The sequence below is a fragment of the Hippoglossus stenolepis genome, chromosome 6, assembly GCF_022539355.2.
Source record: "Hippoglossus stenolepis isolate QCI-W04-F060 chromosome 6, HSTE1.2, whole genome shotgun sequence".
NCBI lineage: Eukaryota > Metazoa > Chordata > Actinopteri > Pleuronectiformes > Pleuronectidae > Hippoglossus > Hippoglossus stenolepis.
Window position 1 is genome coordinate 13,883,607 of NC_061488.1, and position 136,910 is coordinate 14,020,516.

At 41.0% G+C, this 136,910-nt stretch overlaps 15 protein-coding genes and 1 non-coding gene across 24 annotated transcripts; 10 read left to right on the forward strand and 6 right to left on the reverse strand.

Annotated features, from left to right (window-relative positions):
* Positions 1-833: 833 nt before the first annotated feature.
* On the reverse strand, positions 834-13,765 carry LOC118110368 (la-related protein 4). Of its 3 annotated transcripts, none has more exons than XM_035158037.2 (17): positions 13,189-13,765; positions 10,736-10,853; positions 10,260-10,418; positions 8,768-8,852; positions 8,513-8,649; positions 8,320-8,423; positions 8,109-8,219; positions 7,952-8,005; positions 7,649-7,858; positions 7,069-7,172; positions 6,560-6,601; positions 4,681-4,911; positions 4,510-4,564; positions 4,251-4,409; positions 4,022-4,161; positions 3,701-3,926; positions 834-3,379 (listed from the first exon to the last, which is right to left on the reverse strand). In XM_035158037.2, exons 1-17 carry the CDS (start codon positions 13,303-13,305, stop codon positions 2,987-2,989), a joined length of 2,445 nt encoding a protein of 814 aa, XP_035013928.2. In that variant the 5' UTR covers positions 13,306-13,765; the 3' UTR covers positions 834-2,986. The 3 variants fall into 3 exon arrangements, with proteins under 3 accessions (XP_035013928.2, XP_035013930.2, XP_035013929.2); XM_035158039.2 differs by lacking the exon at positions 13,189-13,765 and adding an exon at positions 11,138-11,160; XM_035158038.2 differs by lacking the exon at positions 6,560-6,601.
* A 1,215-nt stretch (positions 13,766-14,980) lies between these two features.
* On the reverse strand, positions 14,981-24,422 carry LOC118110861 (ATP-dependent 6-phosphofructokinase, muscle type). The gene is made up of 22 exons (XM_035158988.2): positions 24,229-24,422; positions 23,253-23,326; positions 23,031-23,108; positions 21,471-21,660; positions 20,807-20,972; positions 20,435-20,479; positions 19,698-19,806; positions 19,494-19,589; positions 19,310-19,402; positions 19,084-19,209; positions 18,880-18,944; positions 18,491-18,554; positions 18,228-18,374; positions 17,545-17,615; positions 17,340-17,427; positions 17,055-17,207; positions 16,800-16,964; positions 16,616-16,677; positions 16,211-16,322; positions 15,998-16,097; positions 15,401-15,506; positions 14,981-15,299 (listed from the first exon to the last, which is right to left on the reverse strand). The coding sequence occupies exons 1-22, from the start codon at positions 24,317-24,319 to the stop codon at positions 15,170-15,172; spliced, it is 2,331 nt and encodes a 776-aa protein (XP_035014879.2). The 5' UTR covers positions 24,320-24,422; the 3' UTR covers positions 14,981-15,169.
* Positions 24,423-26,467: 2,045 nt separating this feature from the next.
* Positions 26,468-34,967, reverse strand: LOC118110862 (trophinin associated protein). 2 transcript variants are annotated; one of them, XM_035158991.2, is made up of 14 exons: positions 34,746-34,967; positions 34,260-34,361; positions 32,879-33,116; positions 32,290-32,788; positions 31,735-31,847; positions 31,572-31,623; positions 30,825-30,970; positions 30,652-30,706; positions 30,476-30,555; positions 30,288-30,374; positions 29,675-29,764; positions 29,230-29,554; positions 28,271-28,473; positions 26,468-27,045 (listed from the first exon to the last, which is right to left on the reverse strand). In XM_035158991.2, the coding sequence occupies exons 2-14, from the start codon at positions 34,319-34,321 to the stop codon at positions 26,971-26,973; spliced, it is 2,025 nt and encodes a 674-aa protein (XP_035014882.2). In that variant the 5' UTR covers positions 34,322-34,361; positions 34,746-34,967; the 3' UTR covers positions 26,468-26,970. The 2 variants fall into 2 exon arrangements, with proteins under 2 accessions (XP_035014882.2, XP_035014880.2); XM_035158989.2 differs by having other exon boundaries at positions 29,675-29,767.
* A 1,534-nt stretch (positions 34,968-36,501) lies between these two features.
* LOC118110850 (differentially expressed in FDCP 6 homolog) lies at positions 36,502-45,742 on the forward strand. Of its 2 annotated transcripts, XM_035158967.2 has the most exons (12): positions 36,502-36,719; positions 38,379-38,519; positions 38,613-38,798; positions 39,695-39,922; positions 40,023-40,169; positions 41,586-41,648; positions 41,779-41,887; positions 41,959-42,257; positions 42,343-42,509; positions 42,950-43,148; positions 43,285-43,375; positions 43,683-45,742. In XM_035158967.2, the coding sequence occupies exons 1-12, from the start codon at positions 36,624-36,626 to the stop codon at positions 43,874-43,876; spliced, it is 1,920 nt and encodes a 639-aa protein (XP_035014858.1). In that variant the 5' UTR covers positions 36,502-36,623; the 3' UTR covers positions 43,877-45,742. The 2 variants fall into 2 exon arrangements, with proteins under 2 accessions (XP_035014858.1, XP_035014859.1); XM_035158968.2 differs by lacking the exon at positions 41,586-41,648.
* Positions 45,743-46,334: 592 nt separating this feature from the next.
* On the forward strand, positions 46,335-53,687 carry ppardb (peroxisome proliferator-activated receptor delta b). Its single transcript, XM_035158970.2, has 8 exons — positions 46,335-46,833; positions 48,647-49,045; positions 49,144-49,295; positions 49,410-49,548; positions 49,838-50,040; positions 50,320-50,526; positions 50,637-50,880; positions 51,608-53,687. Exons 2-8 carry the CDS (start codon positions 48,706-48,708, stop codon positions 51,853-51,855), a joined length of 1,533 nt encoding a protein of 510 aa, XP_035014861.1. The 5' UTR covers positions 46,335-46,833; positions 48,647-48,705; the 3' UTR covers positions 51,856-53,687.
* A 1,125-nt stretch (positions 53,688-54,812) lies between these two features.
* Positions 54,813-58,845, forward strand: mkrn4 (makorin, ring finger protein, 4). Of its 3 annotated transcripts, none has more exons than XM_035159482.2 (8): positions 54,813-54,935; positions 55,991-56,119; positions 56,223-56,470; positions 56,553-56,638; positions 56,728-56,996; positions 57,095-57,202; positions 57,732-57,831; positions 57,919-58,845. In XM_035159482.2, the coding sequence occupies exons 1-8, from the start codon at positions 54,862-54,864 to the stop codon at positions 58,069-58,071; spliced, it is 1,167 nt and encodes a 388-aa protein (XP_035015373.2). In that variant the 5' UTR covers positions 54,813-54,861; the 3' UTR covers positions 58,072-58,845. The 3 variants fall into 3 exon arrangements, with proteins under 3 accessions (XP_035015373.2, XP_035015374.2, XP_035015375.2); XM_035159483.2 differs by having other exon boundaries at positions 56,743-56,996; XM_035159484.2 differs by having other exon boundaries at positions 56,746-56,996.
* Positions 58,846-59,229: 384 nt separating this feature from the next.
* Positions 59,230-63,328, forward strand: fance (FA complementation group E). Its single transcript, XM_035159396.2, has 10 exons — positions 59,230-59,487; positions 59,996-60,566; positions 60,737-60,781; positions 60,866-60,922; positions 61,396-61,539; positions 61,622-61,745; positions 61,953-62,028; positions 62,547-62,613; positions 62,687-62,812; positions 62,905-63,328. The coding sequence occupies exons 1-10, from the start codon at positions 59,282-59,284 to the stop codon at positions 63,010-63,012; spliced, it is 1,524 nt and encodes a 507-aa protein (XP_035015287.2). The 5' UTR covers positions 59,230-59,281; the 3' UTR covers positions 63,013-63,328.
* A 949-nt stretch (positions 63,329-64,277) lies between these two features.
* On the forward strand, positions 64,278-66,838 carry rpl10a (ribosomal protein L10a). Its single transcript, XM_035159640.1, has 6 exons — positions 64,278-64,361; positions 64,792-64,863; positions 65,321-65,401; positions 65,898-66,046; positions 66,145-66,317; positions 66,627-66,838. The coding sequence occupies exons 1-6, from the start codon at positions 64,357-64,359 to the stop codon at positions 66,795-66,797; spliced, it is 651 nt and encodes a 216-aa protein (XP_035015531.1). The 5' UTR covers positions 64,278-64,356; the 3' UTR covers positions 66,798-66,838.
* A 766-nt stretch (positions 66,839-67,604) lies between these two features.
* On the forward strand, positions 67,605-72,204 carry si:ch211-163l21.11 (inositol 1,4,5-triphosphate receptor associated 2). Of its 2 annotated transcripts, XM_035159637.1 has the most exons (13): positions 67,605-67,872; positions 67,957-68,029; positions 68,114-68,186; positions 68,274-68,301; positions 69,248-69,388; positions 69,499-69,630; positions 69,801-69,957; positions 70,044-70,084; positions 70,160-70,210; positions 70,623-70,771; positions 70,872-71,009; positions 71,750-71,863; positions 71,951-72,204. In XM_035159637.1, exons 1-13 carry the CDS (start codon positions 67,843-67,845, stop codon positions 72,099-72,101), a joined length of 1,278 nt encoding a protein of 425 aa, XP_035015528.1. In that variant the 5' UTR covers positions 67,605-67,842; the 3' UTR covers positions 72,102-72,204. The 2 variants fall into 2 exon arrangements, with proteins under 2 accessions (XP_035015528.1, XP_035015530.1); XM_035159639.1 differs by lacking the exons at positions 67,605-67,872; positions 67,957-68,029 and having other exon boundaries at positions 68,124-68,186; positions 68,279-68,301.
* A 63-nt stretch (positions 72,205-72,267) lies between these two features.
* On the reverse strand, positions 72,268-82,806 carry inavaa (innate immunity activator a). Its single transcript, XM_035159635.1, has 10 exons — positions 82,734-82,806; positions 77,914-78,016; positions 77,147-77,280; positions 76,536-76,658; positions 76,212-76,446; positions 76,073-76,126; positions 75,142-75,355; positions 74,159-74,308; positions 73,388-74,063; positions 72,268-73,029 (listed from the first exon to the last, which is right to left on the reverse strand). Exons 2-10 carry the CDS (start codon positions 77,975-77,977, stop codon positions 72,937-72,939), a joined length of 1,743 nt encoding a protein of 580 aa, XP_035015526.1. The 5' UTR covers positions 77,978-78,016; positions 82,734-82,806; the 3' UTR covers positions 72,268-72,936.
* Positions 82,807-84,748: 1,942 nt separating this feature from the next.
* zgc:195245 (uncharacterized protein LOC565483 homolog) lies at positions 84,749-88,202 on the reverse strand. Its single transcript, XM_035159641.2, has 5 exons — positions 87,976-88,202; positions 86,776-86,803; positions 86,201-86,351; positions 85,958-86,102; positions 84,749-85,491 (listed from the first exon to the last, which is right to left on the reverse strand). Exons 1-5 carry the CDS (start codon positions 87,997-87,999, stop codon positions 85,390-85,392), a joined length of 450 nt encoding a protein of 149 aa, XP_035015532.1. The 5' UTR covers positions 88,000-88,202; the 3' UTR covers positions 84,749-85,389.
* A 1,433-nt stretch (positions 88,203-89,635) lies between these two features.
* LOC118111723 lies at positions 89,636-90,033 on the forward strand. Its single transcript, XR_004697140.1, has one exon. It is a non-coding gene; the product is annotated as a small Cajal body-specific RNA 2 (non-coding RNA).
* A 1,694-nt stretch (positions 90,034-91,727) lies between these two features.
* On the forward strand, positions 91,728-104,468 carry smc5 (structural maintenance of chromosomes 5). Its single transcript, XM_035159495.2, has 24 exons — positions 91,728-91,983; positions 92,911-93,052; positions 93,325-93,377; positions 93,687-93,849; positions 94,027-94,161; positions 94,489-94,629; positions 94,720-94,881; positions 95,286-95,357; positions 95,708-95,963; positions 96,094-96,248; positions 96,597-96,710; positions 96,823-96,917; positions 97,063-97,195; positions 97,395-97,568; positions 97,714-97,883; positions 98,914-99,037; positions 99,377-99,499; positions 100,411-100,536; positions 100,695-100,790; positions 101,157-101,261; positions 101,408-101,527; positions 102,219-102,398; positions 102,909-103,004; positions 104,075-104,468. The coding sequence occupies exons 1-24, from the start codon at positions 91,853-91,855 to the stop codon at positions 104,207-104,209; spliced, it is 3,201 nt and encodes a 1,066-aa protein (XP_035015386.2). The 5' UTR covers positions 91,728-91,852; the 3' UTR covers positions 104,210-104,468.
* A 211-nt stretch (positions 104,469-104,679) lies between these two features.
* cfap276 (cilia and flagella associated protein 276) lies at positions 104,680-106,409 on the reverse strand. The gene is made up of 4 exons (XM_035159497.2): positions 106,289-106,409; positions 105,423-105,539; positions 105,222-105,337; positions 104,680-105,124 (listed from the first exon to the last, which is right to left on the reverse strand). The coding sequence occupies exons 1-4, from the start codon at positions 106,361-106,363 to the stop codon at positions 105,031-105,033; spliced, it is 402 nt and encodes a 133-aa protein (XP_035015388.1). The 5' UTR covers positions 106,364-106,409; the 3' UTR covers positions 104,680-105,030.
* Positions 106,410-107,123: 714 nt separating this feature from the next.
* Positions 107,124-121,217, forward strand: elapor1 (endosome-lysosome associated apoptosis and autophagy regulator 1). The gene is made up of 22 exons (XM_035159496.2): positions 107,124-107,278; positions 109,388-109,508; positions 109,675-109,855; positions 109,972-110,119; positions 110,213-110,293; positions 110,646-110,751; positions 110,847-110,996; positions 111,270-111,358; positions 112,007-112,184; positions 112,401-112,529; positions 113,479-113,569; positions 113,773-113,878; positions 113,966-114,103; positions 115,063-115,317; positions 116,039-116,215; positions 116,300-116,450; positions 117,804-117,897; positions 118,065-118,166; positions 118,290-118,416; positions 118,766-118,944; positions 119,050-119,215; positions 120,109-121,217. Exons 1-22 carry the CDS (start codon positions 107,192-107,194, stop codon positions 120,193-120,195), a joined length of 2,943 nt encoding a protein of 980 aa, XP_035015387.2. The 5' UTR covers positions 107,124-107,191; the 3' UTR covers positions 120,196-121,217.
* A 1,216-nt stretch (positions 121,218-122,433) lies between these two features.
* mapk14a (mitogen-activated protein kinase 14a) lies at positions 122,434-134,596 on the forward strand. 2 transcript variants are annotated; one of them, XM_035158791.1, is made up of 12 exons: positions 122,434-122,889; positions 125,742-125,871; positions 126,033-126,091; positions 128,588-128,699; positions 129,328-129,357; positions 129,618-129,665; positions 129,759-129,873; positions 130,435-130,506; positions 131,744-131,823; positions 132,813-132,891; positions 133,070-133,243; positions 133,374-134,596. In XM_035158791.1, the coding sequence occupies exons 1-12, from the start codon at positions 122,771-122,773 to the stop codon at positions 133,436-133,438; spliced, it is 1,083 nt and encodes a 360-aa protein (XP_035014682.1). In that variant the 5' UTR covers positions 122,434-122,770; the 3' UTR covers positions 133,439-134,596. The 2 variants fall into 2 exon arrangements, with proteins under 2 accessions (XP_035014682.1, XP_035014681.1); XM_035158790.1 differs by lacking the exon at positions 131,744-131,823 and adding an exon at positions 131,199-131,278 and having other exon boundaries at positions 122,436-122,889.
* The last annotated feature ends 2,314 nt before the right edge of the window (positions 134,597-136,910 follow it).

A 136,910-nucleotide genomic window follows, 5' to 3' on the forward strand; every position in this document is an offset into this window, starting at 1 on the left:
AGAACTGTTTGGTGTTTTCGTCAATGATTAATTTTTTTCGATGGAAGAAACCAAGCATGTTTAGGGGACTGTGTATGCAATTTGGTTCAAATGCAAATACAAATTTGGATCCAGTGAATTTAAATGTGGTTTCATAAGGGAAGTGATGAGCAAACATTTGCAAAACCTTTTACAAAACGTAGGTAAATCGATTATGCGTTATACCTCCTCACTGTGCTTGCACAATTCATAATCAATAGACATCTGGACTTGTTACATGGCTTTAAATGGAAATTATAGCTTGATAATAGGGTTATCACCTTGCCCTGTATTCATTCGTAATATTAGGAGCCTCTAACCAGCAAATGCAGCAGTTATTACACAGCTTTTCATATATGTTTACAGTTATTACTGTACAGAAATGACAAGGAATGTTTGTAACAGAAAAAAGACAGATTAGTTATTAATAAAAATAAGGGGAATATATTAAGCTGTATGTTCGCCCTCATTTTGGACAAGCAATTTTAAAATGTTTACAAATGGGGGGGTCCCCACCAGAGGCTTACGCTATATGGGGGTCCTTGGCATGGAAAGGTTTGGGAACCCCTGAGTTATACTACTAGACAGGCACAAACAGAAACCAGAGCCTGAGCTGTACCCTGATCTTGAAGACGCCAAGAATAACTCAAATTGTTCTGCCAGACCTGAGACACCAAGCTACATTTTCTCCATCACTAACCTTCTCAATTTTACACTTCATATACTTCTGGCAACACATTTCACTCAAGGATGCATACAAAAGGCAGTTTGGTTAAACCAAACACGAGGTAGGAGAAAGAAATGACACTGGAGAGCCAAATCAAAATAATTTATTTTTGGTGACATTTCATACAGTTCTAGGATTGTGTCTCAAACACTTGGTTGATCCATTACTATATTTCCTTTTTGCCACCACAACCCAAATTAACAGAAAATAACCAAAACATATGGAGGGGAGAAGCATCTCCTGATGGTGTTTGCAAGCCTGTCAACATCAACCATATGCTTCTAAAATGATTTCACCTTACTCACAGGTAAGATTCTTTTAAAAACAAGTTAGTGCATTTATTTAATTAGACTAAATCACTAGCAGCTCATACTCATTAATAAAAAAAAATAACAGCCCCAGTGATTGGTTACTCGTTTACTGCATTACTAAACCCGAAGTCAATGCATCAAATATTTTCTCTCAGCTGACATCTCGGAACAGTAAATAAATGTCATAAGTGTGAGTTTTTATTTTTGCCAATGCGATTTCACACAACTTTGGGGAAACCAGCCTACCAAGATTGGGAGAAAAGCGTTGCGCATCAGATTTAAAATAAATAAACTTAAAAAGCAATACATACAGTGAGTCAAACTTCAAATTCTAAGTCAACCTGTTTGTTTTTCAAAAGTTAAAAAAAAGAAAAGAAAAAAAGAAAACACAGCAAACTCAACCTAAAAGCACAAAACAAATCAGGTGGATATCCTGCTGTCAAAAGCCTCCCGCTGTAATTTCTCAACTAGAACAATTACATTCTCCCACACACATCTCTAGTGAAGGGTTATTATAATATAGCATAGGCAACTACACTTCTATAGCTTCTTCAAAATCAAGTTTCACTGGGCCAAAAAGTTTCCCCAAGACTACATTATTCAGCAGATCTCGTCAATAAAAATCGAAACTGTATCCTAGCACACTACGATCGTAGGCAGCTGGCACATAGCACGTGAAAAATTTTCCAATTCTCGGTATACTCACAACCCGGCTGCCAAATATTACGTAGCAATCATCCTCAGCTAACAGTACTCCTTGGTCTATTTTTGACACTATGCCATTGTTAAGAACAATTCACAGATATAAGCTTAACCTGGATATCCTGTGATGATGTAGAAAAGCCAAACTTCACCTAGGCCACCAGGCGCACTGAATCTTACCGTTAACCTTTTCTTTTTTTCCCCCCTCCTCGCTCTCTCATGAAATACATCACCCTACAACCCAAACAAACATGTAAACAGAGAATCTGACTGATTATCAACATGACAGTTTCAATCCATTGGAGTGGGTACACCCAAAACATTTCAGATATATAGCAAAGATAAAACTGAAACATAAAAAACTTTGGACCAGGCTAGCAGATTCACCGTGGCTGACAGGCCAGTGAGAACCCCAAAGTGGATTTCGGCTTCGAACAAAACCACACATGGGACTGCGGCGAACATTAACGTTTCTGATATCGGACTCTTACAGTTGAAGCCAATCATGAACCAGGATCAAAATACCACTATAGAACACATTTCATTATTATACATTAGAAGACCACACTGTCCAGTTTCAGGACAATGATTCTTTATCTCTGATGTAAAAATCAAAAAAAAAAATCATCCATTTCATTACATCAGTGCAACAGCACACTGTAGCACTTCAATCATTTTGTTTGTTTCACTATCAATGCATACAGACATCAGTCAACGCTTCAGTCATACTTGCAACCCTAAGCACACAAAACAAAACAAAGAAAAACTGATGTCTCATTGCGTGTTAGTGATATCTTTGTATATGTACATGACAAATATGCATGTTCTTTTCTTCTTAGTGCATATTGTTCTTGCAGACCAACATCTATTCTTTTAAATCAAAAAAAAGGTAGAGGGCCATTTACGCGGCCCAGCATCCCACCTTTCCCCAGCAGAGCACAAATGAGACGGCCTCCAGATAAATCGCACTTAATTGTGTTAAGCATAATGCTGGAGGCCAAAACAAAGATTTGTTTCCTTTTCAAATCACTCGTCAAAGTTCTTCAGATGTCATTTCGCCCATTAGTCCTGGATGTCCTGGTCTTAGTCATTTTAGGAGCTTCTCATTGGACAAGTTCCAGGGGGGAAGGTGGCTACCTTAATGTTGTTGCTTTTATGTTATTCATTTTTATATAATTATATATATCCATGTATATTCATACATATTTTTTCGATTCATATCAAGTTTTTACTTTGGCGAAACTGGTGGGATATTCTGCTCTTTGCCAGTATGCCTGTAGCCTCCCTGGGGAGAGTGGCGTCGGGCCGGAGGCGGGCGCCTCTGGTCCCGAAACTTGAGGCCCCCGGCGCCTCTGGGGCCGTTGCTGCGATAGTAGCCTTGAGAGTCACGTTCACGTGGTGGCCGGCTCTCTTTGAATTCCCAGCCCCCCTCCCTGTCATGGGCTTTCTCTTGCTTTTCTCCAGGACCACCGCTGGAGCCCGGCTCTTCAGCCTTATTAACACGCAGCTCGCGCAATGGCTGACCGGACGCAGTGCCGGAGGAAACTGGGGCGGGGGCAGCAGGGGGAGGGTCCTTGGGTGGCCGTTGGCACACCTCTGCATAGCTGAGCTTACGTGGCTCCTAAACCAGGACAGGAAAAAGCACAATTTTGATATATGTAGCACACAAGCCCAGTTATACAATAACTTGATAATGAAACCCTCAGATCTCATAATCTTAACGCTCATTGGGGTCGGAGTGAAAATTCTGGACTCGTGGTGTGAAAGAAAGAGCGAAAGAATAGACAGAATGACTGAAGAAGAGTGAGAGATAGAAAAGAGGAAGAGATAACCAAAGCCAGTCAGATCACTACCGCACTTCCCTCTATGCTCAAAAGATGTCATCATCGGGTGGATAACGATGCCATGTGTTGGCTCTCATTGCAAAGAATAAGATGCTCACCTGTGCAGGGGTGGGAATAGGGGCTGCAGCAGGGGCTGCAGCAGGGGCTGCAGCAGGGGCTGGCGTGCTGGGCGTCACTGGCGTGGAGGCAGCAGAGGGCTGAGGCCTGGAGCTAGGCACAGGTTGTGTGGAGGAGGAAGGGTTGACAGTTGTCTGAACAGGTGCGCGTGGGGTTGCTTTTGGTGCTGTGATCTCTCCCCGTTCAACTCTCTTCTCCTGACGATTCCTGTCAGAGCAGTTTCAGAAATTCATATTAATACTTAGAGTTTAATAGAGGCATCTGAGGCCTGAGTTACATTAAAACCATTGAGGAAGTCGTACCCAGGGGCCGAGGGTCCGAGTGGTTGTGTGGCGGATTTAGCTGCTGCCGGGGCGGGACTTGAGACGGCCACAGGCTCCTCTGTGACTGAGGCTTGGACTGATGCTGGACTCACAGTGGCTTCTTTATTGGCTTGATCCGTCTATAAAAAGAAAGGAGTCATGCAGCTTAAATCTCTACGGAAGTCTTCTTTTTAAGAATGTCTTACAACTGTAAGTCTTGCTGTCTTACCTTGTCCCTGTACAGACCACGTACAACATCTGACATCCGGTTTTCTAGCACTGGCTCCCCCTGTGTGCTGACCACGCAGCCGGGAAGAGGTGGGAAATTGGTGGCAGCCAAGTCGAACTTGGGTGGAGAAACCTTGACCTCTGCTAATGGTATAGGCCTCTGATAAAGGAAATGGAGCCAACAAACAGAAAGATCAGGAGATGGTTCATTATTTAAAAACACCAACAAGATTTTATGAAAATATGAAACTGCCATTTACCGTAATCCGCTCATCTTCTCGCCTCCTCCGTGTCCCTCTGTAGGTTGTGCTGCGTCTGAAATGCAATTCAAATTATCTCAAGATTAGCCAAGAGTCACTGATCACATCACAACCAATGAGCAGCAGCCATTAGTCAGGCTCAAATCAGACAGCAACTAAAAACAGGTTTACCTTCCGCGACCTGACATGCAACCGTCATCGCAGGGGTCCAGAGAGGAAGAGGAGGAGGAGAGATGTGAGAACGCCATGCTTAGGTCAGAGACGGTCTGGACTGGGTTAGTGGCAGCGGCAAGAGGAGCAGGAGGCTGTGGGCTGCGCAATCCGGTCAGACTCTCCAGGGAGACGGGAGTTATGGATGCTGCGGTCACTTCACTTGTCCTCACCTGGGGCTTCACGTGGTTTCTGTTGCGGAGGAGAAAGGGTTTGATGAGCACGGTCAATATTTAGAAAGAAAAAAAAGAAACTGCACAGAGATACTTGCAGCCAGTGTTTCCTTTCCTTTTTGCATGACGGGCTAATTTTTGGTCTCAAAATGAAAAAAAGCCAAAGGGTAGGATTTAAAGGACTATTCTATTATACAGCATTAGTTTGGGTTAGTTGTACTGAATAAACTGCTGCGTCATGTTAATGATGTAAGGTGATGCATTTGCACGCATAAACAAAAGGAATACGATGCTGTTTTAAGTAACTTTTCCAATGTTGTTAAATATAAAAATACATGGACCATAATTTTCTGCAAACTGTTCAGCAGCTATTGCAGTTATGCAAATCTGTTTAATGGGCTATAACATCTCAACATAAGTCAAGCTTGTGGTGGCTAAGAGAAAACTGCTGGTGATAGGATGATAACTCGAACAGGCTGTTATGTCTATAAAAAAAAAAATCTAATTGCTATATTCTATGGTCCTTGAACAGTTTTATGATGATGGAGGCTGAAACAGCTAAATCAGTTGAAAGGAAACACTGGTGGCACCAACTGAAGCTTAATGGCTTGCTGGGGGAATGAGGCAGCATTCTGTGTGCTCGGGGTAAACGTTAACATGCAGGGTTTTTTGGATGACGTTTATGCTCATGGTTGGTTGAAACAGTGATGACTAATGGCTACAATTTAAACTGTTTGGCAATCTGCAACCTGTCAGTCATTGAGTAGAGCTGACAACACCCATGTAAGACCTCGACAGGCTACTGATATATTCATGAACCACTAATAAAGCTTTGAGGCAGATATTGTTCGAGCAGCTTGATTCACATGGTTTAATCTTCTTGAGTCTTGACCCTCAGATCTCATAATCTGAACGCTCATTGGGAAGGGAGTGAAGCACCCAACTTTGGAAGGGAAGGATAGAGAGAAATGAAAGGAAAGGACAAAGGAGAGAAAGAGAAAGAGAGAACCAAAGCCAGTTACCGCACTCCCTAGTTTCCCTCTATGCGCATAATGATCTCATCATCAGGTCTGACTTGGGAAGAGTGCAGCGAGCTACGTCTTTGTGAAGCTGCGTTTTCACGCTTAACAAACTTGCAAAGTTGTCATCTCTTTGTGAAAGATTTAAAGCACTCAGATTAAAGCTCGACAGCTGACCTAGACTCTGCGTCAAACTCATCGCAGCTATTGTTTGTTATGGCATATGGTAATACAGTCACTGAAAACGAAAGCAGCAGTGAAACTAGGGAACAAACAAAAACTAAACAATGAACCAATAAGATGGATGGTTAGTTGTGATGGACGAAACCATTGCATGCAATAACGTAAAAGCAAAGAGGATATTTTGAAGCCAAGGTGACGATAACTAGAAAAAGCAAATTGCTCAGGATCAGATAGCAGCTGCTGCCATTTAGTAGGCAAGCCTACGTTTATCAAATGACATGACAAATCCAGGATGTCCATTACCTGGCAACACTAATTTATCACAGTGATGAAAAAAGATTTAAGTATACAAAAGCCTGACTGGCAAAAGGCATGGGCCCCGTAATGGATTTAGTCATTTGCTGCTGCAGTATGATAAGACATGATGGTAGCGATGAAGCTTATAATACGGTATAGTCGTGGTACCTGAAGGCATTTATTACATTCTTTCTTGAATAGAGGGGGACACTGTGGGGACAGTGAGAAGACAGGGAGTGAACAACAGTTCCCTGGTGGGGGTACATTATCTTTAGACAATAGCAGATGATCTGATGTCCACTGTTTAACTTTATGTAAATGACGACACAAGGTGGTAACACATTCCAATTTGAACACGTTCAGAAAATGACAGACTTGGATTTAGGCCCAAACTATATAATGTCAACTGGAACTAAAACTGAGGCCTTGTAGTTGTTTGCCTGCACCGACGGGTCAAGTTGTACTTTATATCAATGTCAGTTCAGACTCGTATGCTGCGAGTACTTCAAGAAATTTAAGAAAGCTTGGACCCAATTTGAAGTGATTCCCAAGACTGGGTATTCACAAGAATGGGAGAGATGGACGGACAGACAACCGAAACACGTCAAGCCTCTGGCCACAGCTGCCGCCAGCACAGAGGCAGAATAAAAATAATAAGTATTATAAGAAGTCCTCACCGGTTCCTGTTGAATTGGCGAGTGATGTTAAGAGAACTGGAGCCAGTTTTGTAGTGTCCAGCTGAGCCAAATCCATTCACAAAGCTACTGTTGGGAAACGGTGCCTGCACAAGGGGGGAAAAAAAGGTAGTATTGGTAAATCCAATTTCATGCAACAGCCAGTGCAGTTATTACTCACCAACAACAACAAGCTCCTGACAATACACTTGGCAGTATCATTAAATTTCACTATGTTTGCTCTGGATGTGAAAATACTGAATATTTTGACTAACCTATTGTTATGCAAAACAGTGTTCATGTCTACTCACAACTCAAATTGCAAGAAGGGAAGGACTCATTTAAATTCACCCACTGCATCTCTCTACAGACATCACAACAAACAAGGTGGTGATGACTAATAAATGATTATGCAGTTATGTTGTGAGGTGAGACTCCAACTATTGCAGGCACACAATGTGGCTTTCAAGGTTAATTTCTTGCATCAGATTTATGTTTTGAATTGTTGATGATGCACCGGTACAAAATCATCTGTAAGAGAAGGTTTTCAACGGAGGAAAACCACGGGTATAGTTGGTCTCACCAAAGGAGTTTCGAAATACGGTGTAGGAGAAGGCGTCCAGGTGGGAGGTACGATGCCATAGACTGGGTACTGCTGCTGGGGATAGACATGCTGCATGTAGAGGGGGGAGCTGTACTGTGACTGGCTCTGGGACTGCTGAGCGTACAGGCTGCTGTCCATGCTACGGTAGCCATTCTTTGCAAAGAATGTGTTGATGGCCTTTATCCTGGCCTGTCAGCAGGAAGAAGAGAAAAATGTGTAAAACAAAAATCAACTTCCCAAAAGGCCTTTCTAAAATGACAATGGGATTTTTATTTGACGCACCATGATGGGTTTTCCCTGAAATGTTTTTACTTCCTCTCTCAAGTACTTGTATGCCTATGGGAGCAGAGAAGAGATTTAAAAAGACAAATTCATGGTGCAACATTATAAATGAAAACTCCAGACAGTGAGATGTGGACTGAACATTGACCGGCAGTACCTGCTGAGCGTCCGTGTCTGATTGGAATGTGATGTACCAGTTGTTGTTGTGTGCGAACTCCACACTTATCACCTTTGGACAGTTGTCATTTTTGAACAGTGACTCCACTTCCTGTGAATTAGATAAACAAAGGTTTCATACTTAAGCTAAACATGAACAGAAATGTGATGATTCAAATTAAATATGGTTTTGACTGTAAAGTTGTGTTTACCTCAACAGGTGTGGTTTCGGGGACCTCCCTCAGGATGATAATGCACCGCTTGTGATTAGGGCGCACTTTCTCTCCTTTCTCATCCACTTGCACCATAGGAGAGGCTGAGGGAAATTCAAGGTATTTAAATGTAGATACAGCACAAATGTATGCAGCTCGTTTTAACATGCACCAGCCAAAACTTTTCACTTACATCTCAACACATCCAGGATGAGGTCCATGTCAGTGGTGAGGACCTTGATGCCCTCCATGCTGGCTATAGTCCAAATGGGAACAAACTGGTCACTGTCCATCTGGGACATCAGGTACAAATCCTTTGAGAGGTTTTCTCTAAAAAAGAAAAAATTACACAAACATGTAGATTAGCTTTCTCTTGACTTGGGAAACGTTGAGTCCATCATCATGAATTCTGGTGTATAAAAAGGTATTGTGCGCGTATTCGTCTTACCTAGAGAAATAAAACTCAAGCTCTTTCTTCAGAGACTCTCGCAGATTCTCAGAGGAGATGGGCTGCTCTTCAGCTTTGGATTCCACTGAGACACAAACACAAAATGTCAGTGGTGAGAAGTGAAATGTACATTACATTTAGTACAAGACAAGTGAAACAAGTGAAACACATGACACACATCACAACTAGTCTGAAAAAAAGTCAAAAAATGGTTTCATGTGTGTCAATCATTCCCAAGTCACACAGATGATCTGCGAGTGAGTGTGGTGTATGTGATATAAATGACTCTACAGGTTATGTGTGGCCAAAGGTGTGTGTGCTCTAAACTTCTCTTGCTGCACCTTTGTCAAAGTTGAACCATGTGGGATGTGGAGTGAGCAGCCTGCGGGTTTTCATTAGCTTCACACAAAGAACCACTGATTAGCGCTCAGTGAAATCACCTGCTGAGGTGATGAGCTGGAATTAAAACCACCTGACTGGTTGGTCAATGTGCTGCAATCTTTAAAAGAAGAATTACAAAAATGGGGAAATAAATCATTATGCTACTGAACTAGAATTTTAATAACTTAGACATTTGTCTTAACTAAACTTATTTTTATCAACCGTCTTTCCTCCCACAGGGATAGTGCGTATTAAAGGAAAAGCAATGTGGATTGGTGGGGCATTGAGTTGGAAGACAAAGGACAAGCAAGACATTCTATATCATACCACAAACCAATATACAGTGATTATAAAAATGATTTTAAAAACCAAAAATATTGACTAGATTGAGATGTTATGTAAAGATATGTACACAAAACTGTGATGACTGCTACGGTGGCATTTTCCCCTATAAACACTTTGATTCCTCCGACTACCAAATATGTATTAAAAATATAAGTAGTTAAAGCATCTGTGAAAGCTGTCCCCACTGTTCTGAAGATGAAACACGAACACCTGCTTTTACAGTCAGGTGACAAGATGTTTGGAGAAAAAATTGAATCTATTGATTTTAACATTGATGTGAATTATGTAAACTAATAACTGTGCAGAAAAATCATAGATCACTTGTTCTTAAACAAAGGACCCTCAAGCCCTAGCATTTGATCAACTTATAAATTGGAATAATGTGGAGAATATAACTAAATGTACATGTTGACTTTGTCTTTTATTGATCAAGAGGAGATTCTACCATATTTTATTGTTTCAATGTTACTCCCACCTTTTTTCTATATGTATGCAACATTTCTCTGCGACAAAATCTAATAAAGTCTATTTAAAAAGGAGAACTGATATTTTTTAGGGAATACACAGAATAGTACTGTATTTATATGTTAACACGGGAAACCACACAGTTTATTGGCTAAGCACATATTAAGCTTTATATTCCACTTAAACTTTATCATCTAGATCACATAAAAATGAATAAATGATTTGAGAAACAGAATAATCATTAGTTGCACCGCCACAGTTGGTGTGTAGACACAACTGCATGTGATGTGATGTGACTGACCTGGCGTCCCTGTGGTGGACTCAGCAGGGGAAAAGCCCAACTCTGGAGGGTCCATTCCATTTACTGCTATCTCAGCTGTTACTGTGGAGCTGCTGTCATCCAGGGCCGTGAGTCCCACAGTGAACTGCTTGGACCCGGCAGACGATGGCTCAGAATAACCTGTGAAAAAGGTAGTGAGTTTCATTCCGAACCAACAACAGATAGCCCACTCAGTTTTTAGGCCTGCCTTGAAAGGCCATACATGCAGTAGTAAGGGTTGACATTGATAAAGTTAAGATGTTTAAGGAAAACGTAAAAAACAGTTTTACTTAAAGTGTCAACTAGAGGAAAGTCAGTATTTATATCAAAAGACACGGATGTGACAATGTTCTGTTTTCCAAAGAAAATATTTTTGATCACACTTGTAACGCTCTGTAACAACCAGTTAGGTCTTTTTTTGAAAGATGTTTAATTGAGCTGGTGGAAGTGCATCTCACCCTCACTCATGTCGGCGGTGGGCCAATGAGGACTGTTGGTAAGAGCCTCGCTGGGAACCACAGGCATCTCCTGCCACACCTTGGCATTTGGGTTCAAACCGGCGCCCTTAGAGGTGACCTTCAAAGCAAAAACAACAGGATCAGGACAGTGCAAGTCATTTAAATATTACAAGCAAAAATCTGTATTTTAGATCAAACATTTCAAACAGAATTATTTAAATTGGACTAACGTAGTTTGACAGTTTATATCTGAATCAAACCAAATGTGCTGTAATTACCACTACACCGAGATCACTAATTTATTTATCTTCAAAAACATGTACTTGCTTAAAGGCAAGTCGTTTAATCTCACCACAAACTTTGAACAAATAACTATTTAGTTTTGAAAATGCTGCACTTAACTGTATTAAATATTTGAACCCCTTCCCCCCCCAGGTCCTGAGTGTTCACCTGAAAGTGAGATCAAACTTTACTTTTTGTTTTTAAAGTAAACGTTAAAGCAGTGACATATACACAGAAACCAGACACGAGGCAACAAGGAGGTAAAAATGTGGTCTCCAACTATATTCCACAGGGGACTGAGGTCATGCAGGTTACAGCCGACCATCACCAGCCCTGTTGATTTCACTACATCTTTGTATTACTGAATAAAATCCCCTGGCGTTATGTTCGATGTTGGCAGGAACACCTGTACACCACTGGGCATCCATGGCATATAATTGGAAACCAGAGAAGTACAATGAAATGTGCCCACATTGGGCCCCACAATCCCTTGTCAACAACAGAGGCTATTACCTAATTAACCTAGAGGAGGAGAACGATTAAGACTTTGTACAACCAGGATGGCCACATTAATAAATGTGGCCACAACAAAGCTGGGGGGGGGAATTATATCAAGAAATTAATTTTCAAATAGTCGATAGCAATATTCATCATGACAAATGTCACATTATGATTTATTTTAAGTTTAAGACTGATTTTGGCTCCTGGGTGAAGATTGTAGTTTTACACTCTCCCTTAGGAGCAGAGAACGACAAACACTTGGTAAAAGGCAAAACAATATGCAAATCTGAGGTCGATCAATTATGTATCGTACCTCCCCACTGTGCTTACACAATGCATAAGCTTTATATAGATACATATTGAACTTTTGTTGTTTACTATTAATGGAAATTATATTGTGATAATTATGGATATTGTTTTATCACCGAGATATAACTGGATTTAAAAAAATAATTTAGGTAGTATTTTATATGACTTGAAACAAGACATTTCTAATTGAGTTTTCTTCAATGATTGGTTCGGAGTCTCTGTATCAAAGTGGCTGCGGACTGGCAGGAGAAAACCCTGACCCTGCAGAGATCTGTGGCCAGGAATAGATCACATACAGAACATATTGAGGGGCACACACACACACCCTGAGGTGAACTAACTGTGGATTGTGGCTTTGTGCAGCAGGGACCAGATGACAGCTGTAACTTCTGAAACGCCAGTAACTGTCACATTTACCGGCTCCCTCTTTTCACAGGGTCACTCTCCACCTGGTGGAAGATCCACTCCCTGTATTTGAGCTAAAAGCACTTGGGCCTGACAGGAACAGCTGCTAGTCACAATATGCCCCGACACGCTTCTCTCTGCCAATAACTCGGGAATGGACGTGTCAAACGCGGAGGCCTCACTGTGGCAGCTAACATTTATGTGCCGTGCAACTTGACACATGGTTACAATGCATGCTTCTGTGTCACGGGCCGTGCCGAGCCAAGCAGTGTCAGCTGACCGCGCTGCGCCGCACAGGCCAGGTATTAGCAACGCATGTCACTGCGCTAGCTTAGCCCACTAGCTAGGAGCGTTAGCTACCAGATAAGACCAGGCTGAATGAACCTTCATCCTTCGGTCAATAGTCGAAGCTTTGCACATTTACTAAATTAAACAACAACTCGAGTGAGTGTTTGTCCGCTCCCAACAACATCGCCGCCCCCCCCCCCACGGCTGTGTCATAACTTAACTTATCAGCTAATGATTACTCAGCAAACTACTTAATGAGCTCGCTGGTGGCGGGGGCTAAGCTAGCGTTAGCCGGTGGAGCAGCATTAGCAGGAGATCGGGCTGATGGAAGAGGGTAAAAATCACCTGCCCGTGTGTCTGCAACGTTATCGGCTGCAACTCAGCAGTTGTACAAGTGCTGCCGTGTGAGCCGTGGGGTGGGGTGGGGGGGTTTGATAACATCGCCGTGTAATTACAAGCTAATAGTCACAAAGTTCAAGCTGAGCAGAAACGTGTGATCTTACATCGTGTGTCTTGTTTCAGTTCATATTTGCTGCTGCTGCCTGATAAATCTCGCTCCCCCCACTAGAAGGGGGGTGTACTGTGCTAACAGGTCCTTACTGAGCAGCAGCCACTTAGCCACTTAGCTAGTGTTAGCTCGTTAGCTAGCTAGAGAAGGCCTCACTCACCATGCCGCCTGACCCTCCCTCGCTCCCCAGCGGAGCCTCGTCCTTCCCACCGGTCTTCGGTCCCGGATCGGCCTCCTCCTGCAGCAGCGGCGGCTCCCCGCTCTGGTCTGAACTCATCAGCCGCTCCTTACTCACTTCCACCCCGTCGCTTTCTCCCGGCCCCCGCCAGCCACCACCAGCTCGTCCTTCGGAAACAACCGGCTCGTGTTCAGCAGTAAGCCTGGTCCTCTCCCGTCGGACTGGATCGGCCAGCAGCGCACTCGGACTAGCTGCTAGCTAGCTAGCTAACAGGCTAACAGGTAGGCTACAGACGGAGGCTCCCGACCTAGCGTGCTATGAATCAACGGAGCGGGCTAACGACAGATAGCTCAATGAATCAAAAGCCGAGACACTAAAGGTACAAGCGATGCCAAACCATGACTCTTCTCACACCACGGTCCCCGCGGGCTTTTCACCGAATATCACAGCACACACCGGCTTCGTGAGGCGCATTCCTAACCGGGCGACCGGAGCGGACACTGGGGACACGCACCTCTCCTCAGCGCAGGCACACAGTCCGCCGACGTCCCGGCTGCCACCGCGGGTTCCCGGTGACCTCTGCACAAACCATTTCCTCTTCCGGACCCGCACTGTAGTTTTCTGCTGCTTTTTATCTGCAGCGTCGCCCCAGTCCCTCAAAACTGTAGCAGTGAACTGTACTGAAAACAAAATGTAATGGTTGTCAAGCAATGGTGAATATGGTGAGAGGCATTTTAATAACTATGTCAACTTTATGGATACAAAATGTATAAATCAAATTATGAGGGACAGCCTGACCTCTGAACTCTTCCCTTCATCACTTAAAGGGAAATCTTTATTTAAGAAAACCTTAAGAAAAGGTTTTCTTAAATAAAACTCATGGACCCGAGATAAAACCCTATATTTAGCAAAGTAATTATTTTTTAAATATAATAATTAATATTGATAAAAATAGGATTTCGTTTTTATGTATCTATCTGAAGTATGTGAGCTCGTTGTCGTGCTGCAGAGTCAATTTGGGACCAATCAGACACCTCCACCGATGATACCGATGGATACGTGTCTAGACATCTAAACATTTGGAGAGTCCCATAATGTTTCAATAAATGAGTTTCTCTGTGTCGTCTGCAGTAACAATAGAATACATTTTTCTCATCTGTTTGAGTTAATACACTGATCCTTAGGTAATAATCACAAGTGATGTTCTGCCGTCACCAGTAAGTTTAATAAATGTCCTGTGGTGTCATGTGTAGCATCAAGAGAGAGCAAGAACTGATGTAATCACTTCTTGTCCCACTTGAGATGTAATCAATAAGAGCTGATAAGTCACTGAAAACACTTTAATCTACCTAAACAGGTTGTTCACAGATAGATCACATAGTAGTGTAGCTATGTGTAAATGGGTTATCAATGTAGTTAGTAATTAGTTCCACCATCAATGTTCCCTTTAAAATGAAGAAGACATGGTCTTAAAAGTTGAAAATCATGATCAGTGACTGATGTTTTCTATAATCACAGGCACCATCACCTGTTTGGTTGCACCTGTCTCCATGAACAGATAGTAAGTAGAGACAGACAGATGGAGGGGGGGGTATACCAGTCTGGGGGTCTCTTTCTGCCCTAAATGGACAAATATGTTGGTGCTCAGTGAAAACCTTTATTTGGGAACAGTGCCCTGTATGTGCCGCACATGTCCCAGGTCACTGAGAATAAGATCTTCCGAGCATTCCTTATTCACAGGCTCAGTTCCAAATAAATCCCCAACAATGCAGCATATCTTTGAATGACATCTTTAATTTGTAAAATTGATCCACATTAGGAGCTGGAATTGCCACAAAACACTAGATTAAGTGAGCAAGCGCACATTCAGGGTAAGAAAGAGTAGGACAGCAGCTCATGTAAAGAGACATGTAGAAAGGTGTTGAACAAGGCTCTGTCCCGGTGCTCCACGAGAGTCTACTCCTCAAGAAGACTTCTTAATTACATGCTCCATATCTGCATGTTCAGACGTGTCGAGCTTGATGTCATACTTGGCCAGGATCTTCATGATGGGCCTAATCTTCAGCCACCACTGTGTCTTCGGGATGCGGTGCCTGCAGAATACAGGGGGGGGGTTCATCAGTTAGGATCACCATTCACCATCACACTTGTCACATGTGGATACAGTAAGTCATTTAGAAAACATGTATCTTACTCGAAATCTGTGTCTTCCTTCAGGTCGGTGAGAGGCTGGAAGGTGAGTGCCCTCTTCTTCATGCCCAGCACGCAGGCGGAGTCGGGCGTGTTGGCGAAGATACGACCTATAGGGACACAGGAAGTGAAATGGTTCAGTCCACACGCCACGTAAAGCTCACTACTGTCAACCACTACAATCACAGACTGTTGTTATAATGTTGTCAGTGGCAGAGCAGGTTTACAGACCTTTAAGTAAAGGAAGCAAACCCACGATGCAAAATCAATGTGCTTTATATATCAAAATTATATCATATTCAGAAATGTCGCATTATCTCATATTAATGGATTATTTATTGTTTCTGATGCATTGAGCTACAAAACACAGGATACTAGATCTGTAAGATAAAAGTAACGAAGCAAAGTGAACAATATCTTTGAAATGTCGAATTTAAAGATAACACAAGAAGCATAAAACTGTCAGCAATGAGTACCTTAGAATTATGGGTACAGAAATTGAATAATAAACATACGTAGATCAATTCCACCCCAATCTGTTGATATCATGATACATCATCAAAATGTGCAGCAAGGAGCATTTGATTTGATGTCAACATACCATGCCTGTAACAGCTCTTCAGTTTCTCAGTCAGCCACAGGACAGACTTGGCGCCCATTTTGGTGCCAAAGTTCCTGTCGAAGGGTGTCGGAGTGCCACCCTGCCGAGGACAGAAGACAAACACGTTTATCAGATTGTAATGGAGCGAAACAAGGAGAAAATCTGTGACGTTTTATCAAGAGGGGATTTCCCCTCTTTGTCACGTGCACAGACCTGCTGCATGTGTCCCAGAACGTTCTTGCGGCAGTCGAAGATGCCTTTGCCCTCCTCTGAGTACAGGTTGAAGATGAAGTCAGTAGTGTAGTTGGCATTGGATTTCTCGTTCCTGTTGTAGAAAGGACAGCGATAAATTATTACACCATTGAAACTCTAAATACAGTTGATTTACGTGCTTTTTTTCACAACAGACATTTTGACCATGGCAGGAAAAGAACGGGTGTGAGGGTGAGCCACCGTTAACAATACATGGAAAGATTTCAGAAAGTCAAATTCTGGTCTTAATTTAGTTTGAACCAAATATGTAATTCGCTTTTTGCATTTTGTCATTGTTATATTGCAGGGCAGTGTAGCTCAGTTCATATCAGCTGCAGCTCTAGGTCACACATGAACAAAACGTACCTGAGAATCAAACCTCTCTTCACTGTTGTCTTCATCTTCTGCATGAGATGATCGACATTCATCTGTAAACCCAAAATCCACAGTTCACACATCACTACACAAGCAACTTGTAAAACTGTAGAAGGAAAATACTTAAAACTAGAAAACTGTTCAAACGGTCAAGGTTCATCCACGACTAGCTCACCTCCAGGTCCTTAATGTTGAACTTTTCCTCGAAGATGTAGGCAGCGTCGGCTCCGGCAGCCAGACCAGCCATGGTGGCCAGGTAGCCGCAGTATCCACCCATAGTCTCAACGAGGAAGACGCGGCGCTTGGTCCCTGCTGCAGACTGCTTGATCCTGTCACAGGTCTGCAGAGACATGAACCACAAGTGTGTTTAGCTCCTGGTTGTTTTATAAGTGTGTGAGTGTGTGTGTTTACATGCATATCTGGCACTGACCAAGGTGATGGCGTTGAGGGCAGTGTCAGCGCCAATGCTGAAGTCAGAGCCTGGGACGTTGTTGGAGACGGTAGCGGGGATGACCACCATCGGAATGCACATCTCCTCAAACTTCTCTCTGGCCTGAACCAGCTCCAGGCCTCCCATGTATGCCTGCAGCAGATGGAGATTCATTTGTCTGCGTGCTTTCAAACTTTTAATTTGCCTGGAGACGTCATGACTGAGGCCGAGAGAAAGTTCAGCTGACATTTACAAATGACTCGAATGACGATGCCACATCTTTACCTCAAATCCACCAATGATCACCAAAGCGTGGATGTTGAACTTGGCAATGTTCTGGCTGATTTTCTCCATCATCTTGGATGGCAGAGATCTGTATCAAACAAAGACAAATAACACAGTGAAATGCTTCATTTCTAGTCTTGTGACAAAGGACAGTTTTTTCTTACAACAAAGCTGCACCACAAGAGAATATCCACTAATGTTTTACCTCTTGGTGCCCAGCATTGAGCCTCCCTTTCCAATCCAGCCACTCACTGAGGTCCAGTTGATGGGCTCAATCTGCAGAGGAAGAACATGTTAAATATTCAAAAGCAAAAGTTGCATGACGGCTTGGAAGCAGAAAAGAATTTAAACACAAAGAGGGAGAGAAAGTCTTGTTGTGTTATTTTAAGAATCTGTAATTTGAATTTGATGAAGAAAAAAATGTTCGGAAGAGATATTAAGCAGACTGAAACATACATGTTATTATTATTATTATAACTTGATCAGGGTACAGAGGATTGTTTCTGCTCTTTTGAGTTTCATAGTGTCAATGGTCACTTGGCACTTTTGTGCGGATGATGCTTGAATAAAAGCATTTATTTGTTTATCCACCTTTAATATAATACATGTAATATTATCCCTGTTTCAACATAATAATTTTACGGTTATCAGTTGTGTTGTTCTTATGGTATTTGTCTCATTTGTCTCTCTGTTGTGCTTGATTATAAAGAATTGGGTTTCCAGTGGTATCGAAGTTGCTCTTTTGGCAAAGGGAAACATTTCATTTCTGCTTATTGTTTTCTTTTCCTGGATTTCTTGGGTTAAAATGACAAAACATAATTTTTCCAACTCAGTCTAAAAGGAATGTCACCAAATCTTAACAAAAGTGGGGAAATCTAAACAGGTTACCTGTCCCTCAGCCAGACCGTCAAAGCCGTCATAGACAGCCAGCATGGTGTGACCCTGGATGATGCCCATTCTGACTGCTGCACGGACTGCGGCGTTCATGCCAGCACAGGGGGCGCCAATGTTCACGATGGCCACATTGATGTTACTCTGTCAGCGAGAGAAGGAGATTGTTGAAGATTCATTGTCAGAGAAGAAGGTTTTTGGTGTAAACATTTCTCTGTCGTGAAGAATACTCTTCAGTAACTGTGGATGTGAAATCTCACCTTAACATCTGGGGGGTTGATGTGAGCCAGCAGTTTGTATGTGTTCCAGTTGTTCTCGAAACTCCTGCAAATCATAGACACAATTGAATGTTACTTGTTCTGAAAGACGGTATAACACTGAGGCTTTATCTTTTCTCCCATTAGTCCTCCACACGTTCTCTAGCAGATGAATGCGAAAACAGCAAGTGTCAAAGAGCAAACATCCAAGTGAAGTTACAATGTGACTTTAAATGTTAGGTGGCACATTGTAGTTTATTAATTTATTACAAATACAATAAGATATAGATGAGAAAAGTCAGTAATTGTTCCACTGGCATCCTTCCAGGCTCCATATTAAAACATGTCCTCAAAAACAAAGTTTGGTGGAAGTTGAAGAGGAAAATACTTACTTCCCCCTGAGCTTGATAGCATCCTCAAATCTGCCCTCAGCCATGGCAGCAGTCACATCTTTGGTCTGTGAAGGAAAGGGAGTGTGAGAAGGACGGAAAATCCCTGAAACTGTACAGTCAGTGCAAATCCAAGTGGAGCAACAAATTACCAAATTACAGGAGGGGAAATCTGGTGTATTCTGGGGTGAAAACATGTCGACGTACCACTTGCACACACTCCATGAGTGGCAGTCTGACTGCCTGGTTTCCAGACAGGCTGACCACACAGGCGGGAGTCTCTGGAGTGGCCTCCAGCAGGGCCATCACGGCCTCCACACCCATCCTGCTGCCCTGGAGAACACACACACATACACACAAGTCAGATCATCAGGCGTGTGTTTAAGGAGAAGCAGAATCAGAAGTGTATCTGATGTTTCGCTGAGATACTCACAAGGACTCTGTCGAAGGCGGAGGGCGTGCCTCCTCTCTGTACGTGTCCGAGAACAGTGGTGCGAGTATCGAAGCCGAGCCTGTCAGTCACCAGCTGAGGAAACGCAAAGACATCTATCAGCATGCCATACTGTCTGTGTAACTTGTAGCATTAGCGCTCATTGATATCCCGAGGTAGAGCTTGCCTTTTTGATCAGGTCAGATGTAATCGGGTTACCATCCCTGGTCATTGCTCCCTCAGCCATGATGATCACATTCAGACGAGAACCTCGGCCCCTTTGCTGTATAAAATAAGGGAATAAAAATACAATTGTGAATCTGATTGACATGTGGATATGTGTGAGATGTTTAGCAGACATCTTCATATGCAGTTGAATTCACACACGTACATCCTGCAGCCTCCTGCACAGGTGGTCCTCCCAGTCAGCAGCTGGGGGCATCTCAGGAATGAATACCCAGTCGGCACCGCAGGCCAAAGCCGTCACCAGAGCCAGGTACCTGCAGCCGAGATAAACCTGTGTGTCAGCTACATCTGTCTATCATTCAGGCTTAGCTATCACACAGGTCTGTTAACAGGCACATGTGAAACCTTTCAAGCAAACTTGCGAACATTATGTGGCTTTTTTCTAAATATATTTTCTTTTTTCGAATATGTTTTTGAAGTTAACAACTTCAATAAAGTCCTCATGAAACAGTATTCCTTCATTTATTATATGATATATATTGAAATTAAAGAAAAAAATTGCATTTATTGTGTTAATTGGTGGATCAGTAAGATATCATTGATTAAAGGTACTTGGTAGATGTTTTGCTGGGATGGGAAAATAAGTGAAGGATGCTCTGGTGGAGCAAATGTTTAAATATCTACATCTTTTATACAGTAAGTATTATATTCTGATTGCAAATAGCAGTTATTTTTATTTCATACATGTTGAAAGAAGCACTGAAGGCCAAATTTGACTTAATAAGAATGTGAATAAAAACATTCGAGGTATTCAAATAGATGGACATATATTAGATTTTAGAGCGATCACATTGTATAGTTACTATCCATAGATGTGTCCCTGTCAGTACACACTATAAACACATAAATATACAAAATCACATAAACACACAAGGTACTGACCCACAGTGTCTGCCCATCACTTCCAGGATGAACGTCCTCTGGTGGCTGTGGATGGAAATGTTTTAAGAAAGGAATGATTTACATGCAATAAATATATAATATACGTTATCCCTCTAATACATACATACATACACCTAATACATATAAACATCTGCATATTCTGTGTATAAGCTGACACGTGCAACAAATTTAGTAAATCTATACAGTAATTTGATTATTTCTTGACAGGAGCAGCCTGACCTGATGCTGCGTTGTGTTATTTTGAGATGCAATGGCTCACACGTATATGTGTTATTCTTCTCTGTTCTATGACCTTTAGTCAACATGGATTTTCTCCATCACTACATCCACAGTGGCACAGTGATGTCTGACCTCTGTGCTGTGGTGGTGATGGAGTCCACCACCTCCATGATGCGGTGCAGGGCGGAGTCGGTGCCGATGGTCATGTCAGTGCCGCAGAAGTCATTGTCGATGGAGCCGACCATGCCAACGATGTTCAGGTGGGAAGATTTCTTGGCTTCTATGTCCGTAATATTACCTAGAAAACATTAAACATATATATTAATATGTTGTCTAATGTCTATTCTTCTTATGATCAAAGAGATCAGTCTGAAAAACATGTTTAGTGTTTTTTTGACATTTCACAGACATTATTCTTGGTCTTCTGAGCCTAGTTTGCAATAATTAAGTAGAATATATAAAGTATTTAGAATCCAAGGCAGAAATGGCGGATCCCGACTCTCAATAATGAGAATTATTGCTGAAAATGTCTTTATCAGTATCAAAAATAGGGTTTGATATGTGAGATTTGGTGAAAATCTCTTGGATTATGACCAAAACTTAAGGTGATATGTCCTCTTGATCACTGTGATAAGTAATATCCATTTCCAGTCAATTCCCACTCATTGGTAGAAACAAACTTCAGTCTTCTGCATTCAAATCTGACATTTTGTTCCTCCGATCCACCTTTTAGAGATGGATCAGAAAGACAGACCCCTCAGGACCCATAATCATTATTCTGCGCTTGTCTCTTTACCAGCTTTGACCAGGTCGGACAGCAGTCCACTCCACTCAGACCTGAAGTCATTGGCCCCAGTCAGGCTGCCGTCGCCCCCGATCACACACAGGTTGGTGATGCCCAGCTTCACCAGGTTCTGGGCTGCCTTCGTACGACCCTCCCTGGTCCTGAAGTCCCTGCAGCGGGCACTGCCGATAACAGTGCCTCCCTAAGACGTGAGGAGAAGCAGCAGATTTTAACACAGACACTGACACACAAACAATATCTGTATGAGAAAGAAGAAAAATGACAGGGAGTCGGTGATAACTGACATTTAAACTCCATCATGTTTTCACAGAATGGATTTTCAATATATTCTGAAATATATGCTGCTGATAGGCTTCAAATACTCATCTCTATGGGTGAATAGGAATGATTGCAGCTTTATAACACAGTCTCTATAAACAGGGGGTCACTGTAAAGGTGAAATCATGGAAATTTGGCCTGTGTCCACTCCATCGCTCACTTTCACACACTTCATGAATCTTAGCATGTCATGTCTTCTCCACTCCCAGGCTGCTTTATTTAGCTAACAGAGATGAAAGATGTAATGTGAATCACAAGCTTCACAATGTTACTGCATCTCCATCATCCTTCAGTCATAGGATAGGGTCGTTTAATATCCTCACACTGAATCACAGTTTCCCATGTTATCAGAGACCTGAAGTGGAGTAGGTGCAAGATTAAAGGTTGTCCAAATAAGGTCAAGCTATACCTGCATGATGTCATTTTATTTGGACAACCTGCCAGCCCCATTTCAATGGAGGCGAATGTTATCTTACTTGTAGCACAGCATTGAAGATTTTCGTTTTAAAATTTAACAACGTGTTTTTATCACATTAAGACCAAGAGTTTGCAGCCATGCCAGCAGCTCTGTGAGTCTGTACTTCAGGCACAATGATATAAAGTGCCCTGTTACTCAGGATAACCCACAGACATCACTGTAAACCCAGGAGCTACTGTCGACTGGAGACACGGTCCCTGTGTAAACTGTTAACATTGTGTTCTGTGGATTATACAGGATGATGTGGACAATTTCTGGAAATAAGAACTGAATTGCTGATTAACTTTTTGACGGTGATTTTGCATCACTGTGAGAACCCTGACGAAAAACTGCATTCACCTTCAGTGTATTGATTTCGTGGCAGAAATCTCCAGACAACTCAAACTCTAACTATGAGGAGGGATGCAGCTCTGAGAAATCCTGGGAAATGGCACCTTATTCCTGCTTGACTAGAGATTTTCCTTATTCCTTTCTAATTATTTATTTTCTCTTCTCTCTTTTAGTCTAGGTTTCATCATTATTGACAGAGGGGGTTTGTCTGCTTTGGAAAATATAAGACGATTAGGATCCAGTTTTTGTGAGGTTGGTGAAGGGACTGGGATTGTTGAAAAATAGATAAAAGATGTGTGAGCTACATTTGAACATGTATGTATGTGTTGCTGAACTGTGTACACTTCAATTTCAGTATAACTATGTGGTTTGTGTGATTAGACAGTGTTGTGTGGGTCAGTGTGCGTTGACTGCACGGCACTCACCAGCTGAAGCATCATGGACACACTCTCCCATGTGGCGAGGCGGATGTTGTCCCCTCCGTCAACCAGGCCCTGGTAGCCCTGCAGCACACAACACAGATACACTTATTCCCCTGCAGTGCGACCAAACACACAACTTTGAGATGATATCGATAAAAAGAGGCTTCAGATTCTTTGGGTTGTATTAATTTGCAGTGTGATGGCGTGTCAGTGTGCAGCTCATACCTCGTGAACAAAGTACACTTTAGCTCCGGTGTAGAGACCAACTCTGACTGTGGCTCTCACGGCAGCGTTCATACCTGAGACACACAAATGTCATGGTAAGTGATGACTGACACATTTTCCAAAACAAGCTCAACATCCGATCTGACTTAGCGCTTCCTGTCGGAGGACTTTTTAGAGCCATCTTAACCTTTAAGTGACTCGACCTGCACGTTGGCAAGAGATGAGACAAAAATACCCAGAGGGGACAGACTGGAGCTGAGAGTTTGGGGACTGCATGTCTTGTGTAGCGTCTTGCCCTTGGATGTTCCATACACTAAAGGCCACAGCGTGTGTTTGTGTTGTGGTACGCTGGCAGCGCCTGCAGCTCTTGTTTCACCAGACAGCAGCTGTGGATTAGGGGGCGTTTCTCTCGTCCATACCAGAAAAAGGTCACCGCCACTAAAATTAGCCCCAAAGATGTGAAACAAGGGACAACACTGACTGAAGGGAAATGCAGCAGATTAAAGCTCTAAAGGGTTAGAGTCAGGTTCGGAGGAAAATACCATGTTCGGAGAATATGAGACATCCCTAAAACTTAGCTTCGAGTACAGATGATGGAGTAAGTGACTATAGAAGCTTGATGTCAAATTTTAGGTTAAAGTTAGAAAAGACCAAAATTCTTGGCACTCATGACTTCAGATGGGATTTATAGCCAAGCAGCCATCATCCTGACAGCTGGCCTTCTGCTGTGCCACTCTGACACATTGGAAAACTGTTGCTCGTCCATTTGGTTCTTTGGCTCCTGAACTTACTCAGGATGCCGGGCACTCAGAGCCTTAATGCAATACTCTCATTGGGACCTGCAAGATGGAGCGAGCCTCTACAGCCGGTTGGGATTCAGCTCAGAGACACATCAACATGTGAGACACTGTCCCACAGCTATTTCCTGAAACTCATCTACTCGGATCTAAACAGTGGAGCCTCCTCCTCTGCTTACCTTGGGCGTCTCCTCCTGATGTCAGCACAGCAATGGAGCGTCCGAGCCCCATCTTTGTGGGGTCCATGGCCAGATGAGGGTTCTCGGACATGTTTCCGGAGGACAGGTTGGTACGACGAAGGGAAAAGAAAAAGGATAGAGACCAAGAGTGTTGCTACTCTTTCTTTGCCCTCTGCTTCTCGGGGGAGGCATTCTTGGAGGCGCGGGCTTTATAGGCAACAATCCTGCCCCCCTCCGACTCCCCTAGCCCCTTCCCACTGACACCCTTTACTGCACACTCACCAAACTCTACTAAATATACATCCGATTCTTTAACCACCTGCGACAGACAGTTAGAGGGTACATGGCTCTAATGTGGCACCACTTCAGAAATAAAAGTTAGGTAAGAGGGATACAGAGTTTTTTTTCCAATTAAATTATAAATAAGCGACATGATAATGTCAAGGATTGTAAAAAAGAAATTTTTACTTTTCCAATGAAATGATCCTTGAGCAGAATAACCACATCAGAAAAAAGAATCCTGAATATGTCAATTTATAATTAGTCAAGAAACAAAATTTAAATTTATATAATTACTAACCATATATAATTGTGCATGTTTGATATAAATGCTTTTCTTCCTTTTATTTCATTACCGCTAAGGGGTTTATGTGTTCCTGTTTGTCAGCAGAATTAGACAAACATTACTAAACCAATTTGCACCAAACTTGGTAAAATGCATTGGGGATAAACTTAAAGTAATTTAAATTATGGTGTGAATCTGCCTAAAGGGGCAGATGACTGGATTATTCTGCAGGTGCCAACTGTGTTTACTGAGCTCAGCAAATCCTGCTTTTTCCCATCATGCACCTGCAACATGGAACAGGACAAAACTAATTTTTATCCTTATGGCAATTCAAGTTTTTAATCTCACTTTATTTTACCTCCAGCTGTTTTTGTTTTAATTGGTAAATTTGCTTTAAATCAAAGTTGCTGTACTGCATTTGTTCCAAAGACTTTCACTTGTGCTCTTGTTTTGCTATTTGGAAAATTGTACCGTTTCTGATTTGTGTTTCCTTGGTGTCTGGGAATGTTTCGTTTACTTTCTGTACTCGGCAAACAAAGCAACAAACAGACATGGGTGGATCTAGATGTACATATTTAAGGTGTTGAGATCTTGGTCTGTACAATCTGGTGCAGTTGATCAGACTTCTTCCTTTGTTCTTTTATTTTTCTATTATAATCATGAAAGCCACACAGACATGTGATTGTTTGGCGTTGGCACAGGTGCACGTTCTTCTGAAAATCATTCCAGCTCCTTCTACTTTTTATATTAAGTTTGACACAACATATGTAGTGAGTTCGTCTCTTTGGGTACTCATGATCGTTTGACATTTCCACTTCCAAATGAGACAGCTGATTCCGCAGCAGGGTGTGTTACACATGTACTGTACAGTACGTTTGCCTCTATAGTGTCTTCTTTCCTTACATGATACAATGTTTCATGACCTTCATATGAAGCCCATACATGCACCTGGTACATTTGGCCCAGACGTGGGGAATGTAGGACAACGTGGGACATCTTATCCACATTGTTGCTAAGGAGTTCACATGAGCGGCAACAGCTTTTAATAAGAATAAAGTTCTGATAAGAAACTGGTTGTGGTTGTTGCAATGATAGTTAAAGAGGTAATGCAGAAATGTTGTGTTGTGTTTTCATAAAGTTGAGGGACGTACAAGCAGAGCTGGATTACAAACTGGATAAAACAGGAAGTTACAACATTGCTATCAACATTGATTAATCATTCATTAGGACGTGAACTTTTATCTACATTGGGCCCATTTGTTGTAGAGTTGTGTTTCTAGGTCATATTATTATTCGAATATAGAAAAACTATACGGCTGAAATAAACATTCAATTCATAAGGTCCTGGTGAAAAATAGTGACAGTCATTGATTCTGAGACCTCAAGGTCGCACTATTTGTTTAAACAGGTTTTAACAAGAAAATATTTGTTAATTTTAACCAAATAAGTGATCGTATATTTAATAAACAGTATGACTCAAGCTCCAAAAACACTGGATCAATTCCCATTAAACAACCAATATCGTAACTTTGTCCACTGGGTATGAATTCAGCTGATAATTTCCTGTTTTCAGAGACCAAGTAGTACTGACAAGTTTTACGATTAAGATTGGTGGACTGTCCCTTTAAACTATTTCAACCTTTGAAATCCCACAAATTAAACATGGCTCTCCAGTAACATATAAACATTTATTATACTGTACAATAAGAACTTACATTTTTGGTCCTCATTAAAAAATCCAAATAACAAACAATTATTTGAAAATCAATTCTCTGAAAATGCTCTGACACAATAATCTATAAGTAGCCTACATCTATAACACTAATGAGGTCCAGTGCCTTCATTGACCTTTTACAACATTTACTTTTTCCCACATTCAGTTTTGGACTCTTATCATAAACACTTCAGGATGAAACATGCGTCATTTTACAGATATTAACTCTTTTGCAAAGCATCTATTGAAAGTAATAATAACATTTTTAAGAAAAAAAAAAAATTGTGGTTCAAAACAATTAGACCAGCAGCATTCTTTGGACCTGTACTAAGGCTGGCAAACATCAGTGTTGGACAAACATCATCTGCTCCATTAAACAAAGTCATCAGTACATTAGCTTCAGCTCAACATCCTCTCTGGATTTTCACAGTAAAAAAAACAAATACTGTAGTTGTAGTGCAAATCATCTCTCCTGCTGTGGAGAGCCGTGTGGGGAAGAAGGACCAGAGGAGAGATCAAAGCCAATGGGAACAAATCTCTGGAAAACAAAAGGAAGCTCGTCTTTCAAAATGTTTACAGAGAATATCTCCGTATAGGTTTAACGTTTCAGAGCTATGTGAGAAGTATGTCACTCAACGACATAATAAATGAGACAACTTGTACGGCTGTAATACAACACTGTGCTGTATCATACTGTTCCGTGAATTACAGGAATAGCGGAACATTTGCGTAAATATGTGCATTTCCTCTCATGCTAAGATACAGAGGGCATTGATAACCACTCTCATGTCTGTATAATAAACATACAACTACCTGCAAGCCTTTAGATTATTTTAGTTTAGGTTAGATTTAAAAAACAGTGGGAAAGAGTTGGTCTGGCTCTGTCCAAAGGTAACAAGCTCTGTCTGTTAAAATCTGTCACCTCTAAAACTCACTGATGAAGCTGTACTCTTCGTTGAATTCGAAAAGGAGCCTTAGTGTAAACAACATATTATGGTTTCATCAACCAGAGACAGGGAACAGTTTTCCTCAAAGACTCTATGTAAAGATGGACGACACGGCTCCACTTACTCCTGATTAACAAAAATGAAGCCAAAATATCCTGGATACAGGTGCTGCCGTCTTTCCTTCTTGACTTAATTTGGAGACAGTGTCTCCACAGGAGTGATCATGGTGTGGTAGCTGGTAATACATGTGCTCAACCAATCGCAAGTCAGGCGCATCTGTCAATCATGACATTTCATCTTGTTTGTATAGAATCAAATAACCAGTTAAATCTGCGAAAACAGCGTAATAAGAACTACCTGAAATGAAAAAAACATCTTTACAAAAAATGTATTATATATATAGCTTTTAGTTTGATCCATGTCCCATCCATCAACATGGAGGAAGCAGGGTTAAGAACCTGCCAGCCACCAGGGGACAATCAAGAGGATTTTATTTTACTTTCGGTGAGCAGTCATGTTTACATTTGTATTCAGTCTATGGTAACATTAACGTGAAATGAGCTCTAGCACCACCCTCACAACACACTAGTAATGGGGCTCTAACTAACTTTAACTTTTATGTTATGGTGTGAAAATATTTGTAACTCTGGTAACTAAAGATTTTTTTCTGACCTACACTGAAATGACCGAATGCTTATTGAATAAGAAATAACCAAGAAGAGGATCATTTCATTAAAATAGTTATTAAGGTAACTGATTTAAGTCAAACTGCTTCAGACAGCACCAGTCACACTTCACTATCAGCGGTGTACTCACAGAGGACTCTTCAAAGTGCAGGATGGAGGCCAGTGGGTTTCCACAGCGAGGCCGAGGAGGAACAAACCCGGGAGCAGTGGAGACTGACACCGAGGTGTAGGTGGCCACCTCCTCATCCATACGCAGCTCCTCCAGAGGAGGAAGACGCTTCCGCAGCAACGCCACTGCAGGACTCAGACCGCGACTCTTCTGAGTAATGAGGTCTGTGATAGAAAAAGTCTCTTTTAACATTTTGAACATAACAGCGGCAATTCAAGCTAATGCTCACAGATGACATATGAAATTAAATACATAAAATGGTGACGATTATGTGAAGTATTGTACAAATGAAAGAGACCAGAAGAAGAAACCTTATTGATCAAAATATATGACATCCATGAAAATTAAGATGACAACCACTATATTAGTGGTAAATGGAAAATAAAAAATTCAAGGACAATAAACTAAAAGAAGGAAAACACTGAGTAGTTCAGCTCGTAAAGCTTGCAATGAGATACTGTTCTTTTGAAAATTTAACAAAAAACACAAACATTGGTGATTTTACTCCTAAAATTGAAATATTTCCATTAAAGTATAAAGTATAATGTAAATCCCACAATTGTGGGATCCGAGGGTCCGTGAATGCACCTCGGAGGAGGCTATCAGAGGACAGTTAGGCTAAAAATAGTGTAAATGAAGCAGTTTCGCATCGAATAACACTCCTTTGAGGGATGACATCGAAGGAGCAGTATGGAGGCATTTTTTTCTTTTTTTTTTCTGTTGTTTTAATACGTTTGAAGAAGTGGTCACAATTAACTTCAATCTGATCTAACTTTAATAAAACTATTCCAAGCATTACTTCCAGGAAAATAAATAGTCTGGTTTTCAAGTCAGAGCAGCAGTATGAGGATTATGAGGATTGTACGTTAAACACTATGAGACACAGTGATTATTATGGTAATGTGATACGTCAGTGTTACCTCTGTGCAGACTCTTAACAGAAGTGTTGATCCGACAGGTTGGTTCTGACACAGACGACGTCTCTTCATGCAGCGGCAGCACATTTCTCTGGTCTGATGAAACTGGAACGTGCTGATCCTGATCAGATGAGCTGTCCTGCTTCTCAAAGCGTGGAGCTCTGAGCAGTGTTTTGCCCGTTGAGAAAAAAATGACGGACTGTCTTTGTGGTTCTTGGAGGAACAGCTGTACACCCGCCACCCTCTGCTCCTCCTCATCCTCATCCTCCTCATCCTCACTGGTGTTAGTTCTGCTTGACTCTCCCTTTTCTTCACAGTGGGGTTTAGTCTAGAGAAGTGGGGGAGGAAACAAAACAGAGCAGTGATTTATAAATAAATACTCCATGACTAGACTAAGAACTTAATTAAATTTGGATCCATGTGTTGGTGTTAGTTTGGGATTTCTTACACTTAAAGCTTGAACTGGGAGCGCTTGTGTCTCAAGGTCTTCGTCAGTGTTCAGCTCCTCTTGATCATCAAACAATCTCTGCACGATCTCCTGCTGACAGACAGTGAAGTCATATGAGATCCAAAGCAAATATAACATGCAATTTGTTAGTTTTTGGTTAATATACATATATAGTTTTTGTTTTGAAATCATCATCGTCCACTGTTTGCCTGCTAAGTTTTAACTCTGCTCTCTTTAGATATTTTTACATATTTATGTTACATGTATAATGTGTCTTAATGTATCTTAAGTGGTTTGTAAATGTGACCTGCACTCTGATCCTTGAAGTACGACATTTCGGCCCCATGTCCGCCGTAACATGTAAAAGGGAAGTGACGAATAAAGCTGACTTGTAACATCTCTGACATCCAAAATCTTGAGGACATCCTTGATTACATGGATGGATTTAATGTCAAAAGGCTTATGGTGTCCTACCAATAACGTGGGCCTAAATTTAGGATGTCAACATGCAACTTCACCACTAGATGCGACTAAATTCTACACACTGAACCTTTAAGCCCAGATCTGTGTAAAATGTATCTATACCCATTGTAAAACTGACAGAATGAATCACCTCCTGGTGCGGTTGAAGGTTGGTTTTGCAGCTCCTCAGACCTGGAGTGTTGGCATACGGTGACTGCTGTGTGGATAAATGCCATTTCTGAAAACAGCAGCATTATGAGATAAAGATTAAAAAACCAAAAATCGAAATGCATGATGTCAAAAAGACAGAATATGAGCATACAATAAATGAATACTGACCATAGCTGACATGGGCTTCTGTCTGCTATCGCGGACTCTCTGTGGAGTCCATTTCTTCAGCGGAGTCTCCTTGAGTGCAGCTGTTGAGGACAAAACCACTGAGTCACATCAGGATAAAAAGGACAAAGAGATAAGGGGTTTTATAGAACAACAAGAATAATACTGCCGCGTCTTACCCACTGGTCCACCGGTAGCCTCTGTGAGATTTGTCCTAATTTGTACTCTCTGAGCCTGGGAAAGAAAATGAGACTGTTTCAAAAGCAGCGTAGAAATATATGGAAAAAACCTACAACAAAAGGAAATAAGAAGGAAAAAAAGCAGAGGTAAAAACGCTTTTATTGAGTCGTACTGGGTAGATTGAAGTGCCTCGGCCTGGTGGACAGGCAGACTTTCGGGGCGTGCCACCTCCGAGCCCTCCAGCATTCACCCCCACGTTCTGGAGGATACTTTGCAGGGCGGCGGTGTCCGGGGAGAACTGCACCAACCTTTCTAATCCTGTAAGAATGGCACACATGCAGAGCACAGGCTGAATGGATATGTAAAACCCATATAACCCAGTATTACTACAAAGTAATTCAAATTCAAATTTACAAATACTAATTTCATATTTTAAGTTTTTTTAACTGGCGATCATACTAAATATCAGCTTACATCCCTTGGGACTTGTACTTATTGATATCCTTCTTGTTTTTTTACATCACTAACTTAAAGGAACATTACATTTTTAGGAAATACTTTAGATATTATATAATACTTTCGATATTAGATAAGAAGATCAAAACTAACTGGCTGTTAGTCTGCTTCCAGTCTTTATGCTAGGCTAAGCTAAATGGCTTCTGGTTCAGCTACCATACAGACATGAAGGTGGCGTCAATCATCTCATGTAAATCTCAGTAACACAGCTAGCGAATGTATTTCTTGAAATGTTGACCTTTAATGGAAAATAAATTAACTATGATCACGTTGCCTTTCTGTGCCAATTTGTTACAAACAAAATAAGAAAGAAATAATGAGACATGATTTTTCTAATGTAACCGTCTTTACCTGCCACATACTAAACCGAATGACATATTCTGTTTCTCAGTCGGATGCTAACCTGTGGTTGCTGCCGCTTTTTGTCGACTCTTCAGGATAGACACTCGCTGAGGCTGCAAACAAGGGAATCATCAGTAGATACACAGATCATTATTCGACTTATTGTTGGGTCCGAAAGACACTGTACAATAAGGCAGAAAACAACTATCATCAAACCACCTTACCATATATTTGTATTGTTTGGACTGTGGAGTTGCAGATCCCAGAGCTGCGGTGCTTACGCCCTCATTCCGGAGGATACTAAGGAAAGCTGCGTGGTCTGGCTGAAAGTTCTCCCCTTTGTTATCAACACAAAGGAAATCAAGAAATCTTAGAAACGGTGTTAACAACTGTTTACAAGAACAACAGAAGTGAGAAACAAGTAGAAATGTCAAAAAAGTACTAAAATAGAGAGCAGGCAATCATCAAAATTGATAACATTTCTAGCGATCAAATTAATAATAAGCTACAAATGTGTTATTGTAAAGGTGAGATCCATTTATCTACCTGGAGAATTTCAGCTGTTACAGCAATATACAATTGGATAAAGTATAGTTAAAGTAAAGTAGGGAAAAATATAGAAAGCAGACAAACCAAAACATAGCAATTTAGAATTATTGTGGGCACGACTTAACAACAAATAAAGACAAAAATATTTTTTTACAAACGTAAAGTGATGATATATTCAGTGATGCTGCTTAAAACGGAAGAAGAAGCTCAAAAGCAGCATGCTCACATACCAGTTGAACTCTTCACCTGCGTGGTCAGCTGCGTGTTCTGGTCAGCATCTGATAACTTGGTTGGATCTTTGAGGCTGAGCCGGTTCATGTTTTCCAAACAGGTCTCTGCACTAACAGCAGGCTGAGCAGAAGAAGCAGCACCGTTCTGATGCAGAGCGTTATTATGAAAGGCTGACAGAGGATTGGACAAAGTGGCTGAAGTCTTGAAAGTGCTCGGGGGCTCGGACTGCCCTGACAGGTGGGATATTTTCTCTGTGGCCTTTCCATGAGACTTATGTGTTGAGTCAACATGGCTGTTTGACACAGCCGGATGTTTAGTAGGTTTTGAAATAATGTTTTGGGTCCTTAGACGAGCATTGCCTACATTGTTTGCAGGTTGGACAGCATGAGCACCTGGCTGTGGCTTTGGCTGTTGGTTTTTGCTGTTTGCTGAACTCTTGGGCTGAGTCAGGTTAAAAGGAACAGGCCTGGTGCACGGCTTTTTCTTCTTAGCTTTCCCCTGAAGTGAAATGACAAAGTCTTAAGAACGGAACAAGTATCAGATTAAATAAAAGCATTTGAATCTGTGGAACAGGACAGAGGCACTTACAGCCAGAGGTTTCTCCTCCCATCTACGGTGGGATTGAGTGAAGTCAACGGGAGTCGGGAGATGAAGAGACTTAGCAAGCACTGGCAGTCTGCTTACAGCTGGTCGCACAGCTGCCTTTCTGCCTGTGTCTGAACTTCCTGGATCTTTGTTCTCATTGTCTTGTTTAGAAAGATGAGGTGCAGACACAGGTTTGGAAGGTTTTTGGTCGGCTAGGATTTTGTTATGTTCATTCTTCATTCTGTGTGGGAAAAAAAAACAATTATTTGTGAAATAATAGAGAAAACTATTCTCACCAACCACTTCATTGGAAAAACCTGTACATCTACATATTAACGCAATTATCCAACTGACCAATCATATGTGAGCAGCACAAAGTATAAAATAATGCGGACACAGGTCAGGAGATTCAGTTAATGTTGAAACATCAATGAGGAATGAGTAATAAATGACATCTCTGTGACTTTGACAGTGGCATGATTGTTTGCTGCTTTGAGTGTTTCTGCCGACTGTGGATTTCCGGAAATTTCAACACTCAGCCTCTGGAGTCTTTACTCAGAATAGTGTGAAAAACAAAAAAGCATCCAGTGAGCAGCAGTTCTGTGGACAGAAGCGCCTTGATGGTGAGAGGTCAGAGGAGAATGTCCAGACTGGTTGGAGCTGACAGAAAGACCATAGTAACTCAGGTCATTACAACTGTGGTGAGCAGAAAAGCATCTCAGAATACACCACACGTTGAGGTGAATGGTCTACAACAAAGAACAGGGATCTGATCCTTCAGTGGACACAGGTTTGTGAAATCTGGACATTTGAAGACAGGAAAACGTAGCCGGATCTGATTAATCTGGATTTCTGCTGAGGCTGCAGATGGCAGGATTATAACTAAATGGCTACATAGAGCGGTATCATGCCACAAGGCGAAAGTTTCAAACTGAATGAACACGACAATGAGATCAGTGAACGTCCAAGGCCTCGTCAATCACATAGATTGGCTATAAAGGTCAAACACCCGATCTGAATTCAATAGAACACCTCTATGATGTGGTAGAGCTGGATATTCTACATGAGTAAAACTATTTTTTCCATCTAATTTTTGTATTTTATTTAGAAAATGAAGCCAAATGTGTGAGAACAATCAACTGAACAAAAATAAACAACAATCTTCAGAAACAGACAAACATTAAGATTTGAATCAGGAACAAAAATAAATACAAAATAAATTACAAATCTGACAGGAATGTTCATTATCAGCTTTGGAACTTGACAGTCTTTGACAAATGCCAAAAACAAATTTACATCTGTACTAAAAAACTATTCAGTGCCCAGAAAGTGAAAAGAAAATGTAAAAAAAAATGTGTGTGTGTGTGTAAATAAACCAATTTACCTCAGAAAGTCACTGTGGATTTTCTTCTGAGTTTGCTGCCGGAGGACTGCAGAGGAATCCATAATGATGACAGGAGGAGGAAGAGGGTGGTGTGATGAAGAACTAGAGGAGCAAGAAGGAATTCATTCAAATGAAAGCATGACGCACCAAACAGACTCACACTAAAGAGAGTAGACGAAAATATGCACCTGGAAAAATAAAAACAACGGACTACTAATTCATTCCAAATTCAGCATTTCCCTTAATGGAAGGAAGCAACAACACAATCAAGTTATATCAGGCTATAAATAATGAAATGTATTGGCCTAACAGATGGAGCACATAGCTGATAGCAGCCAAGCCTGTACACACTTTAAACCAAAGTGTTTCTAGCAACTTGAACATGAGAAATTAGCTTTAACTCGAGCAAAGAGATACATTATAGCCTCTCGTCGGTAACTCACGCCACCTACACATCTAAAGGCGTATACTACATATCTTACGTACTTTCCAAATACAAAATGGCCACCGTCCCTTCCTTCCGACCGTCCAGTGAAGCCTCTGGTCAAGTGGAATCCGAATGTTGTGGTTTTCCGGGCGTTTAGTAGGAATTTAAAGATCCCTTGTTTGGTTCTTTCTCACCGAGCTGGGCTGTCAACTTCCTGGACTCGCGGCAGTTTGTAAAAAGCGCGCTCCGCCATTGGTGGAAAGAGGAAGCCGTGGCGACCAATGGCTGCGCGCATCGAGGTTATCACAGCGTCGCTGGCCAATGGGCATCAGATTCTCACAAACAGCTCCATGGCAACGACGCGAAAGTTTTACCAAGTGACTCTTTTTTTTGTTACGGTTTCCCCCTCCCCCCGAACCCCCCAGACCCCCACCACGTGTAAATAGAATAGAATAGAACTAGAGCAAATCAAACAAACATGAAACCACTGACATGAGAGAAACCAAATCAAATACTTAAAATAGAGCTTTCTTTTGTTATCATTCAAAATGGAAACAGCCCTTGATTGGATGTGGAGTTATGAAGATGTATTGTTTTCTTTTATGGTATCTTTATGGTATTTTATTATTTTATTATGTCCTTTGATCTTATTTCATAAATGAGTTGTATCATCAGGCAACAGAAACAATTTCACCATCATATAACTTGTTTATTAACTCTTTATTTACTCATGCAGATGTGGATTTGTCACCCTTTTATTTTATTTTACCCATTTAACACCGTTTATTCAAATGTCCCAACAACATGTGAGACATTGGAGAAACCAAAGTACTGAAGGGTAGCACATATATTTTTGCAGTTTATTTCTACACAATTCAAATGAACAACACAGTTAAATCTAAATAACAGAAACACACGTTTGTTGAGCTATTATCAGTTAACTAGCTAAAAAGGCCATTGATAATTGTTCATTTCATTACAGTCTTTTTGACCTTACATCTGGCCAGTCAGGTCTGTTAGATGTAAATCTGACAGCATCACTAGTCCTTGAAGGCAGCAGAGGTGAAAAGTACATTTACTCATGCAGCACACAGAACTAGAATATAACTTTGAGGTACTTGTACTTTACTCGAGTACATGATATTTTGCTACTGTACACTCATATACTTCACAATAATTATTTGACAAATATATTTAAAGTTACTTTGGTAGCATTCCTTTGAGATTTGACAAAATATAGGACCAAGACCAACAACAATATACATAGCAATAAAACTCAAACTAGGACATATATCTGTTATAATGAGGGCTGCAATAACCAGTTAATGTGACAGTTTATGAGTACTCGTTTGGCCAATAAAAGGTTTAAAAACTGCAATTTAAAAAAAGCTCCTCACACAGTTTATATGATGCTTTAAACTCTATAGTTTTTTCAAAAACAGTCGAAATTGGGTGATATTCAATTTACAGTGAAATAAAACTCAGTAAATACAACAAATCATACTGGAAATGCAGAAATTGTACAATATATGGTGTGGTAAATTTATAAATTTTCTGTCACCTGACTAACCTATTCACCAACTAATTATTTCAGTCTTATTAACATTGATATAGTTTTAAAGGAAAGTTCAGGGTGATACAAATTTGATTGCAAGACACTAACTTGTAATGGGGCCTTTTCATAAAGCAGCGGTTGTGCTCCCCACTGCTGGAGGGCAGGATCAGAGAATGCAGTGAACAATAAGACACTCCCACTCTGTCGGGGACTGTGGACGTCCAGCAGGTGTCGCTGCCAACAGACTGGTAAAAGCCCATGCCTCGCTGACAGCAGCAACACAGTGTGGGTGTCTGGCTGTCACCCAGGGGCCCTGTGTCAACAGCAGAGGGAAGAAGAAGAGACCAAGAGGAGGAAACCAGAAAGTAACACTGCTGCAGAAATGGACCTGCGGTCTGAGCTGCTCAAGTCCATTTGGTACGGCTTCACGGCCCTGGATCTGGAGAAGAGCGGTAAGGTGTCCAAGTCTCAGCTAAAGGTGAGTGGAGGGTCCTCTACCTGGATGGTGGGACTTCAGTCATTTTTCTTTTCTAATCTGAGAAGCCACTAACTTTTTTACCCCGCTGCCTCATTTCCTCCCTCAATTCATATTCAATCATGTGGGCTCACTCAGAGGAAGATGAAGTGAAGATATTTGAAGTGCTCAGCAAACTAACTGTCACAAATGCATTTCTTACTTACGTCTTTGTAACATTTGATCCTGTGCTACAGGAAATAAGGGTGTATATCATCGGATGTTACTTATCAACAATATTTCCTGTGTGAAACAAACCGATTTAAAGCACATTCTGTTCAACAAGGAACAAATTTGTTCCCTATATTTCTAGTAAAATGCTGTCACTGCTGACAGAGGACACAATATGCACCTCTGTCTGGCAGGAGCACGAGAGTAACAGTTTGCTCTCAGTTTGTATATGAATGGGAGCCCTCATCTCCAAGCTGTGCTCGCACTGGGCCTCGATGTACCAGCTTGTAGTGCAAAGGGTCCTCTGACACTGGACCTGCCCAGAGAACAGCCTGTTGAATAGAGTATGTTCACAACATGAGTCTGTGTATGTCAAAAGAACATTGTTACAGTGAGAGCGAGGACAAAGTGGAAACATGTTGGTGATTGTTGTCTCTTGCTACAGGGCTTCAGTGAGGCAGCTGTATTTTAGTTGATCTCATTGTTATGTCACTTGGTCTTGGTGTGGGCCAGACTCCATTTCCAGCCACCTCCAGGTTCCTGCGATGTGCGGCCGGCCGCTCCTGGCTTGCAGCGGGTCAGCCTCATGACTGGGCTTATCCCCCTCATGCAGGCAGCCTGTGTACAGGCACCATGTTCTTAAGACATGCTTGCAGCCGAGCGGTTTGCACGCCATGGCCTTATAACTGACAGATGTTGTAGTGCACAGGAGACGAGATACAGGATGTGGTTATGGCTCAACACACAGAGACTGGTTGTCTGATAAAATGCATCAGATATCTGAGGATGTTGCACACTTTCAGTTTAAAAAGTGTTGCAGCAATAGCAAAGGCCTGATTTTATTGGATAAAATCTCTTTTGGCAAAATAGTTTGAATAGAAGTATTAATTTACAAAATACACTGTATGTAATCACTGAAAAGTACTACTTGCTTACTTACAGTACTTTTTTTTGTCAAATTTTTCGATATCGCTCTATATTTTTTAACAAAAGTCACCCAATATTATTCAGCTGTAAACCTCTTTGAGCTGCTCTAACCTAAACAAGTACTTAAAATAATTGAGGGATTTTTTTTTAATGGTTTTTAAATATGCTATTTGACATGTTTCCATGCTGTTTCTCTTCAAATATTTTGCATACACACTATTTTGTCAAACTAATCCACGTTAAAACATTGTTGTTGTTTTTTTTATATATATATGATCCAGTAGAAAATTCACAGCTTCAGCTCCATTCATTTTGTTTCTATAACTTGTTAGATCAGGTTGTCTGAGGAAATATTGGTACCGACATTTCTCCTTAACAAACTCATCTCTCTAAAATAAGCTTTGGCAGTGGTGTAACATCCTATTTGCCAAAATACTTGAATATTTGAATTGCCTGCGTTTTACATTTAGCATTTTACGGCAACAGTTTTACAATACGTGTGTCCTGTACATTGTGATTCCTCAGGTTTTGTCCCACAACCTGTGCACAGTCCTGTCTATCCCACATGATCCTGTTGCTTTGGAGGAGCACTTCAGAGATGATGATGATGGTCCTGTGTCCAGTCAGGGTTATATGCCTTATCTCAACAAATACATTCTGGATAAGGTGATAAAAACGCAACCACGTGCTCTTTTTGTTTCATTCTAATTTGAATCGCTCGGAAGTCAAGGACACTGTCTCTGCATTTTGTTGTTGTAGGTTGTGGAAGGATCCTTTATTAAGGAGAGTGTAGACGAGCTCTGTTGGACTCTTACGGCAAAGAAAAACTACCAGACGGACAAAAACAGCAGCACGGTTCTGCCAGAGAGGGATGCTTTCCAACTTTGGTGTCTTTTTAATTTTCTGTCTGAGGACAAGTACCCTCTGGTGATGGTTCCTGATGAGGTAGGTTCAACTAGGATATATTTAAATCTAAAATGTTTTTTTAATGAACTCATTGCGGTTAGAACCACGAAGCAAATCTGATATCTGATTGAAAAATACATATTTTTATTCAGGATAAGAGATATTGCTTTTGTACAGAGTATGAACAGACTGAAAAAAAAGATGACATGAACAATTTTGAAGTCAGAGTTGTTGCTTGTTTCTAAATTTAGTCGCATGAATGTTTCGACTTGCTGTGCTCTGTTGTTGACTGTAAGACTGGAGTCAGCAGTCGACAGTGGCCTAAAAAAAAGTTGTTGGGCCTTAAGTGCACCCAGGCTGAAACCTTGTTTCTTGCCATCATGGAACACTGTTTTTTTAAACGCAGCCGTGTGGGCTAGTTTCTCACTTGCAAACTCCTTCTGGTTTCCTGTCAAGTGTTTTTCGCAGCTGCTGCCAAGAGAAAGCCCTAAATTTCAAGGGCAGAGTTGTTACTATCATGCTGAGTTAAAGTAAACATGATCCAGTTTTATTTAGGTATTTTAGCTTCACATGCTGACCCTTGTACAGAGAAAACTGTGGTGTAATATTTACCACAGTGATGTAAGAAGTGTGACTATAGTTTAATTGAGAAACAAATGAATACAAGTTACTCTATAAAAAGATTTACATTGTAGAATGAGATTTTTGATAGTTCGTATAAAGAAGCAGATTTATTGGGAAAAGCTCACAATTAATAAAGTAAAGTGAAAAAAAATCCATTACACTCAAATTTTGTAAGAGGTTTTAGATTATAGTAAAACAAATATTATCTTTAGTTACATCTTCCCCTGAGTATAATGCAGCAAACACAGATCATTCAATTGAGTCACTTTAAGTTTTCAGTCTCAAGACGTTGGGTTTCTTCTCCTCCTCAGGTGGAGTACCTCCTCAAGAAAGTATGCATGGCCATGAGTATTGAGTTCAACTGTGTTGAATTGGAGGACTTCTTCTCCCAGGACTCAGTGCAGCAGAGTGGCATTACTGTTTGGGTTTTTCTTGAGATGATGAACTCAGGGAAAATTACCAAAGGAATTGAGAAGAGCATAATCAGCATGGCTATAGAGGAAGCGTATAGAGAGATAGTTGGTGATGTCCTCAAAGAGGTAGGTGACCCATCTACCACAAGAAGATAGTTTTTTGGGGTTCCTGACGGGCACGTGTCTCGGGCAGTAACAGTGTGTCTGTTGGTTTGGACGCATGCAGGGATATCTTTGGAAAAAAGGTCAGCTGAGGAGAAACTGGAAGGAGCGCTGGTTCACCTTAAGGCCGAGCAGCTTGTGCTACTACACCGGGGAGGACCGCAAGGACTGCCAGGGCAACATCGCTTTGGATGGGAACTGCTGTGTGGAGGTAAGCAGCCGGAGATGATCATCTCTCAATCGCTCAATACTTAACACTGGAGGTTTTCTCTTAAATTTGTTCTCAAGAAAGTTCCTACGTAAACTCTGGAGTAATTAACATGATGTGTTCATAACCTGCAGAATTGTCCACACCTTTGTTCCTATATTGATGAATCCCATAATCTTGTAAGTTGAAAGCTTGTGCCAGTCATTCCTAATTAGCATAGATAAATGCCCCCCGTAATGCCCATAAAAGGACATGAGACTGCAGTGCCGTGGTCATACAACAAAATCCCAGAGACTGACAAGAAAGAAACAAAACTAGCTCTTCTCCCCCCCACAGAAAACACTTCACTGAAACGCCACGTCAGTATCTGGCCAATACGTCATGATGACTCACTATTGCATTATGCACGTCTAGCAGCTAGTCTAGCACGCCCCCACGAACAGAGTCAGGTAAAGCGAGAAGAAAGGCCGACATTTTCTACACGCACTAGAAACAGCTGACCAATCAGAGCGGAGTGGGCTTTATTAGGAGGAGGGGGCCTTAAAGACACAGGAGCTAAAGCCAAGCATTTCAGACAGAGGCTGCAAAGAGGAGCCGCAGCAACGGATGGTATGAGGAAAGTGATGTGTTTTCTGAGAGAGCATTTTCAAGTCGTAACTCAACTTAAAATAATGGACCTGAATATCAGTATAATCTGTTTCCTTTAAGACAGCGGTTAGCAGCCTGGGGGTGGGGACTCCCCAAAGAGGTTGCAGGATGAATCAGAAAGATGACAAACAGATCATTTATTTTTATGACTTCCCTCAACAATGGTTTTTCCTGTGAATTGCTGGAAAATTCTTCATGATTCAAAATTTTTTTTTTCCAAAAACATAAAATACAACAAAACCTGGACGAATGTGCAACCAGTTATGATGAGTCAGAAGATTCAATATCAAAATTATTGAGATGTGGAGGAGGGCACAAGTTTATGTTTCACTTTTGTTAAAAAACAAAACCCTCTGAAATGCTCTTATGATGACTTAGACCCTTCTTTCTTTCACTGAGTGACAAACTAAAAACCCCACAATCCCACCCTTTCTGAAAACTCCTTTGCCCTGATCATTTTCCTACGGTCCCTAGATATTGCCTCACATATTAGGTATCATAACCCTAAAACTCAGCCCAGAAGTTAGAAACTGAACGTATTCTGAACAGTCAGATAATGATTTCCTCACATATCTCAGAGCTTTTTTAGAGGGGTTGCTCATGCCTGCTTTTGAGTCAATTATTAGCCCAGCAATGCCACATTGAACAAAACTGAGTACTGACAAACAAACATCTGGTCAAGTTCTGCCTTTTTTACCGCACACTGCTACACACTACATCTGTTACTCTAAAGGAAAACAAAGAATCATCTGAAATCATGCTTTATTATAGGAAGTAGACGATGATCAAATATTGTTTGGTCGTTCAAAATGGATCAAAAACCTCCTTTTCCCAGTGAGTTGACAGTTTTTTTTCTCTTCACCACAGTATATGTAAGAAATGGTCACAACAAATCTAAAAAAGAAAATCAATACATGATCACACAATCTTTATTGATATAGTGACTGTTTCCCTTGTTGAACAGGTGCTGCAGGACAGAGATGGGAAGAGATGCATGTTTTGTCTTAAAACCCTCTCCAAGACGTATGAGATGAGCGCCTCAGACACCAGACAGAGGCAGGAGTGGACAACAGGTCAGAAGACACTGATATAAATCACTGATCCACCTTTGATATGATGAAACTAAACATTATTTCTACTGCAGCCATTCAAACAGCTATCAGGCTGCATGTGGAGGGGAAAAAGTCCCTCCACAAAGATTTGAAGATGAAGCGGCGCGAACAGCGTGAGCAGCGTGAGAGGAGACGACAGTCCAAAGAGGAGGAGCTGCAGAGGCTACGGGCCCTGCAGGAGGAACGGGAGCGTAAGCTGGTGGAGCTGGAGCTCCTGAAGGAGGCACAAAAGCAGGCTCAGGCCCTCCTGCAGCAGGACGAGCAGAGGAGGCGCCAGCAGCATGAGCAGCTCCAGCAGGCCCTGGAGGTCCAGCTGAAAGAGGCTGAGGAGGTGAGTGTGGGGGCAAAGAAGGAAAATTAAAGAGTTTGAATTCAGATGAAGAAATATGTGAATAATCATCCGTCTGTGTCTCAAGGCCCGCGTCAGTATGCAGGCAGAGATGGTTCTGAAGGAGGAGGAGGCCGAGAAGCAGAGGAAGAGAATCAAGGAGCTGGAGGAGATGCAGAAGCGCTTGGAAGAGGCGCTGCAGCAGGAGATCAAGGCCAGGCTGGATGAGGAGGCCTTCCGCTATGCTCAAGCAGGGTAGAGTGTAGCTGCCGTGCACTCATTTCCGCCAAACACTTTCACAGATGCACGATAAGAAGTCATTTGTTTAGGTTTCGAGCTTGAAAACAATGAGCTATTAGCTGTTAGCAGGTAGTCAAGAGTGCAGATTGTTGATCTTCAGCTCAGCTGCTGAAAAGAGTTCATGTCGTGTTGTATTCGTGAGGAAGTTGAGCTGTCGATGGAGGAAGTTCTAAAATGTTGTCATCAGTCAGATCTGTTGTATTGCTGTTTCTGTACTCTCATCCTTTTCAAGTTAAAGCACTCTGAGAAATGTATCCCATAAATCTGCCAAACACCTTACATCAGGTTCTGTGCATCTTCTGTCCCTCTGCCTGAAACATTACATTAATATAACAGCTTGGTGTCAATTATAAATTCTTGAAAATACCATGTTTCCTGTTCTCTGTTGTGTCCAGATTACTGGCTGAGGAGGAGGATAAAATGAAGGCACTGATGAACCTGCAGGAGGAACAGGAGGAGTACATCTTGAAGACGCAGAGGGAGAAGCAGGAGCTCAAGCAGGAAATGGAGGTCAAGTCTCAAGCCCTGGAGGAGGCGCAGAGGCAGCTTGAAGAGGTCCGGGCCAACCGGCACAGGGTTGACCAGGATGTAGTGGTAAGCAAAAAAACTAAAACCTCGCTGATTTCATATTAATGAGAAGAACTACATTTATCTCCTTTATCTTATTTCTTGGAGGAGATGTCATCTTGCTCGTATGAAACAGAAGTTTTCATGGGTTTTTCTCCGACAGGCTGCTCAGAGGAAACTTCGCCTGGCGAGCACCAACGTCAAACACTGGAATGTCCAGATGAACAGACTGATGCGGCCGATTGGACCAGGAGGTACGTGTCCCCTATGCAGGACCAGATGGTGCAATATGAAACGGGACTTTAAAGATTTCATCCGTTACATCCTTATATTAGATTAGGGATTGTTTGTGAATATTCTACTGTCTGTCTCTGTCTCACTAGGGAGACAAATTATGTTTTTTTTAGATTTTATGCCCCCTGTACTATTGGGCACTATCGCTATTATTGATAGGGTGGTTAGGATAGAGTTTTTTGCAAACTTTGCAGACTTACATCTGATTTCATTTGTCCCCTTTAAACTGTTTCTGACGTGTTCTGCTGTCACTCTCCTTGGTTTTAGAGAAAAGGCCGTCGTTAGGAAGCTCTTTCTCAGCCTTCCAGATCCCGACGCAGAGAGATCCTGGGCTGCGTCTCAGAAAGAGATCGGACTCGGAGGGTCAGGACGAGGAGAGCAAAGAAAACGTCGACAGAGCTGGGTGTGATCTAGAAAAACGCCACTCCCATGCCTCTAATGGAGACATGGACATCCCCTGAAAATCATCAATCAGAGAGAGGCTGCCCGGCTCACATCTGGTCACACTGTGAGGGTTTCTGACGGGAAGGCCAAGAGGCTGAGGGTTGTCTAATATGTGAAGACTGTGGGACATTTACACTTAAAACCGAATTTAGAGAACTACCATTAGATGTGGAATTTACTGACCTCATTTCACAGCTTAACACATTTTAGTGAGAAATTGGATTTGCAATATTTCCAGCTCATCTAAGTGCGAACTGCGTGAGGCCTGTTCTGGACATGAACCATACAATGCGTCAGTGCAGAGAAAATGAGCTGTAAGAGATGCTGAAAGTACAAGGTTCATGTTTCATTAATAATACCTACACACATAAAGCTCATTTGTTCAGCTCTCTAATATAACCATTTGTTAACTTTACATATTTGTTGGGGATACGTGGTGTGGTTCACCTTTTTTGACGCTTTTCCTGATATTTGTGAAAAGTTCGTTCAGTATTATGAGTTTCAGTCGCGTGTATCACTCCTCATAAAACAGGAAAGAGAAAGAGAGAGGGGGGAAGAGAGAGATTCAAGTTGAACTTCCTGTTTCGACTGTTTAACACAACTGTAAATAAAAGAGTGAATTAATGCCCTAACCAGATTTCTGGAGTGATCTTCCCTGGGTTTAATGATTAATGATGTGTGACATGCAACTCAATACACTTTAATCCTCACTTTCATGACATTTGCATACATTACAAGATGAATAGCTGAAATAAATGAACTATTGTTAAGGGGTAGTGTGAATCATAAAACAGTAATAAAATCAGTTCCAAAGACCACACAGTGTGGAAGTAGTTAAAGCCCACAATGCTGAATGAGCAAACCACATGCTTAAGTTTGAATTTGAGTCCTCATTCGTTCAAAGTGGAAATGTGTCATCGCTGACTAACGTGACGCCTCTAACTGGTAAAACCTTTGGCTCGGGTGAACAGGGACATCCCCTGACAGACCGTGCAAACTGCACGTAGACTGGAATGATGCTAATCAGCCATATTGATCTCTCAGTATTAACAATCTTTATTTTTATTTTTGGCCATTATATACAAGATGGTAATTTTTCTTAACAAAACTTTATCCTCATTACATTTCTTGAAGTTTCACAAATAAAGATAAATAGGTATTAGCCAGTAAATAAAAATGTATTATAAAAAACACAAATGTAAGAAAGCTATATAGCTTACACAGCCATACTACTGTCAAGAGTGTAAACTAGGTATATCAGTGGATAACATCTTTTCTCAATGTTTCTCTTTCTAAAAGCTCCAGGGAACGTCCGCTTTGCATTCATTTCATTTGTTTATACTGTTTTTTATTAGTTTTTGTTTTTATGCATTTTTACTGCCTTGTCTGGTTTTTAATTTGACATTTTTTTTACATTTTTTGTTTTTATTTCTTCTTGTTAAGCACTTTGTAACATTGTTAAGAAAAGTGCGATATAAATAAATTATATTATAATTATTATTAGTAGTAGCATTTGTTGTATTATTACATTTTGAATGTCATCAATCACCTCTCATTTTAATTTTGTGAAATGCAACGCCACATTTAACAACAATGTCAGGAATAAACATCTACTGTGTATAAATGTAGACATTACGGACCATATACATAAAAGCGAAACAGTATAAACTTGGTAAAGATGTTTTGTCAGCGCTGTAATATTGCTCCACATTAGACTGAAGTGGCCACTGACACATGATGCAATGTTCAGTAATGTTGTAAAACTGTTATGTTGAGAGGTCTGAAACCAGCCTACAGGACTAAATCAGGCACATTTTCGTGTTGGATGTAAGTGTGCATGTTAATAAATGTGCATTGTTGCAAATAAATAATCAGAAACTAAAGCTGCACGTGAGCATGGCCAGGATTTTTGCTATGTGTCAGTGGTGGGCCTCGTACTTCAGAATCCCAATCAGCTACAGTATATTGACATAGTCTGTATATTTGCACACACAAAGAATATCTCAGTGTACTCACACACAGTACCAATAACAATGTCCAGTAAGATACTGCTGAACACTGACAAGGACAACAAAGCCGAGTGATGATAAGTAAAGATAAACATATGATAGGCAAGCAAGTAGGAGAGAAATAAGTATCAAGTACTACAATAAATGGACAATGCATATGTCCATATACATGTAAATAACAGCCCCTGGAGGTTGTTTACAAGGATTACAAGTGGTGCAGATGTGTAGAAGACAATATTGAATGGATAATGCCATAAGTTATCTTCAGTGTTACACAGCTTACTTTTAGCCTGTTTGAAGTATAGGCTGGGGGTGATATACACATGTTACTGCACAGGGTGAATTTTAAAGTAATATAAATGTGATTTCTACTTTTATGCTGTTGAAGAAAAGAAGAAAAAAAACCACACACATCCAGATAAACAACAACAGAGACCTTGACTCCTCAGCCAGAGAGCTGCTGGATGAAGGCTCTGGGTTGGTTGTGCTGAGGTTTTGTGGTAGTGTGCGTGTGTGTTTGTGTGTGTTGTAGGGACGGGGGGGCGCTGTGTCCTGGCATGTGACGAGGAGGAGGAGAGGGGGCAGTGAGGCAGAGCAGAGCAGACTCAGTCAAAACTAGGAGTCGCAGAGGGATTATCAGTCAACTAGACTCGTGTGCATGTGATATGGAAGCCAGCAGCACCCGTGTCCGGACTGTCTCTCCCTCCCCCGGGGCTCGGTGATGTGTCAGCTCGGCCGCTCCGCGAAGGCCCGGGGATCGGTGTAAGTTTATGTTAGCACTCGGGCTAGCTGATTAGCTCCCCGCCGCTAGCTCCCTCACTCCCGCTGGCTACTTCTTCCCAACTTGTCAACAGCCGATCGATCCTGGACCTGGCCCGGGCCACTCAGGGGACCCGTCCATCCTAGCCCCCCGGCAGTTCCCCCGCACCGAGAACTCTTCTGAACCCTCAGCACCACAGGGAGAGGTAAGCTAACCTGGCCAGCCCGCTAACGTGTATTAAAGGGGAATGTGGGTCAGCCACGCTAACAGCTAGTGGTAGTCAACATCCAAGGTTAGTAGCTAACTAGCACCGTGAGCTAGCCGCGCCGCACTCCTCGACGGTCGGAGCCGCTCACTTTAAAACGGTTCGTGTTGTTTTCACAGTCGGGGGGAAAGTTTGACTTCAGCCGCGGCTTTAAGGCAACTGTCCCCTCATTTCTCTGCTTGTATCAAGTTATAGAGACTCATTGAGTTCACTGTAATGTTGCAGAAATCCCCTGGAACCAGTGTGACAGGTTGTCTGCTGGATGACAAGTCCCAACAGTCCCAAACCTCAACTGCTTTCCTTCTTTCTCTTTCCCCTAAAATGTCTCAAACTCTGTTTACTTTGTCCTCCTCTTTGGTTCATCGTGGAGGTATCGATCCTGAAAGTGTTCATCGTGACTTTAAAGTGGAATTACTGTGGATGTTGGTCAGGGCACAGCTACATTCATGGACGGATTAATCCGCTAGGGGCAAAAAAAATAAAAAAAAGTCCCCCCCAACCCCCAAAGCCCTTTCCTCCACCAGCGATCAACAGCGCTCAGTGTGTACACAGTGCGAGCACACTGTCCCCTTAAAGCACTCACCAAGTACACAGTGCACCCTACCATGGAGCTGAGGCAAACAATAATACAGATGTCTGCAAGCTGCACAGGACACAAAGTTTACTTTATAAGATAGTGGAGGACACACTGAAATGTTTGAAATGCAACCATGTTGCACCAAAGGAATGCCCAGGGAGGGAATCGTGTATCGTGTGTATTTCAGTAAAACTGTGGCTCTTATTTGTGTCCAGGCCTGTTTTTTTAAAGTTTGGTAAAAGCCTCATATTCTGATTAGAAACGTAGAGCGGCTGATTTGAGGATATTTGTTTGTGGATTGTATAAATGGCTTTATTTTATTTAACCAGGAAGTTTCTTGAGATAGATTATTTAGTTTTTTCAATGCAATGCCTCATGAAATCAGTGTGTCTAGTAGGGCCGGGGCAATAAAGTAATATCAATAATCATTGCAATATAATTTTTATCTAAAGTAATGTGACAAAAGTTCAATATATATGGACGTATTGCTTATGCATTGTGCACAGTGAGGAGGTATAACAGATTATGATAGAATAGGGGGAAAAGCCTTTATTGTCATTGTGCAAGAGAAACAACTACAACAAATTTAGAGGTGCAACCTCTGAAAAAAGTGCTAACAAGTTTAAAATCCAACAATAGACACCACTAATATATATATGAAACTAATACATACTTTAAAGTAGAAGAGTTGTTCCCTATTAGTTATTGCACAGAATGGATATAAATCAATGAGCAGGTGGTGAAGCTATTGGCTTTATTTATTTTTTTACGCAATTTATTGACAGATAGTCTGGAAAAAGCACCACATTATGATATATATCAAGCACGTCATTTGAAATGACATAATACTACAACACAGGTTGTTTTTCATATCACACGCCCTGGATCAATAAGATGTGGGAGGTTTAGTTCAGGGTCCGTATTGGTCAGGCACCCATGCTTGTCTGTAGCACTTGCCTCACGGTTAATCCACAGCAAGTCGGTATCATGTCATAAGCCTATTACCATCAAGAACATCCCCTGACTCATCAAATGCAACCAGTAGTACTTGACTGTCTTAGGAAAGGACACCTAAATAAAGAAGATGTGAAACAAGTTACAAGGGATAAAACTCAATAGTTGTTTTTGTTAATTTAATATTGCTTGTTTAAAACAAATGTATCTACTCTTTAATAGTGGAGCTATGATGGCAACGTGACAAGAGGGGAGCCGCTGAGTCAGCTTCAACAGGAACCATGGAAGGGTTTCAGCCAACTGTTACGGAGCAGCATGACGGGGTGAACGGTTACTGCGAGCCCAAATCCCCCCAGGACGCCGCCGATGTCAGGTGGACGTCCCCGAAGAGAGAGTCTGGTGGTTCGGACAGCTGTGGGGGGGCAAGTGTGTCAGAGCTGACAGACGTGCAAGAGTTGAAGGCCAGGGAAAGTGAGGATGAGGAGGACAGGGTGAAGAAGGAGAGAGTCCCTGTCTCTAAAGGCCTGAAAGGGGACCAGAAGAGCAAAGAGAAGGAGCATCTGGATCAGGAAAAGAACAATCACAGCAAGCAAAACAGCAGTGGAGCATCCAGCTACACAGGTAAACTCTTTTTTTGGGCATGTTTTAAACTGGAATATTACATATTTTGATTGCAAGGGCATTTTTTAAGCCTTAATATTTATGCACCTTTCGTTCAGACCTGTCCCATACCTCGTCCCCCTCGCTGTCAGAGCAGCTGCGTCTTGGCCGCGAGGACAGCACAGGGGCAGGGATCAGTGTGGAGTGTAAGGTCTGTGGGGACAAGGCCTCAGGCTTCCACTATGGCGTGCACGCCTGTGAGGGTTGCAAGGTAAAGCATTTTTTGTTTATCAGGTCAGAATAGCTTTATGAGGTTATACATTGTGATAATGCAGGTTTTTGTCCAATATCAGTGGCTGAACCAGTTGAGCTTTTTCTCACTCAGGGCTTTTTCCGGCGAACCGTGAGGATGAAACTGGAGTATGATCGCTGCGAGCGTTCCTGCAAGATTCTGAAGAAGAATCGCAACAAGTGCCAATATTGTCGCTTCCAGAAGTGCCTGTCTTTGGGAATGTCCCATGATGGTGAGAGCAAATTTTTAAAATCAACTTAACTTCATGAATCAGGTCAATTTATTGATAGATTTTTTACAAATGCAAGAAAATGTTATGATCTGATTTGGGCTTCAAAGAGCTTTATATAACATGAATTGTGTGCACGCTGTTAGTTGACAGTTGGGTCTAGAGTTTCCCTGGTCTCGTTTAGGTGATGGAGAATCCACAAGAATTTAACCAAGATGTATTTGCACAAAAGAAAGACACTCCTGAAACATCCACTCAAAAATATAACCAGCATGTGTGTGTGTTTGCTTAGCGATCCGATACGGACGTATGCCTGAGGCGGAGAGGAAGAAGCTGGTGGCTGGCCTGCTTGCAGAGGAACTGAATGTTAGCAAACCAGGTGGCTCTGACTTGAAGACCTTGGCCAAACAAGTCAACGCAGCCTACCTGAAGAACCTCAGTATGACCAAGAAGAGGGCCCGCAGCATCCTGACAGGCAAAACCAGCAGCACCTCGGTACGTTCCAGTCTTAAAACATTCATCCTGACATGGCCAGGCGGGTTTTACAAATTTAATGATTAACTCTCGGTGATACATTGTTTAGCAACGTAAGCATAGTCAAATATTTTCAGTCATTCTTACTACAAAGTACTTGTTTATACATATTCCAATTATGTATTGTGATAATCCTCGATACCCTACCCTTCCAGATATCATACCAAGTAAACACTAGCTCTAAGCCTATGCAGTTACAGATGTTCATTTAAGAGAAATGTATGTTTGCCGACCTTTCAGCCGTTTGTTATCTACGATGTGGACACACTCTGGAAGGCAGAGAGTGGTTTGGTGTGGAGCCAGTTACTTCCAGGTGCGCCCCTGACCAAGGAGATCGGGGTCCATGTGTTCTACCGCTGTCAGTGTACTACGGTGGAGACTGTGCGAGAGCTCACAGAGTTTGCCAAGTCCATTCCAGGGTTTGTGGACCTCTATCTTAATGACCAGGTGAGTCACTTCCTCCTCAGTGTGCAATACAATAACATAATTTTAAAGTGTGACTATTTAGGAAGATGCTAATGTTTAATTGTGTGTGTGTGTGTGTGTGCTTTCTGCAGGTGACTTTGCTAAAGTATGGCGTACATGAGGCTATTTTTGCCATGCTGCCGTCTCTCATGAACAAAGATGGACTGTTGGTGGCCAACGGTAAAGGCTTCGTCACCAGGGAGTTCCTGCGAAGCCTAAGAAAGCCCTTCAGTGAGATCATGGAGCCCAAATTTGAGTTTGCTGTCAAATTTAATGCTCTGGAGCTGGATGACAGTGACCTGGCCCTGTTTGTTGCTGCCATTATTCTCTGTGGAGGTGAGACTGAGGGGTTTTCCTGTGTCGTATGAAGAATGTCATATTTGCTTGTTGTTATATTCAGGATATCTGCAGGTCTTCAAAAGTCTTAAAAGGCTCAGAATTGAGCCTCCTCATAAAAAAGACCTTAAAAGGGTTCACAGTCTTACATTTTTATTTTCTAAAGTCTGCCATAGGCAGTAATGTTAGTTAGTTTTAAAATGCCTGTCAGGAGATAAACTAAATGTTGGATATTTTAAACAGGTTAAAATCATTTTTGTGGAGTTCTAGTTAATACCATCAGACCCATAGAAGAAAGTGTTCATTCTGTCAGCTGTTTTTTTTATTTACACTACGGCTACCTGTAACCGTTGCAATAGTGCTACTGCTATGAAGCTTTTTATCTCATAACGGACCATTTAGGCAAAAACATTAACTCAAATTCATAAATAACTTGTATTTATTTAACCCTTCCATTCATTTACTGTTAGTAATGTCAGTTCCAGGTTACATTAATTCAATTTATTTTATCATTAAGAATTCTTGTGATCCAGTTTACTACTACTGAAAAATGTGACATCATAAATAACTCTGGGCCATATTGTCTGTAGTGGTTTCCCATCATACATTCTTACTTTGGTCGGTTTGATTGTGAAACGGGTATTGACAGGGACTTAATGATTGCGTTTGCTTTGTGAAAGTTGTGACTCCTCATCAGCTCTTTTTCGGTCCTGTCTCATTCTTTCAGATCGTCCCGGGCTAATGAACGTGAAGCAGGTGGAGCAGAGTCAGGACAACATCCTCCAGGCTCTGGACCTCCATCTCCAAGCAAACCACTCTGACTCCGCCTACCTCTTCCCCAAGCTGCTGCAGAAGATGGCCGACCTCCGTCAGCTGGTTACTGAGAACGCTCTGCTTGTCCAAAAGATTAAAAAGACTGAGTCGGAGACCTCGCTCCACCCTTTACTACAGGAGATCTACAAAGACATGTATTAGTGTTCTTCAGCACAGACTTCTTTCAGCAATACTGTTACAGACTAAAATTTGACATTTGAAATAATACACTGCATTCAGTACAAGCACTGTTCCACATTCGGGCTTGGATTTTATCTTGTGCAGATGAGACAACGTCGAATGGTAGAGTTAACACAATCAGCAAAGTCTTCAATATGTCAGCGTTACCTTCTTCACAGTAACGCGTGTGCGTGCGCGAGAGATAGAGAGAGATGAACATCTGGAATCATTTGCTGCAAGTCCAAGTTTCCCACAACGGTCACTTAACAGAGAGAATGATATGTTTTCTCACCGAGGCTGCTCCTATTTCATCCTAATAGCAAAAGCTGACCCCAGAGCCGTGTCTAGAGAGAGAGCTTCTCCTCGCTCACCGCGGCTCTGAGCTTTGCCGTAAAGGGAAAGCATTTCATGTTCTTTCACCAATGGCTCAGTTGCAATGAAAAGAGCCGTCAGTTTGTACTTTGCAGAGTTTCTTACGATGCCAATGTCTTTGGTTAGAGTGATTGTCGCCTGACTTTGGGTGAAACTGAAGATGCACAAATTGGTTTAATGTTTACATCGTTCTCATCATCAATGACTTCTTCCTTTGCCATTTGGTTAATCGAACACAAACTGGGCTGGCTCCAGCAGTGTAGAGCTCTCTCATTGCAGCTGTCTGTGCAATACAATTTCCATTTATTTCAATAAATGTGGAGATCCAAGTTCTTTTAGCTTTTGTCTTAAAGCCATCTACCCAAGTGGTAACTAATGGACTGTGCTGCACAGATTTACTTTCCGAAGCTGACACTACAAACCCATGATCCGCTGAAGTACAAGGGACAACATGTTTTTCTTTTTTTTCTCAAACATGCAAGCTATCATAAACTTGCTGTTTCAAGGTTTTTGTTAGTTCATTTGTAATTCTGTTACTAATTATTTGTAATTGTTGATCATACTTGTAAGGACAAAACCTGAATTATCATCTTTGTTTTATGTATTAAGTATATGTCTTATTTCATTTTACATGCCTGCCTATTTAGTTTAGGTTGTACCAAATATATCATTAAGCATACCAACACATTTTTTTTCTCCTTGATGAGGAACATGGATTTGACGCCTTAGCAGGATTGACCTTAAACCAGCATATTGTTCTGTGATATCATTATTGGTAAAAAAAACAAAACAAATTGACGATAAGAAATCCATCAGCATCTAGTAAAGTATGATTTGTTTCTGTTCACCTAAGATTTACAAACAGTTCTAGATTACGACCCTGTCTGTGTCCAGTCTGGTTTGTCTTGTTAGGAGAGGCACAAAGTGTAACAGCCTTACAAAACTGTTGCCAGGATTCATACGTTTCTGTTTTTCCCCCCATATTTTGTCAGACTTATTTTTTCAATGTACTTATTCTGAGTGGACTCAAGTACGTCAGCCGCGGTGCACACAGACTCCACCTTCAGACGCCTCTCCCTGTGCTCTTATTCTGTCCTGATCCCTATATCTACCTCTAATGTATGATCTGTGATGACATTCTTCCACTTGTCTCATCCAATATCTGACAATTTTCTAATGACATTTTTTTTTTTTGCCTTAATTCCTGCTTTTTTGGTACACGTTGCGAAATTGATTTTATTGGCTGATGTGGATGGATAAAAAATGAGAAAGTACACCAAAAAAAGTGGTAAGCTACCTCTATGTCTGTGTAAGTGATGGATGGAACAGATGTGTTGAAGTGTGAATACTTGAAATGATTTTCGTCCTTATCGTCACATGTAACCTACCTGCAGATGTAGTCTAGTTTACAACCAACTTATAAACTTGATTAGAAACACTGATTTTTTTTTCCTCTCCACTTTTCTGTGAAGATCGTGGTATCTTCAGAAGTTGTTAACAAGTGCACGTAGGCGACTGGACGTGCTTGTGTTTCTTGAAGACTTTTCACCTCTCATCCAAGAGGCTTCTTCTGGTCTAACTGAGTGATGGGAATACTAAGTTCCCTCCCCAGACAGCTCAGCACCCAACCACATTCAAACTGTGGCGGCTGTGGTTCAGGGGTTAGAAGGTCAGTGGTTCGTTCCCAGTCTCCCCTAGTCTACATGCTGAAGTGTTGTTGGGATAGATACTCTTCATCTCATATAGAAAGTGCTGCACATAGATGCACTGTATGAATGCGTGTGTGAATGTAAAACACACTATAAAGCACTTTGAGTGGCCATCAGGAATAGAAAAGCTCCACAGAATATACTGACCATTAAAGGTTCAGTGTGTAGAATTTGATATCGAGAAGTGAAGTTGCATGTTGCAGCTGAATCCCCCTCATCTCACCCTCCCCTTCCCAACATGAAGGAGAACCTGTGGCAGTCTTCAGTTGTCATAAAAACTCAAAGTGTTTAGTTTGTCCAGTTTGAACGACATGACAAAAAACATGTTAACATGAAGTATTTAAATATAAATGACCAATTCTAGGGTAAAGAAAACCACAAATTGTACAATATAGATGAAACACACTCGTGAAAACATCACTAGGATTATTTTATATTCAATTTCTGCCAAAATTCCCATAGACCTAAATCTTACACAATGAACCTTTAACTCCAGCAGTGACCCTAAAGAGTCACACTAGCAAGGTGGCTCTACAACTTACAGGCATCAACAGCCATTCACACCTTGACTCAGAGGACCCCAAAGACCCACTAAGTCCTTGAGGGGGGGGGGGGGTCAACGAGCTGCCTGATCAACATAAAGACACCCACACAGGTACAGACCCGGGAGAGGGATCACCTGAAACCCCCAGGACTCAAGCAAGTCCAGTTTCCTTCGCACACTTGCAACGACTTCCCCCACTTCATTCAATATGATCACAAAGCCTGTCCGATCCCCACGTGCGATTATTGTAATTCACCCGCCGTCAAATTGCGAGTTTCGTACGTCAGGAGTCACGCACGGACGTCAACGTCACGTTTCTATTGGTTGGTTGCTAAGTAAATTGGCTGATAACTAGACGGTGTGATGGAGTGCGCTGCTGCGGGACGTGCGGGAATCACACGGAGGATGGAGTCTGGTCGCAGTGGAAGCATCTGCAGGTAAGCGGCTCTTTGTCGTGTTTGGAACCCGCACAGTGCTCAAACGGCAGCGGGTTTGTTAAAGAGTCAAATACATGGTTGTATTGTTTGTTTGTTTGTTAGTTAGTTCCGGTTAGCCTCTTCCACTTTTAAATGCCACCGTGCTGCGTTCAAATGCGTTCGCTACCGCGTAAAAGCGACTATTTTTGACGATTAAAACGGTTATTGAAGCAAATGAGACAAGAACACGTCGCTTTTAGTGTTTGTTTTACCTTTTAAAAGACATTGGCAGCGTGTAGAAATATTAATAAACGAGTGGATATGTATCAAGCGTGGATTTTAGGGCTAAACTCCACGAAACCTCCCCACTGGGCAGTTAGAAAGTCAGTTACATTCAAAGTTAAACAATTGTGATAAATTAAAAAATGCGGTTCACAGCATTTGTTAACACTGTCGGGTTTCAAGTCAACAGGTTTGAACTTTCTACTTATAATAAAAATACTTAACTAAAACTTGTATTCAAAACTTAGGCCAACTCTCCTGTAGCTGCCTCTATATTTATAGCATTTCTAACCAGGAGCCTTGACTATTCTAAAGACTGGAATTCACTAAGTCACAAGTTTAAAGTTGAATATCCAGGATCCATTTAAAAACATGTGTGTAGTTGACCTGACATTGAATGGACTCATCTATTGGGGTTGGGGGATGCATGGATAGAAGCATGTCTGGGAACAATTATGATAATCTATTACCATATTATCACAATCTTTTCAAGCAAAATTAATGAAACAATTTGGAACATTCTGATTTCAGTCTTGCACTCCAGATTTCCTGATTTTCCTTTTTTCACATCACTGTAAACCAAGCATGGTGCAGGTTTGGATGATTGGGAAATGAAAAAAAGTTGTTGGAAATAAAACTTGATGGGATGGGTGTTTTTAAGGTTCCATTGACTAAACCAAATCAAAATATTAATTGACAATGAAAATTGAACTCTGAAGATTTTCAGTCATCCATGTCATTGTATCTTCTGACGCCACATGGTAGGAATTTACTCCCTTCCATTGTCATTACAGGAGTTTCTTAAGCGGCTCTTGCAGATTTGGTCCAAGGTGTCATTATCGCCATGAGTGGCCAGTCATACCGTCAGCCCAAATATGTAGACACTTTCAGAAAGGTGGATGCTGGTATGGCGATCGCTGCAGGTGAGCGTTGTTTTTTTAAATATCTCAGTTGTGCAGATAATTGGATGAAGAGGATGATTTGCACACAAGTTTGTTTTAATCATTCATTATCATCCAATTCCAGGTTTATCCATATCCTCCAGCCTGTAGTGGATGCAGCTGTTGCAGGCAGAAGGAGTTCGGCGCCTACAGTCTCCTCCTCGCACGTGTCCCACGCTCAGCCTGACAGAAGAAGGTCGGAGCCTGCTCTTCTGCGGGCTGAGGTGACGTCCAGGCAGGAATGCAGCAGATCAGAGGGGATGTTTCACATCTCAGATCCTCAACGCAACACCGGACGTCTGCCAATAAATATTCCTGTGGAACAAGCACAAGGTATTAGATATTTTCATGGATGGACTTGACTATGGTCAGACTTTCTTCACACTTAACTACCTTTTTTACTACTTTTCTCCAGATATTCACTCTCCAACTGCTTCTCGGGAATCGGTCCAAACATCAGATGCTGCTGAAGCGGGGGCATGTGATGGTGGAAATGAGCAGGTTTGTATCTAATTTGCTGTGTTAAGTGTGAGTGCTGTAGATGACGCAGCAGTTTGTTAAACTAACCTGTTGGATTTTACTGATGTCAGTTTTTGGGGGTTCAGCAGACTTCTTCCACAGAGACGACAGAGGAGGGGGCTACGGCTGCAGCCTTTGCGAGCCAGGGGGAAGGGGAGGAAGGGGAGTCTTTCCTCAACAGTAAAAACATGACCTGCGGCATCTGCATGGACAAAGTCTACGAAAAAACTGAACTAAGCGACCAACTTTTCGGAATATTGCCAAACTGCAATCACTCCTTCTGTTTACCATGTATACGGACCTGGAGGAAAACAAAAGACTTTGGGCAGGATGTGGTTAAGTAGGTGTATTTAACATTTGAATATTTGTTTAATTGTATCTGATGGCACGACATTAACTCGTCTGAATCAACACTGTTGTTGAATGATTATTCCTCAGGAGCTGCCCACAGTGTCGAGTGAGATCTGCCTTTTACGTGCCAAGCAAATACTGGGTCGCGGGAAAGGAAAAGGAAAATGTAATTGCTGCTTTTAAAGAGAAATGCAGGTATGGATCCTTTGTGTTGCAGTGATTCTTGTCAAAAGATTGTTTAAGGATAAATTCTATTTGAGTAAATCACTAGTTGGAAATTAGCTTGCGGTCACTAAGAGTTAAGGAGAGACTTTTTGTTGGTACAGGTGATTCCAAGTTTAACTCGACTGATCCATGTCAGTGCAGTTGGAATGATTTTCATCATGTTATTTTAACTTGCTGCATAAAACAACATAGCTCTCAGTCATTGATCCTTTACCTCAGTGGTCACCAAACTTTTCAAGCACAAGATCACTTTTTACTTCGAATCTTAAGCCGAGATCTACCACCCGACTATCTTCCCCCAAAAAACCTTAAGAGGGTCATATTTATTATTTTTGTTATTTCTGTTAAAGTTGACTGAAAGGGGGTTGTGGGATGAAACTAATAAACTGGGTATTTATTTATTTTGACATATTGCCAAAATGAGGTGTAGAGTTGAATGCATCATGTAGGATAAACTACTGCTACTGAAGACTCTCCCTCTGCCTCTACACGTTTACAGACAGAAAAGCTGCAGTTACTTTGCACGATACAGATGCTGTCCCTTCAAAACGGAGTGCCTTTATCGACATGATAAACCTTTACGTCGAAGATCGTTCCAGGTAAATATACTTCAAACCTGCAGAGTGTTTCTCATGAGTTCTTGTGGTTGTTGGCGTGCATTACATGATATTTTGGTGTTTTTACAGTATCCTACAGAAGATAAAGACGACTTTGTGGGTTTAGCCCTGCTGGATTTTTTCATGGACATGGCCCTCAGTGTTGAGTATGATGATGATAACGATGACGACTTTGAGGCCTATTACACCCTTTTCCCCCCACGTATGGAGTACGGATTCTGAGCTTTTTTTTCATTCTTCTTGTCATTGCCTGAAACCACTGATGGGGGCCTCGTCCTTACACAATCATTGGTCCCAGGAGAACACACAGTTGTGTTCTGACCCTTCTGCCCTCCTTGTTTAAGTATTGAAACAACTTGTGAGTTGCCATTTAGAGGACAAGGGGAAACAACCACGCACCATGGAGTGCCAAGTGTGTTCATGTTATTGATTAGTCAGACTACAGCAGACGATTCAACCACAAGAAGAACTAATCTGTGAAATTAGCTTCTACTGTCTGCTTGAAAGTGAAAATAAGTCGCGTTACCTCTTCGTTGCACATAGATCATTGACCTTACCCCCAGATACAAAAAAAGCAACAAAGATTTGTCCCCTCTAATAATTTTGTGTTTAGTCTGTGACTTCCTGATTATTAAGGGTTTACCCTCCCATGGCTGTCGTTCTTCAAATATGTTGCAGATTGTCAAATTCCCCTGAACCGCTCCATGGATTAATACGATTCCTAACCTGTGACCTCTTTGCGAACAATTTGCACCATTTTGATATTTTAATAGTCTTATGTGAATGGAAGTTTTAATCGTCTAAAGATAAAAAGTGTACTGTGCCCCTTCTTCCTGATGTCCACAACCGATAATACCTGTCTCAAGGGGTAGTAACGAAAACCATTTCCTGGTTTTGGCTTGAATACAAATTGTTAAGATTTTATTTCTTTTAAACAAGTTGTACTTGTACACGTAAAATAAAACATTGCTTCACATTGTCTCTCTGAAAAAAGCCTGCTGTTCTCTTGTATTTTTTATTATTATTGATAAATTGGCAAGGTGCTGTTTGCTTGCAAGTAATTGAATTCCAGAAAGTAATAGTGACAATACACATTCCAAGTGCAAATGCAATTTTAGGATGACATACAGTATCATCGTATTCATGGTCGCAGTCACGAAATGAAGGAAGGTGCAGAGTTTCATTAAAATTATTTTAAGACGAGGGGAAATATGCACAACCGTTTTAAAAATGTGATTTTGAGGAATAAAGAGGAGTTTTAGGTGGTTTAATAAGTGGAACTTTAACGTAAACCTTCCATCCCACACCAATCCAGAAGGTGGCGGTAATGCATCTAAAAGCTGTTTGCAAACCGCCATTAGATACAATAGAAGAAGACATGTCAACAGAAATGGCGGGGAGCAGTGAACAGTGAAGGATTCATGACTGATTCATGACCATGTTTCTGAGTCGGTTCGACGGCCAGTCGAAGCTGCTGCTCCGCTCGCTGATGTCCGGAGCCTCCGGTGTCCACAGGGCGGTCGACGTGTTCCATAGGCAGCAGCGATCGAACCCGGAAATGTCCCTGTCTCACTTTATAGAGAAACTGTGTGAAGACGAGGTCACCAGCTCACAGACTGGAGAGCAGCCCCTGTCTGTGTGAGTCTGGGATCAATAAAGTCTTTCTGTCTGTGACATTGTCTCTGTGTCTCTGTCACGGTCTGTGTGTCTGTCTGTGTGATTTTGTCTGTCACTGTCTGTGTCTGTCTGTCTGACTGTTTCTCTGTCTGTGTTGTTGATAAATCAATTGGAAACAGTTGGACCACTCTGTAATGTAAAAATAGCAACTCTTCATTGTCCCTGATAATCAAATGTGAGGATTTGCTTGTAGTTATTTTAATGATTCTGTTTTATTATATTTTACGAACACTGAAGTGTCCCTTTGCCCTTTACAACGATGAAGGTCTCAGACAAACAGCAACATAACAGAGGCTGAAAGACTTCTGTTTGAAAAATTAGTGAATCAATTAAGTAGTTTGTGATTATGTTTGTCAATCGATTAATCAACACATCGTCTTAGCTTTACCACAGACAAACTGCAGCCATATTTTGTCTTATAACAGTTGCTTATGTCTCACACCCATTTTTCCCCCCTCACTCATTCTAGTAAACCTCTGGTGAGCCTGTTTCCAGCATCGCTCAAACAAAACCTGCTGTCCTTCGTCTATCTGATCCACTCGGTTCTTCCTCAGACCTCCGTTCTGCGTCTGCTCAAGTGCCTCAGCCAGGACCCTCATCCCAACCCCTGGACCTCCGCTCTGTGCAGACAGATTAGGAGAAGTGTGGGCGTGCACGATGAGGAGCCTCTGTACACTCCCCTGTGCAGCCAGAGACTGAAGGAGCTCTCTCAGTGTTTGGTTGTTTGCGGTGAGACCGGAGGTTGGGCCAAGTGCCTCAGCGATCAAACGGTGGAATCTGGTTCTCAGAGTGCATCTAGTTTGTCGGAGCTGGGCACACAGAGGAAAAGGAAAGTGAGTTTAGTCACTGTGGACTCAGGCGATGAAGAGACGGGACAGCAGAGTAAACGGATAAGGATGGATGTCTGTGGCAGTGAGCAGAAGGCAGAAGAACAGGACGTAAACAAGGAGACATCAGAAAGGTTAGAAAGAGAAACTCCTGCTGAAGAACTGCAGCCAGCACCGGACTGTCAGTCTGAATCCCTGCCTGAACACATAAAGGTTAGAGACAAAATTCATCATCCACTTTTACAATTTTACATTTTCTTTGTTTTATTTTGGTTCAAAGGAGCTGAAATGATCAAAGCCAGTCTACTAATCCCACATTACATTTGTTTTTTTTAATAACACATTAGATTTGAAATAATAAAACTGGTGTATTTATCTTTTAGGTTTCTGTTCTTCAAATAAAAGAATTACTGGAAAGTCATACGGAGGTAAGGAGAGTGGTTTTCTCATCTACCCAGTGCAGTCTTTAAAAAGTGGTATTTTTTATAATTATATTTATTGTGTGTTTTCAGTGGGACCAGAGCTCGATGGATGTGTTCAAAGTGCTGAATGACTGCGATCCTGCCCAAGTGCGTAAAAAAAAAAGAAGTTTTGCCCGTGTATTTACACCTTTTTGTTTACTGTATCATATTTAAAGGGGTTTGCAATGTTTTAGTCAGCCCCTTAGTCTAAACAAAACGTATTAAATTCCACAATCTGAATTTTAAGCCTTAAAATGCCTTAAATATCTTAAAATATTATGTACAAGGTCTTGAATATGTTGAGGTAGCTCTTAGTTTTGGGTGTAATGTGCATTTTCCACTGCTTTAGTCATGCTTTAAAGTATTTTATTTGCTTAAAGAAATGCTGTGGCGTCATCCATAGTTTCTAATGTCTCCCTTTGTTGTAGTTCTTTATCAACGACACAGATATTAACACACTGTGATAATGTACACTTGTGCTATAGATGCCCACTGTCTCTGCCTGTAGTTTAAGTGATATTGAGGGTAATTCTCTAGGTTTCTTAACCTTATCTTCCCACTCCTCTACCTCTGCTCTCTAGGTGGAGGTGTTATGCAGCACGCTGAGTTTGCCTGACGTCCCTGAGCCGACTCTGCCTAAACTGTGCAGCAGTGTTCTGACTCTCTCTGCTGACCTCAGCTACAGCACGGCCGCAGCAATCATCAAGAGCCTCCTGCTAGAGAAGGTACAGCACTGAATATGCAAAGGATGCAGAACTGCTTCGCTGTGTTTGATACTAATGGAGCATCTTGGTGCTGCTTGTGTAGGTGCTGTCCCTGTCAGAACCGGCCTCCAGGTGCCTGGTCACTGCAGTAACGTCGCTGTGCGTCCGCTATCCCAGACCAATGTGCCACGCTCTAATCGGACCAATTCTAAAGGAGAAGAACATAGGTGAGGAGAGGGCTGAGTAACAACTGTAAATGAATCAGTTATGAACACAGTTTGTCTCATGGAGGATCAGAGTCTGTCTGACAGAGCAGCAGTGGATTCAGTGTCCTGGTTAAAGCACACAGAAACAGCACAGATGAGCCAGGACCTGTAACCCGGTCCTTTGCCCACACATCAATTGATCTTCTATTCTGAACTTTCTTTTTTCAGGGAATCCACAGGCGGAGCTGCTGAACCGACTGATAGAGGGCTGTCTGGATTCTCATTACAGACTCCTGCTGCTTCAGTAAGATAATGCATCTAAATGCTGTGTTTTTATAGCCATTTTCCGACATGAACTGAAAAGAATGACCGCAGAATTGGGTCCGAACTTTCTCTGGAGTTTACCTTTCACACACGAGCAACACAGGAGGTGATTCTCTGCTCAGACGCATTCACAACACAGAAATCTTCAGAGCGTTCAGATGAGGGGTGGCACAGCAGGCAGAGGCAGGATGTAACGCGACCACATGTTTTTGTTTACAGTACATAGACACCATATGGCATATCACCACAAACCCTCTAGAAACTCACTCTAGTTGAATCCTGCAGAGAATCTCCTGCTGTGTTCTCACATCAGCTCATTCAGACTGTCACTTGAACTAAGAGTTTCAGATAAAGTGATTCAGTTTCAGTGGTCAAAGGTCACAGTGACCTTATATGAAAAAGAGAAAATATGTACACGCAAACTCCACTGGTTGGTGGAGGCATTCGACCTCAGTGCAGTAATTCTAGTTTGCCTTTCTTTCACCCTGTTTCTCCCAGAATGACATTCAAAGTTGCGTGGAGTGAGGCGGTGCTCTCTGTTATCCACAGCTTGCTCGAGTCCAAGGTGAGTCCAGTGTTCACTCATGAGACCAGACCCAGTACTCACCGTTATTGAACTGTCTGTTTCTTTTTTCCAGCCTGACTTGAATGAAGAAGTGTTCACACAGTTCACAGAACAGCTCCTCACACAGGGTCCTCAATTCACAAAGTCTGTGAAGTTTGCAAAAATGATGTTAACCGTCCTCACCAAATATAGCAGCCATGTGAGTTTGCAGGTTAATATTATGAGTTAATGTTTGAACATTGGATGAAACTGTGTTTGAGCTCTTTCTGCATGTTTCTATCTTTGTTCCAGGTGACGGCTGCACACAAACACTCCCTGTCCTGTTGCCTGACGTCGAATGAAACCTTCCTGAAAAAGTCTCTTCAAGCTGCTCTGAAAAGAATAACACACACAACCTGATAGCACTTTACTTCAAGTCCCCTTATTAAGCATTTAATAAATGGTGTTTAATGTAGCTGTGAGCAGTTGTATGGATGGATATTTTTGTATGGTTTGTTAATGTATAATATTTGTCAGTGTAATCTGAATTACTGTATTATAATTTATTATCTGTTTATACACAAGCCTCCACTTATGGCTACATTATACTGGATCTTTAAGCATTTATTACATGTTTATATGATTCTTATAAAAGCTGAATGTTGGGACTTGATGGTGGGACATGAAGTCTTTTCTGATCTGCATCTAACACATGTAAATAAACAGGTTCAATTAATTTTGTGTCTACATCTTTACAATAATTTAAAGTGAAAATGAAACGCCTCAAGTCTCCTTTTTGCAATGTGTAGGAGGGTTTACAGACTGTAAATCTCTCATGTCCGTTGTACCTGTGAGCCTGTTGTCAATGTTAAATAGACTTTAGCAACCACACGATTCCCAGCCTAAATTTTCCAGAAAGTGTCTAACTTAATAACTATTGTGCTGGGAAACTGCCAAATACAGGTCCTAGCCTTAAATATAGTACCTCCCACTTCACTGCACTTATTTGAGGGCTGTAAAAAATTGTTATTCTGCAAATTCAGATTTTACATAATATGATGCAGATTCAGGTTAAACCATAGACTGTATATGAAGATAAATAGTAAATAAACAAATATAAATGAATAAATTAATCTGAATATTCAAGCTAAATTAAGCTACCCAATACTTTAATTATCACCACATCAACCAGAATGTGTTAAAGAAAGTCTTAAATGATATATATATAGATATCTATATATATATATATATATATAGATATAGTATAGATATATGTATATATATATATACGTAATGTTATAACACAAGATTATGCTGCATGAATACTTTCCTTTTTACTTTTAATGCCCGAGATAGATTTTATTGATTGTTCTTCTGTGTGGTTTCAAATGCAGTACTCAAACTTCAAATGATTTGAGATAGTTTATTTTATTTTTGTCAAGAGGCTGTACAACCTCCGTGCGTGTGCGCGTGTGATACCCTACGTTTAGACTGCATTTTTTTCCAATGAATAAAAATACGACAAAAAATACTTCAATAATAGAGGATCAGAATCAATAGAAATAAATAGCATATTTTTATTTATTTAAATTAATTTGTCTTTTAACAAATGAGGTTTCAAACACTCTATAACATAAACGTTGTTTTTCTTTATTTTACAACGCTGCAGTTCTGGTTACGTCATCACGGTCGCCTATATTGTGCGTAACTTCCTGCTGCACTTCCTTTTTCATCGTAGCTACACGGGAGGGACGAGCCGCCAAAATGAGGTCAGAGACAATTTTACCAGTAAACGTGAAATAAAATGTATTTTCCACATTTACATGAACTTACATTAGCGACATAAGCCTGTAGAGTCACTGTGTTAAGCGGCGGTTGTGCTATTTAACCCAGAATTTCAGAATTAAATGAAGTTGAACGAAGCGCATGACACCGGCTCCTCCGCTAATGTCGCACATCACGTTAACTTTTCAATCCTCTGTCATCCGCGCATTTAGAACACATCTAAGTTTATATTTAACATCAGACGATTAGATGAACTATTGTAGTTTATATTAACTTTAAACTGAATGTACTTTATCCTCATTTAACGATCTTTTCATCGCTGCAGCTCAGCGCCGCAGATCGTCTGGTTTAAATGAGACTTTAACACGTTTCTCTGTGGTTAACTTGACATGTGTGTATTTGTGTGTTTAACAGTAAGGTGTCCAGAGACACGCTGTATGAAGCAGTGAAGGAGGTTCTGTCGAACTCCCTGACCAAGCCAAGGAAGTGAGTTCACATCCACAAGTCACACTAACGTGCCTCCATCAGATTGTAACGTACTTTTAAATGTGTTACCATGAATTCATTAACATTGGTTACTGTTGACTCCTTAAATGTCTTTTTGTACTTCAAATACTTGTATTTTCAACATCTCCATTAGCACATACTTTCTGTACAGTGACAGTTTTGTAGTAGTACTGGTGGCTGGCCCTTCCTCCCACTGCAGTGAACTTAGTTTTGACTAATTTTGACATTTTTATTTTTTGTGTGCTATTGTGTTTGACTGTATTGTTGGATACTGGCTGCCTAAATTTCCCTCTGGATCAATAAAGTATCTATACATCTAAAGGTAGCAGCAGGGGGTTTTCACCAATGTTTCATACTTTTGTGACTCTTTGATGGAGTCTGGTTTTTAATAATTTCATTCCAGAACTTAACATTTACTGAATGTGTCTGTTTGTAGGTTCGTGGAGACGGTGGAGCTGCAGATCAGCTTGAAAAACTATGATCCCCAGAAGGACAAGCGTTTCTCCGGCACCGTCAGGTTCGACCTTTTACTGTCTCACCCAACCTTTTCCATGTTTGCTACCAGCCCTGTCTGAGGGTGAAAACAGCCTGTGTTTCCTTGGCCAGTAGAGGCTTGATAAGTGTTTAAAGAAAACAGTCCAGACAGGCCAGGGGCAGACATGGAGAAGTACTCTGGGTAGTCTGACTGAGCCCCATCAGCCTCGGCTGGTGAAGGCGAAGCAGGCGGACCCCTACCCTGGGTCTTAAAATATGAGGGGAGGCTTTGAGTGACTGAGCTTGTAAGTTCAGGTACTCGAGCCGACACATTTACATAATGTTACCCAAGAGGTCAGCTGGACACCGGCCATGATGGTGGTGTGGGTAAGAATCTTTTCACCGTCAGAGCCCCTCTCCTGACATTAGCCCACTGTTCACTGTAAACCGTAGAATTCTCTCAGCCGCACCCTGCAGTGCTTCCAACAGACACCTCTGGGTTTGAAGTGACCGTTATTTACCGTTTTGTTAACACGCAGGCTGAAGACTCTCCCCAGGCCCAAGTTCTCCGTGTGCGTTCTGGGAGACCAGCAGCACTGCGACGAGGCCAAAGCCGCCGAATTGCCTCACATGGACATCGAGGCTCTCAAGAAACTCAACAAGAACAAGAAGATGGTCAAGAAGCTCGGTATGTAGTTCAGAGTACAAACCCCCAAGACATCTGTATCACGTGGTTTTAAATGTATTTTTAACGCTAGTCTTTTTTCCCCTACTGTCTCCTTCCAGCCAAGAAGTATGATGCTTTCCTGGCCTCCGAGTCTCTGATCAAGCAGATCCCACGTATCCTGGGTCCTGGTCTGAATAAGGCCGGCAAGTTCCCCTCCCTGCTCACCCACAACGAGAACCTGAACACCAAGGTGGACGAGGTCAAATCCACCATCAAATTCCAGATGAAGAAGGTATGTTCAGCGCTACCTCAAATTTTAAAATGGTTTATTCCTCCACATCGACAGTGAATCTTCATGCCACAGTCTCACAGGACTGTCGTGACTCGAGGCCTCACGGCAAATATCGGCTCCAATTAAAACATGTTAACTCAATTTGTAGATTTTGTAATGACTCAACTTCCAAGGTGTTGAACCATCCACCGCTGCCAGCCCATAACATTTAATTGAAATGCAAACATCTCTCGTTTAACATTATAATATAACCATAGTTGCACTTTTTATTTGTCAGAATCTATGTCTGACCCGTGTTTGTTTTTCTAGGTGCTCTGTCTGGCTGTGGCCGTCGGTCATGTGAAGATGACAGAGGACGAACTCGTGTACAACATTCACCTGTCCGTCAACTTCCTGGTGTCCCTGCTGAAGAAGAACTGGCAGAACGTGCGTGCCCTCTACATCAAGAGCACCATGGGCAAACCCCAGCGTCTCTACTAAAAGACAGCTTTTCTATTAATAAAAAGTGGAGATGCTCCAAAGTTGGCTGCTTGTGTTTATTTGTTTGTCAGATTTGCTTCCTGATGTGGTTTGAAATGTAGCTTTTTATAACCTAATGGTCTTGGATACTTCATTTTATGTTTTGGTTGATTAGTGATTTCTTTCCTCCTTTCAACCTGAAATACTCAGGACTACTTGGTTCATGGTGTAGATAGAATATAATGGACACATTTAAAGGTCCTACGGAAGAACTATACAATAAGCTTTACAAATGCCCAGCCCTTGTTCTGGTTCATGTCATAAATTTGAATATGATCCATGTGTCTTTGTGCTGTTGATGCAAAATAGGCCTGAAACTAGTAATAACATTCATAGACTAAAAGAGCTGATAATGGACACCTTCCTGCTCTGAGCTGAACAGTTGAGGGCACAATAGTTCCAGTGTCCGACACAGACACCAGTACAAGCAAGACATTTTTAAATTTAAGAATTAAACCACTTTCAAAATGTTTTTTAAAAAATCAAGGATTGATAAACGATGACAGAGAACACCTCATAACAATAAAACATTCTTTAAGGGGATTCATGTGAACAGCTGTCAGATCTTCATGCTGTCCTTATTCTCAGGCACACTTCCAGTGATTAAAAGCAGAAAGACAAAGTTAACTGTTTTAATGCCAAGAGACATGGTGAAGTTTCACTGGATGGACTTGATGCTCAGGTGATAAGAGCTGCACAAGTGCCACTTCTGATTCATCACCTGGGATGAAACACCAGCATTTACTTCCACAGCTAAAACATGGCAGCAGATAGAGGTTACCCATGAGCCTCTTGGGCCAGTTGTCCTATACTCTGGTTTGTCTGTGGATCTCATAATAGGATTATCTGTTCTAAGTACACGAGAGAGACTGAAGGAGAAAATAAACCAAACACAGATGGGAACTTTTTCAAATATCTGTGTTTCCAGCAACATTGGAAATCCTCTGTTCACTGTGTGGAGGCTCTGATGTAATCTGAGGGAGACATTTGGATTATTGTTGTGAAGATGGCAGCTAATGAAGTGATGCCTGCTGAGGTGAGTCCGGTAATCTGCCGCCTGCTCCTGTTAATACTGTCCAGCACTTTCTGTTTAATGATTTCCGACCTGATGTTTGTGAAGCTGTTGCAGCCTGATGCAGAGACGAGCAGCTACAGTCTGCCCCCCATGCCGGGCAGTGAGGACAGTGAAGAAGGTACATGTACACAGCTGAAACAGAAACTCTCATAAAAAAGTGACAATGGCTCTAAATATAATCTGGATTTTATTTTGGGAGCAGAAACCAGTCAAGAGGAGCTGCCAATCACGAGCTGGAACGAGCTGTCCATCATAGAGCGCGTAGGCCTCAACAGGTGCAATATACTTACACAAAAACCCACAACCTTCACCCTAAATAATAGGTTTTATTTTAATTCATTAACCCTTCTTTTTTATCACAGTGTAGAGATGTCAGAGAAAGATCTGGAGGTAAGGCTCCTACTTGTTATTCACTATCACATCCTGCAGATTATGTGGTTTATTGAGTTCTGTATTTTGATTTATTCCAGACATGAAAACACACAACATCACATGCAGGGAGATGCACACACACATTTCTAAAAAGACTAAAGATGAAGAAAATAAAAAGGAGGTGGTTGGAGCTGTGACATTGCTCGTACCCTGGTACCCCGGTGGTCCATGTCACACTGCCAGGGGGCCCATGAAACGTTTCTAGATTTCCCCCTTAAAATGATCATGATATATTCTGTGTTGTCATGTAATAAAAAATATTTTTAAAACACGTCTAAAATCCTTTTAAGATATTTCTCTTGTGAATTTCTTTCACTTAACTATATTGGAAGAGTTAAGAAAACAGGCTATGTCAAATTGTTCCGAGGATGACACATTTAGCTGTCCCTGGAATATTTTCATTCTTGGTTGAGGAAAAATTTACAACCTCTGATTATACTTTAATAAACACATCAAAACTCGATCCTTCCTATTGTCAGGAGGTAAAACCAGCAGATTGCTGGATCTAAATTTGGGAAACCCTAGAATATATGTGTGTGTGTGATGTGCTGGGCATTTTACCACTCGATATATTACATGAGTGCATTATTTGTGTTTTGAATTCTTTGTGACTTTATTCCCTAATGTTGGTTTTGAGTTTGTGGTTTCTGATTTTGTCCTGAAACCGTAAATATTCAAAATTGATTAAATCTGGGCCATTACTTTTTAAAATACTCTCCTCAAGCTTACGTTTTTTCAAGTTTTTTAAGTTTTATTGTCATTTCAAAGAAAGTATTACAGCTGAATCAATACAGTTTGTGTTAGTTTCTTAGTGAAGCCTGACAAAGATTCAGACAAAAACACAAAAAGAAATGTTCTCTCACTGAAAACCTGAGTGAGATGATGTGTTGCTTTGTGTTGTCAGTCGGCCTTCTCTCAGATCAGTCTGGCTTTCCGCTGTGATCAGTACACCCTGAAGCAGCGGCTGCAGGCGGAGGAGCACGCCCGCAACATGGCCGAGGAGAACATTCAGCTGGAGCTGACCAGAGGCAGAGAGACCCTGGAGGTATAGCCAGTATGAGAGGGTTGATCTGAAGTCTCTGTATGACACCACCACAGAGCGGGGTCACGTATGTGTGTGTGTGTGTGTGTGTGTGTGTGTGTGTGTGTTTTCAGACACTGAAGGACCTGTGTCTGGACAGTAAGCGCAGTGAGATCCTGCAGAGGCTGGAGCTCTCTCTGGACATCCTTGGTGGAACGGTGGAACGAATCTCCAACACGGCCGAGGTCCTCGGGGCCGTGCACCAGGTAATGTGAATTGTTTCTGGACGACTTAGCACGACTTGGGACATTTTCATTTTATTTTATTTTTAAAAATTGTGACTCTTAACCTGGCAACCCAACAAAATATTGATCTGTAACATATTCATAATTGATCTGCATGATTGTATACATTTCTAAACCTATTTATTGATCAGGAGGCTCGAGTGAGTCGGGCTGTGGAGCTCATGGTGGCTCATGTGGAGAATCTGAGGAAGCGACAAGACAGAAACGCAGCCGAGCTGGAAGAGGCCAAGAAGATGATCCAGCAGCAAAACTCCAGCAGAAACATCATCGACCCCAGAGCCTCACCAGGTTTTCCTCTTTACTTTAGTCCGTCTGTTTGTCTGAAGAGTTTGTCATGGCCGACATTTGACTGACGAGTGCATCTCTTGTCGTAGATCCAGGGGACAGTGACAGCAGACGGAAAAGCTTTCAGCAGGTACGGAGAGAATGGGACTTATTGCACCTCATCTCACTTCAGCTCATAATCTCCTCTCCCTCTTGTTTCTATTAGAACAACAGCCGTCGAAGGATCAGTGTATCAATAATTCCCAGTCAAACCCAGGTAAGAAGGTTTCTTTACTGAGCTCTCCCACCTTCCCTTCAAGTATCATCTGTGGTTTCAGTTTGAACATAGTGCCACGTCAATGCTGGAGATGAAGTGACAAAACATCACATACATGAAATGCAAAATGAGAAAAATGTGAAGAAGGAACATCAATGATTTTTCCCCGTTAGTTTGGTCACACATGATCTGACACTGAGTCATGCATTGTCAACACTTTGAGAATAACACAAATATTTTGGTGGTGGCGAGGACTTGAGGTCATCTTATCTGGTCACTGGACGTGCAGTGAAGTTCTGGCTGGACACTGTTAGATGAGGAATAAGAAAGAAATTGTTAAAATGAAGTTTAGAAAGTAGAATTTCTAATACACATCCATACAAATGATGATTGCCTTCTTTTGTCTCTGCAGGAGAAGAAAAAGCGAGACTCGAAGAAGCGGTCGGCTCATGGTGGCTCCTCCGGCAAGAAGTCCTTCCCCGCGTGTCCGTCTCCATCCCTGAGCTCAGAGTCCAGCTGCTGTGCCATCGCCAAGGACGACGGTTACTCAGTGGACGACAGGTCAACTACAGACTGAGTGTTTGTGCTCTGCATCTGATCTACATGATAAATGTTTAAAATCAACAAGCATGCATCACCTGATTTGTTTTTTTAATTTCAGGCCAATTGATCCAGATGAAAATCCACCACAAGCTTCGGCTGCTCAGCTTCCTCCAGACTCTCCGGACGCTCCTCCCACACCCAACATAGAGCCCCCCACCTCAAAACAAGTGGTCACCAGGAAAACACAAAACAAAAAGTACAGTCTGGGAACAAAAATCCATGAAAAATGTCTGTGTTTGGCACATGCGGTCTTCTAATGCTGCCACGTTACATAACTCTGCAGCTGCCTCAGATCTGTTTATTTACTGATGATTATTTACAATAGAGGTCATTGCATTTTTTAAAAGTCCGTTTTTTAGGCAACTTACAAACAAGACAGATTTGAATGGATCTGCCCTTTGATCTGGATCCACACCAAAATGTAATATATGCTTTCCTAACCCACAATGCATCCTTCCACCAGGTTTCTTGGTAATCCGTCCAATAGCTTTAGTTGCAATGCTACTAACTAACAGGAAAACAAGATGGCATCAAGTAAAACATAACCTCCTTGGTAGAGATAGTTAAGTTGAACCCACAGGTTTTATGTTTGGAGTTTGTTTATCTGTTTTATCAAGGCTGGATTACTGACCTGGCCCCAGACTTCGTGTGGCAATGACTTTGCTGCCTGTGATTTAATTAATTACAAGTTAATCTGGCAACATGCGTCAATGAAACACAACTATTGACATTTCCAAGATTGGGTAAAAATAGCAGACTCTGTTAAAGGCTTTTTCTGTTATTTTCGTTTGACTTTTTTAATTTCCTTTTCAATTTTTGTATCCATTATAAGACAACACAGGCCATGTTACACCGTTCCCATTGTAACTTTGCATGATATTGTAGTGGAATAATTCAGCTGGAGTAACATCTTTAAACTGTGTGTCTCTATCACAGCCCCCCTCTGGATACTTTGCGACAGAGACACAAGGGCAAAGCTGTGTTGTCAAAGAAGAAGTTAGACAAGGAGAAAAAGAGAACCAATATCTTCCGACGGATCTCTGCGGGCACGTATGTAAAAAAATATTATTCAAATAATTTAGATGACTGCGATGAATATTTCCTCTGCACACACAGACTCACTGACGCTCTCACCAGGTGTAGATCTTCGTGGAGACAACGTCCTCTGACTCACTGGCTGTATCGCTGTCGCTGGGTCGTCCTCTGCTTGTACCTGTTTGTGCTTTTCTTTGTCATCACGTTGACGTACATTCTGTGGAAGCTTCACAATGGAACATTTGAGCCTTGAGCTGTTCTTCTGGAAACCATTCGACTGGAGCCTAAAGAGTACGTGTGTAATCCACCTGGCTGGAAAGCTCGTTGTGTGTAAAAAATAAAACATTTTGATGTAACTCTGTTCTGAAATACTTTATTTCATCTCCACTTTCTAGATACAAAAAATACCCCAAACATCATTTTCAGTCACATTTTTATATTTATTATAAATATACAAAAAAATATCAAAACTGATACAATCCCTTGGTTAGTAACAAAACAGCAAACTGCAGTGAAAACATTCATCAAACCACCGTTAAAGGCATCAGTGATTAATTATCAAGAGTTACAAGCAAACGTTAAGATTAATCTTACTTCACGTCATGGATAGACAGATGTAAAATTGTAACTATATATATATATAAATTTCATTTTCAAATTTCCAGCAGTAAGTCTCTAGGTTGCAAAGGGAAACTTTAAATAGTAGATAAATATAGTGTATCGGTTCAAATTATATTAGGAATGAGAAAGCTTATTTGAAAACTACTTGAGGTGTGTGCAAGCCACAAAGCAACTTTCCATCTGACACATTTATTCAATTTATGAACCGCAGTTCACCATTTCAAATTTGTATCAACATGTAAAGGAAAATTATTTAAAAATAAATAAAAGTGGTATATCACCTTACATTAAGTTTTAAATTAAAAGAAGAGAGAAATGTGCTCATCGGGGGACCAAACAGGTCCGTGTTTTCTGCATCATGTCAACATTAAATCTCACAGAGAGTCCAAAGACGTAATAAATACAGAGATAAATAAAAAACGAATAGCACAAAGTACATCCTGCTGAAGAGGCTGCAGAGGTCTCAGCTACACCTGGCTCACGATTTCAGCGTCCTCGGCCACAAACCACTGGAGCGGAGTCCCGTCTGCAGCTCTCTGGAGAATCACATTGCCCGAGCCCTGCAAAAAACACATCAACACATGAGATCAGTGCTCATCTTGTGCATTCTGTACTTTTTTAAAGCAAAAATTTAGAAAAATGTGATGGTTCCACTTGTGGTTCAACAGGGGAGCTAAGGGGAACTATGGGGAACTAGGCCCCTCTGAAAGGGACCTGAGCTCCCATGAAAGCCAACTTCGATTTTCTGTACAATATGGTTCCTCAAATAAATAGTAATAATAAAAAAATCATTCATGAAAACAACATTATGAATATTATATTTAATTTCTGTGAATAGATCCTAAATCCTACACACTGGTCCATTAATTCCTCCTGTCGGACTGGGACTGTTAAATTTCCATCATTATAAGTACCAACCTGTTGAAATGGATGCAGGTGAGGTAAGGTGGAGCTCTGCTGATCCATGCTGCCCGGCCATAACTTCTGCAGCTGATTCCTCTGATGCCACGACCTCAGCTCCTCCGACACAATCTCCCTGGGCATCAGCCTGATGGCGTGGTTGGGGTACTCCTTCAGAGAGGGCGCCCGCACCAGCCTGGTGTAAGGCGGAGGGGGCTTCAGGATTCTCCTTGGGGACGACGCTCTGTCTTGACACTGTCTTTGCTGAGAACGGCGCGCCACAGGGGGGGTGGAGAAGAAGCACTTCCCCATGGCCAGGTCTTGAGGGGACAGGGGGCCATCTTCTGCCATGGCCTTGACATAGCTGGTGCCAGGCGGAGACTGGGTGTTGTTCTTGTGGGAGCCGGGGAAGCTGGAGGGTCCTTTTTTCTGCGCTCCGAAGTGGAACCCGTAAGGCGGCGGGCAGAGCTTTGGCATCTCAGTGGGGCCCTCCCTGCCAGGAGAGCTGATGTAGGAGGAGGACGAGTGCTCCGAGCTGCTGTCCTCAGAGCTGGACTGGCACAGACGCAGGGGGGAGTACTCTGGAGAACGCACCATCAGGTCGGCCAGGCAGCGCAGCTGGGGAAGCTTGGCTCGTCCTCGACTGTTTGAACCGAGGCGCTCCGGTTCAGCAGGCGGCTTATTTTTGGCGAGTCTGAGAAGACACATCATGTGAAACTGTAAAACTAAAGTTCATGTGTTGTTATGCTCTCTGAACACCAGGTGATTGATAAATCTTATACAATTTACCTGAAGGACTGGGAGTATTGGCGACGTATGTGCAGCTCTGGGGTGGAGGGGGCGCTGGTGGAGTTGATGTGGCGCAGGGCCGAGTTCTTGATGAACTGAGACAGAGGAATCCTGCAGCTCTCGGTTGATACCTGGGTTCCTGCTGGACTACTGCAAACACAGGAGGGACAACATGAGTGATGCAGCATGGAGCAGGTCTCCTGACTGCAGACTGTCCATCATAAAACTTGAACCAGTGGCAGGAGGGCAGCTTTACACATAGATCTCAATATTATTAATTTTTATGGAGATTTAATCTGTAAATATCAAAATAAAACATGTTCTTTCAATAGAGGCTGAGACATTTTAACTGTATAGTATAGTACTGGTTTGGCACATCCATCCAAAACATGAACACGTAGGCTAAGATGTGTGTAAACTGACATTTTACCCAGTGTTTGTAGTGGTAAATATAGTGTATAGGTTGAAATTATACTAGGAATGAGGGAGCTTATTTGAACTGGAGGGGAATTTTATGAGCAAAATGTGTGCCAGGCACAAAGCAACTTTCCACTTGACACATTTATGGAAGTGTATGAACCACAATTCACCTCAACAGGTTTTTATGAACATGTTTTCGAAAAAACAATTTAAACAAATTAAAACTGAGACAGAGGAAAGTGTTTTTTCTCTCTAATGCTCATTTTAATATCGTAATATGGAAAAATATTTACATATTTATTGTTTAAATCACTTTCTGTTTTAGTTTGACTCTACCAGGTACAGTAATTGTGTATTTCAATGTTCTAACTAGTTTAAATCATTTGGCAGTGATAGTTATTTGAGCAAAAGTGAAGTGGTCAAAGGGTTTCCATTGGCCTTCCCAATAAAATCAATGCTTGCAGCTGAAACACATTTTTTACCCGTTAAACCACTGTTTAGGAGGTTTTCTGTGAGTTTCTAACCCGGTGCAGGACTCTTTTCAATTGGTTGCAAACACACACCTGGACCTGCTGCTGCACCCAGACTGAGGTTTTGTCGCCTTCTGGTACGGCTGGTCCAGACTGGTCTCCTTCCACGGAGAGTTCTGGATGGGAGAGCGCTCGTACCCCACACTGAGCTGGCCTGATGACTGCAGGGGCTTGGCTGACAGCTGGAGGGGGTCGGGATAGGAGGTGCCCAACACAGGAGGAGAGATGGAGCTGGACGAGTCCAAGTCTGGGGACGACCAGAGAGAAGATCAGGAGTGTGAGAGTATTCTTTGATTTTATCGTCCCTTGACTTCAAGAAATGCTGATTCCGACTAATCTTTTACATTTTCAGCCCACAACAATATGGATGCTTCATTGAAACTGCTATCTGCTCAATTGGCCATCACACTGCTTCAAAATATATCTGATGATGATAGAAAGTAACTAAGTACATTTACTCAAGTGCTGTTCTTAAGTAAAATTTAGAGGTACTTGTACTTGAGAATGTCTGATACTTTCTACTTGTACTCCATTACACTTTTAGACACAAATACAAATACTGTGCTCTTTACTTCACTACATTTTTTTTACATAACTACCCATTACACTGCAGACTCAGGTTAGAAATACAAAATATAATTAACAAATAAAATATGATACATATTTATAAGTTAAGATCAAATATGGCTTGATTCATCCATGGTGTACTACGTTGTAATATATCTATTATTCTAAAATAGAATATTCTGCATCATGAGTGCTTCTACTTTTGGTACTTTGAGTTTACTTCAATGCTTATACTATTGTTCTTCTACAAAACATTTAATTGCATGCCTTGCTAAAGAATGAGTGTCAAATGTACTGTTGGTTTGCTGCTTCCTCTCCCACTGACTTCTGTCCTCTACATGTTTTAAACAAACAATGAGAGAGTGATGACGTGCATATTAATGAACCCCCCACTCACCTTCATCCAGAGCCACCACATCAGACAGGGAGCTGTCATCAGACATGCACACATCTGCACACAGAAAACAAGCATTATATTAGTCTGTTCATGAGTGCAGTGTACACATGGGCCTGCAGGGAGCAGCAGCCTCCCTCACCTTTGTTGTGACTGGTTGCGATGCTGATGCACGGTGAGTTGCACTCGCTCTTGATCCTGTACTGGATCACGGCCTCCTGCAGGTCCTTCACTTTCTTCTCCTCCCTCTTGCACTGCTGCAGCCGGCTCTTCTTCTGCGGTTTACTGAGTTTCTGCTCCAGTGAGAGTTTGCGAGCCGCCTCATAAATCTGCTGCTGTAGAGCCAAGTCAGTTTCCAGCGAATGCAGCTCCGAATCCTGGGATAGAGGCAAGTTCTGACATTTAGTTTTAGCTCATGGGTTGAAGCCTCTTTTGCTCGCTCATCAACAATGATCGTGGCTCGTACCTCGTTATCCAGATGGATGAGACCTTCATCCAGCTTGAAGGAAGCTCCAATCCTCCTTCGGATCCGAGGAAGCTTTTCATCTGGCATCAGAGGATAGTCAGAGGGAAGTGAACCAGTCAGCTCCTGTAAAAAACAAAATAAAAGATATGATTACATTAATGGAAAAACTAGAATGGCAATTCCTCCACCAAGGCTCAACACCCTTATGACACCACATTTAAATTCAATAGATCCAGATTTTTATTTGGATCCGAATCCAAACAAAATTTTTTTGATCAAGATCCATGAATTAGTCTCTGTTAAAAAACACATTATCTTGCAATGTTAAAGAAATCCTGGATCTGCTCCCTGATCCAGATCCACATCTAAATGTAATGGTTTCTTCCCTGACCCATGCCGCATCCTTCCACCGAGTTTGGTGGAAATCCGTACAGTAGTTTTTGCTTCATCAATGTAAGAAACAAACGGACAGGGGTGAAAACAACCTGCTTGGCAGAGGTAATTTTGACCCTGACACACAGAACGCTATCCTAACCTTTCATTGAGGAGCTCCTCATTAGAAATAAAAGCTTGTTAGTGCCGACACGCTTTCATCTACCAGGGCTACTTACCGCCTCTCTTATGCAGAGCGTCCTCAGCTCCAGCAGGCACAGCTCCAGACGCTCCTCCAGAGACTGGTGCTTCAGCTTCAGGGCTCTGGTGTGAGTGGTCAGGTCCTTCACCGGGGACGTGGGGCTGTCTGGACCTGCAGAGGAAACACAGAGAGGATCAGATCAACCTTTCCTCACCAGCCTCTGTATCTACCATGGAAATAAACATATATTTAATATAAAATATAACGTAAGTATACTATTTATAACTGTGTTTCTTCTGGATTTACACTGGCATTGGTGCTTATATCTTGTATCTAAGCAGTTCAGTGCTGCACAGTATGAAAGCCTTTTGTTGTTTGTCGGTGTTTTCTCCTGCCTGCATGGGGCCGTGTCATGTGGGCTGCTGGCATCACTGTGAGCCTATTATGTGAGCAGTACGTCAGTGAGGGCCATTATTAGGTCAGTAAAAAATAAAACACTCAGTGTCAGTGTATATATTGGTTTATAAATGACAAAAAAAATCCCCTTAGCTTTATTTTTAAACTTTAAAAAAAAGTTCCTCTAAGTTTAAATTACATTTAAACATTAATCAAAACACACATTTTTATCGAAAAAGAAGTTACTAATAGCTGATCATGAAACTTTTTTCAAATATGAATATTAGCCCTAAAATGAGCAGTGTCATTGTGTTTTGTTATTGATAGTTCAGCCTGAATGTGAAGATGAAATGTTTGGAAATTAGAGGGTGTATTTCTGTGTTGATAATCTCCTGACAGTGTTCTCACCAGAGTGCAGGATTATCCCACTGTCGGTGTCACTGATCTCCTCTTTACTCTCGATGGCCGTCATCTTCACTCTGTGCTCTCAAGTTGCTGTTTTATTAAATACCTGTTGAAAAAGGTTTGTTGGGGTTAGTGAAATCAGATTGGTCACTTAGAGGAGTAAAGATTCTGCTGTTGTTTTGCAGCCACATGGCTTCATTCATTCGGGCTCCTCCTCCTTTACTTAACAAAGGTGAATGACTGGCGAGTGTCCTTTCACACACTTATCCATGCAGCTCCGTATCTCCCTCCTCCTCCTCCCTCTCCTCCTCCTCCCTCTGCCTCCCATGCTCCATCACAAAGGAGGCAGACCCCCACGGTTGACTCGGCACATGTGCAGGGGTTAATCCGAATCGTGATGCCATGGTGACGGGGCACGGTGCGGCTGGCTAGGGGAGCGTGTCCCCGTGAGGCGTGTCAGAGGGCGTTTAAAGAGCCCAGACCCCAAAAAAGAAAGCAGATGGCGGCAGGAATTACCCCACTCAGGGACTGCACCTGTTCCCCCCCGCGCACCCCTCCCTCAGCTCCCATTCAACCAGTGTCCAGAAAACCCTCTGGGGGCTTTGAAGTGGAAGAATGTCTCAATGCTGGGCTTGTCCACACAGCATCGGATCACAAGGTCCCTGCTGACTCCTGTGCAACGCTGCCCATTTTCAACAACACACTTTCACAAACAGGCGAGCACAATTCATGTTTATGGCCCACACTGCTCCATTGTCGCTTTCCCACCAAACATCTGACTGACAATGACCCAAAACCAGATTTGGAAAGGAAAGACTGCAAGAAGAGGAAAACAGTGACAACAACAAATTGGAGATTCAGTTAAATGATAAGTCAAGGCGATTCAAAACAGGCCAGGAGATCTGTGTGTGACTGATTTCGTAAAATTGCCTCAGGACAAGAGAAAAAAAAGTCCCAAAAATGCTGCTTTTATTTTTATTTTAGCTCAAGTTCTTGATCTCACATGTCTGCCAACACGCTCAACTTCTCATTAAAAAGGCCAGCAGGTCACGAGAGGCCTTGTTGGCTTATTGACTTGCATTGCATCAATGCCACACATTCGTTAAAGGGACAGTTCAGAAACTTGATGACTCCTGAGGCAGCCTCTGTGTTAAAATCATGTAAATACTAGAATGTCACTCCGTGGAGCACATACCCTCCAACACCAAACAGGCCCCTTTAAAGTCAATCAAGCTGCACCAAAATACACACACACATAAATATCAGTTCCCTGAATGTACCGGATCTTTTCCATCAAGATCCATGTGTCTTTCAAAAAACACAGTATCTAGCAGTGTTAAGATCAGAACCCTGATCCGGAGCCACACCACACCGCTCCTTGACTCATATCACATCCTTCCGTGTTTCATGGTAATCCATCCAGTAGTTTTTGCATAATCTTGCTTATAAACAAACTGAAAGGGGTGAAAAAACAAGAAGTAAATGATGAGTTATCAGTCAGGAACAAAAGGGGTGGAGATGGGGGGGCAGGGTGACTTAAAAACACAACATGAGTGAGTGTGTTGCGAGAGCTGCTGTTTATAATCCCCAGCTCCTGTCTCATGCTCCGTGTTTGGAGATCGGTATCAGGCCTTTTCCTGCAGGGGCCAGGAAGACTCAGAGCCCGTGAGGATGAGAACGTCCTCTAACACGATATTATTGTGTATCCCGTCGGCCGGACCCATTCACCACAGCAACTCATGTGAACTGACACAGCTATACGAACAGCCGGTAGCACAATGAGGCAGAGCCAGGCAGCTCGAGTCAGTAAAACAACAGTGCAACAAAGGCCCTGTATCCACGGACCGGACTGAATAATCTGCTGTAGGCACAATATCTGCTGACGACTCTGCTTCAGGCCTCAGCTGCATTGTTTGGCCGATATTGAGACAAGGCTGCAGCTGAGAGGTGGAGAAAGGAACAGTGCTGAGTTATTTTTTTTTACCCTGCGAGGCCCGGGGTCTGCTGTACTCTCAAAAAACGCCCGGCTCCAGCTCTGCGGCGCTCTCTCACTGAAAGACGTCAACAGGGATCCAGCCCGGTAATCAGACACAGGCAGAGTAATGTGGGATTTACCCACTTACACCCCATAACTCTCTGAAGACTTTCACAAGAGTCTGTGGTCGGAGATATAGGCTGAGTGAGTGGGTGGGTGAGCGAATCTCACGAGAAGTTGCAGCTTATTGCAGAGCCATTTATCATAGCTTTCATAAAAAAAACCTGGAGTCACGGAAGAAAAAAAACAACACTTTTCTAACAGAAGCCCATTTCCTGAAGAGGAGCTGATAGCACTGTCTCCACCCGGCCGACTAGATTGATGTATTCATAACATCATAATTGAGATGAGCGTGTGATCACTGCTAATGAAGACTCTGTGAACGTGTAGGGGATGCGAGCTGAAGGTCCCCACCCATCCTCACTTGCTCATCCGACCGTGACAGCGCAACATCAACGGAAGTGGGTGTTTATGGCAAGAGATCACGATGTGGACTCACTGTCTCGCAGACTTCCCCCACCACCCTTTCCCATGAGCCTCTGGAGCTGCGATCTCCTGGAATGCCGCCACCGCCGCCGTGCTCATTACCACTGTGGTCGGCCCAGGAATTACCAACGGGGACCGGCCTCGCCGAGGAAACAGTGAGGGATGCCTGAAACCAGACCAAGGCCTGTTTGAACCCTGTAATTAAGATTCTCCGCTGAGTGCTGATACTATGGAAGAAACCAAACGACTTTACAGCATGCCTTATTTCAGAGTCTGATGAGAAGCCAAAATCCATTCAGCAAAATGGATCCACTCTACACACTGTGGGCTGCTGGAAGAAAAGTGCATCAATGTGGGGGAGCGGCAAAATAGAAAAAAAAATTGAGTGTTGTATTACACAGCAAGTCACTGGAGTCAGATCTTCGCCTGAAGAAGCAGTGTTGAGTTTGGAAACTCCACAGACAGCAGCAGAACGCAGAGTGGAGGCTATGATAACATGAAGTTAATGTGAGCCATCGCTGTGAGACGGTGATATTAAAGGCTTAAACACTGTGAGCCTCTTTTATTTGTCAGTGCTCATTCAGATCAACACTGTCGAGCAGTGCAGCGTCTTGCAGCTTTCCAACAGACACAATACAGGGGTAATGAGCACCACACCAGCCTGCTCTCGGTCTCTGGAGGCCATATGCTGCCCAGACACAGCAGCACGGTCACAGCCCAGCGACAACGTAAATACAGAGGGCCAGAAGAGATGCTCCATTGTTCACCAGAGGCTGAAGGGCTGCCCGGGTATCACTGCACCTTGTCCCTCTGACGCTGAGGCATCTGAGTGGACACCGGTGGTCAGCACAGCCCACTGGCAGGAAGTGGGTTCAGCCTTTCACCCATAAGTGGCCCCAGTTAACACATAAAAAACCTGGGGGACTCCAGGGGCATATCAACACAGAGGTGTTGTGTTTGGCACCACAGTAGCACTGCATGTCTGTCAACATGACGACCGTAGGGGGATTGTGTCTATTCTGCTGCAGTGGTCGCAAACATCTGCCACCCTCAAGTCTGTAGTCCCCCATTTTTATTTCTTAAAGTGAAAGCAACCTATTAAACTAATATTAATGGTAAACAAGTTATCATTTAGCAAGAACCCGACACATCATAGTTAGTGAAGGTTAATAACCTTTCTTTTACAGATAGTAAGAAGAACAGTAGTTGTGGAGGATGTACTCAGATCTTTTACTATATATCCTATATTTACCATACACTCTACTCTACTCTACTCTACTCTTCTATATTAAATTGTATTTTTATGGGCTTTCAGATTTTGAAATGGAACTTTAAATTTTGTCTTTGTATTGTTTGTATATGAAAAGTGCTTTGTAAATAAAATTGCCTTGCCGTGCCTATACTACACTATACTATCATACACCACACTATACTATACTATACTATAATAATCCATTAAAATTAAAGCTCTGCAGTGAATTTTTTACTGAAGTAACATACAGTGGTATCAACAATAATATGTATGGAAAAGTAAATGTACTCATTACAAAGAGTCGTTCCTTTCATATTGGTATTAGATTACTATAAGGAGCCAGTTAATTGAGAACAAGGAGAAAATACTTGAGCACATTATAAGTCCCTAATCACTGTAGTGAAGTACAGACGGTTGAGTAAAGTAAGTTACCAGTGTGGAAAAGTAACTAAGTACCTAAGTACACAAATACTGGGACAACCTTTGAGGTACTTGTACTGGAGTATTTCAATTTCACACTGAAAGTTTTCAGAGAGAGAGGTGTACTTTAAACTGCACAACATTTATTTCGTTATTACCACTCACTTTAAGTATAAGACATAAGCACAATATTTAATATTTATTTTTTCATTTTGCAGCACAAGGGGGGGGGGGGTCGATTACATAACATCATGAAAGTGGACATTTCTATAATGAGTACTATCTTACTAATGCTACTGTACTTACTCTGAATGTAGGACTTTAAAATATTTTTGATAGGATTACTACATTAAGTAACTCCATTGCTATTACTGTGCAATAAGGAAGTAGAGTGAGCACTTATCACAATGACATGATGCTTTGTAGCATTTTTGCTTTAAGGGATTATAAACAGCAGAAATAACCACTTCTACCACTGGTGACTGTTCTATAATGTTTATTAAAACTTTATGGTCTTGGACCATCCATCCCTCACCCCTCTCGCACACTGTGGTTAGAATCCTGTTGCAGCTCTTTCTCTGCTCCTTCTTTCCCATCATAGTAAACCTTGTTATAAAGTTGTGTACTCACTCTGTGTTGTGTCCTGTGCTCCTCTACCGCATCTTCTCTGCACACAGCAGCAGTCCACACTTTCTGATCCTGTGTGAGAGTGACGCCTGGGACATCTGTTTCGGACCAATCCACTTCCACTTGGGGGGGTGACTTCAATGAGTTTCACTGCAGTATTTATTTCAAAGTTAAATACCTCTTAAATTTCACATACTGTTGTTTGTTTTATATTTTTTACTAAGGTTGAAAACTGCTGGTTATCGAGGAAGTGTTTTTTTTTATGGGAGAAAGCAAAGAATTTGCTGCTTCGGATCCCCCCCACACAGTTTTTGTAAATGGTTCGGTCCAACACTGCGGACTCTCCAGACACACTCTGACTATTGAGGTGGTGACACAGCACGCGACTCTCTGAGGGGGCTTTTAATTTGAAAAGACCCTCAGACGATGAATGGACGCAGGGAGAGACAAGTTTTGGTAAAAAAAAAAAAAGGAAAAGACCAGAACAGCTGGCAAGTAAATGTGAGTGTTGAACCAGACCACACTCACTATGAAAACTATGATGATGAGCCACCCTTCATCCCAGAAGACTTTCAAAGACCACTCAATAGACACTAATGCACTTTTGATTACTACACATGCAAATATTTATCTATTGTGTTTCTTGCATTTGATCTCTTTCTCTTTTTCTTTGACTTTATTTTTATGTAAAGCGGCCAAAAGCAACTATAGTGTTTAATTATTTAGTTTCCATTTACCATAAGGACACAATTTAAAATGTCCTTATAAACGGTGATCGATGGTTAATGCACTTTTTTTAAGCCAAATCAGGTCCATTGTGATTTGTGAATATGGGCTGTGTAAATGAAAAACATTATTTGTTTTATTAATGGTCAATAGATTGTTTAGTACTATTTTATGGATCAATTGTATGTCATTGAACATGATCATATTTTGGTTGCCAGTTTTGTGGAATATCCTCCCTCATCATGACACTTAAGTTTATCAGCGAGAACCCTCCAAACCATAAAGTCTGACGTTAGTAAGTCATTAATACATTTCACAGGGTTTCTCTTTTTTTAAAATAAGCTATCAGCAAACGTTAGTCAGCCACCTGTAAATGTAAATACAGTAGAAAGGCTTCTAATAACACATCAAGTTTTTAGATTTTAATAATCTGATTGTAACTCAATTTTGGTCCAGATGCCCTTTTCCCGAAGGTGACTGGTCAAGCTTCCCACTGGAGGGGTCGCCCTAATGACACACACAAAAAAGGTGCCATATTGGAGGAGGAATTTCCAAGACCTGGCAAATGCGTGATCTATAAAGCATTAGTCAATGATTTATTAACAGAGCCATTGATTACAGCTATGAACCCTTTATAGATATAACTGCTGCCTCCACTACATTTCACAGGGAAGTACTTTTTACTCCACTATATTTATAATATATTTATATATATTTATATAACCAAAGATTCAGCTTTTACATTCAAATGTGATGAGCCTATTACACATTATTATTGATTGCAGTAAAGTACATCATAAAATCATGAGAATATAAAAAATAATGTATATATATATATATATATTGTAAATTAAAATTATATCCACCTCGACAGTGCAGTTTTTAATGCATTTACAAAGTACAGTTTTAAACACAGCAGTATTACTTGTATAAGATATTTCTAATTGATATTGATAGTTTTACTTTACTAGCAATAGATCCGACTACTTCTTTCACGATTGATTTTATGTTGAAATGCGACTTTTATTTGCCTGCAGCCGGTGGCTTCACTGACTACCCCAAATGTCTCTGGTGCTTTAACCAGGCCCTTGGGTATTCCTGGCCTGTGTATCCTGAAAAGCCTCCTCCAGATGGCCTGTGCTTTCTCCTCTCGTCCCGTGATGGAATGAAAGGATCAGCTAATTAAACAAAATCCCACATCCATGTGAAAGAAGCGTGAGAGTCCTCGGGGAGAAGATCTGCATGCAAATCAGTCCCCAGTGCTCTGAATTGTTTCCAACAAAACAGTTGCATTTCTGCAAACCATAAAGCCTTTTATTTCCACAGAACACGGACACGCTACAAATAAAAAGTCATGACCGAAACAAATAAACAAACATGCAAATCTGTAGCACTGGGCAGGGTTTCTATTGATGCAAATCAGTTCTGTTGAAATGTGTCTGTGAGCAATTTCATAACAGTGGTCTATTAAAGTAAGAATGAGGCTTGACTGATGTGACCCCGAAGAAGCATGAGAAGTGAATTTGAAAAAACAGATTTTTATAATTATTATAGAAAACATAAAAAAATCCAGCCTCTGAACAGTAGCAGCTTCTTCCTTAACAATTGTTGATCCAAATTGATATGTATTATAAATAAATACATACTAATGATAAAAAAATAAGCACTTCCACTCAAACATCAGAAACAGAACCAGGACAATTCTAAATGTGGATTATACATTTCCTGGTTTGTCCTTAAACAAATTCTGGTATTCAAATGTTATTTAAATCCACAAAGAGATGTAAAGTCAGAAAGTGCATCTTTTTTTTTTTATGAGAATCACATGTGAGTCACATATGTCAATCAAACATATAACTCACAAAACAGTGAACAGAAACATTCAGGGCCACTATGGTGAGATGCTGCAGGGGCTGATGGGAGCCTGGAGGCCTCACTGCTCTGACGTCTGAGTGCGCCTCAGGTTGTCCTTCACACGGACAAACTCTGGGATCTTCTGCTGGTTCTCCCTCTGCCTGATCTCCTCCTGCTCGTACTAGCAAAACAGAGCCCGAGTCAGTGTAAGGGTGGAATTTATGGGACTAACAACTCATAGACACATGAACACGTGACAAGGGGCCGCACTACATGGGGCTTTTTGTGAGGGCCACAGTCACCAAAGGTTGGGAGACACTGGTTCAATCTTTAACCAGTACTGACATCTGTTAAATATTATTTGGGCAATAAAACAAATTTCCTCATGAAACAAAAGTTCCAACACGACATAACAGAAAATGAAAAAACTCAAAGTGTGAGTACATCATAAGTGTACTCAAGTACACTAACTACGTTGTAAAAGTTATAATTTCCACTACTGAGTACTTGCATTGGCCCATAAACTCCCTGCCTTGTCAAACCCTTATGGTAACACCCGCAACAATTGTGTGTTTAGGCCAAAGATAATTTATTTGTATTTCATAATGTTTTTGTTAGATGTCTCCCAGCTTTGTGTTATATCTGACCTCTTGCAGCTTCTGCTGCCTCTTGCGGAGCTCCGTCTCCAGATCTGAGGGCCGCCGTTGAGCCATCTCCTCCTCCCTGTGCAGCTCCAGTCTGCGCTGCTCCAACACTCGCTTAAGCTCAGGTTTCTCCTCCAGCACCAGGCCCCTGCAAGGTCAGTACACACAAACACAGTCCCACCATGCCCTGCTCCATCTCTGATGCTGAGAAGATCAATGGTGTTTTTAATGTTTGATCTCCTGTACCTTTTGTGGCTGAGCAGCAGCTCGCGGTGCAGGTTCTGGTAGGTCGGTGGGTCCGCTGAGGAGCCGTTCAGCTTCCTGGGGTGGACGGTCTCATCACCGCTGCTGTCTGCCTTGGACTGACGGGACAGTAGCTGGTGGCCTGCAGAATTCTCTGAGGAACACAAAGCAGCGAATGTCACAATCTGTTCCTTCAACTCTTCACAGGCCACACATTCTACCAACATGCAATAAACAAAGTTAAAAAACGTGACCCTACTATAACTGATTATCAGTGTTTGTATGTTCTTGATTAATTTGACTCACAAAGTCAAATTAATCAAAGAGAAAAAAACAATGACAATTCCAAACTTAAGCATCGCTAAAATATAATGGAACTCGACTTAATTTAATCAGGTTCAAGCTTGTTTTAACAAACAAATCAATCAATCAGTCGTTTAATCAGACTGATTGATCTACAGCATTTCATGGGTTAAATAGTTGATACTTCATATTGAAATCCACAGTGCTGTCAGCCGTGTGCATGTTTGTTTTAGTTTTACTTCTATTATTTTTGGAGCAATTGTGCATTAAAGTACCTTTTTTGTGACGCCCATATCCTGGTTTCTGTCGTGTGAAAGTAGAAAAAGAAAAGATGCGCTGTTAGTCATTTGACAGAGTTAAACATGTTGATGGTGTTTTGATCTTCACCTGACTGGACCGAGGGCGTAATCAGATAAAGGCTAAAAGCGACAGTGCCTGCTGTGCTGCTTAAGCAGGTGAGCTGTGTTTACTTGGAGCCCGGAGGTGACGTAACTCTGACCGTCAGAGGAACAGTAACGTTAGGTTTAACCACACTGTAATGAATATAGTTATATTGAGTGATTAGGAAGAACATGATGTAAATATCTTGATTAAGTTCACTATGATATAACGTCCTATGGTAACAATACCTCTGCCACACCCTCTGAAACCAGATAACTTTGAGGAAAGGATCACACTGAGCCGGGAACAGATGGCAGATGCTTGTTGTTGTCTAGCCTTTCTCAGAGAGACTACATGTTTTTCTCTTCATAAGCTGTCCTACAGAAGATCCAGGGCTGGGATGGATTCCAGCAAAATCACTCAGCCTCATGTCTCAAAGCTTCTCCTTCTCTCTTGCGCAGGCACTCTGAATTGTTTTGTCATAACCATTAAAGATGCTTTAACCCTAAAATACATAAACGCAATATTTATGTTTTGCATTTTAGTGTTCGAGCTGCATATCTGATAGTAGCTAAAGAAAAAATACAGTTCATTTTTGACCCCATAGTGAAGACTATGTGACCATGTTTTAAAATTGGGTTTTAAAAAGTCACATGAGTCACATGTTCACAAGCAAGATGTGGCTCTATCAGTTTTCTGAAGTGGTACAACAGTGATCTGAGAACGAAGGAAGAATTTATCCACAATTAGAAAATAAATCTTTAGATATGGAGAACAATATCTAGTGACAACTCATATTTTTTTTAATTTAAATGACATTATTAAATAGATAGAGATTGTGAGTGGTTGATTGTCCCAGTGAAGGTGTCCTGTGTCAAGACGATTTATATTGTTAATCATATGAAGAGGAATATAAGGTCTGTTGGACACATTGTATAAAAGTCAAAATAAGCCTTGTCTGTTACCTCTCTCAGGTTAAAGTCAAATCCTGACCTGAATTCAACTAAACCTGTGACAGACGGCCACCAGACCAGACACTGACCTGTCACTCAGACAGTAGTGAAGGCCTCAGAAATCAACTTGCAAGAACTCACTTTTTTTGCAGTTGACCCCTCCATGGCAGGAAGGTGGAGGTCCACTGTTTCGGTGCAGCAGCAGTGAACCTGTTTCAGTCCATTTTTTGATAGAAAGAATCACAGCTCCTCACGTAGCCTGTTTGTCTGCTGTGTGTTTCTTTCCGTGCTCGAGTCCAACATGCTGCTGTTCACGAGGGAGCCTCGGACTCCGCCTGGAAGTAGTCAATAGTGGTAGTAGACGCTGAAATCTCCTTACGGCATTCAAGATTACCTCACAACCCCAACAGGTCACAGGACGCTAGATTAGTTAATTGCCACCGACAGAAATGCAGCTTAAATCCAACGTGGCACGGCACTATTACCAGATTCCTCCACCGCCGAGCCCATTAATACTGACTGAGACTCCAACCATAAAGGTTTTCAGGCTAAACAACATACTGTGCTTCGTATAAAATGGTCGGAATCCCTTTGCTCTAGGTTCGTCGGTTCTTGGAGACATGCGTTCAGGCATAACCATGAGATAAAATATATGGTTCTGTGTTTGCATATTGTTTACATAGAGACGGAAATAATCAAAACTTTGTGGCAACATTTTCAAAATGTTCTCACAAGACTCTCTTCCTTTTGCAACACACAATCTTTGTCTATCTACATGGTTTCTGAGCATCAAGAATGTGTTTGTACCACTTCAAAATAAAATGACACGACACAGGCTTTGTTTATGTATTTTTATGTAGCTTCTTTTTTGTTCATCTATTGGGACAATACACATTATTATTACATACTGTACAGTTACATACATCCTACAACTGATGGGACGCATACAGAGCTTTCAGCAAAAGCCTTTTTCTCTTAAATGGCAAACTCAACGAAAGCGAATGGATAAAACAGATGAAAAAATGATTAAAAGCAACGGAACAAACAAAACAGATGTGCATGCATGAGGTCTCTTTGTGTACTTATTGTACATGACTGTATATGCACCTCAACGATAGACACAGCAGGTTCAAAAGTGTATATGTACGTGTATTTGTATGTACGTACACAGTATGACACGTGGATTCATTCAAAGTTCATTCAGTGTTCACATTTTTAATCTTGTTAATCCTGTTTCGACTTTCAATCCAGGTTCCGTTTTTTTTCTTCTTCCCAGGCTGTGTATGAGCTGTGTCCAGAAAATACTTGGACTGACAGAGAGTTGTTGATAGATAGCGACAGATAGATATGTATAGTTTTAATTTTCTATTTATTCACTAATCGTACTTTACAGAGAAATAAAAAAATTACAGGTGAGAAAAGAGTAAAAACAAGATCAAATAAAAGAATATAACATGATTAAAAGGTAACATAAAGCACTCTTCTTAAAATACACTTACAGACATACAGCTGCAACTTGCTGTTTACTTATCTTTTTATTTACTGTGCCTATAACATTGTGTTTTATCCTGTTTTGGTCTTGTTTTGTTGTTTTTCTATATTTAAACCCAACATTTGTGCTGGGAAGTTAATTTTGTTATTAAAATATTGAACTTTGTGTGTGTGTTTCTTAGGCTGTAAAACTGTAATTTCTACATTTAATAGTAAGTAATATCGAATAAAAGGAGAAAGAGGAGAAGATCGTTTCCGTTAATGGCCACACGAGGTCACTATACTTCCTGTTTTAGTTTCTCCCATGAGTCTTTGCGGCCATGTGATATAAAATGCGCCCCGGAAGTTCCGGGTCCTCCATAGTATGAATGGCGTGTGTGAAAGAGAGAGAGCGCGTGTGTTGACTGCTTGTGTGAGTGAGTTTGTCGTATGCGTGTGTGTGAGAGTGTGTTTTTGTTCTAAAAATCTACACAGTGATCTTATTTGATCCGGTCGGTGCTCGGCTCGGCTCTGATCGGAAATGATAGGAAAAACGCTCGCGAGCCTCCGAGGCGATGAGCAGCGGCATCACGAAAAGCTTAGAGCCTTCCACTGCTTCTTGTTGTGGTTCGAGGTGATGAGTTGATCAGATATACTAGTTCACTGCGTTGTTGAGTTCATCTCAAACCTCCGCTTTGGACAATGAGTAAAGAGGCGATTCTGATCAAACCACAACAGCAGCAGCAGTGCGGAGGAAGGGGGGAGGGGGGGCCCTGGACTGTGTTTGAAACTTCTCTCGTTCCAAGATGCCGCCATGATGTGAGAAGCGTCGAGGGGTTTACCTGGTTTTTACCTGAGACGGACAGAAACTCGTGTTTAGCCTCACAAAGAAATGCAAGATATAAATGAATATAAATGATTTTACCTATAACTTGGCAAAAAACTCCTAAGATATAATGTTCTTATCAGTCAATATCAACCAAGATTAAATGATGTAAATCAATTTGTATTTGTTTAGCCCATTTTCACAGTTTGCCTCGTGACCTGATCAAAACAAACCTCTTAATATCTCGTGTGTATATATATTACACAAAGCACTTCACAAATAAAAACAAGTAAAATAACATCGAATGAGCCATTTAAAAAAGATAAACTAACGTGACAAATTATGTATTACCATCCATTACAATAATACAAACTAGAAATGGGTAAAATCAGGGAATGTAGTTTGATAAAAGTACGTTTAAGGTTTGATTCAAAGGAAGAAAGCTATACTGACTCAGTCTGCTGTTTTTACATGGACTTGGTGTTATTGTGCCTCTGTGCTCTTATTTTAGAAGCTCTTCCCCCCTTAGTCCTCAGTGGAGAATAAATCAAACTTTATTTGTAGTAGTATACTTCTGGTGACGCAACTTGTTTCGCTGCCCCCAAGTGGCCTAATGATCTTATCAGAAAAAGGTGATTGCAGGTTTTACTACTGAGTGTACACACAATCCATCATATCAGGCCCGGTCACAGGTATGTAACCAAGAAGTATTAGTAAATAAGTTTAAATCAAAAGCTTTGTTTGATTTTACGATATTACATTTTGTTGCTTTTTATTTATTACTTTTTATTTGTGTGTAATTTCTCCATTTCAAATAAAATCTTTGTCTTCATCCAAAATAGCAGCAAAAAGTAATTTATTTTTATTGCATATAACTCACAAGTATAATCAATAACGCATTGTCTACACTTTTTATTCTATTACTTGTACAATATTTATGGACTGGTAACCAACTACATTTGAACTGTGAAGTTTAGAATTTAAATATGGATTTGTTTTGATTTTGTTTGTGATCAAACCAGAGTAATTTTGTACATGGGTTTACATTATTTGGAATTGTTTTTACAGACGTCCATATCAAACTCATATCACCAGTGGTAGATTGAAGGATAGTTCAGGATAAGTGATTGGAAAATGTTTCATGAAACACTAACTTAAGTTAATATTACTTATACATTACATTATTTTATACGAGATTTCTTTGCTTTTGTCATCTTTACAGATACAAAAATGCATAAAATCTGAGGGTGCAACACACTTTTTTTTACTTAACTGCTTTTACATTGTCAGAAGAGGAAAAACCTATATAAACAGTTTATTTTACTTGGCCTATATGAATATGGAAATAAGCGAAACAAATAATGAATTAACAACAAAGAACACGTTTTCAAAATACGAAATAAACTAAATATGAGGTTTAAGAGAAGCAGAAAAACCATAGCCGACGCACAAAATGTGCACTGAGCATCTTTAGCACATTTAAATCACGTTAAACATCCAATAAAGTTGTACAATGTGAGTCGAGAGGTTGATGATCAGCAGGAAATTTCTGAGATCTCGCGATAATGAACGTGAGTTTTTACGACGACGTCGACCTAAACACACATGACCCACATTGTCCAACCAGCTGTCAACAACAACGGGGCAAAGCGCGGGAGGGAGACAATCACATGTAGCGCTACAAACAGGAAGCTGGTGTTTTTCTTTTAACTTCTTTTAACCATGGCGGCGTCCGTCAAACGGCCGCGGTCCTCATACAGCTCAGAGACCAGCGGCATGTTCACGGACAGGCTCGAGGGGGAGGATCGCTTCGTTGAAGGATCCATTCTTCGCATCACCATGAAAAACTTCCTGTAAGTTACCTCCCCTCAACGGTCAGTCAACAACTAGGACCGGTGCTAGCTGCGCTGCTAAGCTAACATGTCTGCCTGTGACATCCGGGTGATCTGGCCTCTGTGTGAGCAGGACACAGTCGTGCACTTACAGAGCTAAAGCAGAAGACTGTTAGTGAAGATGGACGATGTGTCTGCTCCTCAAAGTGAAGCCAAAGAAACGACCCCCGGTAGCCGGCTGCCCTAAAGCCCATAAACCCCGCCTCCTCCATGTGAGTGGATGGGGCATGGACCAAACAAAAAAAATGAAAATACACGTAAAATAAAACGATCTCAAAGTTGATCTCAGTCACGTTAAGTAATTTAAGTTCAAGTGATCATTTCCCCCATAGACTGTAGATGTGTCTCAATTCAAGGGCTGCATCCTTGGGAGGCTGCATACGAAAAGCCATTGCGTGGCACTTTAAAATGCGGCCGATGAATGTGTCCTTACATCCCTGAGAAACAAACCTCCCGGCCCAACCTATCATTGCACTTTTGTGACAAGCCGTTTTTCAAAGAGGTAACGGTGCGGGCAAGTGAGGAGACGTCCAGTGCCTGAGTATCACGTTGCAGGGTCTTGAAAATCTTTGGATAATAATTGGTGCGTCGCTTCTTCACAGACAGACACCCAGCGGATGCAGATAATCAAATATTAAGCATTAAGTATCAAATCAAGGAGATTTGCAGCATTTCCCTGAGTAGATTGTTTAGCAGAGGCACATCACGTCTTATGATCAGTTTAGTCTGTAGATCAAGCCCTGAACTTATGCTACATGAAATGGAACTGCTCTCATTGATTTATTTATATTGTCAGTAGAGGGGCTCTTTATTTCAGAAAAAGGTCTCCCATGTCTGTTGTAAAACACTGCAGGAAAACCTTTTAATATCTGTTTTGAACTTTTACAGAACCTATGACCTCTCTGTGGTGCATCCTGGACCTAATCTGAACATGATTGTTGGAGCTAATGGAACTGGCAAGTCCAGCATTGTTTGTGCCATCTGTCTGGGCCTGGCAGGCAAGACCGCTATCCTGGGCAGAGGCGACAAGGTAAACAGCAGAGCAACACTGTAGTTACATTTTATCAGGCCTTGGTTTCTTCAATTGCGTCATACAAGGCTGACATGTAGGTTTTCATCTGAGAGGAACAGCACAACTGTTCTTTTTTTAATACACTGTTATTTGAATGTCATTCATCGTCCTCTTGCACAGCAAGAATCACCCAGTCTAATTTTTATAAACTTATATTAGCCGACAAATACTTTTGATAATTATGATGCCTGTTAAAAAGATTTGTCTCTTTCTTTGTTGGTTTTTTGTAGGTTGGGCTTTATGTCAAACGTGGCTGCACTAAGGGATTTATTGAGATTGAACTGTGAGTTATGTAAAATCAATTGCACACACACACACACACACACACACACACACACTGTTGTTACTAGGAAAAGTAAGCTTTTAGATATAGTCAATGGAATCCATTTGTGTTGCGTTTGTTCTGATGGTTCTGAGGAACCAGTTTAGAAAGCATGTCGATATTAACTTTGTGATGTAATTTAGCAAAAAAAAAACATGTTACATCAGCCATGTCATGATCTAATGAATAATATTTGAATAACATTCTGTCCATTTTTACCAGTGCTATGTTTACCTGATTGTTGGAGCACACTCCTTGTTGTTATTGAAGGTACAAAGTTGGTGGTAACGTGGTGATCCACAGAGAGATCCACGTGGAGAACAATCAGTCTCAGTGGATGTTGAATGGAAGACCCAGTAACCAGAAAACTGTGGAAGAGGAGGTTAAAGCTCTGCACATCCAAGTTAGCAACCTCTGCCAGTTTCTGCCTCAGGTATGACGTTATGCTTAATTAATCCTGTTATGTGGCAAGACAGTTGAACAGCACAGAATTATGTGTGCTGTAATTTCTTACGTCGAAGAAGTTAAAAGCTCATGTTTTTCTTAAAAGCCACATCCGATAACTTTTTACTCACCATTTTCCATTGATGTGGCTGGTTTGTCCTTATAGGAAAAGGTGGGAGAGTTTGCCAAAATGTCCAAAATTGAGTTGCTAGAAGCAACTGAGAAGTCAGTGGGACCACCAGAGATGTACGAGTACCACTGTAAGCTCAAAAACTTTCGCAACAAGGAACGAGAACTGGAGGTAAACCAAGAGCTTTATTTAAGGGGAATTGCTTTGGATACAATTTTTCTTTTGTTGAAAACTCAGTACTATTTCAAGAGCTACAAAAATACAAGAACAATTGTGTTTATTTATATATATAAATACATAAAGGTGTATGTGTAAACATTAAACATAGTTGTAATTTCTTTGGCTTCTGTACTGTAGTCACAAAACAAAATCACAGTTCTACATCATCGATTCTTTAAAAAAAATATTGTATCTGTCTTAAAAAATAAATATAAAGACCATTTTGCTTCTGGCACCTACAGGTATATCAGTGTCGGCTGTGGTTTGTTTCCCTTTTAGAACTCTGTGAAAGACAAGGTCAGCTTCATGGAGAAGGCCAAGCAGAGGCACGAGAGGGACAAACTCGATGTGAACCGTTACTACGAAAAGAAGAGACATCTTGACGTGATCCTGCTGCTTCAGAAGAAGAAACCGTGGGTGGTGAGTGGTTGAAACAAAAACACGAGAAAGGGAGACAACTGAACATTGTACGCAGTCGGACTACACTGAATTCCTTCCCTCTGGCTTTAGGAGTATGAGGCCACCCGTAAGGAGCTGGAAGATGCAAAGAGGGAGCGAGATGAGGCTAAAAGGCAGCTCTCTGCCCTGAAGCAGGCCCAGACACCCATGCTGAGGAAGATCCAGCAGATTGACGACAAACTGAAGCCCACCGATGCACAAATAAAGGCTAAGGTAAAAAGGCAAATATTGATAGACTCCGAGTGATGTATCACAGTCAGGTCTTAAAGAAGAAATGTGGGAAGTTATGTTTTCTGCAGAGCTGTAGAATACACTTGAATTAAACTTGTCTACTTCTTTAGATGTAGTTTTATAATCAATGTACTAGACATTAACATTCAATGAAGAGTTATTGTCTCATGCTGGTACCCATGACTATAGACTGAGTATATTTCTTAAATGTAAAATAATTATGTGTAAATCAGGAATAAATAAAATGACTTATAACATTTTTGGTTTAATATTGTTATTAGAAATCAAAGGCCTGGGTTGTCAGTATGTTTCTCTACAGTGAAATGAACACTGAAATGTATTATTTGTGATGTCATGACAGTTAACATGAGCTTAACATTTTTCAGACTGCCGCCATCAAAGAAGCATCAAACAGGTGCAAACAGAAACAAGATCAGTTGGATGGAAAAGAAAAAGAGGTAAGACTTCATCTTTGTGACTGAACAAAACATTGAAAGTCAAATTTGAATCAGTTTTTTAACCGTGTGAAGAACACAAACATGTCATCATATACTAAACATACTTCCATCTCAGATTCAGCAGCCAAGAATGCTCACGTAAACATTTGTTTATGTAATCAAGCAAATTAACAGCAAATATTAGTTTTTTGAGGAGGTTTCAAATTATTTCAGTTAATTTGAAAATAGTATGCTATGTTAGTACAGTATAGTCCCACCTAATATCTTTTAAGTTGTCCATATCGGAGTACAAAGTAGCCTTGATCTGCAGCTGTATGTTTTTCATAATGAATAACAACTCTCCTTTGCAGATCGACGATACTAAACAAATACTGAATCTCAAGCAAAAGGAGGCGGAAGACCAACAGAAGCGACTCAGCAACACCAGACGTACGATCGATGACTTGAAGACAGAGCTCGCCAAAGTCGGCGATCATCCAGATGTGACGCCTCAGATCAATGCCATCAATGTCGAGCTGAGAAGCATCCAGGAGGAGAGAGCCAAGATTGAAGGAGAGAAGGCCGACCTTCGAAGGGAGAGGGACAACGTCTTTGCTGAGTCCAAGAGTGAGTGTTGTCCACAGTGTCCTCTGGACCACATTACAATGCTGCTTACTCAGGGACTTGAGCTCTGCCTTTGTCTGTAACACACAGAGTTGGTTTCATGTAGATTATGTTTATTCATTTTCATTGCCAGTGTTGGAGAGGAAGCTCAATGACATGACCAACATGATGAACGCCAAAGAGGAAAAGCTGCGAGGACGCCACAGGGACACACATTCTGCTCTTCAGTGGCTCAGGCAGAACAGAAATATGTTTACTGGGAATGTTTATGAGCCCATGATGCTGATGGTGAGTATCAGTGAACCATGTGGGGAACAATTCACATAAACCGCCATGTTTAGTATTGTTTCAGAACATTTAATAAATGGATAATAACACACTATAATATAGTTGTAAGCAGATTTCTATTTTTCAAATACTGTACATACAAAATGCACACAAGATAAAGATAAGTGAGTTCAGTTCAGTTGGGTTCAGAGGTAAAATCTGAGGTAAATGGGAATAATAATGTTAACAAGTAAGGACACTTTCCCTTAAGAAACTGAAACCTGGTTGGTTTACTGATCAGTATTGTGATGATATTTTTAAAAAAAATCAGTTATGGAGCCGTGTATTAATTCTTTCATTATTTGTCAGATCAATGTCAAAGATCCTTGTTTCGCCAAGTATGTGGAAACTCACATCCCGTTCCGCGACCTGCGGTCGTTTGTCTTCCAGAGGAGAGACGACATGGAGACGTTCATGACTGAGGTCAGCGCTATACAGAGCGCAAATTCTATTTAACCTTAACGTCCGACGATCCCAACTTAGTGTTCGGAGTTGTACCCTCCCAAATCCAAAACTGTACACTCTTTACCCTCAGGTCCGTGACAAATTGAACTTGAAGGTGAATTCCATTTCTGCCCCGGATAAATCTTGTTCTAACGAGCAGCCATCCCTACGTATTGAATCTCTGAGGTGAGAGAAAAATAATTAGTGTAATGAGGAATAAAATCAACATGAACTGTATACATTTGTGTAGGTCTCTTTATTTGTATGATTTTATCTCTGTTTTAGACCATTAAGTTTCGTACAAATTAAAAAAATATGTACATATTCGCAGGCGTTTCGGGTTCTACTCCTACCTGCGTGAGATGTTCGATGCTCCTGATGAGGTGATGAGTTTCCTTTGTCACCAGTACAAAGTGCATGATGTCCCAGTTGGCAATGATCAAACCAAAGCATTGATCAAAACGGTACGTCTGTCTTTCCACATAATAGTCTTCAGAACAGAACAACAGAGAAATTATGATGTTAGAAACAGGATGTACTGGATGTCGGTGATGTCTGTAAAAATGCACCACCCATAAAATTGAATTGGTCTGTCTGGTTTAATTTTCAAGTTGGGTGAGCGCTAGTATCTGCCAAACTTTCTGTGCATTTTCTCTCTCAAAGGTGATTGAGGAGCCCTACCTCAAGGTGTTATACACGACAGAGGAGAGGTACACGGTGAAGAGGTCTCAGTACTCTAAAAAGATGATCACCAGCAACTCTGCAGTGAACCCTTCTCAGTTCCTCAATATCACTGTGGATGCTGAGGGGAAACAGGAGCTGGAGCAGCAGATGAAGGTGAGCTGCTGCAGCAAATATCTTAGCACAACCCAAACACTTTTCTTTAATGATTTGTTAGTAGGAAATCTGGCATTTCTCGATCTGTACTGTGCCTTAAGAAATGTCTGTCAAGAGCTTCATTGTTAACACCCACTGTGACCAGGCCTGTGAACTGAAGTTACGAGACATTGAAGAACGGATCAAGGCCCTGCAGAAGGAAGTCACCGTCCTGGATCGTCGAGACAATGAGTTGTTGGCCGAGAAAAAGCATCTCTCTGAAGTCAAGGGCAAAAAGAGACAACTGGAGCAGAAAATCAGTACCAAACAAGACAGGTATGTCTGTGGTGTAACATGAACAGTAATGTCTTGTGTTTACATAACTTAAGTTTTTGGTGATCTCTTTAAAGACGTGTTAAGGCTGATTTACACTTCACCATTGTGAACATTTATACTTGGTGTATAAAAACACTAAGGCCCTGTTCCGACCTGGTATTACACATCGGTCCTCAGAGATCCAATCACAAAACAGCATCAAGTTTGTCTGTTCACAGCTTCACTGACAATGTGTCCTGAATGTGTCCTGCTTTGACGACTTATGATCAGATGTTACTTTCACTTTCCTGCTCTATATGCAAATACTCACGACTGTCATTTTTGTTTACGAAGACCAAGTTATGTTGTTTTTACCCAGTTTGAAGTTACAGATGTGACTGATGACAAAGCAGCGTCAGGAGGGACTGATAAAACCAATGAGCCGCAGATCTATCTTACCCATTTGGGGGGAAAAAAATTGTGTTGGGCGCTGAGAATTGTAAAGATCTGTTAGGTTAATTGCGAAACTGTAGCGGGTCAGAGGGCATCAGTTGAATAGGTGGTTCTTCATATGAGGCCCAGGACACGCAGCTAAAAGAATGAGGCCACATGCATCCTAGACCCCCTCCGGTTGTGCTCTGAGTGATCGGATCTCAGGACACATTGAGGACGGATTTTGATGTGTTCAGACCTGAACATAGTGCTGACCACTTGTGATCAGATCACTTAGGACGGATTGGAACACCAGGTCTGAACAGGGTCTTATTGGCATCGGGGTTACTTTGTCATTGTGTGTGTATTTCAAACAATGGCGAGTGAAAATGAGTGGACCAAAAAATGTGGAACACCAGTTACCTTTATAATGCAAGGCAGAAAAGAGAGATATCAGAGGAGATGATGTGTAAGGTCAATGAACTTATTTCAGAATAAAAGGGTGTTTTTTTGTGCTTGTTTGGCCAGTGAGAGACATTGTAGCAGTTGCAGTCGGTGTCGATTTTATGCACAAGAATAAACCAGCCTTTATATGTTGTCTCCCTCCTCGTGTGTTTAGTCTCCGGCATATGGAGCACAATGTCATTAACCTGAATCAGATTGAGGAGGGGATTAAAGAGAAAATTGCAGCTGTCAATTCACAGAAGGTTTCCATCGTGGCAGAGTTCATGGCCCAAATGAAGGTATGGCTACATTAGGTTGTTACACAATAATAGCTGTGGCAAGATGACGTTTCTGACATTTTCTGTCTGTGCCCTCCTCCCTTCTTTTTTTTATGTGATATCTGTCTTTATTACACTGTAGCATTTAGCTAGATCTACAATAACTTTCTAGCAGATATTAGGTCTTGCATTATTAACCAAATGCAGAGAAAGACGGTTTATAATTGGATTAGATTATGATTGGATTTTTAAGAATATTGCTTTTTCATGTCATTTTTCTAAGAATGCACACCTATCCTCATGATTTCTCTTGCCTTTGTCTGTCTTCATGTCTTTGACTGTCATCGTGATCTTTTGTAGCTGAGAGCCAAGCTCACTATAGAGAAGGTGTACCTGGCTCTGGACACAGTGGGGCTGACGGAAGAGAAGGCCAAGCTGGAGAATGACTGTAGAGAAGGTGCCTCGGAACTTAAGTCCACGGATGTAAGTGTTTCACATATAAGTTGGAGGCAGGGTGGATTGATAAACATTGCTCACCGAAAGGAACAGGAGTCATGTCAGCATTTGTCCTGCGGGGCTCTCCACGATATTCCCTCATTTATTTCACTGGCTTATATCAATCTATTAAGACCTAAGGCACTGAACAAATCACACTCTAAAGCCTGAGCATTGTTTGAAAACAACCACCTAAACCTGAGGGTTTTCTGACGAACCGAATTGCCAACATTCAAAAATACTTTTATTTTTCAGCCTTTGAAGCAGATAGAGGCATGAAATTAAAAAAACATTTGATAGCTTCAATATTTGGCTTTGATTGTAAAACATTGCCTCTTTCCCAAATGTCATAAACATAAAAAAAATATGTTTTGTCATTTTTATGTCAATTAAACACTGCTGTAATCTGCTTCAACACTCCACTTGCTTAGATCGTCAGCCATTGTCTGAAGAAAATTTTAAATGGGAGACCTATTATGCTCGTTTTTGGGGTTCATAATTTGAATTAGGGGCACTAGTTGAATAGGTTTACAGGCTCCAAAGTTCAGAAAACGCTTTAGTTTTTTTTATTGTATTCACTGCTGCAGCAGCAGGAGAATCTCGCAGCCAGATTCAGCTTCTGACCCCCAGCTTTAAAGCCCAGTGTGCTGTGATTGGCCAGCTGGTGTTGAGTTCAGGTACGTCAGGACGAAAGGAAGCTGTGAACAGATGACGCTGCAATTAAACACAACACTGACGATTATTTTAAATTATACAGGTATGATTCATCCTCTCGGCCCAGCTTAGTGACTCGCGTTGTGATGTAGACGTAGGGAGGAGCATGCAAACATCTCACCTGGTTTTAAAGGTATATTCACGCATCCGTTCTAAATAGATTAAATGTCCTTGTGTTCTTGCAGCAAAAGTGCCAGCGTCTGGAGCAGAGGAAGGTTCAGCTGACAGAACAATGCAAAGGCCTGTTGAAGAGAGGGAAGTCGATCTGTAGGCTGCAGCCTAATGAGTCCTTACCTGAAGACCTGTGTAACGTAAGGGCTGAACAGTCTAATCACTGCATTCCCTTCTATGCTTCTAGACGATTAGCCTGTAATGCAGAATAATCACAACTGTGAACAACTTTTCATCATAAAAAATATGATTAAAAATGCTTTATAAAATGTTAATGGTTCATGTTATGTTAATGCAGGCATTCACTAAGCTGCCAGACACACTGGACGAGATCGATGCCATGCTGAATGAGGAGCACTCCAGAGCCGAGGGCTTCACTGGCCTCAGTGAAAGTGTAAGAATCAGGAGCGCTCAATGTTTTACAAACTCAATTATGTTCATTCTCAGAAGGCAGTTAGAAGTCTTTCTTAGCCTGGAAATCATGGAAGAAATACAGATCATTTTCTTTCACGATTGGCAGTATCTTCCAAATTGAAGTATTTGTAAAGTCATGAGATAAATCGTTGCACCAATAGTTAGGAAAAATGTTCATAAATGATTTAAATGCTTGTGTAATGATTTGGACCCATTAAACTGCTATATAAGAAATCTCTACAGAAAAGTGTGATCAGAACAAATGAGGAGTTTTATGCCCAGCTAATTATTTGTTGTGTTTTCCAGAGTGTTAATGTTTGTCCTGTTAATTCTTTCTGCTGTGAAGGTTGTTGACGAGTACAACAAAAGAGAGCAGGAGATCAAAAACCTGGAGAAAGAGCTGCAAGATAAGAGCAAAGCTCTAGACACCTACCGACAGAGCATAGCTGAGGTCTGCAACTTTCTATTATTATTATTTATTTTGTATTATTTTTATACAGTTCTTTTTCAAATAATGGTTCAGTCTGTTCTTCCTAATATGACAGAAATGCCACCTTGTGTATAAATGTATGTATAGAGACGTTGTTTGTGTCACAGGCGAAGGAATGTTGGCTGAACCCTCTGAAGCAGCTTGTTGAACAGATAAACATCAAGTTCAGCGACTTCTTCCGCTCCATGCAGTGTGCAGGTGAGGTCGATCTGCACACGGAGAATGAGGTAAATACAGACACACTCTTGATTAAAGGATTTTTTTTTTTTGATAAATTGGGCACAAATGTATTTAAAAATTTTATATATGGCCTTTTTAAAAACCTTAATGTCTGAGTCGCACAGGGTGCATGTGCAGCGAATGATGGTTCCGGCTAGAGTGCTAGCTTGAGTGCTTTTACTTTGAAACCGGTACAGGACATAATGTGACATATTCCACTGACATTGAAACTGTGGTGAAAGATCCTTTTCACTGTCTATTTTGCTGTAAAGTGCGTGCGTTACATGGAAACAATAGGCAACTGAATCAGTGTGGTTGCTTTCTGACACACGCGTGCCACTTACGATGTGGACTGGGCATAAAATGTAACCCTTGATTTCCACCATTCCACCACGTCTGTGTCCCACGTTTCAGTAATAAGCAAAATGTGAACATTCATGCATGTCAAATTAAAAATTTTGAATGTTTTGTTTTATACACATTTCTCTTATACTCAGCACAGCATATGTGCTACAACTGAAACATCAGCCAGTTCAAACTGTGCTTTGTTGTACAACTAACCTCTGAATAGTGGATCCCACACTAATTCTTGCAAGAGGACTGAAGAAAAATAAAAGGGAAGAATAGGAGCATTCATAGAAGGCGTCTGGAATAATGTTATTATATCAACACAGTGACAAAGCTGTTTGTCCACTGCAGGAGGAGTACGACAAATATGGGATCCGTATTCGGGTTAAGTTTCACAGCAGCAGTCAGCTTCACGAGCTGACGGCCCACCATCAGAGCGGAGGAGAGCGGAGCGTCACCACTATGCTCTACCTCATGGCCCTGCAGGAGCTCAACCTCTGCCCCTTCAGAGTGGTGGATGAGATCAACCAGGTAGCTAACACACACACAAACACAATCACACCAAAGACTAAGAAGTTTGTTAGTAAATAATTATATAAATATAATCCAAGTGTGTATATAGAACAAACTCTGACCTCAGAGTGCCTACAAAATACTTGGTGTTTGAAATATGAAAACAGAAAAGTTCAAAGAAGTGGAAGAAAGATGATAAACCCTGACCGCAGTGGGGAAAAAGGATTTTGCTTTGATTTGACATGAACGATTTCTGATTAGCAAAGCGTCAATCTTGTCATTTTTCTCTGTGTCTCCAAAATGAACAATGATGCAGACTGATTTGAAAGGATCAAAAGTTCATACACACTTCCTGTATTCAATAATTTCATAACAAATTTGTAATTGTACATATTGATTGATTCTTTTGTCACCCTTTTTACGCTCCTTGATTTTTAGAGTCAAGAGTTTTTGAGTATCTCAAAAATGTGAATCCAGCGTCACTGCTCACTTGTTTGCTCACAGAGTCTGTTTCTCTTCTGTGTGTAGGGGATGGATCCTGTAAATGAGAGGAGAGTCTTTGACATTGTCGTCCGAACAGCCTGCAAAGAGACCACGTCCCAGTACTTTTTCATAACACCCAAAGTGAGTGTTGTTACCTTCTAATGAGTCAAGAGTCTGAACTCATTGCGTGTCTGTACATCTGTATATTCGGAATGTCCCGACACCATTTCCCCTTCCTGATACTGATTACAATGCTTGGATTTTAAGTATTCCAGATACCGAGTACAGATCTGCATTTAACAAAACAACATATTTTAACAGCCGTATGCTACTAACCCTGTATTGAAGTGATTATTGCTATCGTTGTTGTTTGGCCTGGCTCAGGTTAAACCCTGTGAAAAACCAATACATATAGAGAATAAATATCATAGAACATCTTTTATTATCTAGTTCGACATTTATAACCGAAAACCTGCATTTTCAACAACAGAATGCTTGTTCCAGAGTTTTCTGGTTGTAAGACTTGCATATGGTACACATCGCCATTTTACATGAGGGACTTTCCAGGGTGAAATATTTCCAAATTGCTGACATTTTAGCTAGCTCATGCTAACACGCCACTACCAGACATGTCTTTGCTGCTCTAAAAGCTGTACTCTCCAGTGGCAGTGCAATGCAGCTGCTCTTTTGGAGCGGCAAAGAAGAAGTGATTTATGGGAAAAGAAAATTGCTCTTTTATTATATTATTTAGTGAAACTAATATACTTTAAAGAGAAAGATTCACATCCCCGTCGATGCCCGACCTGGGATTTTGAGCATTACCAGAGGCCTTTCTGAAGCTGGTATCGGAATATCTCCACTGAATTTGTTATTAAAAGATGTTGCTCATAGTGACAGACCCAAACCAGAAACAACAACAGTGTTAGCAACTAGTTGGTGAACATAGTGGAGAATTAAGCTGCTAAAGAGACAGAATTTAGAGTAAATATTGCCAGACACATGGTTCTAAATGAAATGTTCAACTTGCTTCATATCTGGATGGATGTGTAAGCCGGCAACTGATGTGTCCTGCTGCAGTTAATGACCAAAAAGTCAGTTAATGCCGTTTGTAAATGTTCTGTTGTAAGCTGTCTACCTGCTGTATTATGTTTATGCACACGAATCTGTGCTCTTCTTTTTCCTGAACTTCTTCTCCCGCTGTGCGTCTCCAGCTGCTGCAGAATCTCCAGTACGCCGAGGAGATGACCATCCTGTTTGTCCATAACGGCCCCTACATGCTTCCTCCCAACCAGTGGGACGAGAAGGCCTTCATCAGACGGGCGTTGCACAGAACAGCCCGGACATGAATCCATCCAAAATGTACAATGAACAAATGTACAATTGAGCATTTGAAAGACGAGGTTATAGATTTATACTGAGGTAATTTTTCATATTAAATGTGACTGATATTTAGAAAACTGGTTTACTGAGAGAAAAATAATCCTTGAGTGGATTTGTTGCAGCGTTTGCACATTTGTTAGTCCATCCAGCAAAATGTTAATATGTGCAACAGTTCCTTGCATATTTATATATTTGAATAAAATGTTCTGCTGTTTCTATTTAAAATTGGTATATTTATTTTTCATTTTATATCTGACTTGAAAACCTCATTCAGTCTGCATTGCAGCATCAAGTAGGTAACTATTTAACTGAAAAATAGGATTTGCATGAAAATACATTCCTGCTATTTTAACTAACCATTTGTGTCTCTTTGTTTATGACATATCTTTCAATCGGCACAGAAGTGAAGACAAAATTTAAATATCTTAGTCATGAATTGGAAGAGTGAGATAAATGTTTATTTTTATTCGAAAAGATGTTCAGTGTTTATCAAGATATTTGTGGTTCAAGGGTTTTATCAGATCAAATCACCATCAGTCACCTTTCAGTGTTCAGCGTGTGTCTTTTAGAAAAGCAAGTGATTCAAAAACGCTTTTAGATAAGTACCCAAAGCTTCATGTAGAAAAGAAGCCGCCCATGTTCACCCTCAGGTATTTAAGAAACACTTTCCTCCAGACTCATCGATCTGAATCAGAAGCATTGCTCAATATTAGTTTCTGAACAAAGGCGTTATCTGCGGTGGTGATAAATGTTGGGAATTTTATTTTCACTGAACTTCCTCCATGTGTCACTTGATGCTGTGAATTGAGCGCCTCTGTGGGTCGACCCACACGATGATGTCTCTCTCTTCTGTTTTCTGCAGATTTTCGTTTTCATGTTTCCTGTAAAGTATGATAAAAAAATTATTAACACAGTTTAAGAGAATCCAGAAAAGCCAGAGTGAAGCCAATGAGCCGGTCCACCACCACAAACACCCACCTGTGGTCCTCGGACACGCTCTCCTTCTGATATAAAGTCTGGTTCTTTTTATAGAAGAGGTCCTTGTTGTGATCATAGACTGAGTTTAGATGGAAGTCGAGGCTGTCGTTCGGAGCCTGAGGTAAAGAAGACGAGTGGTGCATTTAATAATATAGTTTTGGCTGTATAAGAGAAGGTGAACCCACCCTGGCTGGAGCTCACCTGGAGCTCATCGGACATAACACTGCGTCTGGTGCTGGACAAAGTTGCTCTATCATAGAGGCGACTCCACGGTTCCTCAGTCTGGGAGAGGTGTGTTGGTTTCTTGCATGTTTGTCTCTTCACAGGAGGAGGGCAGGAGAAATGAATTCAAGTTTACAAAACAAATTGATGTAAGTTAAACTAAATTGGCATCGCATGATGGGTCACTCATTGCTGAGGGTCATTTTAATCTGTATTGGACTAATACATTTCAGAGGATCAAACATTGGATATGCTTTATAATCCTGCAAATGTAGTAGAACACTTGAAGCAAGAGCAATGGTGTAGCCATTAGACTACAACACTCTGGACACCAACAGCATCATTAACTTCAGATTAACATCAATAAACACAAGTGAGTTATCAGTAGGTAAACTACAAACACATTAAGAAACAGAATCGAGTTATTATCAGTAGCTAATCTACATTCACATCGGATAAACATTAATAAACAAGTGAGGTTTCAGCAGCTAAACTACATTAATATCAAATTAACAATGCACATTAGTGAGTTATCAGTAGCTAATCTACATTCACATCAGATAAACATTAATAAACAAGTGAGTTATTATCATTAGGTAAACAAACATCAGGTAAACATATAAAGATTTATTAACAATATATGGCACACCCTTAGGGAATTTAGTATAACAATGTATATTTATAATATGAAGCACGAATATATTGAATACATTTTTTCAATATATGGAATGAAAGTTTGAATATAATAAATAAAGTTTGAATATATGGAATGAAGTTTTAAATATATGTGGAATGAAAGTTTAAATATATGGAATGAAAGTTTAAATATAGATAAATAAACTCACCAGCTGCGGTCTGAAGCCGCTGAGGCTGAACTCGTTTTCTAACTTTGGAGAGGAGAAAGGATCCCTGCTCGACATCTTAAATAACAACACGAACCGAAACACCACCTGGTTTCTAAGCAACCTACACTTTCCGGTTGACCCTTTCAAAATAAACCTTTGTTTAGGAACTTTTCCTCCCTGCAGTCTTATTGTCTTTAACAAAAGTGTGTGTTTTCAATGCACTTTAATATTTTATTTCATTCCTTAACATAATTTATAATTTCTTAGATTAGTGACAGATTTACTTTTCAATTGTTTCACACCGAAAAACATTCTTAGGGTCTGACTATGTCCAGAAACGTCCTCATGAGACTGGGGGCTTTGCCGATTAAACTGCCCAACACCTCTGATCATCCAACTGAGTATAAATTACACTTATACATGTATGCATCAGTAATAATTATCATATAATCTAATATATTTGAAGATGTAATAAAACACAATTAAAATACTGTAAAATGACACGTAGGCCTATGAAATGATCCTAATGAATACTTTTAATTTTGAGGATTCAAGTACATTTTGCAAGACATCACTTTTGTAGTTTTAATTGTGTATTTTTCACAGTGGGATGTATTTATCTTTTCTTACTTTCCCACCATTGCTTTAGAAATTATTGTCCCACTTATAACTGCTATGTAAATGGAGAAATGTATACTTACTGTTTATAACCTTTTGGTTATTACTGATTAGCTTGCAGCTCCAAATAAGTCTGGAGTCTTTTCAGGAGATGATGGCAAACAGTTCCCGGAGCCAATCAGCTTCCAGTTGACGTGTTACACCCGCCTCCTGCAGCACCTGCACCTGAGGGTTGAGGTCAGACCCTCCACTGCTCCATCACTTCAGCACTGACAGGAGGCGACCATGCATCGAGGCCTGATTCACCTGAGCCACGTTTCACTGTGGCTGCTTTTTGCACAAGCCTCTGCGGATCTGCACCTGTGCACGGAGGTGAGGAGCTGCATGACTCTTTTGATACATTATCAGGAACAACCCCTTTCAGAGTTTAACTTAGTTTCAGGTATAACGATTTTTTCCTGTAAATACAAAACTTTTTTACATTTACAAAAAAAATTGCAGAATTATAAGATAGACATTTTATCTAAAAAACAACAAATGATCCATGTGTGTTGCTCTGAGGTGAAGAGACTTTTAAAAGGAAAGTTCAGCCTGTTTGTGAACACAAATTCTAGGTGTTTCTAGTTTGATCTAAAACTTGTTTAACAGCTTCACTCCTAACGTCTGACGATGCAGTGAAACCTGCTCAAGTTCTGGGTTTTAAAATTTGTTCTGCCGGAGAACTGACTTTAAATGCTGACAAATTAAAATGTACATTTTCTAAATGGGAGATTTGAATAGGTACATTTCGATGGTGTGTTTCAGCAGCACCAACACTTGAACATATCGTGTTTATGGGAAGTGAACAAATGTTTGCTCTCTGAGTGTTTGAATTACATTAGTCATTCACTCACACTTGTTTTACCAGATCTTCCATATGCTGCATCGTCAGCTGCTGTGCTCCCCCCGTCCTCCCCTTTCCATGTTTTTCACTTTGCATAGCAACAGAACAGTTTGATAAAACATTTTATCAGCTGACTTTGGACATTACGCCAGAGTGTGTGGTTTACCAGGGAGCTGTGAGCTTTTATTTTCATGATAAGCAAAGAGCTGTGGTCGCTGCCACTTTTTCCAGGTGACTCTGTTTCCATGCCAGTCCATTGACCATGAGGCACAGCGGTCATGATGTCCCGTTGCCGTGGTTTCCTCATGTTTGTTTCCAGTATAGGCGATTAGGCTGGGGCCCATCTCCACAGTTTAATGCATTTTTACATCAGGTCCTCCCACATAGAGCCGTGTTCACCTGATACCCCCACAGCTAATGTAGCAGCTCTAATCGAAAACACAGGCCAGAGGAGTGCTGCTGCTGCTGTGTGTGTTTCTGTTAACTATTAATCCCACAGGCTGTGTCTCCGTGTGTGTGTGTGTGTGTGTGTGGGCCTGGATTAGTGCTGACTGACCTTCCCAGGAACAGCAGGCTGGTCAATGAGCGAGTCTTAAGATCCCACTGTGCTCAGTATTCATGACTTGCTTCAGAAGGTGTCAGATCAACAAGATAACCTTTAACGCTGTGTCACATCATCACAAATAACATCATTAAGGGTGGGGCAGTGTTTGACAGTCACTTATTGAGCTCTGCACTTGAGCTCCCTCTGTCTCCAAAGTTCTGCGACAATACCCAAATTCCCTGTTTACAGAAGGAATAGATGAATCACCATTTCTCCCCCTCGGCCAAGTAAATAAACCCCGAGGCTCCAGAGTCAGCACATCCTTGATGAATGAGATTAAAAACAGTTGAGACCGACTCCTGGGTCAATATTTGCTCCAACTTTTATTTGTAAAAGAGGCTGGCCTTGTTTGAGAAAAAAAAAAAATTCCAGAGGTATAAAACAATCTGATCAGGCATTTTTATGAACAGCCTAAATTCTATTTCACGTGCATCTTCTGCAGAGCTGCAACAGTCAATTAATCCATTAGTCAGACTGTAAGTCAGTAGCTTTCTTTCAACCAAAACATAAAACACACTTTTTTTGTGCAGTGTTCTCTGATCTTACCTAATTCTAGTTTTTATTATTGTTGTTGGTGTCATGACTTCAAACTTTTAAATGTTATTTTTTTATGTATTTGTACTGGTTTTTAGAAATGCTATACAAATAAATAAATTGGATAAAAAAAATGAATAAAAAGATGGATATATTGTTTGTTTCTGTTTAAAGATTTTCTTGGTTTTAGTTTCCAAAATGTGAGGATTTGATGCCTTTCTTTGTCGTACATGACAGTAAACAAAATATTTTGTTGGTTTTGAACATTTGGTTGGATAAACCACAATATCCTCAACTTGGATAGTTTTTTCTATGGTAAACCCATTTTCTATAATTCTGTAGATAAAATGATTGATTAATCAAATCATTTCATTAATAGGCAGATCGTAGCTCTTTCAATTCTTCTGTGGTGTTTTTCAACTTGCTGTGTGAACCTCACACCTGTGTTTTGTCCTTGCAGTCAGATTATCACTTTGAGTACACCGAGTGTGACGTACTGGGCGCTCGATGGCGCGTGGCGGTTCCCAACAAAGCCAACACATGCACAGGTCTACCAGATCCAGTCAAAGGCACTCAGTGCAGTGAGTTTCTTACTTTTACATGTTGTATTTGTACACCTTCTGAAAACCTTCACCCTATATTCCAGCTTTCAGGTGTAAATATAAAACTGTATCTGTTCATTGCCATGTACACGTCTCCATGAAGCCTCTCATCTCTATTTTTGCCCTTTGTTTTTTCCTCCTCCAGCCTTCTCCTGTAGTGAGGGGGAGTTTCTGGACATGCAGTCACAGGAGTGTCAGAAGTGTGCAGCAGGCACCTACTCTCTGGGCACCGGGGTGGCGTTTGATGAGTGGGACAGCCTGCCCACAGGTTTTGTCACCCATGGGGAGGTAACAAATGGAGGGGACAGCCAGACCGACTGCTCCAAGTAAATATATACTGTTCCTCACAAAGTCTTTATTTGATCTCTTTTGTCTCGATCGATTATTCTCAGTGTTTAGTCGGTTTGAAGAAACATTAAACAGTCTCTGCTGCTGATTCCAGCTCAACCTGGACTCCAAAGGGTGATTACATCGCCTCAAACACAGATGAGTGCATAGCGTTGTTGTCCTACGCTGTGAGTCTGAAGGAGCCTGGGACTGTGTCCTTCGAGTATTTCTACGAGGAGAGCAGCATCTACTTTGAGTTCTTTGTAAGTGATTTAAAGTGACTGTGGGTTGTGATGAAGCTGTTTCCAGGGGGAAATACTTGGTGACCTCGTGTTCTTTTCCCTCCTCTCCTGCAGATTCAGAATGACCAGTGTCAGTCCACAGACTCTGAAAACCGCTGGATGAAGACCTCAGAGAAAAACTGGAGTAAATACAAGGTTAGTCCGAGGGAAATCTCTAGCCTCTAGGGGCAACAATATTTTGGGGCTTCCGATGTGGACAGTGGGCATCTGGACCAAGACTCTTCTGTCCCCTGTACACGGTTTACGCTGCAGTTTCTTTCATTAGTTAAATTGAACGTTTCTTCAAACAAAACACAAACAGCGATTTTGTAGGTGTTTAAGGTCCAGATGGCACCCAAAAGCAGACACCCAATGCATTTCCTCCAAAGTCTTGTCCCCTGCTTACAGATTCTGTATATTCACACACAAAATCTGTTTATAGAGATTAATCTGTGCTCCTCTATTTCTCTTCTGTTCCTCTTTCACTTTTCACACCGACTCTGTGCAGGTTGAGCTGAACAAGGGCAACAATGTGCTGTATTGGAGAACCACAGCGTACACTCTGCCGGCCGACACTGTCAAACCTGTGCTGTTGAGAAACATCGCCATCTCAGGTAGACTAACCCCTGAGTGTTGTGTGCACCCCGGCTAAAAACCCTTCTTCACTCCTCCTCTTCTGTTTTCCGCTGTTAATGATTTTTTCTTCCAGGTGTGGCGTACACATCCGAGTGTTTCCGCTGTAAACCTGGCACCCACAGTGCCAAAGCAGGATCTGCCCGCTGTGCCCCCTGCCCCGCTAGTACCTACTCCACTAAGGGCGCCACTGTTTGCCATCAGTGTGAACAAGACAAATATGCAGGTATTCATGTTTGCATTTATAATGCTCTGTCCACAAAGAGTATCATATCACTCACTGGCGTGTTCTTTAACTCGCCATCGCGATTGTGGATGAACCGCTTTGTATTTGCATATTGCTGCACATATAGTACAGTCTAATATAGTAATATCTGCACGCAAATACATCATTTACAGCTCTAGAGGTCACACAGTATGTGCAGTCTCTTATCACTGGATCTTAATGTAAGCTGTTCTTTTCCCTTCTCGTATCCGGCTTTGTTTTCTGTTTTTTCAGAGGCTGGTTCAGGGAGCTGTGAACCGAGACCAGCATGCACAAACACTGACTACTTCTACACTCACACACCTTGTGACTCTGAGGGAAAGGTAATGTGGACACAAAGATATAATACGTGGAGGCAGCTGTCATGCAGCCTCACCTCTGCTGAACCTGCCTCATTTTTATGCCTCCGCGCTGCCAACAGCTACCGGCCAGAGTCAATATTATTCTGTGAGTGCGTCTGTCTCATTCTGTTGAATGCGAAAGCTGTTTCAATTTGGTATGACTTATCACTTGGACTCGTGGATGAACTTATTAGAAGTTGGTGGTCAAAGATCATTAACCTACCTTCACAGATAAATTGATTAGATTTTAGTGATCAAAGGTCAAAGTTCAAGGTCACTGTGGCCTCAGAAAACACATTTTTGGCCTCTTGAACACTATATATCAAGTCTGTATTTTGACAATGTCTTCAAATTGTGACCCGATGTCAGTTGGACTCAAAATGAATCAGACTTTACTGGTTAATGGTCATTGTGACCTCATATGACTCTGGAAAAAAATGTATGACGGCTGAAACTGCACTGGTTGATGGAGACATACAACAACAGGCGGGTCTTTCAGAATCCTGCTGGCCACCATCATCTGTTGTAGCTGTTGTGTGTCCTTAGATGTACATTGTCTTTGCTGATTGTGTCACAGAGCCACTGGTCGCCTCTTCCATGTGTTTATATCTGGCTTGTTCTGTGTCTCAGACGCAGCTCATGTACAAGTGGATTGAACCGAAGATCTGCAACGAGACCATTGAAGGAGCGGTGACGCTTCCTGCATCAGGGGAGAAACGTACCTGTCCACCATGTAACCCTGGTTTCTTTGTCACCAACTCCTCCACCTGCCAACCCTGCACCAACGGCCTCTACTCAAACGGAATAGGTACAGAGCCACTATCACAATCATTAACAAATTTTATATTGATATAAGAGTTTGTTCTGTTTATAAAAGCTTTAAACACTGATTATACAACACTGGACTTTTTTTCATTTTCACATTCAAACTTGATAGTGGTGCTGCTTAACTCCGGTTTCATCCAGATTCAAGGTACACACTGAAACCTGTATGTTTACGTGATAACGCATTATCTACCCACAGCCTGTGCTCAGTGTGCTGTCGGCACGGAGCCAGTCGTGGGGTTCGAGTACAAATGGTGGAACACGATGCCGAGCAACATGAAGAGCTCCATCTTCAGCAAAGAGTTGAGAGGCTCCGAACACAAAACGGGTAAGAAAATATCAGGCCGCACAGCGTCCGAGAGGGTAGACGTCATAACGGCTGACCTGATAATGACCTCAGAGCATCACGGAATAGAAGTAATCACTTTCCAAAAAATACTGTAAGACCCTTCTTCAAACAGATAGAGAATGAACAATATGACATCATTTATGCCCAGGAATCAGTCATTTGAGAGGATTTTTGTATAAAACAATCCGCGTTTTAACAGAATAACCTTAACTAAATATCTAATGATGCAGAAGTTTGTAAACAAACCTTAAGATCATTAAGTCAATTATTTTGTCCGTGGTCGGAAACTAAATTTACATGCTCAGCATCACAATTTCTTACTGCAATACTTGTGGTTGTAATCCATATTTATAAGTATTTTGTTGGAGTTATTTTGAAAAAATGACTCGCATGATGTTTGTGTGTGTGTGTGTGTGTGTGTGTGTGTGTGAGTGTGTTATTGGTCGGACACAGACTGTATTTAAAGAAAGACGACAGGTCTCCTCTTCCTCCCACTTTCTAGAAATGATTCCAAAATATCCTGGATACGGACATCCCCGGGTTACGCATTTGAAGGCTTTGCCTGCGCAGTAGTTAGCATGGGGGAAGGCTGTGGGGTTTTGATGTCCCGCTTGACCAATCATAAGTCAGTCTCAGCTGTCAATCATGATGTGTCACCCTGTTTTTATAGCATCAAATTTGCAATTATAACCAAACTTACCGGGAAAATTAACGCTTGGACATCGGTTTGATAAGAACCACCTGAAATGTCAGAAACCATCTTTGAGGAAAGATGATTTGTCCTGTACTCGTGACTTTTTAGTGTGGGCTACCTCCTATCCACTAACATGGAGGAGGCTTTTGGGGAGCTGTCAGGTCGTCCATCTTTATAAACAGAGTATGGTTTAGCATAGGAATGTATCACTTTGTTTTTAATCTGTATTCACAGCATGGGAGGTGGCTGGAGAATACGTTTACACAACCCCTGGTGATCAGGACACAGATTATCTGATGCTGATGCTCAACGTCCCTGGATACAGGTGAAGTCAAACATTTCTCTTGAAGAAATTACACATACAACTTTCTGTACAGTGTGTGTGTGTGTGTGTGTGTGTGTGTGTGTGTGTGTGTGTGTGTGTGTGTGTGTGTGTGTGTGTGTGTGTGTGTGTGTGTGTGTGTGTGTGTGTGTGTGTGTGTGTGTGTGTGTAAGAAAAGTTGATTGAAATGTCACGTGTCTCCGCAGGCTGCCTCAGTCTCTGGCCAAAGACAGTGAAAGGAGTGAACTGTCTCGCATCACCTTTGTCTTTGAGACCATGTGCACAGCTGAATGCAAACTCCTCTTCCTCGCTGTGAGTGAAACTCTCTGCGTCAGGTGATGATAAAGTCGTCGAGCATCACGTGAACAGGAGTGTGAATAAAATGCATTTCTCCCGCAGGGTTATAGTCAGTGGAATAACGTTGTGGTGGAGCAGTGGAAAGGCAGCAGCAGCAAACAGTCGTACTCCTACCTCATCCAGAGCAACAGCACCGTCAGCTTCACGTGGACGTTTCAACGCACAGAGGAATTTAACATGGTGAGACACGAACACAGCAGCACAACCCAAAAAACTATGTGACGATCTGTTTCAGTCCCTCAGGCAGAAATGAACATAAAAGCAAGACTCAAAAACTTTCATCAAATTACTGACATCATCTTAACAATGACGGTTAAGGACATTTTTAGTTTTAAAGTTTACCTTGTTACTTGAATTCTCCCTGTGTTAGTGTCTTATTTGTGTTGCCTCATCAGAGAGAAAACTTCATAAAGAATTGTCATTATCCGGATAAGCATAAAAGAATAAACTCATTTAAACACTGCGTGAGGAACAGCAAGAGGTGATTAAGATGAAGCACAGAGAATGACTGTAAATGTTTAAAAATATCACAGAAGGTGAGAAACTGCTGCAGTATCATATTTCATCTGCGTTTTTGCACTGACTGAGGAGAGAAGGTTTAACCTCCAAACATTGCTCTTAACACCAGAGGGCAGTGTGGAGCTGTGTGTCTGCCTCAGAAAAAAAGTCAACATGACCTTTGGAATGCACACGCACTGTGGATAAGATATACTGTGGTTGAAGAACTTCTCCTTGAATACATTCACATTCATTTTCACTTTTACTTAAGTGAAAGTACAAAAGTATTACCTTACAAATTATATTTAAAGAATCCAAAGTAAAAGCATTAGTTAAACCAAGAAAAAATCTAATTTTAAAATATGCAAATTATATATATTATTTCCCCTCAGGATCAACCGGGTCTTATCTTTATCTAAAATAATACATCATAATTATTTGTTGATTCTATTTTATATTTCTAATCTGAATCTGCAAAGTAAGGGGATATAGAAAGTAGCAGAAAATGTAAATACTCAAATCCGGCACCTTAAATTTGCGAATAGTTACAATACTTAAATTTATATATATATATAAAGCAATCTCACTGTGTATAGAGGGACTCAACGGGTGACTGAGACCTAATGCTTCTCTTCCCTCAGGAGAGGAAGTACAGTGGTGACATTGCAAAGATCTACGCCATCCACATCACCAACGTGGTCGGAGGTGTAGCCTCACAGTGTCGCCGCTGCGCCATGAGCTCCGACGAGGCCTGTGTTCCCTGCCCACCGGGACACTATATGGTCAACAGGACAGGGTTCTGCAAGAGATGCTCTGCAAACACTATCATCAGGGCTGAGCAGCCGGTCGGAGAGGACGCCTGTATCCGCTGTGGTCCAAACACAAAGAGAAACAAGGTGAGACCAACGAAATGCTGGTCACTGAGAAACTCTAAACACAAAGCCATGACTGAATCTATCAGTGTTTACAGGTGACTTCATGTCCTCAGGCTTTTTTCTGGAAGATTGAGGATTTTCTTTCAACACATGAACACACTGTGGGGTTTTATTAAAGGATGAGTTTCATGTTTTTAGTTTATTCCTTAACAATACAATTTTAACAAAAAGGAAATGATAAAATTAATATTTGCTTCCATGGCAATTTGCACAAGGCTTCAAAATATCATTTGGGGATTAATGGATGAATAAAATTTAAAACAATCAAATCAGATAATTTTGCAAATTGTCACTTGATGGGTTGGACCTCAGCATTTCTACAATCCTAAAAACTGAATTGAATTCAACTATATCTGTATCTATATCTGTATCTATATATCTATATATGATAATGCTTGTTCTTGTTTACCTGTTCTCCCTTATGAAAAAGAAAGATTTTTTTATATTTAATTGTTTACAGATTATTTACCTAAATTAATGTTGACTTGACTAAAGTGCTTTTTACCTCATTTGTGCCTTTTTTAACTTATAATATATATCTCGTTCTACATCATAAATCTTTTTTTAGAACAAGCTGTTAGAATATCTCTAATGTAATGTCTCCCACATGAATCCACCCACTACAAACAGACTATGAAGTGCATGTAAATGCATGTGTTGACTTCCTGACCTCGCCCTCCAGGCCTACTCAGCGTGTCTCAGTGACTGTGCGCTGGATGTGCAGACGAGAGGAGGAGCACTGCTGCACTATGACTTCTCTCCTCTGGCCAACGTCACCGGCTTCCACAGCAGCCCCCGCTTCACCAACAAAGGCCTGAAATATCTCCAGAGCTTTAATGTGGCTCTGTGTGGGAAAGAGGTCAGAAAGCCACAATCCATATTTATGTTTTTTGTGTAAATTACATTTTCTCATGGACTTTCACCTGTTGTGTTTCTCTTACAGGGTCGTATGCCAGCTACCTGTGTAGACAACGCAACGGGGAGTGGGAAGGAAGTCAAGGGTTACGTCTGCCAGTCCACTGTGGTTCCGTCTGAAATCAGGAGTCAGAGCGTGGTGTCCTCACAGCCGTTCCTCATCGGGGACTCAGTTGTCGGTACGGACTGAATGCCCCACCTGTACAATGCCATGATATATTTGTACGATCTTTCCAACAACAGATTCAGTCATTTGCTGAAAAGTGTGATGAAAATGTCCAAACATTAATGAAGGGCAGTAAACTCTGGTAGCACAGTCTGTTCTCTCACACACGCGGGTGGTGTGTTGCGTCAGGATTTTTCACTCAGCATCATAATGTGTCGGTGCTTGGAAAAACCTGTGTGGTCCACACTAATGTGAAACCCTTAGTAAATATCACCTAAGGACGTTCTTTCCATAACTTCTATCTCTGACTGTGCCTTATTTGGTCATGAGTGTTTCATAGATAAATAGAGAGCACTCTCATTTAACTCCTCTGTTGGTTTTATTGCCACTAATGGTGCTTCAGCTACTCATTTCTTTACCATCGATTATTTACTCTGCTGTCGTATAGAACTATATCTAATTGCGGCGGAATTATATAATATTACCGTCGTCAAGGAGGTTGTGTTATTGGCCCTGCTTCTTTGTTTGTTGGTTTGTTAGATTGTCAGTAGAATTACGCAAAAACTACTGCGTTGGTTTCCAGTAAACTTGGTGGAAGGATGGGGGATTGGCCAAGACAGAACCATTGGAATTTTGGTGCTGATCTGGACAAAGGGCCGGATCCAGGAACTTTCTTTAACATTGCGAAATAGGGTTGTTTTTTTTATTTTGCAAGGAATAATTCATCTGCTTGATAAAAAAATTATTCAAACATGATTATGGCACTGATATCTATGAGGCTGGTCCAATCATGAGTCAGTCTCAGTTGTTAATCATAATGTTTCACCTCGTTTTTATAGCAACAAATAACCAATTAAAACCAAACACACCAAAAACTGTGTGATATGAATTACCTTAAATAACAGAAACCATCTTTAAGAATAATGTATTTATTGTGTACTTTGACTTTTTTAGTTTGGACCATGTCCCATCCATTGACATGCAGGAGGCAGGGTTTATAACCTAAACTGCAGCCAGCCACCAGGGGGCGATCAAGGCTTCACTTTTACGGACCTGTCATGTCGTCCATCATTACAGTCTGTGTATATCAAACGGTTTACTGTGTCACTGTGAGCATGTTGGCATTGAACTAAACCCAAGCCTATTGTTTCTTACTGTGTTTACCGCTTCAAGATTCTGAAAATGTCTCAGATGAAACTAAAAAAAGTTGAATCCCTCTGAGATTAAACAGCTCCCAGGCTGAGGCATCAAAACAGGGTTTGTTTTGTGGGGTGTTGCAAGAAAAAGATGGTAGAGCCGTTGGTTTAAACTGTGTTAATGTCATTTATCAGATAACAAACATATGTAACATGTTGTCATTGTGAAGGTGTGACCACTGACACGACACTGAGCAGCATCTCTTCTCCTGATTGGCTGTTCCCGTCTGAGTCCATGCTGCCAGACGTCATCTTCTATTACAAGTAAATACGATCAAGATTTATCCAGTTTTGTTCATCCACTGTGATGCCCTCAAATGCATATGTTTCACAGTGAATGTTTGATGCTTAAGCAATAAAATGAAATCGAGAATCAAAATCGTATAGATAAGTTTAGACCTTTACGTTTGTCATGTTTGTGACATGTCCAGGTCCGGTGAGACGACTCAGACTTGTAAACAAGGCAGGTCGGCCGCCATCAGACTGAGATGTGATCCAGCGCTGACTGCTAAAGACCAGATCACGCTGCCGAGGTATCTCACACCGCAACCGAGCTCGGTTTTCTGACTCAGCTCTCTGGACAAAGTGGCTCCCTGGAGAAACATTTTTCCACGCGAAGCTTCCAAACCTCTCTTTTACTTTGTTTTCCTCCACAGAAACTGTTCAGAAGGGACGTGTGATGGCTGTGTGTTCCACCTCCTGTGGCAGAGCCAGCATGCATGTCCACTCTGCACCAAAAGCCACTACAGAGAAATCGTCAGCGCTTGTATCCAGGGAATACAGGTAGAGACAAAAAACACTTTACCTCCTCAACCCCACCAATCCATCACAGATCAACTCGAAACTCATCCTGTGTGAAAATAAATACTTAAAGATTCTAAATATACCGAATATGTAAGAATGTATAGTAGAAGATAGATTGAGCTTTCCAGTTCATGTGATCATTTAACCACAAAGAGCAGCATCTTGTATTTTACTTACTGTGCTGTGTGTGTGTGTGTGTGACACAGAAACGCTGATCTTCATCTATTGTTTAAGGGCACATTTAAAGGAACAGTTCAACAATCAATCAATCAATCAATCAATGTTATTTATCCCTTAAAAACAATTTGAGGATTATTTCCCCCCCCAGAAAACCACCTATGTGTGGCAGCAGCCGTTGCAGTGTTATGGAGGAGTGTCTCTACCAGCACAAAAAGTGAGCGCCTGTGTGAGTCTGGATTTCTGGCTCAAGTTTGGTGTGACCACGGGAATAATTGCTGCTGTGCTGCTCATCAGTGTCAGCTGCTATTTCTGGAAGAAGACGCGCAAGTGAGACCATTTAGCTCCCCATTCTCTTTTTGGTTGTTTGTTAAAGTAATTGCATGAAAGCTTTTCCAATCAGATTTCTGTATCCCTGTCATCCTCCACCTGCAGGCTGCAGTATAAATACTCCAAGCTGATGATGAGCTCCGGAGGTCAAGAGTGTGAGCTGCCCACCGCAGACAGCTGTGCTATAATGGAGGGAGAGGACACAGAGGACGACCTCATGGACCTCACCAAGAAATCTTTTTTCACCAAAATTAAGTCCTTCTCACGAGAGGTTTGTAAACCGCTCCACTCACACATACGCACAAACATTGTTTTACTTTTATCTTAGTGAGGACACACATTGGCATGATGCATTCCCTCACTCCTCGCCCTAACATTAACCATCACGACTAAACACCAAGCCTAAACCTGTTTTAGACTTACCTATTATAATTATTTGATAAAATCCTTCCCACCTCGCAATTATTGGCCTGGCTGCCTTTCAACCAAACTGTGTGCGCTACCTTTAATAATCACAGCTCAATATTTTTTTCATTTTGGTTTTTCTCCCCCTTTAAAATCATAGAAGGTAATTTTTTTATTTTAAAACTAACTTAAAAAAACCCCATTATTTTCTAAACCTAACCATTTAGTTTCTTTCTATTTAATCCAACCCTGCTTTTCTTTTCCTAACCCCAACATGAGTATCTCAATATCCAACATATCCCTGACATATCATTTTTCCCATTATTTTCTATTTCAATATGTAACCTAACATAGGTTAGGTTACCTTTTTTTGCTCAACCCTGACCTCCTCCTCCCATTGTCTTTTCTTGTATGAAGCTAAAACTAGCTTCTATAGCTCTAACTATGCGTTGTATATATATATATATAAATATATGCCTTAATCAGAAAGAATAAGAATCAATATGACATTCAAAAACCAGTTGCCAGGGCTCATTCACCACTATTTAATTGTGTTATCTTAAAGTTCTCTATCCTGACCCTAAAAGCAAGTCTGAGGCTACAAACAGCTCTTTGAAAAAGTGAGGACCGGCCTAACACTCCATGAGGTCTATACTCAAAATGGTCCTCACAAAAATATAAGTAAAGATACAGTACACACACACATACAGTATGGGGCTGCTTTTCATGCTTCTTGTTATTCTCCCTGTGTGTTTTCAGAGGACGTCAGACGGATTTGACTCGGTTCCACTGAAGTCGTCATCTTCTCGCCTCCAACAGGACGACTATGACTCAGATGAAGCTTAAATCAGACGATGAACAGATCTTCGATGGTTTGACATCAACACACCTCCAACAGATGTTTGTGGTGTTCTAGAAAACAGAGATGGGCTGTGAACGATTTTTATTTGTTACAAAGGATGTAGGCTTACTGAGGGAGATTGAAATATTGTAAAGAGTGGTGATTAGTATTATTTGTCATGTTCCAAATCTAATAGTTAAATACAAAGTCTCCACATTGGGGATAATCTGTGTTTTAAAGACTTCAAAACTGTGTTTCAAAGATTATCTGAGACTGTGGATGAAGTCACACTTTTTATAGATGTGATTGTTTGTGTACATTTTACATACATTTTACTATGTATTTCATTTTTCTCTTTTTATTAGACCAGAGATCTAGTTCAGTCAGATATTGTTATTTGGTAATATATTATTTTTATTTGCTATGGCATTTGATAACCTTGTCTGCTGCATTTAAGTTTAGGACATTATTTTGTTTTACTGTGAAGTAAAGACATTTTCTACACTGAAAAACTACAAATGTGCATCTCTCAAAATTAATGAACTCAAATGCTGCCTTCAGGTTCTTCTTGTAGTATCACATCGCAGAGCACGAAACATTTCATCACTTCATACACACGCACACACATACACACACTCAAACACACATTGTAAATCTTGCTAAATCAAGTATGGTAAGCAGTGATTACTAAGAGAAGAATTGTGCTTAAGTTTTCTGCTACTTGACACTTCTCTTTCTGCTACTTTACACTTCTCTTTCACTACAACTGAGACTGAAAGTACTTTTAACTTGTTTTAAATGTATGTATCAGCTATAGGTATGAGTTATTTCATGGATTAAGATTGTTTACATATAAAACATGTTCAGTTAATGAATGAATGATGTATTCTTTTAGATTACTTATCCAGTGGTAAAGGAAATCCTAATAATTATTAACTCCAACATGTCAATCAACAATATTAAAATGGTGTTTACACATCAATGCTTTAGCAATGATAATAATCTTACAATAAACTATAAAACTATATTGTACATTCTATATTTATACTTTTGACACTGCACGAACACTTTACTGGTAATCATTTTTATTTCACTTTTACAAAAGTAAATGTGAAATGTTACCAACATTTTACTTTTAATGGAGTACATTTACATTGTGTTCTGCAACTTTGATCCACTGTTCTAAATAATCTTTCCATCACCAGTGTTGGAAGAAGTACCCCTGTGTTGAACTACTTTGTTACAAGTAAAATTCATGCATTCAAGATTTTGCTCTAGTAAAAATTCTAAGGTTTTAGCATCAAATATCCTTCAAGTACCAAAAGTAAGTTATCATTGCACAGAATGTAATGTTTCCGAATTTATTACATGATTGATACTCAATGATAAATATTGATCCATTTATGAGTACATCACTAAAGTTGCAGCAGCTAATGCTGATTACTTACTCATCAAGAAAGTATCATCTTGTCCTTACAACAACAACAACAGTAATAATAAAATAATAATAATATCTTTATTTAAATAGTATCATTCAGCTGTTATAAAGTGCATCACAAAGAGGACAAATAAAACAAGAATACACAACTTTAAAGACAAGAAGCAAAATAAAACAGTATAATTTAAAATCAAATACAGCATATTATATAATCAATAATAGAATATTGAATATTAAAACATAACTTAAAAGTAATGGAAAAAATACATTATATGTCTTATTTTATATAATTAGTCTAATTTCCCAAATTAACAAGGTGCTACAGTTAAACAGTCAGCTGGCAGTAGGGACACCCATGATGTGTCAAAAGTACGATATTTGTCTAGTGGTAGAAGTATAAAGTAAAAGTACCAGAGTAAAGTGCAAGTTTCAAAAATTATTTGCAGAACATATAACCGAATATTTGTATTCCCTTGTCTATCTCATTCTGACTTCCCTGCTTCTGCAAAAACGGAATTTCCCCATTGTGTGGATCAATAAAGTTTTATCTTATCTTAACTTTGATCCTACTTAAGTAAATATATTTGGTTACTGTCCGCAACCGGGTGTCGAGGACGAGTCACTTTTGAATCACTTCTTTTAACTAAACTATTATTAGTCCTTTGCTCTCGTGCGTAATCACATACCAGTGATAAACGAACAGCTATTTTTTTCTAAATAATAAACACATGACTTGACTTCCGGGAACACTTGAAAGCAGCACGGGTTTCAGTTGGTGTCCTCCCGTCGGCTCTCGCGCTTGTCCCGGGTGCTGTGTTCTCGCGGGACTTGGCGGTGCAGGCAGTTAGCGGGGCTGTGATCTCGGAGGTGTCTGAGTTAGCACAGGGAGGGAGCGACCAGCGCGAGCGTCTGGAAGCGTGCACGCAGCGGCAGCAGAGGAGGACGGCGATTCTGCAGCGTTCAGCGCGACGGCGGCTCGGTGAACACGGTGTAAAGTTGTCCGACGGTCGAAGGGAACCCGCTCGTTTCGCGCCCCTTCGCTTCGGCAACTTGGTGGAAAAGTTGAACTCGGGCTCGCTCGGAGGACCCAGCTCGGTGTGCGCAGAAAGTGCAGTCGGCGGTCGGCGGCTGGTCCTGCAGGAATGTCGCAGAAAGAGAGACCCGTGTTCTACCGACAGGAGGTCAACAAGACGATATGGGAAGTCCCGGAGCGCTACCAGAGCCTGTCCCCGGTGGGCTCCGGAGCCTACGGATCCGTGTGGTGAGTCACTTCCACCCCCACCCCCCCTTTCCCCGTCAAGTTAGCCCGTGCCTCGTCGCCTGGTCACCTAACTTAACCTCCATTCATTTAGACGAGGCCTGTGCAGCAGATGCTAAAGTCAGGTTAGCTCGTCCTGATTGTTTGCTAGCGAGGTGGAGCCGCGACGTGTCTCTCAGCGAGAAAAAACATGCGGACTCTGTTGTTTTACGGGCGAATTCTCCACCTGTGAAAGCCGTAGCTCTCCTCTCGAGCTCCACACGCACTCGCGCTACAGGAAGCTGCTCACTTACGTCTATGTTTAACTGCCGAGAAAGTAGCCGTGCGATCGGTGTGCATGTGTCAGCCACGAAACTGACTCATCAACTGTTTCAGGTCTCGAGATCATGTTTATTATGATTCGGCGCTGTACGAATAAAATGGAATTGAATCGATCGCTCTTAATACTTTTCTACACCGCGGGTTCACGTGTTGTTGCCGGAATATCATTTGTTTTACAGTAACACTGGAAACTCCCATCACCTTTGATGAGGTTAGCAGACAGCTGTCTCCGGATAGTTAATGGGTTTCTGACTCACCACCACAGACTGTGCAATATCTGATCATATTCACTTTATATCTTTTCAATGCAGTCCATGCATGTAATTGTGCTCATATTTTCATCATACTGCTGCACACGCACCTTCATTTGACAGTTTACAATCTGCGAATATTTGTATTTTCATTGTATTTTGCTGGAAAAACGACTGAAACTATTAATTTTCTTTTAAATACTTGCAGATTATATTTACTTGAATTGACTCATTTTAATGAGCTAATCATTTTAGCCCCAGGTGTCATGTTGTTTCTCAATATTGGCACTTTCACACAAATATGCAATCTGTATAATGTTTCAGATATGGCTGCAACTAACAATAATCAGCATTATTGAAATCTGCAGAATATCTTTTGAGTTATTGTTAATTTATTGAATTTCTAAAATAGCAAACAAAAGCAGCCCTTATCTAGGTAATTTCCACCAGTTACATGTCGTCTTAAAAACACTCAAAGCTCTTATCCTACTATTGTACATTGACTATTAACTCTCGATATGTTAGTGGACAACCTGCTCTATCCGTGGAGCCCATTATTTTTATGACTAGAAATGTTGATGAAAGGAAAATAGCTGATCCATGAGTTATTTTAACTTACAGTCCATTGATCACGGTTACTGATTAACTATCATTTGTTATATTTGTCCTTTTTTGGACTGGTTTTCTGGTAGTTTAAAGACTTCATGAACACTATTAACTATAGAATATTTTAACAGATTAGTCAATAATAAAAACCATTGTTGTAATTGTGTATGACTTAATTACAATACAGCCAGTATGACCATGAAATAATACATTTTCTGGTCATATAGTTCTTATGTGTTAAATTGTCTCATCCAATTAATAGCATGTCTAAATTAAATCATTTTTAAAGTGATAAAAAAAAAGTATTGATAAAAAACCCTGCAGAACAAACGTTTGTATTTACAGTTGAGATCCTGTCATACCTGCTCTCTTATTGTTCTCTTATGAGAGCACCTTGTTGTTAAGGCGGATTAACTTCATGCTCCTTGGTGGAGGGAGAGTATGCTTTCGCTGAATGACGCTTTTTCTGTGGTGTGTTGCTGAAATAGGTTATGCTGATACTATCTAGGACACAAGACTGCCAGCCGTGCACTTGATTTAGTGGGCAGATGTTTGTTTTGCAAATGGAAGCTGACAGCTGTGCTTGTTGCCGGGCAATAGGATAATCTGTTGCTGGCCAGATTACTGACTGCTCACCAGTGTGATTGTTTGTTTTTTTTTAGCACACTGCCTTGTATATCTTCAGTGTTTACATGATGGACTCTACCATTAAGTTATGAAGAATCTCTCACCAGTTATTTTATACTGGAACTGCACCATCTTAAGATCTGTTTGACATTGTAGTGATGACACACAACTGAAAATGTCCACGTCATCATAAAAAAAAATACTAATCATAGTAACATTTATTTTAAAAATGTAATATACAGCAGCATTAGTGGAGATTGCACTATGTTTATACATTACTTTTATTTAAAGTGTTTTTTAAATTTATGTCTTATTCAAACTTGCACTACAATGGCACCATGGAAGATCTCTGCAATATGACATGGACACGAGGAGCCAGGGAGTGAACTCTGGACGACGACCTGTTTCACCTACTGATGAATATTATTTATATTTTCTTATCAAAGTGGAAGAAGACTTTTAGAACATTCATTTTTTCCCACGCTATTCCAAAGCTTTCAAGCCCTTAATGCGGAGACCCATTTTTGTTTGAAAACTCTGTTTTTAAAAAAATATTTGTGTAAAAAAGACATACACACCCATGTTTGCATCCTGAAAATGCTTGTCTGCGTGGAGACTGGTTTCATTTGAAAATGAAATCGAATTAGTGTGGATGTATGTTCGGCTGAGCTGAGGAGGAGGAAATGTTAAGTTTGAGTAAAGGACACTCAGCCTTCAGAGTGAAGGAGTGATGCAGGCACTGCCCCCAGTCTGCTGAGAGATGACATTTTCTGCTGATGTCGTCTTTTTTCCTCAGCCTTCAGCAGCCCTTCCTGCAACTAATTTAATTTTGAGAGCAAACTCAGCCCATTCTGAGCCATAGGAAAACATTTTTCTCATCTCCCTAAAAACTGACCTGCTTGCTTTTCGAAAGTTCATCTCTAGTTGAACCTGCTCAGTACTTGTTTGGCAGGTTTGGATAATTAAAGCAGCCCTTGCTGGCAAAACAAATGATCCCAAACAAGTTGTTAATGATTAATGAGTTTCAATCTTTAATGTTTTCTTCAACAGTTCTGCATATGATAGGAAGAGTAATTTGAAGGTCGCTGTGAAGAAGCTCTCTCGGCCATTTCAGTCCATCATCCACGCCAAGAGAATGTACAGAGAGATGCGGTTGCTGAAGCACATGAAACATGAAAATGTGAGTCAAATAGTTTCTCTTTTGGTTTTGTCTGGTGGTAAACAGAGTATGTGTTTGGTTATGTAATGCCTTACAGGCTGTAGCTACAGACTTAAATCTCTGTCCATTGTTCTTTTGGTTGTGAATCTGTCAATATATGTATCATTTTTGTTTTTGTGCAGGTGATTGGCCTCCTAGACGTCTTTTCCCCAGCTACTTCTCTGAAGGAGTTCACTGATGTGTAAGTTTACCCAGAGTAAATCCCCAGTTTCCCTCTCTGTGCACATTGACTTGGGGTCAGAGAGTCACCTCAGCAACACTTGTGCATAATTTAACAACAGGGTTCAACAAGCTGCAGCCTTTAGTTTTGCAGCAGTGGACAATCCTAGCTTTGTCTAGGAAACACCTGGAGGCCGGCCAGCAGGCCAAAGCAAAGTGGAACACATTTTAGGCAGACTACTCACTCTTAGTTATTCAATCTCTGCCTGTTACAAGACTTACTTCACCACCAGCTTCCTTCCCTGTGATTCTCAGTATCTAGCTTTGTTGCACACATTGTAGTTGCTTTGCTTATGGCAAACATAGAGTTGTTATTGGTTGATGTTGAAAGTTGTTAGAAATGGGAAGTGAGAAACTAGACAATGACTCATTCCTCAGACGTGCCTGCTACCTCCCCCGTTGTATGTCGACTGGATTTTTCCTCTTCCTCTTCTTGTCTCCAAATCAGATTGTGGCGGATTTCAGTCGACACCCGTCATAAGAATGTACCTCAACTGTAACTTGGAGCTAGATTTATTATCCTTATGCATTTCCAAGTTCATCTTTAAAATGTTCTTTGCCGCAGTGAGCAGTGCTGCGCCCAGTTTGAGATCCACTTCAAATCTGAAGTTGTGGCCAAGAACATTTCCTCATACCTAACATGTCATAAGTGTGGGAGGAAACACACCTAAATTCTGAGAGAAATTGCTGACTTCAATACCCAGAAACGTTTAGTTTTGAGGCTCAACAACAGCACTCCCTCATCTAAAGGATGATATTTTATTTCATTATTCCTGAACACCTAGTCAAAAGCTCATACTTGCTGTCTGTGGCGATCAACCAGAATAAATGATTGCATGAATGATTGCATGCATTTGTTTTGGAGTTTTATTATGGATCATGATGGAGCATAATATTGTTAGGAAGGAGTGGAATAAAATGGACAATAACTCTGGTTTTGCTGTGTTATTTTTGAGCTATTGGTTTTTTAAGCAAGATTACGCAAAAACAACTGATTTGGATTTGCACAAATTTTGGTGGAAAGATGTGGTAGGAGGATGGATCAGGAAAGAACCCATTAAATTTTGGTGTAGATCTGGGGGCGAATCTAGGATTTTGATATGTCACTTCCTTTAACATTTGACATTCATAGATCTTGAGGAAAAAACAAAACAGGCACATTTAGGTAACTGATATCTATGAGGTTGTGAAATTTGTGCAGCTTGATGGAATTTAAGAGAACTGTTGGGCCTTGGTGAAGTAATGCATCCTCCTGAGTGACATTCTTGTCTTTTTCTTACCGTTCTATCATGCATATAGCAGTGTTAAAGAACTTTAAATTGGTGCAGGGTGGAGTCTTTGAATGAGCAGCAGTTTTGCAGAATTGTTGCATAACTCGAACAGGAACATAGACATTTACTGGAACCTTTCCCCCACACAGTAAGAAGCAGTGACTGCATGTTCTGCTGTTAAAACTGAAAGTTGTCCTCTGAAAATGTCCCGTGCTCCTCCCTGATTTGCAGAATGTGAAGGCAATACAAGATCACACATGTAGCCTGTGTGTAGACTGGAGTTCCGAGAGAGAGTAAATAGGTGGGTTGTGCAGAAGCAGAAACTCGTGCTCTGGAGCTTCTCTTGCACAACATAGAAGACAGGTCGTCACAAGGAAACACGGCTCTCTTTGTCTGCTTATCTGCTGGAACATTTGAAATGTTCTGCGTGCAATGTGATATCTAGGAAAAATCTCAGATATGCAGGTGCTGTAAGTTCGGTCTCCCCTCTGCTCTAAAAATACAAATGCTGCAGTAAGGCTCCTCGCAGCTCCAGCCATGCTCCTGTTTCTATAGGAGAGAGGAAAACAGAGGTCACTATTTATATCTCCCTTTTTTCCAAGGCGGGTGAACTTTGCAGAGCGTCTGTGGCCCTGTGAGTGCTGCTTAGAACAAGTTCAAGCATAACCAGGTGCTATTTTAAAGCTGTGCTCTCTGTGCCGTGTGAGAATAGAAGAGTATTCCTGATTTGGATATTTGCTGAGCAGCAGACTGACGCAGGAGCACATGGCTTTGTGTGTTTTGGCTGCAAAACTGCCACTGTAGCATCCTGCTGCTCCTTTTCTTCCATCAGTTCTGACATTTTTAAATGCTCTGGGATTAGATTTGAATTATGCACTGATGCGGTCCCATTAAGCCCATTTATCTGGGTGTGTTGTTTAATGACATTCCATTTGTGAAGGGCTTGGCCTTCTCAGTGCCTCTGGAGAGAAGTGAGAGTGGAAAGAAGTGGCAGCTAAACTGGGTTTAAGCTCACGCAGCCATATGGGAAATTAGTTTCATCCTGCAAACAACTCTGAGGGTAAAAAATATAGAAGTGCAAATATATTGATTTATGTCCTTCTGGCTTTTTGTGATGTTAGAAAATATGATATAACTTCTGATGTTTATCTCTTCAAGGTGTGAAAACCATCTTTTCTCATCGGCAGGTATCTGGTGACTCACCTAATGGGTGCAGATCTCAACAACATAGTGAAATGTCAGAAACTCACAGATGACCATGTGCAGTTCCTCATATACCAGATCCTCCGAGGATTAAAGGTGAGATTATTAGAAGAACAGTTCGATTTCGCTGAGAGTGAGAAGGGGCCCATGCACACCTGGTATTAACATGTGTTCTTTGTGATATGATCGCAAGTGGAAAGCTCTGAATGGGTGCATTCACACCTGGCATTAAAATGTGACCCCACATGCGTCTTGTGAACTAACACGTACGCCATTTCTGTTAATGAAGACAAGAGTTATGTTGTTTTTACCCAGTCTGAGTATACAAGTGTGTCACTGTGTGTATGTGTGTCATAGTTGAGTTTGAAGCTTTTACACTCGATTAAACAAACCAGATATTATGTGTTAAATAATGATCTGTAGAGATGGTAAGAGACAGATGTTGTTGCCTTTGGATAGAGTTATGTCTCCTATTTGCACTTGTTTCCAGTCTTAATGCTAAGCTAAATGGCTATAGTTCTGTATATTGAACTTCTTCTTCTTTTCATCATCCAAGTCTCAGAAAAATAGTGAATAATCCCATTTCACAAAATGTGGAATTATTTTAAATTTTTTCTACGAATGATCAAATTAGATTTTTTTTTTATTTTTTTACTGTTTAATCAATATACTGTATCTTTGGTGAAGTTGTAATTTGATGTAAGTGCTCTCCATCTCTCTCCAGTATATCCACTCAGCAGACATCATTCATAGGGTAAGTGTCACTTTTGATTTTAATCTGACAAATGTCAGTTTTACCCCAGTCCCGGAGCCTCCCCACACCTTGTGGCATAGGACCTTTTACTTTCCATCTAACAGTCTTTAATTTTAATATTAATGAACAAGAGACATACTTGTTTTTATTTTATTTGACTATTTCTCTAGAGCAGGAATGTTTTCTGGACCCAATATTGTTTTTATTATCACCTAAACTTAAATCACACTAATTCACATTTATGTCTTCTCTCCCTTCAGGATTTGAAACCCAGTAACCTGGCAGTGAATGAAGACTGTGAGCTGAAGGTCAGTGAACTGCTGCTTTCATTTAAAACATCACGTTAACCCCAAAACGTCCCACGAATGTGAATATTTACAACTCTGTTACACTGCTCTCAGATTTTGGACTTTGGTTTGGCACGGCACACTGATGATGAGATGACCGGGTACGTTGCCACCCGCTGGTATCGAGCCCCAGAGATCATGTTGAACTGGATGCACTACAACATGACAGGTATAACCTGACTGACACAGGGTTTTTGAAGCCCATATCAATATAGATGTTTGTTGATATTGATTGTGGATACAGTTACAGAAAAGTTTTATAGTGATATATCAGCTGATGTTCATTTATCCATCATAAACCGTGACATAAATTATGTTTTTAAAAGGTTCCCTTAAATGTATTCCTTTTTAAATATGTAACTTCGGCCTCTTGGGATCTCTCGATCAAACCAAAGAAGCATAGGATCATGGGAGTTATTGTCTTTAACACCACACAATCCTCAGAAAATGGCAATGTATGATGTTTGATCCATTACAAGTGACCAATACAAACAGCCAAAAGAAAGAGGAGACTGGCTATTGGTGTGTTTTTCCTTCATCATAAGTCATTTGCCCCGGAAGTTATAGCAAAGTCACAGTTACTTCTCAATTATCAGCTGACATAATTTAACTGAAATTGTTCTAATATCTGCTGAATTAAAGCTCCTTTGATGTCTTTCTGCATCTATACATCATGAAGTCGTTTTACAATCAAATCTTAACTTAATTCCCCTCCTTTTCTTTGTTTCAGTTGATATTTGGTCAGTGGGTTGTATAATGGCCGAACTCCTCACTGGAAGAACCCTGTTTCCTGGCACTGACCGTATCCTTTTCATTTCGAGAGAACAGTATATATGGGACATTGATTTTGTTATGGTTTCACTGATTTATTTTGTTTTTGTAAGCATAGTAAAAGGAGTGGATTTGCAATCCTTTGGTTTTTGTGTCCACTCACAACAACCTGCTTTTCTGCTTTTCTCTTCCAACATGATGCCGCCTAAGGTGCCTTTTTATATAACATTTTTTAAAAAAGTAATGTAAACATAACACGCAGTACCTGTTGCAAAACTTCCCTCTGTCTCGACACGTACCCTCTGCTGTTTCTACTGCCGTGCTTCAACTCCTCCTACACCATCAGTATGCATTGTTGGCTGGGGTCCACTTTCTGCCTGCACCACTGCCAGTCTTTGTAAGGGCCTAACAATCTGCAGTGTCTCTGCTTAGAATTGTGTTTATCTCTCTCTCTTCCTGCCAGTGTTTTCACACTAACGGCTGTGCTTGTATGTAGGTGTACAGTTGGGCTGTCTCCACTCTTTTCCTGTTGTGCGCTGTTGTTATATAATTTGTTCTGCTTTCACAGGTTTCACATTGACTTCCTCTGCTCCTCTCTGTGTGTACCATACAGTAACTTTAGTAAAACTGAATATCAAACATATTGGTATAAGTGGTATAAGTTTCACATGGAGGTCAGATTCCTCCCCCAGCGTCTGGTCTTCCTTTACCGTGTGCTTGTAGACATTGATCAGTTGAAGCTAATCATGCTGCTCGTCGGAACACCAGGGCCCGGGCTCTTGATGAAAATATCTTCAGAGTCTGTGAGTTCACAAAAACAATGCAAGGTTTTTCTCTAACCCAGTTTTCTGCTCTAAACTAAAACTTGCCCCTCTGCTGTTCAGCATTTGTATAAACTGTAGCTGCTTTCTAATTGACGGCATGTTTTCCATCCTTCAGCTGTGTGGGTTTGAGACTTGCTTTCTTCCTCTTTAACTGAGTCAATACAACTGTTTGCTGTGGGATCATTGTGACACAGGTGATTGAGTGCTGGCTTTCACTGACTGCAATGCAAAGTGATGTGTTATTTCTTTCCTCTACATCTGACGATCCCTCCTCCTCCTCCTCCTAACTTTGTTTTTGTCGCATTTTGCTTCAAAGCTTGAAGTTTGCTTTTCAACATAACATTGTAGTGCATCTAGAGTTTAGCCCCACGGTGTTGGGTTGAGAAGCAGCTTCTTAACCAACTCTGCTCTGTCGCTATACTCCCCTTGACACAAGCTTCATAGATATAAACCAGCTTCAGCAGATAATGCGTCTGACAGGAACGCCCCCAGCATCTCTAATAAGCAGGATGCCCAGCCACGAGGTGAGCCGGATCCACAGTTGCTCTCGTTAGACCAGACAGAAGAGCGGGGTGGGAGGACAGTCAGACCTACTGTATTATACTCTCCCTCTTTATATTTAAAGCTGCCCAGCTCTTAGCTTAATGTGCTCGCTGTTATCAACCACACTACTGATAAGAGTGCAGGACTTAAGGGACTACTCCTTTTGTCAAGTGGGGTATAAAGAGGAGCATAACCTCTTAAGGCAGGGGTTGAAGTTTTTGGCTTTCCTGTGTTATCGTAGTGTTTGTGTGATATCTGACATGCTTGCATGTGATTGTAATGATTGCCACAAGCAGCTCTAAGCCTGTGTGGTGAATACATTTCCATGCTTGTCACTTCACCCCAGTAGTGTTAAAGTGACTTTTCAGAGGTAGACATGCACATTGTGCAATAGCCAGGCCTGCTGTTACTAACAGGATTTTCTGTGTGAAAGATCCTTCCCTCTGTGGTTTTCCTTCTGTTTTTGTTGCACAATTCGTAAAACTTTATTTTCTTCCGTTATTTTGACATAATAATTCAATCTGCAAGCTAAACCTTTTATTTTACACTGACAAGGCACTTATCAAGTCAGTGGTTTATGTTAAAATACATCTTTCCTCAAATTTCACAACTACATTAATTCACTACATTATCCAAAAATGATGTAGTGGTCTTATTTAAAAAAGGATTACAATTGACTCCAAAAATATTGAAGATATTTATAGTGTAAACACTTTGTTGTTTTACTGTCTGGACATTCTAAAAACAGCTGCAGCATATTTTTGCTAGTGTAGTAAACTGCAAAGGGCTCAAGCTTTAAGACCAACATGTGTTATCTTTGTGCCACATCAATATGACATTGAATAGAATACGTTGAATAGAATCAATAGCATGAAATAATGTGAGCATGATGAAACAGGCGGTGCTGAATGTGGCCGACATGTTGCTGCTGGTAGTGCTGACATTTGATTTACTCTATACATTTTCTCAGGCCAGGAACTACATCAGCTCCTTGCCAAACATGCCCAAGAGGAGCTTTGCTGATGTTTTCGTCGGTGCCAACCCTCAAGGTAATATGAGAACGAGCTGTGCTCTGTTATTGTGCAATCCCTGTAAACTGTAAATATTTATTTGTAAATTGACCATTAATCTTGGTTTAAACTCTACATGAAAGGACACTATGATTTTCAAAGAGTCTTTGAGGGAATGAATGAAACACAGATTTAATTGTGTTCACATGTTTTTCAGCTGTGGACCTTTTGGAGAAGATGCTGGTTCTGGACACGGACAAACGGATAACAGCAGCCGAGGCTCTGGCCCACTCCTACTTCGCTCAGTACCATGACCCAGAGGACGAGCCTGAGGCCGAGCCTTACGACCAGAGCTTTGAGAGTCGCGAGCTGGAGATCGAAGAGTGGAAACGTATGTCTTCATGAAATGAAATCTGATGTTCCTTCATATGACTGAAAGCTGTAAAATGTGGGTTGCCTCCTGACAGTGGTGGAACCCTGTTGCGTGTTGAAGTCTCGTGACGTTTTCTCGTGTCTTGCAGGATTAACCTTCGAGGAGCTGTGTAGTTTCGAGGCACCTCCCTTCGATGAGGATGACATGGAGTAGTAAGACGTGCCACCCACATCCCAGCATCCCACAAATTTGTAACGACCTCAAACATTAGTCGTAAACAAATGCTCAGACACTTGTATTAGTCTTTTTTGATCAGGAAAATATTGTCCATGATTAGCCTTTAGGTAAAGGAGACCATTACCAGCGCATAGAAAGCATGAGCTCGACCAGTTATCATTAATTGTCAATTATGAACCACTGATGGTCCAATGCTGGGAAAGGTCACTTGTTGCCAATAAGTGGCTTAATTTTATATTCTTCAGATATTAGCAAAATTTTGACGTTGACTTATCACTGTGACTCTGAGATGCTGAAACACCTGGTCCTATAGCTGTGCTATTTTGTGTTTTAAATTTTCTATTGAGTAACTTATGAATAAGCTTTTGTATCTATCAATCAAAAAAGAAATATGCTAATATGCTGGTCTGCCACTCACCCTGCCACGGTGTCACATATAGCACTGGGTCACGTGTATTTGTAACATGAGTTTTGATTCAGTCATCGCCATGATTGTTCTGTATTTAAAGAGATACGTTTGAAGGGTTTCATATCTGCGACTGTGAATTTTACAGTTTTTAAGTTTTTAGATATGTCACAAACTGAGAATGTGCTTGTTCTGTGTAGTCACTGACCTTCAGTGCTCACCAAATGAATTTCACACATTTTAATGTTCATAGTTTAGACGCCCTGTGAGACATTTCTGCATATTTTGGCTACACGGAAAAATCTGAGCCTCAACTGTTAAAAGGACAGTGCTTTTCAATGTGGCACCTACGTAGGAAAATAAATATTTATGGGTACCTGCTCTGCTCAAAAATATGTAAATATCTGTGCCATATTTTTTAATCTCTGATATATTGCGGTTCTGTTATGAAGCAATCACTTTTAGCATGTACAGTACATCAGTTAAAGACTTTGTGTGTGTCTGCAAGGGTGTGTTGTTAGTTTACAGGCATTTTAAGTGTCATGCTGAAACATTTAATAGAAATACTGCTTAAATGTGTAAAAGAGGGATTCTACATGTATTTATACTTTGTGGAGGTGGTATTTATAGACAACAATCGAAAGATCCCTTTAACTATTTTCAGTCCAGCAGAGTTACTACTATCTTCAGTCATTTGTTTAACAAAATAAAGACTTATTTTTAAGAGACATGTGGTGTGTTTATTGCCTCTACTGAATGTTTTTTACATCCTTATCCTGAAAAGATCAGCATGGTCAGTGATCAGTGTGTTAATGAATGTAATAATTAAAGACGACCATGATTCCTTCATAGCGCTGTATCTGCCCTGCTGAAGTGGCATCAGGCAAAGCGGAGATAGACAGAATAAGTAGAGAAAAAAAGGTGTAGGATTAGGTGGTCAAACACTAACATGAAAATAGCATTTTATTGTTCATTATTATTTTCTTGTTTTCTCCAGACATTTGACTAACACTGAGATATTTAATCTGTCGTTGACGAAAAACAAGAGCTGCCAATGTTTGAAATTTTGGCTTGAGAACTTACTGAAGTTGTTTATTTAACAATAGTTGAATAACCTTTGCATTTAAAGTTTAAAAGTACTTGGTAGGTTGTTGAAAGAATGTCTGAGAACTGACTACAGTCTTTCTGTGGATTGAGTTTGTCTCAGTGTCCTCTGTCACCTCATGAAATCTCAGGCTGACTCCATGATGTTCCCATCAGGGCTCTGAGGGCCACGCCATCTACTGCAGGACTCTGTTCTTGTCTCTGGGAATAGTTCTGTATGACTTTGGCTCTATGATGTAAGTACTACACAATGTTTTGTGTATAGCAGACTGTTGTCTCTAGTGCCTATAGCTTGACTCTAGTAAAATACAGAGGTGGAAAGTAACCCAAGACATTTATGCCAGCATTGTATTTAATGACAAATTTATGGTAAGTATTTTCTTGCCACTTCACTTTTCAATACAATTCACAGAGAAATATTATTGCTCTACTCCAGTTACTAAAATGATCCTAGATAATATTTTACTTTGAAAACATACGAAGACCTACGATTAAAAAGATAAAACCACTTTCAAGTCAAGCAGATAACATTGGTTGATTTGTCAATAAAAAAAAGTAATCCTTCAGACAAAAATGACAGCCTCTCATATGTGCAGATTTGCTGAGTTTTCCTTGTATTTATTTTGATAATTACTTTTGATTGACTAAACAAGACATTTGAAAGCATCTCTTTGGGCTCTATGATTAACATATCTCACTATTTTCAAGATCAACAAACAAAATATTGAACAGATTAATCTGTTATCAAAATAATATTTATTTGCAACCATATGAAATCATAAAAAATGGTTCCATCTCTAGAAAAGTGGTCAAAAACAAAAACCTAGTGTTATCACCCTTAACCTGAGCAGAACTCAGAGGTCTGTCTGTGCTCATGTTGATGCTTCAATTAAAGGTTCAGTGTGTAGAAATTAGTGACATAAAGTGGTGAAGTTTCATGTTGCAGCTGAACACCCCTCACCTCACCCTCCCCTTCCAGACATGAGAGAGAACCTGTGGTAGCCTTCAGTTGTCATAAAAACTCAAAAGATGTTTAGTTTGTCCAGTCTGGGCTACTGTAGAAAAAATGGCGGCCTCCGTAGAGAGGACCCGCTCCTGATGTAAATATAAAGTATTTAATATAAAGGGCCCAGTCTAGGGTAAAGACAACAACAATCCATACAATTCAGAGGAAACACACTAGTGAAAACATCCCTAGTGTTATTTCATGTGCAATATCTACAGATAAATCCCTTTCACCTAAATATTACACACTGAACCTTTGGAACAAAAGAAAAACATCTACTTTATATACTTCTGTCCATTCCATCATCATCCTCCTCCAGTTGAACTTTTAAAAAAAAAAGGCTTCATAGTCTGCTTGATATAACAGATGAATGCAGAGAACATCTGTTAAAATACGCCCAGTTGTATTGTGCTCTACTGACAGGTGATGAAAGAGCTCTCAGTGTAATGCAACACAGTTCAGCAGCACCACAAACTACATCCTGCAAATGTATTATTGAATCTACACCTCTCTAAAACTTCTTTTCTAATTAAATCTGAACATTATAACATTCAAAAGGGCAGGATTTATTGCAGGACTGTCTTCAGACTTTGATAGCGTCTAAAACATTGACACATGTCAGCTTTTGTTTAATGCTTTTTAATTAGTTTATATATGATGAAATGTGTGTATATACACAGTATTGTGGATTTGCTTCCTTTTCCTTTTGTTTTCTCTTGCATCTGCTGAGGGCAATGTAATGGGAGATGTGAAAAAAACCTTTTTATTGCTTAAATTTATAGATGTAATAGTTCTATATGGAGTAATTTTGTATTGTTTTAAAATGTGTCCATTTTGTCCCCACATTTGGCATGACAGAAATAAACCAGAATTCAGTACAGCGGAGACCTCTGACAAGGCCCGACAGTCCCCAACCAAGCTGCACCAAATTA

What these genes read in the sequence shown, in the direction of transcription:
- ppardb (XM_035158970.2), top strand. Translation starts at nt 48,706, where the DNA reads ATGGAAGGGTTTCAGCCAACTGTTACGGAGCAGCATGACGGGGTGAAC. An exon ending in ACGCCTGTGAGGGTTGCAAG is followed by an intron (nt 49,296 to 49,409) that starts GTAAAGCATTTT and finishes TTTCTCACTCAG; the next exon opens with GGCTTTTTCCGGCGAACCGT. An exon ending in ACCTCTATCTTAATGACCAG is followed by an intron (nt 50,527 to 50,636) that starts GTGAGTCACTTC and finishes TGCTTTCTGCAG; the next exon opens with GTGACTTTGCTAAAGTATGG.
- si:ch211-163l21.11 (XM_035159637.1), top strand. Translation starts at nt 67,843, where the DNA reads ATGGCAGCTAATGAAGTGATGCCTGCTGAG. An exon ending in ATGAAGTGATGCCTGCTGAG is followed by an intron (nt 67,873 to 67,956) that starts GTGAGTCCGGTA and finishes ATGTTTGTGAAG; the next exon opens with CTGTTGCAGCCTGATGCAGA. An exon ending in CAGTGAGGACAGTGAAGAAG is followed by an intron (nt 68,030 to 68,113) that starts GTACATGTACAC and finishes TTTTGGGAGCAG; the next exon opens with AAACCAGTCAAGAGGAGCTG.
- cfap276 (XM_035159497.2), bottom strand. Translation starts at nt 106,363, where the DNA reads ATGTCGAGCAGGGATCCTTTCTCCTCTCCAAAGTTAGAAAACGAGTTC. An exon ending in GCGGCTTCAGACCGCAGCTG is followed by an intron (nt 105,540 to 106,288) that starts GTGAGTTTATTT and finishes CCTCCTGTGAAG; the next exon opens with AGACAAACATGCAAGAAACC. An exon ending in AGCGTGTCCGAGGACCACAG is followed by an intron (nt 105,125 to 105,221) that starts GTGGGTGTTTGT and finishes CATACTTTACAG; the next exon opens with GAAACATGAAAACGAAAATC.
- mkrn4 (XM_035159482.2), top strand. Translation starts at nt 54,862, where the DNA reads ATGGAGTGCGCTGCTGCGGGACGTGCGGGAATCACACGGAGGATGGAG. An exon ending in TCCTGTGGAACAAGCACAAG is followed by an intron (nt 56,471 to 56,552) that starts GTATTAGATATT and finishes ACTTTTCTCCAG; the next exon opens with ATATTCACTCTCCAACTGCT. An exon ending in GTGATGGTGGAAATGAGCAG is followed by an intron (nt 56,639 to 56,727) that starts GTTTGTATCTAA and finishes TACTGATGTCAG; the next exon opens with TTTTTGGGGGTTCAGCAGAC.
- LOC118110861 (XM_035158988.2), bottom strand. Translation starts at nt 24,319, where the DNA reads ATGTCCGAGAACCCTCATCTGGCCATGGACCCCACAAAGATGGGGCTC. An exon ending in ACGGTCTGGCTGAGGGACAG is followed by an intron (nt 17,616 to 18,227) that starts GTAACCTGTTTA and finishes CTTCCTCTGCAG; the next exon opens with ATTGAGCCCATCAACTGGAC. An exon ending in TTCTGGGACACATGCAGCAG is followed by an intron (nt 16,098 to 16,210) that starts GTCTGTGCACGT and finishes TGTCCTCGGCAG; the next exon opens with GGTGGCACTCCGACACCCTT.
- smc5 (XM_035159495.2), top strand. Translation starts at nt 91,853, where the DNA reads ATGGCGGCGTCCGTCAAACGGCCGCGGTCCTCATACAGCTCAGAGACC. An exon ending in TCCTGGGCAGAGGCGACAAG is followed by an intron (nt 93,053 to 93,324) that starts GTAAACAGCAGA and finishes GGTTTTTTGTAG; the next exon opens with GTTGGGCTTTATGTCAAACG. An exon ending in CCAAAGCATTGATCAAAACG is followed by an intron (nt 97,196 to 97,394) that starts GTACGTCTGTCT and finishes TCTCTCTCAAAG; the next exon opens with GTGATTGAGGAGCCCTACCT.
- mapk14a (XM_035158791.1), top strand. Translation starts at nt 122,771, where the DNA reads ATGTCGCAGAAAGAGAGACCCGTGTTCTACCGACAGGAGGTCAACAAG. An exon ending in CTGAAGGAGTTCACTGATGT is followed by an intron (nt 126,092 to 128,587) that starts GTAAGTTTACCC and finishes TCTCATCGGCAG; the next exon opens with GTATCTGGTGACTCACCTAA. An exon ending in ATGAAGACTGTGAGCTGAAG is followed by an intron (nt 129,666 to 129,758) that starts GTCAGTGAACTG and finishes CACTGCTCTCAG; the next exon opens with ATTTTGGACTTTGGTTTGGC.
- LOC118110850 (XM_035158967.2), top strand. Translation starts at nt 36,624, where the DNA reads ATGGACCTGCGGTCTGAGCTGCTCAAGTCCATTTGGTACGGCTTCACG. An exon ending in AGCTGAAAGAGGCTGAGGAG is followed by an intron (nt 42,258 to 42,342) that starts GTGAGTGTGGGG and finishes CTGTGTCTCAAG; the next exon opens with GCCCGCGTCAGTATGCAGGC. An exon ending in GGGTTGACCAGGATGTAGTG is followed by an intron (nt 43,149 to 43,284) that starts GTAAGCAAAAAA and finishes TTTCTCCGACAG; the next exon opens with GCTGCTCAGAGGAAACTTCG.
- LOC118110862 (XM_035158989.2), bottom strand. Translation starts at nt 34,321, where the DNA reads ATGGATTCCTCTGCAGTCCTCCGGCAGCAAACTCAGAAGAAAATCCAC. An exon ending in AAAAGCGGCAGCAACCACAG is followed by an intron (nt 30,971 to 31,571) that starts GTTAGCATCCGA and finishes CCATTCTTACAG; the next exon opens with GATTAGAAAGGTTGGTGCAG. An exon ending in TCCCAGTTCAAGCTTTAAGT is followed by an intron (nt 29,555 to 29,674) that starts GTAAGAAATCCC and finishes CCACTTCTCTAG; the next exon opens with ACTAAACCCCACTGTGAAGA.
- zgc:195245 (XM_035159641.2), bottom strand. Translation starts at nt 87,999, where the DNA reads ATGGAGGGGTCAACTGCAAAAAAA. An exon ending in ATATGGGCGTCACAAAAAAG is followed by an intron (nt 86,352 to 86,775) that starts GTACTTTAATGC and finishes TGTGTTCCTCAG; the next exon opens with AGAATTCTGCAGGCCACCAG. An exon ending in GGCAGCAGAAGCTGCAAGAG is followed by an intron (nt 85,492 to 85,957) that starts GTCAGATATAAC and finishes CTGTTTTGCTAG; the next exon opens with TACGAGCAGGAGGAGATCAG.
- fance (XM_035159396.2), top strand. Translation starts at nt 59,282, where the DNA reads ATGACCATGTTTCTGAGTCGGTTCGACGGCCAGTCGAAGCTGCTGCTC. An exon ending in TCTAAAGGAGAAGAACATAG is followed by an intron (nt 61,746 to 61,952) that starts GTGAGGAGAGGG and finishes TTCTTTTTTCAG; the next exon opens with GGAATCCACAGGCGGAGCTG. An exon ending in ACAGCTTGCTCGAGTCCAAG is followed by an intron (nt 62,614 to 62,686) that starts GTGAGTCCAGTG and finishes TCTTTTTTCCAG; the next exon opens with CCTGACTTGAATGAAGAAGT.
- elapor1 (XM_035159496.2), top strand. Translation starts at nt 107,192, where the DNA reads ATGCATCGAGGCCTGATTCACCTGAGCCACGTTTCACTGTGGCTGCTT. An exon ending in GAGAAACATCGCCATCTCAG is followed by an intron (nt 110,752 to 110,846) that starts GTAGACTAACCC and finishes TTTTTCTTCCAG; the next exon opens with GTGTGGCGTACACATCCGAG. An exon ending in CTCAACGTCCCTGGATACAG is followed by an intron (nt 113,570 to 113,772) that starts GTGAAGTCAAAC and finishes GTGTCTCCGCAG; the next exon opens with GCTGCCTCAGTCTCTGGCCA.
- LOC118110368 (XM_035158037.2), bottom strand. Translation starts at nt 13,305, where the DNA reads ATGAGTTCAGACCAGAGCGGGGAGCCGCCGCTGCTGCAGGAGGAGGCC. An exon ending in AGGGAGGGTCAGGCGGCATG is followed by an intron (nt 10,854 to 13,188) that starts GTGAGTGAGGCC and finishes TTTGCTTTGAAG; the next exon opens with GTCACCTCTAAGGGCGCCGG. An exon ending in AATGTAATAAATGCCTTCAG is followed by an intron (nt 4,912 to 6,559) that starts GTACCACGACTA and finishes CCTCCGCAACAG; the next exon opens with AAACCACGTGAAGCCCCAGG.
- rpl10a (XM_035159640.1), top strand. An exon ending in TCCCTGACCAAGCCAAGGAA is followed by an intron (nt 64,864 to 65,320) that starts GTGAGTTCACAT and finishes GTCTGTTTGTAG; the next exon opens with GTTCGTGGAGACGGTGGAGC. An exon ending in TCAAATTCCAGATGAAGAAG is followed by an intron (nt 66,318 to 66,626) that starts GTATGTTCAGCG and finishes TTGTTTTTCTAG; the next exon opens with GTGCTCTGTCTGGCTGTGGC.
- inavaa (XM_035159635.1), bottom strand. Translation starts at nt 77,977, where the DNA reads ATGACGGCCATCGAGAGTAAAGAGGAGATCAGTGACACCGACAGTGGG. An exon ending in CGCAACCAGTCACAACAAAG is followed by an intron (nt 76,127 to 76,211) that starts GTGAGGGAGGCT and finishes TTCTGTGTGCAG; the next exon opens with ATGTGTGCATGTCTGATGAC. An exon ending in GGGTGCAGCAGCAGGTCCAG is followed by an intron (nt 74,309 to 75,141) that starts GTGTGTGTTTGC and finishes CTGTGTTTGCAG; the next exon opens with TAGTCCAGCAGGAACCCAGG.